Below are 144,179 nucleotides of genomic sequence, written 5' to 3' on the forward strand. Positions count from 1 at the left end.
TCAAATTGACAACAGAATTTACTATCAAAATTTGTGCAATTGCACCATGGCGCATGGTACCACGAGCTATGACACATGTCACAAAGGTGAACACGTCGCGGTGTATGTTTAACGAGTTGCGGCACACGCCTTAAAATTTTCCAGAAATTCTCCTATTTTAAATTACTAAACAAATGCACTCATTTATGCAATGACCTCATGCTTCCGCATATTTATGAACTCTGATTTGTCTAGTTGCAAGACTTAAAAAGGATTTTAGTTTTGTAAACTTAGGGTCCCCATTTTGCTAACCATTGAAAACTTTGTATTTTGATAATTACTATAATCCCATTCTTTAATTACTTGGGATTTGGTTTTAATTATGAGATATTTAGGAGGAGGATATTAGAAGAGATAAATATCTACAAACTTTGTAAAGTGGAAACTATATGGGTATATATTCCCTGTATCATGGAATGCTTTAATAGATGTTGAAAATTGAAAAAAGAATCTTGTACGTGTGTTGTGTTGTCCGATATAAGCTAGCGTTTATACCGACTCCAAATTAGGTAATCACAAAAACTCTCCCCTCCTTTAGCCACTTTTTGTAATGTTTAGCTATACCCTGACAGATATAAGCTTTTATATGATCACCCTATCAATTCATAAACAACAATGGTGTTAGAAGATATGATAGTACATGCAAAAGAAATTAATACAATTGATAAAGCATATACCGATTCATCTTGGAAAACCATCTCAATCGTAGAATCATCATCTTGCATCTTAACAACAGTCACAAACCATAATCAAACTATTCAAACTTTGATTTTCCATTGTTTATGGGTGCTATCAATATCTCACACAGCATGAAAGGTAGCCATATGAGACATTAGAGTATTGCATGCAATAATAGAAGGCCAACATAGAAATAAGATTGCCCATTTGGGTGAAATATACCAGCTGCAAAAAGCTAAACTCATGATAACCTCTCTCACATTGTGGCTTCATTGGAGATAACTGTAATAGGTGGGTTGTGAGAGATAACGTGGGTTGATGGGGATAACTGTATTAGGGGGAAGTATGGGAGGCAATTGGGGGTCACATGGCATGCGTTTAAAAATGACTAATTTTAAAAGTATATATTATTTAATAATTAAAGTAAAATTTAGATGGTATAATCGTAGTTTAAGCATATTTTATTTAAATGAGCTAAATTCAATATTTAAACAATTATTATATTTTATAAATTTGTTAACCGTTATATCTTTTTTTAAAATAAAATATTAATTAAATATAATATATGATCTAATTAGATTGTTAGCCATATATTGAGAATCAACCTAGAAGCAAATGGAACAAAAGGGAGGATGGCTTCTCTTTTGCTTCATCATAGTGTAGGAGGGTCTTTGCTTTGTCAATGTCATCTCTCCAGTCAAGTCGCATGTCTTCGACGGTGGCAAGCTACGACAGCAACAAGATGCATCGTGAAGGTGAGGGAGAATCCTCTGCAGAGTTTGTCATTCCTGTGGTGAAATTGAGCTTCCAAATGCATATCGGGGGGCATCAGAATCTGATGTAATTTTGGGTCCCCCCTTTTCAACTTCTTGTTATAACTAGCATTTATAACTAGAGAAGGTTGAATTGTTTTGGGCCAGCCAATTTCCATATGTTTCTTTATTTTTTGATATTTATTTCCATTTGTTTCTAATATATCCTAATATTCGTGTTGATAGTAAATTAAAAAGGGAGAATGACAATTAAGGACTTGCTACCAACATTAATCCCAATTACGGACCGTGAAATTTTGAAATCCTAGTTAAGGACTATGGTCCTTAATTGTGATTAAAAAAATGTAATTTGTGAGGTGGAATTCAGTATTGCCACTTGGGAATTCACTAACTAGACTTGAAAAAATTTGTAACGTATATTGTGAAAACATGAAACCCCACTTGAAAATGGAATGTTTAACAAAAAGCGCCACTTGAGAATTCACTAACTAGATTTGAAAAAATTTCTAACGTATATTGTGAAAACATGAAACTTCACTTGAGAATTGATTGTTTAATAAAAAACACCAATTTAGATAAGTCACTTTTTATCAATGATTCTCAAGTGGGGTTTCATTTTTTCACTCACAATATACGTTAGAAATTTTTTCAAGTCTAGTTAGTGAATTCCCAAGTGGCGCTTTTTGTTAAACATTCCATTCCCAAGTGGGGTTTCATGTTTTTACAATATACATTAGTAATTTTCTCAAGTTGGGTTAGTCAATTCCCAAGTCGCGTTAGTAAATCCCACATCACAAATTACATTTTTTTATCACAATTAAGGACCATGGTCCTTAACTTTGATTTCAAAATTTCACGGTCCGTAATTAAGATTAATGTTCTTAGCAGGTCCTTAATTGTCATTCTCCCAATTAAAAACCTGCCATTTCAATTTTGGGCTTGATGGTAAAGAGTATCTTAGTCTCCTCATTCAAGTCTTGAGGTGAAGAATAAAAAAAAAAAATTTTCAAGCTAAAACGGCTTTGATGAGCCAACAAAAAAAATCCTCTCATAATACCATAAGAATGATTAGAAGCTTCCTGGAGAAACGAATCAATATTGCACTTTCTTTTTATTTCAATTTTCTAATACAAAGCTTACTTGATTCTGGCTGAGTCAAAAAAAGAAATTCATATGGCATTTGGATGGTTAAAAAAATATCTATTTAAATATTAATATGGCATACGGTGAGTAGTAGCATTTGACACATAAGTTTTAAATTTTAAATTTTGTAACAATCAAAGATTTAAACATTTAAACTTTACATGACTAATTTTAAAAATATATTATTATTATTTAATAATTAAAGTAAAAATTATTAGGGATTTAGATCACATAACTATAGTTTAAATTTTATTTAAATGAGCTAAATTCAATATTAAAATAGTTATTATACTGATGAATTTGTTAACCATTATATCTTTTTTTAATAAAATATTAATTGAATATAATTTATGATTTGATTATATTGTATATATGTTATTGAAAAATTATATTAGATGGAAGATAATTCCAAGACCCACGACCATTTTCCATCTTGTGGGTGGTTGCTTTAAATTTTTTATTTAAATTTATGCATTTTGTAAAGTAAATGTAATTTTAAAAATTATATTTAAAATTATAATTTAAATTTACATATTTTGTAAAATAAATAAAACTTTAGAAACTTATGTCAGATTTTTATTATGAAAATAAAATTGATTTAAATACATTAATTTCGTTTTTAAATTTGAATTAATTCCATTTAAGTATGTTCATTTAAAAAGTACAAAACCTATTGCGAAATATATATATATATATATATATAATGGGAAGTTATCATGACCATGGATGATTGTGAAATCTAAAAATGTGGAAACAATATTAAAAAAGTTTGAAAATATATTAAATTTCAAATTTTGCATATAAAAATAAAGAACTTTTATGGGTCCATTTTAAATTTAAAAGGTTAGTTATTTTTGGATGAAACAAAATATATATATATATATATATATGAGAACACGTGGCATCCTAGATATAAGCTTGCGGTTTTATTTTATAAATTATTTTTTCTTTGATTCAGTGAACTACATGGGCTATTATAACATTTTCATGGTCTTTATGTAGCATTCTCATATTTCAATAATACTCTCTCCGTTTAAATTATAAGAAATTTTAAAAAAAATTTATATATTAATAAATCTTATTAAATATACTTAATAACTTTATTTTTTTAAAAAAATATAAACTTATAAAAATACTCATAATTTAATATATTAAAAAGAGAAAAAATAAAAATTAATTATAAAAAAGAAAGAGTAATATTGAAATTAATGCATTTAATGAAATATTAATATATCCAAGTGTCTTATATTTTGAGACGGAAAAACTTCTTTAAAAGTGTCTTATAATTTGAGAGTGTATTTTTTTATTCTCTCATTAAAATAGACTAGACTAATAATTTAAAAATTTAAATATATTAAATTGTGTCAGGACCGACACCGTCGTATTTTAGCTTTCCTGAAAAATTTAAATTCCCGCCCATGCCACAGATTGAAGAATATAAAAATGATACTCATTCTGTTCCAAGGGAAGCAGACATAGCATTGCAGGGAAAAGGAGAAATGTCTTCAAGCGCTATGGACGATGTTGATCGTTTGTTCGCGTGCTTCAAGTGCGGTTTATCCCCTCCTCGTAAGCTTTCACTTCTTTCTAAAACTTATAGCTTCTAGCCACTTCGCACAAATCGTTGATTATGTAGGATTAGGTCCTTAATATTTGAAATCAAATCTTCGTTCCTTTGTCCTTTTATTTTATTGTGTAAATTGCTTTTGAATTTTTGTTTTAATCTAGCTAATTTGGTTTCTTCGTTCTAAAGAGCGACTACACTTATCAACTAACGTATCACAATTTTGTTATGCTAAAAAGTAAAAACATGTTCTTTTTTGGGGTACCTACTTACATTTCAACTCCATTTTGTTCTTGTGTTTCTTGTTGTTCTCATTGATCTCCCTTTCTGTATATTCTCGCTTACTCCTATTTTACCTCTATGCTGTACAGTGCCAATCCAGACCAGTTGATTTTTTGCATCTTGCGCTCTCAATATTTTTCACGCATCTAAATGAAATTTGACCTCTCTTTGAACATTTAACTTATCTTTTATCGAGTATCATGATTTAATCTAATTCGTTTTGAAATGGAATAAAACAAAGAATTCATAAGGAAACAAAGTGATTTATGTGGCAGCAAATTGAGAAAAGTGTAGCAAACAAGTTTTTTTTCCTTATCAAGTGATAGATGGGTAATTGTTCATCAAATTAATGACTAGAACACGCAGCTGTTTATTTTGATGTAAGTTTCTGTTAGGTGAATAGCCTCACCCTTCCCACTTTAATATGCTTTTGCCATGAATGACGTAAAAACTTTTGTTTTCACAGAATCTGCTATGAGGGAAAGAAAGAGAACTAAAAGCAGATTGGATCAAGGAGGTTCAACACATAAGATCTCATCACATTCTAGCCTTCTATCTCCCAAATCAGTTGAAAAGGAGTGGAAAAGTCCCACAACTTCTGCCATTTCTCCATCTGGCCAAGCAAAAGACATACAGTCTTCCATTCAGAAAGTAATTACCACTTGCTTAGTTACAACCCCCTTGTTTTTGTGCTGTACTAATGTTGTTTTGTAATTGCTGCCAACCACTTGATGCTTCAAGAAAGGCCTATACTCTTCATTGCTTTTGATGCAGTGGAGCAATTAAATTGTGCTTTTTGTTTCCAACTAATTTACCTTGCATTATCTTTTCAGATTAAATCAGCTATAGCAAAAGCAAATGGTTTTGGTCTTGGGAAACAGTTCTCTCCAGTTGTATTTTATGGAACTCCACACGGAGTACCTCCCAAAAAACCAGTTCATTACTGGCGCTTGTTACATGAGATACGTCTTGATCTCATTGAGAAAAATAAACCAGATTTAAGGTGTGGGATGCTAATCTACTGTTTATATTGTTTCAGTGAGAATTCTTTTTGTACCATGTTTTTCATAATGTGAGTAGTGAGCTTTACTCATGGTTTACGCATGTTCAGGGAGGAGGTTTGGGTTACATTTCCAAGGCAGGAGGAAGCAATGAAGTTTGCCAAAGGACAAGACCATCTTCATATCTTCAGTTATCAAGACCATTTTAGTGGACAAAGAAGGTTCCTCGTGTCTACATATACAGAGTTCTGGAGAAGGTTACCTTCGTGTAGTTTCCACTGCCATTTGATTAATTTATTATTGCTTCTATTGTTAATGGAAGTTCTGTGCCTGCATTTTCACAATGTTGATGTACATTTAGGTACAAAAATATGGATTCCAAATTGCGTCATCATTATGAAGTGATTCAAGAGGTAATAGTCTTGTGTGTTTCATGGTCATTGATTTCACTAAGCAAGTGATACAGTACTATTATGAGTCAGCTAGGCAGATTTTCATCTTTGGATCTCATACACTCTAAATGATATTCTGCTCTCAGGGTTTACCATGCCATATTTATTTTGATTTGGAGTTCAATAAGAGAGTCAATCCAGGAAAGAATGGAGATGATATGGTGGATCTCTTGATCTTAGTGGTTCTAGAGGCCTTAAATGAAAAATATTTCATCTCTGGAGACCCAGAATGGATAGTAGAACTGGACTCTTCAACTGATGGTATAGATTTTTCTCAAGTTCAATTGCTTTGTTTTATCTATGCTGTAACTTTTTTGCTTGCACCTCTACATTCATTTTGCAACCTCTTATATCCGCTCGATATAGAAAATTAACCAAATCACCACATACGCAATAACAACCAATAAACAAGTACTTTGTTTGAAAAGCTTGGACTCAAGACTTGTTTTGTAAAACTATTGAAATCACAACACATTTGAGTATTACACAGCGGAAGTAAGTGATGCATTCATAACACCAATGGCATGCATCAAAAATTACAAAAAAAAAAAATCAAATCAGATTAGGGGCCATGTGTCGTGGCGTGCAATACATGTGCTGCGGCATGTGGCATAGAGCCACATGCCTAACCTTCTATGTCATACGCCGCGGCTCGTCAGTTCGAATTTGCTCTTGTCATTTGATAGCAGAAATGACAAACTTTCGGCTTGTGCCGTTTTCACATATGACGTCCAATCGAAATGATTCAAGCGCCTACACGAAGTTTAACTCATAAGCTAACTAATGAGATAGTCTTGGACCTGATATAACGGTATGATCAAAATATGGACACTCGGGTGCAAAAAGTTGTCTTTTACAAATCTGTTCAATTTTCTCATTAGACCACACAAGGCTTTAAACCAAGTCTAAATGGACCTATCACATTTAATTAACCACACACACACACACACACAAATTTGACCCTTCGATGGCTAATTTTTATATTTCCCAACTTTTTCACAATTTGGTCCATTTGGCCTTTCTCACCATAATTCCACCATATATTCACTACTTGAACATTCACAACACATATAAAACTAAACCTTAGCCCTTGATTCTCATTTCACCACATATGTACGCATTTAGGTTAAGATTTCACACATTCACAACAATCTCCACAATTTTCTCTATTTCACTACTCAAAATATGCATATAACCTTATGGCAACTTATATATACAATTTGCATTAAAGATTCAGTTCATTACACAAACTCAGAGCTTTCATAGCCACGGCACCATTATGCTGGTCTAGACTCTTTTTCCTTACCTTGATCACTGCTCTGTCCTGTAAAAATGTAATCACAGGGGTGAGATAAAAATCTCAATAACAGAATAACTCACTACTGACTACTATCACCAAATATGGAAAAGTGTAGCATATTATATAGTTAAAACATAACATACATCATAAGTTTCTCTTAAATCACATCAATATTTCACATTTTATCCCTTTACATTGCTTTTCACCATTTTATTAACACAAGCATGATCATTATCAACTGAACTTCCAAATCACTCCAACTTGAAACCATAGACTCGCCGTAGACTAATATACACTCTCATTGGCTTTGAGCTCATCTTTAATGGTAGAATCACCCGGCCAAAGGTGTTCTATTTTACTGTTGGACTATGGTTTTTCCTAATACACACAATGCGGTGTCATTGATTCCAACTTCATATCACACATATACTAAGAAGTCCAAATGTCCAACACCATACCTCAATAGGTACCAAAAAAATAATCTCCAATGCCGCACCTTGAGAGGCACTAAGAAGATACAATTCTCCAACACCACAACCCGTCGGGCGTTAAGGAGAATATGCCATGTGCCCTTATCACCGCATTGCACATGGGTGAACTCTCACCCTTATGATCATGCTTTCTGAACTATACTTTGATTTTCAATCACCACTTTACTCAGGTATACTTACATATATAAAATTATACAATTTTACTTGTTTATCTAACCAAAACTCATTTTCATGCAACATACACACCAGGTCATAAAACATGCTTAGTTTAAACTAATTTCATGTACTATATAGCATACGGACACACAGTTATAATAAATAGTCAAATAAAGGAAGTTATTCAGTTATCTCAATTTTTTTGTCACTAAAAAAGTTACCCATGGATTTTAACTATCACTATAGCTCGTTATAAGCTTCCTTTGATACGCTAATTTAGACACAATTGGCACACTAGTCATTTGGTCCAAATTGACCAAAACTATTTAATTACTATTTATGGCTACACTTAGCTGTCTATTCTTTTTTATTTATCCATTCTAGGTCTATTATTATTCGATTATCACTTTACATCACCTTAATTGGTCTCATTTCAGCTAAACAAGATTTTCACCCTAAAATTTCAACGAATTGGGGCCAAATTGAGTTTACGGGTTCAAAGTTCTATTGTTCATCTTTAAATCAATCGTAAAGCTCTAATTTAACTCTCGAGAACTTTTTTATTACTATTGGACAAGAATCAAACCCCTTAAATTTCATTAATTCAATTTCTCTATGACTCATATTTAGAGAAATTTGAGTAGAATGGAAGGTAAGGGTTATATATAGTTTAACTGACAAGTTACTGATTAGAAGTGCCTTCCACGACTCCAAAATTTCTTGCGCTATCACCTAAATTTCACGATTTATGGGGTTATTTTTTGGCTATGCGCCTTAACACAGTGAAAAGAATTCTCACCACATGCACTTGTTTCAACCCGAAACGCAATCCTCTCACTTGTATTTGCCCATTTAACATCCCAACAAGTCCAATCATCACATTATCACTCAAAACCTTAATCACTTCATCATTACCAATTTACTTTTGATTAACAACTAATCATAGGATTAGGAAATTAGGATGTTACACATTCCCCCTTTTATGCTTAATGTAGTAATTATGAAAGGAAGAACAATGAATAATCTGCAGCTCTTTTAATGTATAATGATGTAAGAAACATATAATATTCCATTTTTGGTTATGAAGGAGGGAGGCACAAGGCCAGTAGTTGGAAATGGGGAAATGGATGGAGTAGGAATCAAATTTTGCTTCATTGAGTCTCCTCTTAGTGTCACTTGAGTCTAGGCTCTTGATCTAAGACACATGTAATGTTCTTATTGGTATGTTATATTTGTTTCCAGAATGATTAAAACCTTTTTTGTGTCACTCTAGTAGGTATTAACTGCTTTAGCAAGGTTCTTTTCATCATTTTGACCATCACTTCACATTAGACCTTAGGTTTTGCCCCAAATTTTGTTTTATAATGTTCACACCTGTAAAGAACTGCTGTGGCACCAAGTCTTGTGTTTCAGAATTACAATTTGAATGCTTATTATCTTAAATTAATCTTACCTGCAGAAAAGTTCTCTCGACATTTAATTATTCGCATACCAAAATCTGCTTTTAAGGATAACTCTCATGCAGGAGCATTTGTTTTTGAAGTAAGTCTGACTGTCTAAGCATATTTATATATGATATTTGATGAGGTTGTTTTTTTGTGACTTGAGATACCTTTGTATTTTAGAGTTATTTTGTAAATAATTCAAGTTCTTCGATGATCAATGTGCTGTTTTTTCCTTTTATATGTTTTAAAAGTAGGGTTTGAATTTGACCAAAAAAAAAGGAGGGTTTGAGTTATGACATGGCATCTATGTTCATCTTTCTTACATAAAGTACTAACTATTTTCGCTGCATGATGACTTACAAACTATCAGATGTGCTCACGAGTTCAAAATGCTAGGGAAAAGGATGGAAGATTTGAAAAATTGTTTGTGAAGAAGGATTCAAGCTCTGATGAATGTTCAAGCCAACTTTTTGTGGACACTGCTGTATATTCTCGGAATCGTTGTTTCCGTCTACCTCTATCATCAAAAGCAGGAAAAAGTTCAATACTTGTACCATCTGGGCGATACAAGTGTAAGAACTTGGTATGGTCCTTGATTTATCAATATTAACACTTTAAAGTTTTAGTGTAAAAAAAATTATTTAATGAGCATCTTGTCTCAGATAATTATAATGAAAAATTGAGTTCTACTCATGACTTTTTCGCTTTCAATACAACAACAACAACAACAACAAGCCTTTATCCCACTAGGTGGGGTCGGCTACATGGATTGCAAGACGCCATTTTGCTCTATCATTTATCAAGCTTTTAGGAATATTATTAATTAACAGATCGTGTTCAATAACTTCCAAGAGTGTTCTCTTAGGCCTTCCTCTACCTCTCTTAATCGGACTCAAAGTTATATGTTCCACTCTTCTCATTGGTGCCTCCCTTGGTCTTCTTTGTACATGCCCAAACCATCTCAACCGATTTTCTACCATTTTTTCCTCAATAGGTGCCACCCTCACTTTTTCGCGTATGTGTTCATTTCGAATTTTATCTTTACGTGTATGTCCGCACATCCATCGTAACATTCTCATCTCTGTTACTCCAACTTTATGCTCTTGCTGTCCCGTTAGAGCCCAGCATTCACTACTATATAACATTGCCGGTCTGATAGCAGTGCGATAAAACTTTTCTTTAAGTTTATTAGGCACCTTACGGTCGCAAATAACTCCTTTAGCTTTTCTCCAATTAAACCACCCAGCTTGAATTTTATGTGAAATATCTCCGCTGATTTCGCCATCATTTTGAATAATGGCTCCCAAATATCTAAACTTTTCCACTTAAGGTATAATTTGATCTCCTAATTTCACTTCCAAATTATTGTCGAATATTCCTTTACCAAATTTACAATATAAATATTCCGTCTTACTTCTACTCAGACGAAAACCTTTCGACTCTAATGTCCTCCTCCATAACTCAAGTTTGCAATTAACCTCTTCTTTTGTCTCTGCTATAAGAACTATATCATTCGCGAAAAGCATACATTTCGGGATTTTCTCTTGAATATGTTCCGTCAAAACATTTAAAATCAAGTTGAACAAATAAGGACTCAGAGATGATCCCTGATGTAGTCCAATCTTTATAGGAAAATCCTTTGTTTGACCACTAGGCGTTCTTATACTAGTTTTTACCCCCTCATTCATATCTTGTATGGCTTTAATATAAGCAATCCGTACTTCCTTTTTTTCCAACGCTTTCCAAAGCACTTCTCTTGGTATACAGTTATAAGCTTTTTCCAAATAAATAAAAACCATATGTAGATCTTTATCTTTACAACGATACTTTTCCATTAATTCCCTTAGTAGATAAATCGCTTCTGTAGTTGATCTACCTGGCATAAAACTAAATTGATTCTCAAAAATACTTGTCTCCAATCTCATCCTGTGCTCAATTACTTTCTCCCATAATTTCATTGTGTGGCTCATGAGTTTAATCCCTCTATAGTTAGTACAATTCTGAATATCTCCTTTATTTTTATAAATAGGAATTAATGTACTTTTCCTCCACTCATCAGGCATTTTCTTGGACCGTAAAATCACATTAAATAACTTAGTTAACCATCTCACCCCTTCTTCACCTAAATATTTCCACGCTTCAATAGATATACAATCAGGTCCGTTGGCTCTACCATTTGCCATTTTCTTAAGAGCTTCCTTCACCTCCTTATCACGTATTATTCGATAAAATGACAAATTTTGTTCTCCTTCACCAGTTACTAAATCCTCCAAGTTATTAGATGAATCCTCTCTATCATTGAAAAGTTTAGAAAAGTAAGTTTCCCATTTATTTTTAATTTCATCATCTGTAACTAAAATTCTTCCCTCTTCATCCTTAATACACCTTACCTGTTCTAGATCTGTTGATTTTCTTTCCCTACTCTTGGCAATTTTAAAAATATTTTGCTCTCCTTCCTTCGTCTCAAGGTTCTTATAAAATTCTTCAAAAGCTTTAGAACGAGCTTCACCCACAGCTCTCTTAGTTTCCTTCTTAGCCATACGGTACCTCTCCCAATTTTCCTCATTGTTACACAAATGTATGGCTTTAAAACAATTCTTCTTATACTTGATTTTGTCCTGTACACTATTATTCCACCACCAAGACTCCTGATCTCTCAGACCAGAACCTTTCGATTCTCCCAAAACTACTTTTGCAACCTCCCGTATCTTTTTAGCCATATCCTCCCATATGATGTTAGCACTTCCCTGAGATTCCCAAATTCCTTTATCCAAAAGATTTCGCTTGAAAATATCTTGCTTCTCACCTTTTAATTGCCACCACCTAATCCTTGGTGTTACTACTTGTCGACGTTTTTGGATTTTACTCATAATACACACATCAAGGACTAGGACCCTATGTTGTGTCGTTACAGCATCTCCGAGGATCACCTTACAATTTTTACAAAGTCTTCTATCTATGTTCCTAACCAAAAGAAAATCAATCTGTGACCTTGAGGCTCTACTTTTATAAGTGATGAGATGCTCATCTCTCTTCTTGAAACAAGTGTTGGCAATCTTAAAATCATACGCCAATGAGAAATCAAGAAGAGTTTGTCCTTCATTGTTTAGCTTTCCAAAACCAAAACCATCATGCACCCTCGCATACTGACCAGCTTCCCTCCCAACATGCCCATTAAAGTCTCCTCCAATAAAAATCTTTTCACTCTGTGGTATATGTCGAATCAACCCCTCCATATCCTCCCAAAATAATTCCTTAAGACTGGCTTCTGTCCCGACTTGCGGCGCATAAACGCTAACAATATTAACAGTCTCACGTCCAATTATCATTTTTAAGGAAATAATTCTGTCTCCAATTTTGCTAACTTTTTCGCTTTCAATTTACTTGGGAAATGATGGGCCTAAAGCTTGGAGATGGGGTCCGGTGTATAAAAGAAAGTCCAAAGGAAGTAAAGCCCAAGACAACCAGTGAGTGGAGTAAGGGCAAAATGGTCACAGTAAAGGGTAACGGTTGTCCTGACAGTGTCAGAGTAGTGGTAGTGCGTATATGAGGGTGAGGGCAGGAGGAATAGGTAGGGAGGATTTATTTTGAGAGTGGAGAGGTCCTGGTCTCTCGAAAACCAGGTAGTGTGTGGGTGATATTTGTGTTTTGGTTACTGTTTCATTAGGAAGTAAGCTGATATTAGTGGGTGTATTCTCTATATTTTTCCTTTGGCAATAGAGAATCACAGTATTTTTCCATTATCAATTCTTCTTGCTTGGATTGGTTCTATCAGGGAATAATCAGAATGTTTGGATCAGATAACAACATACGTTGCATGATCACATATTATTCAACAAGAATTAGTCTGTTCTGTGCTTGTTTACACTATGCAAGTTTTCAAAATTACATCATTGTAATGTGGAATGAATAATAGCATGTGTTGGTACCAGGTCATCTCCTAAGATGTTCTGAACACCAGAGTTGCATGTTCAAATCCAGTGCAGTGAAAGTTGCTAAAATATGCATCATCCTGAGCAAATTATAGTGTTTGCTATATTTGTTGTTTTGGTGAAATAATTGTTTCCTTCATAGTCAGTTATGAATCAGATTATCTGTCTTTCAATGTCAGGGTGAAGAAGACATGTTCATGGCATCATTGATTTGCAATATAGATGCTGATTGCAAAAAGTATTTACTCTGGAAAACAGAATCAAATTGTGTGAAGACACTACAATATGATACAGAGGTAGTTTTGGGCTTTAAAATTGTTGATTTTTGATTGCATTACTTTTGTTCTCTCTCTCTTTTCAGACATTTCGTTACTCAAACAATTTAATGGTCTTTATATCTTTCACTTTTTGATCAATATTCAGTATAAGATATGGTGAAAGTTGGTGCATATACCAAGGCCTAAGCCTGTCATAAGGTTTTCTTCACAAGGGGCTGTTCTCTGGTACCTAGTACTGCTCCGTTAACTACTAAATCTTTTTAACACTTTGATCACGCATAACTGGACATAGTGGTGGCTTTCTTGTGTATCAAATCTTTTTTTTTTTTTTTCAATTAAACCATGTGAACTTTTTCTGTTTTTGGTCAATAAACAATGGGAACTTTATTTTCACAGGTGAATTATAATCATGAAAACTGTCACAAATATCCTCTGGAATTCACATTGAATAGTCGTGAAAGCGATGCTCCAACCGCATACTTTGTGGGAAAATCACCATTCCCGTTTCTAGACAAATTTGTAGAGTCCATTGCCTCTGTTGGGAATATATCAGGTAATACATACTTCTAAAGTTTGATTTAATTAGTGGACAAATTGCCAGTTTGATTTTGTTTCAACTATGCTTGCTACTTTTAATCTTGCTCCTTGCTTGAGGGCAATACAGCTTCAGATCTGAAGCAAGAACTATCTTGGAAAAAGAATTTGTAGAGAAGAAATAGTTTCAATTGATATTTGGTAGCAGCTTTGTGACTTCTTGTTTGTTGGTCTAGCTTCAAGTTTTTAGTCTGTTCTATTCTTCTGAATGCAAATTAATATTTCCTATGTTTACAATTTCAACCGCTCAATTCATACGCCGGTTGATCACCTGACTCTTGATTTTTATCTTCCAAAGACAACTTACTAAGCCACTTTCTGAAATTGTATCTATGGTGGTGGAATTAGGCAGATCATTTTGTAGTTTTTCCGCGCAATAATTATAATTTAGGGTCTCCAAATATCAATGGAAATTATATCCTACTCAGCTTTCGGCTTCATGCTTTGTTGAGCCTCATGCTGACATCAGCTGATATATACAAAGAGGGCTTCTACAAAGCCTGCGGGGGGAGGTGAGGAAAGGTTTATGAGAGAAGAAAAGCCGAAGGGACTTCTAAAGTGTTCCTTACTCATGGTGGTTCTGGTATAGAAAGCAGAATCGGATCAAAGCAACTATTCTCTGTTTTCTTGAAGTGAGAGGGTAAGTGGAGCAGGGTGTGTAGGGGGCTCTGCTGCGACAGAATGCTTTAGGCAAGGTTTAGTGTTGTTGTGAGAGGCCCTGAGCTCTAGAAAGTCACGGGATTTCTCATTTAGCCCTAGCTTTCATGTCTTGTCTTTTCCCTTTATTTTCCTGTGTTCTCGTGTTTCTCATCAAAGATAGGGAACAGTTATTTTGATATATATATACATTTCAATTGAAGAGCTGTAATTCTTCCTTATATAATCAATATTATCCAAGTTTCCATCATGCTTTAGCCTATTTGTCAAGTTATATACTGGGAATATAATCTTGCTCAACTTGTTGATGCCTTCCTGCAATTTTAGGAAAAATTCGAGCTTGGTATTGGTTCTCAGAATTTGGACTGATAGTATATAGCATGTCAAGGAATCGGTACTGTGAACGAATTGGGAGGGAGCATAAAAGCAATCATGGTAAGCTTTTAACCATCAGGAATATCATTTGCATAAACGTTCTTGTTTTTCTTATTTGTGAGTCCAGGCTTTTCATCTTCAGAAGTCATAAATTGCGAATGTTCGAAAAGTTCAATAATTCTTTAGTTTCTGTTCTCATGGTGTATGAAAATCTTGTTTTTCATTTGATTGTTATGTCAGAATTTCGCAACTTACTAATGGGATGTTTGGATGGCCAGTGATGTATGCTATTGATTTGAGAAGGGCAGCGTATTATCAGAAATGTCATGATCCGGACTGCAGAGGTTAGCATAAAATATAATGATTTGATCCTTGAGTTATTAGGTCTATTTAACTTTATTCTTTGAACATTAATAAATGCACTGAGCTAGCATCTGAAAATAACATTAACTGCGTTCCATATCTATTGTTGTTGAAGATTCATATAAAAAAAGGTGATAGATGAAAATAAGAGTTGATAAGACAGAAATGTAATTTCTAAATGAGGGTGTGATGCAACACACGCACACACACCAAGGCATAGATCTGAACAGAGGGAGAGAGTAGAGAAAAACCAGAAATAGGGAGGGAGAAATGAAGAAGATGACTAGGAAAGAATAATGTTAAGTATCTTTAAAAATAAACAAGCTGACTAGGAACAATAGTTTTGAAACAAAACCGAAGTCTATAAAGTTAGATGCGGAATGGAAGGAGTATAAATCGTCTTGTCAAGTTGAGATGAACACAATTCTTGAAAAGACTTTTTGTTTTAAAAGGCTAACATGTAATTCACTAAGTTGTGGGGACTAAATCTAAATATGCTTAACAATTCAGTGACCAAGTTAGTTTCTCTAACATTGACTTAAGTTCGTCCTCTCCCGTTTAACAAGCTGATTTGATGGGACCAGGTTATCGATCTCCCTTGCGACCCCTTCCAGCTGAAGTAATCTATGGTTCTTCAATTGAATTTAATTCATTTGGGATGGTTGATAATGAGCAGCCGGTAGATAATGACAAGAGACATCCAGTTATTAATGATGATCAGGCACGGAAATTCCCATCCTACAATGATAATATTGCAGACAGTCCCAGTGGTTCTTGGTGGCTAGAAGCATTAAAAGCTGTTGGGGAAGTTGAGAATAAGCAAAAGAAGACAGAACTCAGAACTACGGTTAGTCTATTGATCGATTACTTGTTTCCCACCTTTTATTCAATTTCATTTTCTCTTCAACTTTTAAAAATGTCTAATAATATATTGTATAGAAAATAATATGCATGCACAAAGGAATTTAACAAATTGTCCTTATTCAAAATAAATTATTTACAAGTTTTGTTTAAATATTTACAACTTTTCTTCTTATATTCGCAACAATACAACAACAACAACAACAACAAGCCTTTACTCCACTAGGTGGGGTCGGCTATATGGATTGCAAGACGCCATTGTGCTCTATCATTTATCAAGCTTTTAAGAATATTATTAATTAACAGATCGCGTTCAATAACTTCCAAAAGTGTTCTCTTAGGCCTTCCTCTACCTCTCTTAATCGGACTCAAAGTTATATGTTCCACTCTTCTCACCGGTGCCTCCCTTGGTCTTCTTTGTACATGCCCAAACCATCTCAACCGATTTTCTACAATTTTTTCCTCAATAGGTGCCACCCTCACTTTTTCGCGTACGTGTTCATTTCGAATTTTATCTTTACGTGTATGTCCGCACATCCATCGTAACATTCTCATCTCTGCTACTCTAACTTTATGCTCTTGCTGTCCCGTTAGAGCTCAGCATTCACTATTATATAACATTGCCGGTCTGATAGCAGTGCAATAAAACTTTTCTTTAAGTTTATTAGGCACCTTACGGTCGCAAATAACTCCTTTAGCTTTTCTTCAATTAAACCACCCAACTTGAATTCTATATGAAATATCTCCATTGATTTCGCCATCATTTTGAATAATGGCTCCCAAATATCTAAACTTTTCCACTTGAGGTATAATTTGATCTCTCAACAAATAACTCCTTTATATTCGCAACAATGCAACAGCAAATAAAGAATTTAACATGTGAAGTTATGATTTGCTCTTGATTGTTACACACGCGCACACACACATGTATTAAGAGTTTACATGAACTGGTGATGTTCATTGATTGATTTGATTCCATCAAATGGGTTTTCAAAACAGATAATTGATGACGAAGATGAGGAATGGTGGCTGGCGGTGGAAAGGACAGCCAGCCAGGCTGAAATGGCATTCAAATAACTCGTGTTGGCACCAGCAGGCAGCAGCAGAGTTCAGTTGCGTTCCCTTTCATGGCCTGTGGCTCTGCCATGTTCATGCACCACTTGTGGCATATGGTGGATATGTGTGTGTGTGTGTGTGTGTGTGTCTGTATAGGCTCTAACCTCTGTACACGCTACTGAATATTTTTGCATATAGTTGTCTACAACAGCAAGCAATCTATATTCCATGGTTCCAGAGTCTCTTATGCCCGAAGCTTATCTGAAGGTGTTCTTTTTGATGGAACTTTGATGATCATGTAATTTGACTGTAAATATCATCTAATTTTGTAAGATTATGCTTTGTAATGAAAACGTATTTCTTTTTTCTTGTATCATGGAAATTTGTTATTTTTTTTTACATTCCAAAATTTTTAATTTTTATCACACATTTATCATTTTTACTCAATATACTTAGTTATTTTTATTTTTTTAAATATAAAAATATAAGGACAATTTTATGGCCACCAAATTATTCTTTACATCACATATACCTTACCCCTATTCCATTATACTTTACCCATCATAGAGACTGCCAGTAATGTTAATCTATGTTAAAAAATATCTAAAAATGTCATTTAGGTTATAACAAGTTTTCCAATTAGTACAGAAATATATGTACTTCTAAAACTTAATATTCTTGGATACAGTAGTGACTTGGAAGTAGTAGGCATGGTGGACAGCATGACCGCTTCGAAGGGGCCAGCATGTGCTTCCTTAGCAAGAACATCGGCGCAACGCAATGCTTCTCGAGTACTGTGAAGAATCTCAATGTGTCGATCACCAAAGATCAACTCTTTGGTCTCAGCAATCTCCACAAAGGATGGTCCATAAACAATGAGATCCCAACATAACTTGACAATGGGATCCCAACAATAGAAAAATGAAAAAAATATAATAAAATTTTTTTAAAATATATTAATAATAATTTAGTCTCTTGAAATGTCATAACTCCTTTAAAGTATTTAGAGATTTTTTTTGTTATTAATGAATTTATGTAAATTACTAAATTACTCTTATTAAAAATAAATGATTCACAAGTTTTGTTTAAATATTCACAGCTTTCTTTCTTATATTCACAACAATACAACGACAAATCACAACTTCGCATGTTAAATTCATTATTTGCTGTTGCATTGTTGCGAAAATAAGAAGGAAAGTTGTGAATATTTAAACAAAACTTGTGAATTATTTATTTTCAATAGGAGTAATTTCGTACTTTATATAAATTCATTAATGACAGAAAATTCTCTAGAGACTTCAGAAAAATTATGACATTTTGATAGACCAAATTATCATTTATATATTTTAAATGGATTTTATTGTCATTTTTCCTAGAAAAATTTGGCCAAGTGCAAACGAAGCCCATGAAAATATCCAACAAAAGCTCAAATGGGTAATTAATCATATTAATCTCAATTTTAAAGAAATATCCAAAGTACAGGCTCAACCCCTTTTACATAATCCAAAAATCAATGATGTCTAAAACACACTCATCATGGTTAGACTAAAATAAAAACATGTCCTAAGTCATGACATAGAAAGCAAAGTGGCCATAGTGCCACAACAACAGGTTGAGTCCTCGAACTCAATTTTGTTGTGCCTCTCTTTGACACCTAGCTTGGTCCTCACTTGAATATGGTAAAGCAACATAATGAAACTCAAGAGTTTCAGTAACATTTGGCATTCAAATATACCTTAGCAATTTAGTGTAAAACTAGATAGAAAATATTCCTATGTTTACATAGCAACTCCATAAAGCACAACTCATAATATTTGTAAACACAGGCCATTTTCTAAATTTAGTTTGCAATCCAATTCACAATGATTTGATCAACAAACAATTCAACAAATGAACAAACGTGATGCATTTCACTTGACCGGACCTTATACATCCCTTCTGACTGAGATTGCTAGTTGAAGCCATAATCCAAGGGTATACTTGGCCAAGGTGTAGTGCCTACAAAACTCAACTACCCTCCTTAAAGGAGGTGGCCTATATCTCACAATTCCCATTCCAAAGGAAAATGGGCCCTTTGGAGAAGCCAACCACGAGATTCTTTGTGGTGGCATATGCAAAGTCTCCTAAATTATCCACTAATTAATCTACATTGCCATGGTAAAAGGATTCTAATCCATGAACATTACCATGGTAGAAAGGCTCAACCATCATTTTATAGTTTGGAGGTATAACGTTAAATATAAAACTCTTTAAAAATGGGATTGCAAATGCATTTAAATATAAACCATGTTTAGTAAACCTTCTACTATATCGCCCTGTCACTATTTGTGTAGTGAATTTGTATATATGTAAATATGTTTATAAGTAGCCTAGTAGGAATATATATACAATTTGATTTTGCTAGAATGATGTGTTAAGATGTAGAAGTGTGTTTGTGATAAACTTAAAATGAGGGATGAGATACTAGTACAAATGTAGGTTGAACATTTTGATTTGATGTCATGTTTTTGGAATTTGGCCTCAAAATTGGTTAATGGTGTATAAATTTTGAGTTTTGGGCACTTGGATGCCCTATATCGGTTATAAAATATGACTTTTGCATCTAGGTGTTCACATCTTTCATACGATGTCGGATCATAATGAAACTTATACTATTAGTTAGCTTATTGAAATCAATCGGATATCGGATGTGAAAATGGTGCACAACAAAAGTTCTCCTTGAAAAGCTATTATGATAGCAAAATGCTATCATGAACTGGCACGTGTACCGCGGCATAAATTGCATATGCGACATGTAACATCCTAATTTTCTAATCCTGTGATTAGCTATTAATCAGGGTACTGGGATTATAGATTTGGATGATTAGTTGATGATTTATGTCTTTAGGATGATAAATGAACAAATACGAGTGGAAGGATAGCATTTTGAGTCAAAGCAAGTGCGCGTGGTGAGAATTCTTCTCACTGTGCCATGCGCTACGACTAGTGTTGCATGCGCCTCAGCACATTGACCAAAAAATGACCCCTTAATTCGTGAAATTAGGGTCAATTTTAGAGAGAGAAATCAGAAAAACGTGAAAGGGAGAAGAGGAGAAGGGCTTGGCTACTAGGGCAAGAAAATTTAGAGTCGTAGAAGGCACTTTTGATCAGTAACTTATCAGGTAAGTTACATATAACCCTTATTTCTACTCAAATTTCTCTAAATATGAGTTATAGGTAAATTGAATTGGTGAAATTTTGAGGGTTTATTTCTTGCCCAATAGTAATAAAAAGGTTCTTAGGAGTTAAATTAGAGCTTTGCGACTAATTTAGAGCTAAACGATAGAGCTTTGAACCCGTAGGCTCTGTTTGGCCTAAATTAAGAGGAAATTAGGGTAAAAATCATGTTTGATGAAATGAAATTAATTGAGGTGATGTAAAGTGGTAATCGAGTAATAATGAACCTAAAATGGATAAATGGAAAAAAATAGACAGCTAAATGTAGCCATAGGTAGTAATTAAATAGTTTTGGTCAATTTAGACTAAATGACTGATTGTGCCAATTGTGTGTAGATTGACATATCACACATTTGAGTTAAGAAAGGAAGCTTGTGAGGAGCTATAGTGGTGGTTGAAATCCACGGGTAACCTTTCTCCTGATAGAAGGGTTGAGGTAACCAAATAACTTATTCTATTTGACTATTTATTGTCACTGTGTATGAGCATGCTTTCTTGTGTATGAAATTGTTTTAAGCCAAGCGTGTTTTATGGCATTGTGTGAATCTTTAATGAAAATGGCTTTTGATCAAATAAAGGAGTGAAAACAAGTAATTTTATACTTTACATGTATATATATATACACGCTATGTGTTGTGGATACATGTATGAATGTGGGACCTATGATTTGTTCGGAAAGCATGCTCATAGGGGTGGGAGTTCACCCAAGTGGAGATGTAGTGATAAGACCATATGGCATATTCCCTTTAGTGTTCAACAGGGTACGGAGTTGGAGAATTATATCTCCTTAGTCCTTTCGAGGTGCGGTGTTGGAGATTATCTTCTTCATGTCTATTGAGGTGCAGTATTGGAGATTTAGACTCCTTAGTGTCTATGTAACATGGTGTTAGAGTCAAGCACACCCCATTGTGTGTATTAGCGAAACCATATTTTGAAAGTACGATAGAATACTTTTGGCCGAGTGATTCTACCACTAAAGGTGAGCTCAAGGCCAGTGAGAGTATATATTGGTCTTAGGTGAGCTTATGATTTCAAGTCGAGGTGATTTGGAGGCTCAATAGGTAGTGTCATGCTATATGTGGAAAAGTGGTGAAAAGTAAAAAATAAGTGGAAAAAGAGTGAATTGACATATGTTGTTGTGATTTAAAATGAAACATCTAATTATGCTATGCTTAACTATATAATATGCTATGCTTTCATATAGTTGCAAGTGATAGTTGTTAGTAGTGAGTTATTCTATTACTGAGATTATTATCTCACTCCATGGTTAGATTTTTACGTGATAGAGCAGTGATCAAGGCAAGGGAAAAGAGTCTGGACTGGCATAGTGGTGCTATTGTTGTGGAGGGTCTCTAAGATTGTGCAATGAACTAAAAACTTGTGTATATGTGTAAATAAGTTGCCATAGGAGATTGCATGCATGTTTGAGTTGTGTTTTTATGGAAAGTATAGTGATTTTGTGAAATTTTAGCCTATATGTGTATATGTGTGGTGAAATAATTAATTGGGCTAAGATTGTAGTAGTACATATGTGGTGAATATGTGAAAGTGGTGAAATTGTAAAAATGGCCAAAAGAGTGCTTTTGTGCCATGTGGTGAATAGTTATGAAAATATGGAAATGAGCCAAAAAGTGATTGATTTTGATATACGTATATATATGTGATGAAATCTAGTTAATCAAGTATGTTAGGTCTTTTTGGACTTAGTTCAAAGCCTTATGAGGTCTAATAATACAAATGGATCGATTTGAGAGTTTGAATGTGCAAAATTTTCAAGAAAAGTGAATTTTTACACTTGGGTGTCTAAATTTTGATTGGACCGTTAGATTGTGTCCAAACCTATATCATTAGCTAGTTATGAGATAAGTTTTGTGTGGGAGCTTAAATCACTTTGATTGAAAATTGTATGTGAAAACGGTGCACATCAGAAGTTCATCATTTCTGCTGTCAAATGACAGCAGTAAATTCGGACTTGTGCGCCGTGGTGTATGGTGTAACACGCCGTGACGCATGACACAATGAAGGTTTGGGCTTATGGTTTTGTGCCACATGTTGGCGCATGTGCTATTTATTGCGGCATATGGCTTAAAGTCAGATCTTATTTCTTTGTTTTAAATACATGCAATTTGTTTCATGAATGCTTATGGGTTATGTCCACTGCGCATTATTTAAATGTATTATGATTTTGATAATTTTGCAAAATGACTCTTGGGCTCAAACTTTTCAACAAAGTATTTGATTACAGTTTGGTGTGATTAGTGTGACGATTTAGTTAATCTTCTCCTGTATCTAGTGGATATAGGAGTTTTAAGACCTGATTGTTATGATTTTATGATGTATTCATTCTAAATGGTATATGGAAACTTATTGTTCATTACACAACTCTTTCCTTGATGTCCTTTATGTTTCTCATTTTCATCCTTAGGAAGGAAGAAAATAGTATACATTATAAGGAGAGGCACTCATGCTAGAAGTGCTATGTTTAGACGAGTAGTTAAGGAGGAATAGGAGTCGAAAGTTCAATCGGTTCAGCCATAAAGGGATAGACATGATGAGCTACTTAAGGAGCTCAAAGATATGGTGGTAGATATAGGGTAGACAGTTAAGGATCATGACACGATCCTAAAAGGTAGAGAACAAGAGGATAGAGTTAAGGCTTGAGGCATTCCAGTGCACGATGAAGCACAGAGTAGACGTAGACTATCTCAGGGTTCGGGTAGTAGGCAAGAAGTTCCTAGTACTGATCCACTAATTGATCATGCTTAGAAAACTTTCATTCAGTTCAACCCATTGACGTTTGATAGCAACATGAAAGAGGGGGAAGCAGAATTATGGATAGAGCGGCTAGAAACCATCTTTAATGTGGTGATTTGTACCCCTGAGCAGAAAGTTGTTCTAGCCATAGTACAGCTAGTTAGTACTACCAAGAGGTAGTGGGAGTCTGTGAGGCCGACTGGTGGTGTTCAGTTGAGTTGGGATGAATTCAAGAAGGTTTTCTTTGATCAATACTTCCTAGTCTTATTCAAAATTGAAAAAGAAGAAGAATTCCATGCTTTTAGGCAGGGAGACCTTGATGAAGAAGAGTTCATAAGGAAATTTAATGACCTATCAGCTTGTTCCACATACCTCCAGCATAGTAGTAATACTAAGTGGAAAGCTGAGCTTTTACTAGAGAAGATGAGACCTGAGTATCACCAGCAAATGATGTTATTAGATGTGACAACTTATGAGGAGATGTGTCATAAGTTAAGAGTAGTAGCTAGGCATGGTAGAGAGGTAGATACTGAGAGGAGGTGAGACAGTATAGGGAGATTCTCATCCCCTTTGTGTCCGATAGGTGGCGTCTTAAAGAAGCCAGGTTACAGTTCTAGTAGCTTCAGATCGACTAGTAGGAAGGGGTTTACCAGAGGATCACAGTCTCGACCATTTCAAAGAGGATCAATGCAAAGAAGTGGGGGTGTGAGAATTAGGCCTCTACAGTCTTTAAGGCAAGCATCGAATGTTCCAATGCCGACCATGAGTATTGGAAGGTCGCCTTAGTGCAACATTTGCGGCCGATCTCATTGAGGAACATGTTAGGCTTGCTTCAAATATGGCAAGTTGGGACATATAGCAAAGCAATGCCCAGAGGGAAAAGTTGAGGGGACTGAGCATAGATCCATTATTCCTAGCCAAGTACTTACAATCACACAGGAAGAGGCTATAGCGTCTCCAAACTTGATCAGAGGTATGATTTCTATTTGTAGTCACTGAGTAGAGGCGTTATTTGATTCGGGCACTATGCATTCTTTTATGTTTGAGGAATGTGTGAATTGATTACAACTGTCATTACAAGAGTTACCTGTGCTTATTAAAGTGAAAATGCCTTTTGGATCATCTAGTATTACAAGTAGAGCATGTCAAGATGTGAAGATTCGATTTGAGAATAGAATTTCCAAGATCAATTTAATTTGTATTCCTATGAAAGGAATAGATGTGATTATTGGCATGGACTGGCTAGCAACAAATAATGCTATGCTTGATTGTGCTAGAAAGATGGTTTCATTACCAGTGTTATGTGCAACACTGGATTCCTTTGAACATCCTAAGTTCTTATCAATAGTTTGTAACATCCAAGAAAATTAAGTGGGATTTATTAACATAATGAGTGTGATTAGTGAATTAATGAAGTGTGTGGCCAGAGGGGCCTAATTACTGTAATTTATTATAATTCCAGCACTAGAAGTGGGTCTGGATCAATGGTGGGCCACCCGGGCAAGGAAAGAGGAAGAAAAAGTGAAGGAATGCCCTCTATGCATACAGGGACAGATTTAAATGCAACAGCCTCTCTATGCCATGCACTACAATGGAGGTCAGTGTGCGCTGTAGTGCACGGACAAAAATATGATAAATCAATTTTGTGTTTATTTAAAAATTAGAGAAGAAAAATAAGAGAAACACGAAGAGCATGACTTTGGCTCTGCGAGGGCTTGTAGTTGGAGCATATTAGGGATAGTTTGAAGCTCCCAAACACCTAAGGTAAGTAATCCATACTCTCTTCTTCCTTTCTCTCCCTCATTTATAAAGATTTGAGTTAGGGTTTAAGATTAATGGTGGTTTTTAGTCAATAAGAGTTATGGGTCTAATTCCATTAGTTAAAATGGATATATTAGGAGTTGTTTGTGGTAGATAAACCCTATATTAATAATTTTATCAAGAGTTTGTTGGGTAGAGCCATTAATATCCAAAATTGTCATTAATGAAGTATTTGGGAGAGTTTTATGTCCATTAATGGTGGTTTAAATATCTATTAATGATAATGTGCATTAATGAACCTAATGAACCCATTGGGTGTGGATGGATAGAAATTTATGGGATTGGAAGAATAGAGGAAATGTGGAATTAATGTTGATAATTCCCTAAGAGTGGGATTGTGATGATATCCTTGTTTTGTGATTGTAGTGTGGTTTGATTTCGCACCATTCAACTTGTGAGAAGCTTTGGAAGTGTTTTGTGTGAGGGGTAAACCTTTGACTTCTCAAAAGTTTGAGGCAACCAGGGGAAACCTAATTGATATAGTTGATATTAATTGTTTGTTTATTGAAATGGTTGATTTGAAATGTGATTTATATTTGTAAATAATGATGCAATTGGCAATGTGATGACTTTTAAGGAAATTATTTTAAAATGGGAAAACTTGATGCATGCCATCCATTTATGTTTCATGGTGTTTGATTTGATAGCATGTTGATTTGATATGTTTTTGACTTATAGAATATATGGAGTTTTTGAATTGGGAGGTATGATCTTATGTGAGATGTAATGTGGATTAGAATGCATGAATATGTAAAATATGCATAGCATGATCATTGGCAGGAGTTCTATAACATTTGAAAACTTCGAATCTGGAAAAATTAACTAATTAAGGGATAAATTAGTTAAAAAGATGATTGATTAATTTAATTATGTTTTTGGGTTGCTAATTAGCTTTGTAGGTCATATTTGGCTCTAAATTGAGTTAGGATGGAAGTCAGATTACGTCAGGTGGCATTGGGGGGAGCAAAATTGACATTTTGCTCGTTGCATCATGAGTCGCAGCTTGTGTGGCGTGCGCTGTGACGCATAGCACAGCAGGCAACTTAAATTTTCAAAAATTATCAGAAAATGATAGTTTTTATGGTGGAAAACCTGGAACACGAAGGGGCAAGCTTTGGCTACTGTTAGGGCATCATTTTAGGGGGATTTGAAGATAAATTGAGCCTTCAAACTCTTGAGTAAGTTTCTTACCCTTCCCCTCTATCTTTTCATCTTATTTTTCATGGGATTTGAAAGTGAAAGAATTTTCTCTGAATGGATTAAGCTATGAGTCTATGTTTTAAAGGTTTCTATTGACTCTAGAGGTTTGATTTAGGTTTATTAATCTTGGATATGTGGTAATATGAAGCTACTTTATTGTTTGGTGAAATTTGGATCAAGCTCTAACTTGATCATGGGGTTTTGAAATGTGATAAGTTGAGATATTAAGTATTATGTTGTGATAGAGTTAGAGGGAGGCTTGAAGGGATTGTGTGAACAAATTGTAATCTTAACAAGCCTTTTTGTTGAGAATATGAGTGAGAAGTGGGAGAATTGGGAGGTTATTGGTAGCTAATAGTGCTTGTGTTAATTGAAAATTAACATATAATACTTGTTGATGTAGATGTGGTGTGGGAAGATTTGCCTTGACACAAGAAGAGATTTAGTACCACGGGTAACCTTTTTAGTAACAAAAGGGTTGAGGTAACTAGATAATTTGCATTATTTATTATCTTGTATAAGTTATTCTAAAGTTGTTCTTGCATGATTTGTTATGTATATATGTATAAATTTTGTAAAAGTTAACTATTTTGAAAAATGAGTGAAGTATTGATTTGTAAAATGTCAAGTTTTTGAAGTAAGTAGTAATATTCATTATATTGGTTTAGAAAGTGTTTTATGCATGGTCAAGTGGAAATATATAGTGAAATGTGGCACATTAGAGGGTTGGAGGTCACCCTAATAGAGTTAGTGAAAATTAAGTCCATATGGCACTGTTGGCACCTCGGGACACCAATTACAGTATTTACTCTCCTTAGTGCCCGAAAATGGGCGTGGTGTTGGAGACTTACTCTCCTTAGTATCCAAAAGGGTGCAGAGTTGGAGAATATGCTCTTTAGCATCCGTAGGATGTGGTGTTGGAGTAACGACACCCCACTTACTTGTAATGGGGGAAACCAGTAGTCCAGAAGTGGTTTAGGACACCTTGGCCGGGTAGTCCTACCATGGATGGTGAGTTTGGGGACCATACATGTGGTTTGGTTATGTGAAATAGCCTACCAGTTTGGTCGGGAGTATTGGAGGACTGGATGGTTAGGGATCATGCATGTAACTTATGGTGATTTTATATGGTGTGTTTATTTTACTTGATTTAAGGCTTGTTTATAACTTGGCATGTTAATCAATAATGTAGATTATCTTAGTTATTGAGATTTTTATCTCACCCCATGGTTATCATTTTATAGGTTCTACCACTGAGACTGAGCAAGGGAAGGAATCGGGCAAGGGCTAGCATACTTGCTACATTCTCATTGTAAAGCTCGATTTTATTTTGAGTCATGTATATAAACTTATATGGATGATATTATATGTTGTCAACTAAGAATGCATATTATTTTGATTGGTTGCACTTGTTTCATACTATGTCATTTTGTATTTTAGGCCAATATTGTATAGGATGTGAATATGTGGTAATTTTTTTAGCGATGGGCTAAAATACTAATATAAATGCAAGGAACATTTTATCTAGGTGATGAAAATGTATATGTAGTGTATTATGTAGCAATAGAGGCCAAATAGTGTATATGGTGTTGATTTTGTATTTTAGCCATACTGGGTGAAATGGGCATTAAGTGGCCAAATTTTGTGTTTAGTATGTTTTTGTGTGTTTGAATGCTCAATCAAGTATATTTTGGTCTGTTGGACTTGGTTCAAGCCTTAAAATGGGTTGATGGTATAAGTTTTGAGTTTTGGGTACTTGGATGCTTGAAAATCGCTTTAAAAACTGACTTTTGCATCTAAGCATATAAAATTTTCATATGGTGTCGGATCGTAATGAAACTTATACATTAGTTAGCTTATTGAATAAGCTTCACGTGGGCACTTGAATTACTCCAATCGGACATCAGATATGAAAATGGCGCACATTTGAAGTTCTTTTAGAAAAGCTGTTATGACAGCATTGCTGTCATGGACACGTGCGCTGTGGCACATTTCGCGCAAGCCGTTACACATGGTATAGTGAGCAAACTTGCCTTTTTGTGCCATATGTCGTGGCACATGGACCATAATCGCAGCGCATAAACCAAAATACTCAAAAATGACATTTTTGGCCCTGTTTTAAAGTGTTTTGCTTCCCAAAACTTTTCTATGCTTCCAATACCTTAATAAATCATTAAGTTTGAGATTAAACTACAAATTTGAAGGATTTTTATGGGATCCTAAATATTTGACAATTATTTTTAAAATATTATTAGTTTTAACCCTTATATCTGTGAACTTAGGAGCAATCCTTGCTCCTAATTATGACTCTTTGTTGTGATTATGTGATAAATTTTGGTAATGTCAAGCAAGACATTACAAGTTCTCCTAGGGAGAGGAGTAGATGAACAAATCCACGTGCTATTAGCAGTGACCGTTGGAATCAAGAACTTTCCTTTGCACCGACTATTAGAATTGGGAGGTAGTGCTTGTCCTATGGTTGATTTGGGATTGTCCTACTAGTTCTATAAGGGACTCGAACCTAGCTAGTCTCCACCGATTCATGAGGAGGCTAGATTAGGGGTATGACCCCCCATGATTATTAGTATTAGGGGAAACTATATTATATAAATGAGTAAGTTAACCCTGGCCTGGTAGCTCCTCACAAGTGAAAGGCTAGATTAGTCAATGAAGGACGTAGCCACATGATAGCCACTAGTTTCATGTCAGAGGTAACAGAAGGGTATAAGGTTGTCATTTGATCATGCATATAAATCCGAACACATGGTTGTTAGTATTGTGGTCCGATATGAGTTAGAGGCGCATGGTTAGTATTATTATGACCCCATTTTATGCTTTGCAAAATAATATGATTATGTGTGTTTTGGGCCTAGTCACATGGTTATTAGTGTTGCAAAACCATGGCCAAGTTCCTCACATGTGTTATATGTATGTTTGCCTATTTGCATCTGTTCATAAATTAATATGCAACTTTATAGATTAGGTGAAAACTTGGTTACTAAATGGTTGTACTCACCCCTCAATTCTCAATATTTTTAGGGCCTAGCTCATCAGATCCAAGTCAGGAAAAACACACAGAGGCTTAGGATTGTAGAGTAATCCTTTCTATATGCCTCTCTTTGTTATTTTTATATGTAAATGTTAATACAATTGTCAATTAGGATCACATGTCATTATTTTGCACTACTTACATTAGCTTGTGTACAACTTGTGTATTTTGTGCCCCGGGTTAGTGAGTTTTGGTTATAAACTCATGGATAGGGCCAAAATGCTTGTGCAAGTAGGAACACGTGTATTTTAGAAAAATTGAAATGAAAATGATGATTTTGTGTATGATTTTCCTCCCCCTTGTGTTTTGTGAAAATTGAGATTGGTGGTGAGTTTGAGAAATATGTATTTTTGGTTGTGTGTGGTGCATTGCATGAGTCCACTAGAGTCCATTGAGTATGATCGAGGAGTCGGTGTAGGCTTTTGGCACTTGTGGTTGAGTTGGGACACTAAGATTGTGTGTTTTGTGTGAAAAGTGATAAAAATGAGTTTTGGTATCTAACTTTTTATAGAAAAAGAATTTAAGTGTGAAGCTGGTGCTATTAGCTAGGAGAAAGCTCCATATAGACACTGAAACCACTTCAATCAGACGTCGAATTGGGATGCGTCAAAAGTTTGCTCCTTATGCTGTCAAATGATAACAACTAATGTTGTCTTTTTCATGGAATGTGCCATGGCGCATGGCACAAAGAAGGGTGAGCCACAGCGCATATGTCATAAGTCATGGCACACATCACATTTTCTGCACAAAATTCAGTTTTAAGTTTTAAAACTCATTGTTTTGGGTCCCATTTATTTTTCAAGTTTTCGCATCATTTTCAAACTCAGATTTGAGCATATTAAATGTAATTGAGATTGAAAATATTGAATTTTAAGGATCCTAAAGACTATTATTTGAAAATTTTCTCTTTTATGAAATTTTACAACTTTGGTAATCCTTTAAGGGTTAATGCCTTGATTACCTTAATTATGAAGTTAAATATGGTTAAGGAAGGGAGACCTTACATGGTTAGTGCTGAGAAGTTAATCTAGCATGGTTGGATGTGTATAGGTGTTCTTTGCCTCCAATACTATGCATGATGGTGGAATTGAGAAGATTAGGGTAGTGAGCGAGCTTCCTAATGTATTTTTAGATGAAGTAATGGGATTACCTCCTGAAAGGGAAGTTAAATTATTAATTGATTTAGTTCCTGGAACTGAACCAATATCAAAGGCCCTGTATAGAATGTTTCCATTAGAATTAGCTGAGTTGAAGAAGCAAATTGAAGACTTGCTACACAAGGGGTTTATCAAACTAGGCGTATCACCTTGGGGGTCACTGGTGTTGTTTGTGAGGAAGAAGGACAACATCTTATGACTTTGCATTAATTATCGACAGTTGAACAAGGTAACTGTAAAAAACAAGTATCCTTTACCAAGGATAGATGATCTTGTAGATCAGTTAGTTGGAGCCTCAGTCTTTTCCAAGATTGATTTGAGGTCAGGGTACCATCAGTTGAGAGTTCGTGCGATAGATGTACCCAAAATAGATTTCAAAACTTGGTATGGACACTACGAGTTTTTGGTTATGACATTTGGTTTGACCAATACGCCTACAGTGTTCATGGACTATATGAATTAAATCTTCAGGCCATACTTAGATCAGTTTATAGTGGTCTTTATAGATGACATCCTGATCTATTTTAAGGATAAAGAGCAATACACGAGGCATTTGCGGACGGTGCTTTAGATCTTGAGAGATAAGAAGTTGTATGCCAAGCTCAATAAGTACGAGTTTTGGTTGAGAGAACTTTGATTTTTAGGAGATGTGGTGTCAGTGGATGAAATTTCGGTAGATCTGCATAAGGTTGATGCAGTATTGAAGTGTGAGCATCCTAGTTCAGTCATAGAGATACATAATTTTTTGGAATTAGCTAGATATTATCGACATTTTATCCAGGGGTTTTCCCAGATAGCTTCTCCTTTGACTAAGTTAATGTAAAAAGATCAGCCTTACATTTAGGATGATCGTTGTGAAGTGGTGTTTTAACAGCTAAAAGAGAAGTTAACTATAGCTCTGGTGTTAATTATCCCTAATCCAAGGTTACCTTACAAGGTATACACGGATGCATTATTGAGAGGCTTGAGATGTGTCTTGATGCTAGATAGTTGGGTGGTAGCTTATGCTTCTCGACAGTTGAGACCACATGAAGAGAACTACCCTGCGCATGATTTAGAGCTTGCAACTGTAGTGTTTGCTTTAAAAATTTAGTGCCATTACTTGTATGATGCAGTATTTATTATGTTTAGCGACCATAAGATTTTGAAATACCTAGCGGATCAGAAGGGGCTAAACATAAAGCAAAGGAGATGGATAGAACTCTTTAAGGATTACATCTTTGAATTAAAATACCATCCGAGTAAAGCTAATGTGGTTGCTGACGTATTGAGTCGAAAGACTTTGCATGTGGCAAGTCTAATGGTTTAAGAGTATAGATTGATAAAATCTTTTATTGAATCATAACAAGATGCGCCACTGAAGGCAATGGTTTGTGCTTATTCTATAGAGGTTAATAATGAATTTTGGAAGGAATTGAGAACAACACAACTAGAAGATGAATGTCTCTTGAGGATTAGAGAGGAAATTGAAGTGAATTAGGCTGTTAATTTTAGTTTTAATGATGATGGTTTTGTTGTCTACTAGAATGGGATTTGTGTACCTAATGATGCAGACTTGAAGAAAGTGATACTGAGTGAAGCTCATTGCAGTAAATATATGATCCATCTGGGAGCTACGAAGATGTACTAGGATATAAGACGATATTGGTGGTGACCTAGTATGAAGAGAGATATTACGGAGTTTATGACTTAATGTTTGATCTGTCAAAAAGTTAAAATAGAGCACTAGAGACGAACAGGAATGTTGCAACCATTAGATATCCCTAAGTGGAAATGGGATAGTATATCCATAGATTTCAAAACTAGGTTACTAAGAACTTAGTCGATAGACTCACGAAATCAGCTCATTTTCTTACTATTCAGATCAGTGATTCTCTAAAAAAGCTAGCAGAGATCTATATCTAAGAAGTTGTGAGGCTGTATGGTATGCCAAAAAGTATATTGTTTGATAAAGATCCGAGGATTACATCCAAGTTCTAGGGAGCTTTGCAGTAAACTATAGGTATTGAGTTGAGATTCAATACAACATATCATCCATAGATGAATAGGTAGACAGAGCGAACCATATAGATCCTAGAGGATATGTTGAGAGCCTGTGTATTAGAGTTGAAAGGTAGCTAGGATAGCTATTTACCTTTGGCTGAATTTGCGTATAATAACAGTTACCACTCTAGCATTTAGATGGCACCATATGAGGCATTATATGGGAAAAGATGTAGATCACCTCTTTGTTGGATAGAGTTGAGTGAATGGAGTATGTTGGGACTAGATATTTTAGATTAAATGACTCAGAAGATTAAGCTAATAAGCCAAAAGCTATTAATAGCTTAGAGTAGGCAGAAGAGTTACGTAGATAGGCATAGAAGGCTGTTAGAGTTCTTGGTGGGAGACCATGTATTTTTAAAGGTTACACTAGTAATAGAAATTGGAAGGTCATTTAGAGCTAAGAAATTGACTCCTCGATTTATTGGTCCTTTCGAGATTCTAGAAAGAGTTGGGCTAGTTGCCTATAGAATCGCTTTACTAGCGCAATTGTCTAGTGTGCATGACATGTTTCACGTGTCGCAACTTAAGAAATACTAACCTAATCCTTCATATGTGATAGAACCCGAAGAGGTTGAGCTTCAAGAGAATTTAACCTTTAAGGCCGAGCTAGAGTAAATTGTAGATGTGAAAAAGAAACAATTAAGAAACAAAACCATACAATTCGTTAAAGTTTTCTGGCAAGGCATGGCTCCTGGTTATGCTACCTGGGAGACAGAGGATAAAATGAGGCAACAATATCCCCATATGTTTCCATAGGTATATATTTAAGTATTTTATGAATTTTGGGAACAAAATTCTTAAAAAAAAGAGAGAACTGTAACATCCTAAATTTCTTAATCTTGTGATTAGTTGTTAATTAGGGGTAAAGTGATAATTAGTAAAGGATTAGGAATATGGATGGTTTCTTGATAATTTTTCTCTTATGGATGTTGAATGGGCAGATATGGGTAAGAGGATTGTGTTCCAAGTCGAAGTAAGTACGCGTGGTGAGAATTCTTCTCACTGTACCACATGCTGCGGCTAGTGTCGCATGCGTTGCACCAATAAATGACCCTATAAGCCATGAAATTTGGGTTAAGTTTAAAAGGAAAAATCAGAAACACATGAGAAGGAGAAGAGAGGAAGTTGTGGTGTGCTAGGGCAAGCCATTTCGAAGCATTAGAAGGCACTTCTGATTAGTAACTTATAGGGTAAGCTATGTATAACTCTTACCTTCCATTCTACCTAAATTTCTTTGAATATGAGTTATAAAGAAATTAAGTTGGTGAAATTTAAGGAGTTTGATTCTTTTCCAATAGTAATGAAAAGTTTCTCAAGAGTTAAATTAAAGCTTTGCGACTGGTTGAGAGCTGAACAATAGAGCTTTGAACTAGTAGGCTCGATTTGGCCCTAGGTGATGTGAAGTAATGGACCTAGAATGGATAAATGAAAAAGAATAGATAGTTAAATGCAGCCATAAGTAGTAAACAAGTGTTTTGATCAATTTGGACCAAATGATTGAATTGTGCCAATTGTGTTTAGATTGGCATATTTTGTGAGTTGAGAAAGGAAGCTTATAATGAGTTGTTGTAGTAATAGAAATCTACAAGTAACCTTTCTAATGATAAAAAGGTTGAGGAAACAAAATAACTTCCTCTATTTGACTATTTATTATAACTGTATATCAGTATGTTATCTAGTGCATGAAATTGTTTTAAGCCAAGCATGTTTTATGGCATTGTGTGAATGTTACATGAAAATGGCTTTTGATCAAATAAATAAGTACAAACAAGTGATTTTATACTTTACATATATATATATACGCTATGTGTTGTGGATACATGTGTGAATGTGGAACCTATGATTGGTTCGGAAAGCATGATCATAGGGGTAGGAGTTCACTCGAATAGAGATGTGTTGATAAGACCATATGGCATATATTCCTTAGTGCCTAATGGGGTGTGGAGTCAGAGAATTGTATGTCCTTAGTGCCTTTCGAGGTGCGGTATTAGAGATTATCTCCTTAGTGCCTATTGAGGTGTAGTGTTAGAGATTTAGACTCCTTAGTGTTTGTGTGATATGGTGTTTGAGTCAAGCACGTCCCATTATGTGTATTAGGGAAACCATAGTTCAAAAGTGTGATAAAACACCTTTGGTCAAGTGATTCTACCACTAAAGGTGAGCTCAAGGCTAGTGAGAGTATATATTGGTTTAAGGTGAGCCTATGGTTTCAAGTTGAGGTGATTTGGAGGTTCGGTCGATAGTGTCATGCTATATGGGAAAAAGTGGTGAAAAGTGAAAAATAAGTGGAAAAAGAGTGAATTGACATATGTTGCTGTAATTTGAAATGAAACATCTGATTATGCTATGTCCAACTATATAATATGCTATACTTTTATATAGTTGCAAGTGATAGTTGTCAATAATGAGTTATTCTATTACTGAAATTATTATCTCACCCTCATGGTTACATTTTTCCAGGATAGAGTAGTAATTAGGCAGGGGAAAAAGTCTAGACTAGCATAGTGGTGCTGCTATTATGGAGAGTCTCTGAGATTGTGCAATGAACCGAAAACTTGTGTATATATGTAAATAAGTTGCCATAGGAGATTTCATGCATGTTTGAGTTGTGTTTTGTAGAAAATGTAGTGATTTTGTGAAATCTTAGGCCATATGTGTATATGTTGGTGAAACGATTAACTAGGCTAAGATTGTAATAGTATACATGTGGTGAATATGTAAAAGTAGTGAAATTGTAGTGAAATGGCCAAAAGAGTGTTGCTGTGCCAAGTGGTGAATAGTTATAAAAATATGAAAATGGGCCATAAAGTGATCGAATTTTAATATACGTGTATATATGTGATGAAATATGGTTAATCAGGTGTGTTAGGTCTTTTTGGACTTGGTTTAGGGCCTTGTGTGGTCTAATGAGACAAATAGATTGATTTGAGCACTTGAGTGCATAATATTTTCAAAAAAAGTGATTTTTTACATCTAGGTGTCTAAATTTTGATCAGATCGTTAGATCATGTCCAAACCCCTCTCATTAACTAGCTTTTGAGATAAGCTTCATATAGGCGCTTGAATTACTTTGATCAACATCATATGTGAAAATGGAACACGTCAGAATTTTGTCATTTTTACTGTTAAATAATAGCAGCAAATTTAGGCTTGTGCGTCACGATGCATGGCGTAACACACTGCAGCACATGACACAATAAAGGTCTGGGCTTGTGGTTCTGTGCCATATGCCACGATGCTTATACTGCACGCTGTAGTGCATTGCCCATAACTTGACCTAATTTTATACCTTGTGATGCATGCAATTTGTGTTATGAATGCTTATGGGTTGTGTCCAGTACACATTATTCAAATGTATTATGATTTTGATAATTTTACAAAATGATTATTAGGCCCAAGCTTTTCAAATAATGTATTTGATTACTGTGGTGATTCGAGTCTAGTGATTTAGTAATCTTCTCCTATATCTAATGGATATAGAAGGAGGTTACAACCAATGTTGTTTGTAAGGAAGAAAGACGACAATTTGCATCTTTATATTGATTACCGGCAGTTGAACAAGGTAATTATGAAGAAAAAGTATTGTCTGCCAAGGATAGATGACCTTCTTGATCAATTGGCTAGTGCCTCAATCTTTTCTAAGATAGACTTAAAGTCAGGGTATCATTAGTTAAGAGTTAGTGTAGCAGATGTGCCCAAGACAGCTTTTAGAACTCAGTATAGCCACTATGAATTCTTGGTTATGCTGTTTGGTTTGATTAATACACCTCCAATGTTCATAGACTATATGAACCATATATTTAGGCTATACTTGGATCAATTTGTTGTGATTTTTATTGATGGCATTCTAATCTATTTTGGGGATGAGGAGCAACATGCGAAGCATTTGAGAATTGTGCTCCAAATTTTGAAAGATAAAAAGTTGTATGCTAAGCTCAGTAAGTATAAGTTTTGGTTGTGAGAAGTCATATTTTTGGGACACGTGGTTTTTGCGGATAGGATTTTTATGGATCTGCATAAGGTTGATATAGTATTGAAGTGGGAATGTTCCAGTTCGATCACGGAGATACGTAGTTTTTTAGGATTAGCTGAATATTATAGATAATTTATCTAAGGATTTTCTCAGATATCTTCTCCTTTGACTAAGTTGACATGAAAGGATCAGCCTTATATTTGGGATAACCAGTGTGAAATGGCATTTTAGAAGCTGAAAGAGAAGTTAACTACAACCCCAATGTTGATTATCCCTAATCTGAAATTACCTTATGAAGTGTATACTGATGCATTATTAAGAGGCCTGGGTTGTGTCTTGATGCAAGATACTCGAGTGGTAGCATATGCTTCTCAGCAGTTGAGACCACATGAAGAAACATATCCTGCTTATGATTTAGAGCTAGTAGTAATGGTGTTTGCTCTGAAGATTTAGCACCATTATTTGTATGGTGTGGTATTCAATGTGTTTAGCAACCATAAGAGTCTAAAATACCTAGTGGATCAGAAGGAACTGAACATAAGGCAGAGAATATGGATGGAGCTTTTAAAAGATTATAATTTTGAGCTGAAATATCATCCGGATAATGTGAATGTGGTTGTTGACTTGTTAACCTAAAAGACTTTACTTGTGGCAAGTTTAATGATATAAGAGCATAAGTTGATGGAATCTTTCATAGATTCACAGCAAGATGTGCTATTGAAGGCGTTAGTTGGTGCTTATTCTACCGAGATCAGTAATGATTTTTGAAAGGAATTAAGGATGGCACAACTAGAAGATGAGTGTCTTCTTGGGATTAAGAAAGAGATTGAAGCGAATGAGGTGATAGATTTTAGCTTTAACGATGATGAGTTCATAGTCTATTAGGATAGGATTTGTGTGCTCGACAATGTAGATCTAAAGAAGGTGATCTTGAATGAAGCTTATTATAGTAAATATACAATCCACTCGAGAACTATAAAGATGTACTAGAATATGAGGCAATATTGGTGATGGCCGGGTATGAAGAAAGAAGTGACTGACTTTGTGACTCGATGTTTAACTTGTTAAAAGGTTAAGATAGAGCACCAAAGACCAACAAAAATGTTACAACCATTGGATATCCCTAAGTAGAAATGGGATAATATATCCATAGATTTCATATTTGGGTTATCTAGAACTCTTTCAGGGCATGATGTCATTTGGGTGATTGTTGATAGGCTCATGAAGTCAGTTTATTTTCTGGCTATTCGGATTAATGATTCTCTAGAGAAGTTGGAAGAAATCTATATCCGAGAAGTTATAAGGCTGCATGGAATGCCAAAAAGTATAGTGTCTGATAGAGATTTGAGGTTTATATCTAGGTTCTAAGGAGCTTTACAGTGAGGTATGGGTATTGAGTTGAGATTTAGTATAGCTTATCATCCTTAGACAAATGGGCAGATGAACAAACTATACAAACTTTGGAAGATATGTTGAGAGCCTATGTATTAGAGTTGATAGGTAGCTGGGATAGCCATCTTCCTTTGGCTGAGTTTGCTTAAAACAATAGTTACTACTCTAGTATTCAGATGGCACCCTATGAGGCATTATATGGGAGAAAATGCAAGTCACCTCTTTGTTAGATAAAATTAAGTGCAAGGAGTAGTTAAGACCAGACATTATGGATCATACGACTCAGAAGATTGAGTTGATTAGGCAAAAGCTGTTAATAGTTCAGAGCAAGCAGAAGAGTTATGCAAATAGGCGTAGAAAGCCATTAGAGTTTCTAGTGGGACAATGTATTTTTGAGGGTTACACCAGTGACAGGAATTGAGAGGTCAATTAAAGCTAACAAGTTGACTCCTAGATTCATTGGTCCATTCAAAATTCTAAAGAGAATTGGACTAGTAGCTTACAGAGTTGCCTTGCTGCCACAATTTTTAGGTATGCGTGACATGTTCCATGTATCTTAGCTCAAGAAGTACCAACCAGATCCCTCGCATGTAATAGAACTAGAAAGAGATAGAGCTCCAAGAGAAATTGACCTATAAGGTTGAGCTAGAGCGGATTGTGGATGTAAAGGACAAACAACTGAGAAACAAAACTATATTATTAGTGAAAGTCTTCTAGCGAGGCATGACTCTTGGTGACGCTACATGGGAGACAGAGGATAAAATGAGGCAACAATATCCCCATCTATTTTCATAGTATGTATTTAAGTGTTTTATGAATTTTAGGGACAAAATTCTTAAAAGGAGGGGAGAACTGTAATATCCTAATTTTTTAATCTAGTAATTAGTTGTTAATCAGGGGGTGAATTAGTAATTTGCAAAGGATTAAAGATTTGGATGATTACCTAGAGATTTGACTTATTGGAGTGTTAAATGAGCAGATACAAGTGAGGTGATCGCATCTCAGAACGAAGCGCGGTAAGGATTTTCCTCAACTGCGGCACAACCTGCCTGAGTCATGGTGCATGGCACAAAAAATGACCTGATAAGTACGTGTGAAGCTTGTGATTTCAAAAGGGGAATGAGGTGAAACACATAAAGGAGAAAAGGAAAAGGTTTTGGCTCCTAGGGTATCAATTTTTGAAGCGTTGGAAGGCATTTTCGACTAGTAATTGTTAGATAAGCTTCGTATTGCCCTTACCTTCAATTCTACTTAATTTCTCTTATATGAGCTATAGAAAAATTGAATTAGAAAAATTTAAGGGGTTAGTTTCTTACCCTATAGTAATGAAAAGGTTCTCGAGACTTAAATTAAAGCTTTATGACTAGTTTAGGTTAAACAATAGAGCTTTAAAGCTGTAGGCTCTATTTAGCCCTAAATTAAAGGAAAAATGGGGTGGAAGTTGAGTAGAAGTGAAATGAGATCATTAGAAGTGATAAGAAGTGGTAATATTTCAAGTGAAAAGAAATAGATGGCTAGTTATAGCCTTATTTGACAATTAAGTATTTTTGGCCTATTAGATAAATTGACTAATAGTGCCAGTTGTGTGTAGATTGGTATATTTCAAATGTAAGTTGAGGAAGGAGACTTGTAGAAAGCCTTAGTGATTGCAAAAGTCCACGAGTAAACTTTCTTGTAAAAGAAGGGTTAAGGTAACTAAATAATTTTCTCTATTTGACTGTCTATTAACTATGTGATAGTATGCTATCTAGTGCATGAAACTATTTTAAACTAAGCACATTTTGCGTCATTAAATGGTTGTTGCATGAAAATGAAGTTTTGACTAAACAAACAAGTGAAATCTTACGATGGTGTGTGTGTATGTGTGTGTATGGTTGTGAACAGAAACCTATGATTAGTATTAAAGCATGATCATAGGGGTGGGAGTTCATCCGTAGGAAGAAGTAGTGAAAGACCGTATGGCATTATTCTTTTTAGTGCCCAACGGGGTACAGAGTTAGAGAATTGTATCTTCTTAATACCCATTATGGTATAATGTTAGAGATTATCTCCTTAATGACTGTTGAGGTGACCTTCACATTTGTGATACAGTGTTAGGGCCAACGATAACCCATTATATGTAGTAAGAGAAACCATAGTCTGAAAGTGTGATAAAACAGCTTTGGCAAGGTGATTTTACCACTGAAGGTGAACTCAAGGCCAATAAGTATGTGCATTGGTCTAAGGCGAGCTTATGGTTTCAAGTCGGGATGACTCAAAAGTTCGAATGGCAGTGATCATGCTATATACTATATTAGTGATAAATTATGGAAATGATTTGTGAAAGTGGAGAATTATTGTATTGATATAGTGTTTTGAGATGAAATCTATATTATATGCTATGTTTAACTGTATATTATGTTATACTTGCCTATGGTTACACATGATAGTCGATACTATAGAGTTATTTTGTTACTGAGATTATTATCTCATCCCATGGTTACATTTTTCAGGTCAGAGTAGTGATCCAGGAAAAGGGAAAGAGTCAGGGCTGACTTAGTATTGATAAAGCCGTGTATCTTCGACTTTTATGTAATGAACTTAAACTAGCATGAACATTGTAAATTTAAGTTGCCATAGGATATGCATGCATGCTTAAAGTCCTGATTGTATAAATTTATAGTGACTTTTTTAAATCTTAGCCTATATGTAAAAATATGTGGTGAAATGATTAGCAGGGGCTAAGATTTAATAATGAATGTATTGTGAATAAGGAAATATATGTTTTAGTGGTGGATTTATGGTGAACTTGGCCAAATTAAGGTTTTTGTGTAAAAAAGTGAAAAGTTCATTTTTGTGGAAATGAACGATTAAATGGCCAAATTGTGATTTATGTATGTATATGTTATAAAATGTGGTCAATTAGGTGTGTTGGGTTCTTTTGGACTTGGTTCAAGGCCTAGAACGGTTTAATGAGACAATATGAGCGATTTAAGTGCTTAGGTGAGCTAAAATTTTAAAAAAAGTGACTTTTTACTCCCGAATGCCTAAAATTTGATTGGACTGTTAGATCATATCCAAACTTATCTCACTAGCTAGCTTATGAAATAAGCTTCATGCAGGTGCTTGAATCACTTTAATTGGACATCATATGTGAAAACGGCATACACCGGAAGTACAAACTAGTTTTTGACAGCAGAATTTTTTTCATATGCGCCGCAGTGTATGGCACGGAGAAGAGTTGCTTGTGGCTCTTTGCCACATGCCATGGTGCATGGCTTAGTTCTTGACTTTAATGCCTATGTTATTTTTCACTGTGCTATGCTCTATTTTATATTAAGTCAGTTAAGAATTTTTGATGATTTTCAAAATGAGTCTTGGGTCCAAGCTTTTCTCACAAAGTATTTGAATATAATTTGGTATGAATGTGTGGTGATTTTGTTAATTGCTCCTAATGTTTGGTGGATATTGGGGGTAGTTATGGAAGATGGAAGAGAGGTATGGGAAGCTTACCTATAAGTTGGAAGGTGAAAATCAACTCCCAATCACTTGAATCTTGATGCCCAAATATAGCTTTCTTTCTTCTCCCTTATGCTCCTCAGAGCTCAAGCTTTTATTTTTTATTTTCAAACTGATCCATGTACTTAATAATCTAATTCAAGTGTCATGCGTTGTGATGTAACATGCACAAGCCACAACATGTGGCACAGTGAGGAAACTCTCACTTGTCTCTTGCAATTCAATCTTGATCCGATCCAAACTCCATCTTAAACATAACCTTATGCTACCCAATGGTCTGAAACACCCATTAGCAATATGGAAACATGATTAACTAAATTAATCTATTTATTTACTAAATCTACCCTTAATTAGTAATTAAACCCCGAATTAAAAATTTAGATGTGTCTTTCACTCTTTATTACCATGGTGAGCATTTTTCTATCATGGAAGAGTTAGTTTCTAAAGTTTTAGGATTTTTTTGATAATGTTATTATTTAAAATTAAATAAATTTGATATTTGAGTAAAGGAATTTATATGTGCAATTTGAATACTTTATTGCCAACCTAGAGGTCATATGTGGGATTGAACTATTATATTATTACATTATAGCCTAATTGTTAATGTAGGAGTTTTTGGTGTGTCTTGGCTATAATCTCCTCTCCTATTAGTGTATGTTTAACTCAAATTCTCACTTGATTCAAGGTTAACTCAAAGTAATCAACAAGTTTGACAAATTCACAAATAAGTTATACAAATGGGATTCCAAGCTTTCAAAGTTTATACCATCTCAAAAGGTCTTAAAAATGAAAAATCAAAGTTCATTTAAGGTATAAAAGCATGAGATTTCAAAAAGAATTAGTGCATTTTGTCATAATAAGAAAACAATGAAATTCTATAGAATCAGGGGCTTACGCCATGACTCATAGGACTAGCACCATTGCTCGTGAACCTCTGTGCCATGCGCCCAACTTGTTGAACAATGCGTCACCATGCATTGCACGTTTCATGACAGCATAATTTTTCTGTCAATTTAACATCACTTGGGACAACTTTTGACATGCCCTAATTCTCCACCTGATGTCTGATTGACTCAATCTACGCATCTACAGAAAGATTTTTCTAAACTCTAACCAATGGCTTTAGTTTCACACTCAAATTATTTCTCATACAAGAGTTGGACACTCATTTCAAAATTCTCACTTTTACACCAATTGACGTAAAGCTAAGTGTCTAACCCGCATACCAATAGATGCAATGCACCCTAACATTTGTAATATTATAAATCACATTTTCAATGTTCAAACCCTTAATCTCAAAAATAGAAGGGGGAGTTCAAATCCTACATTTTATCAAATAATCCACAAAAATCACATGTCATACTCAACTCTTATTTGTAATAGTATTTTGGCCCTACTATAGATATCACAATTCATATGCATATACCTTAGGGACCAAAATACACTTTATAATTTCACAAAACACATAGTACAAGTTAGTCACAAATGAGTTAATCCTAGTTGGCAATATCATTCAACATATACACATACATACTCAAAAGGTAAAAGAGGCCTACCACTAGGATATCAATCTTATGTCTCTTGTTATTTTCCTCTGTTGGACCCTCTTGAGCTATTTCATATAAGGGTAAAGGGGTAAAAATACCCACAAAGTAGTCAACCACGGGTACCTAGTATCCTAAAGTGATGAAAAGGGCAAAAATACCTATAACGTTATATAGATGGGTACAAAAGTAACTAGACCGTTAACTTTGACCTAACACTATTAACTTTGACCGTAAAATGCTGACTGTATATGCCACGTGTCAGTCTTTACTGATGTGACTAAAAAAGGGGCAAAAATACCCACGAAGTTATCGACCAGGAGCAAAAATACCCATAACGTTACCAGAATTGGTGCAAAAGTGACCAATACATCCAATCCCTTAAATATTGACCGTTTAGCTGACATCTAAGCAAAAGTTGACTATTTTTTTCACTGATGTAGACAAAAAATATTCCTAGATGAAATTCTTTAGAAGTTAATTGGTTATTATATGATCATGTGAGAAAATGTCATTTTGACGGAATATCAAATTAAATTGCTTGTTTCTTTGCAGCAGTGATGAAAATCATTTGAAAATTTTAAATCTATCGTGAATGTAATTGCTTAAGGTTGTGACAATATTCTTAAGTTAGATGTGCTCAGTCTCGATCTTTGATTTTGAACAACCTATCTCACTATGTTAAATCTTAGGTTTTGCGGACAAGCAAAATGAGTGGAGAAGGAGAAAGGAAAGGGGCGAGATACGTGGTGATGGAAAGAAACCATATGGCATTAATTTTGACAAATTGGTCACTATTGCACCTACTAAGGTAACATTATAGGTACTTATACAATGATTGATCAACATCTATAAAAATTCATTTTGGAATATTTTTTGTTTACATCAGCAAAAAAAAAATAGTCAACTTCTACTTAGGTGTTAACTAAACAATTAACATTTAAGCGATTGGATGTATTGGTTACTTTTGCACTAATTCTGGTAATGTTATGGGTATTTTTGCTTCTGGTCGATGACTTCGTGGGTATTTTTGCCCCTTTTTTAGTCCACGTCAGTAAAGACTGACACATGGCATGCACAGTCAGCATTTAACGATCAAAGTTAATGGTGTTAGGTCAAAGTTAATGGTTTGGTTACTTTTGCACCAATCCACGTAACGTTATGGGTATTTTTACCCTTTTCGTCACTTTAGGATACTGGGTGCCCATGGCTGACTATTTTGTGGATATTTTTGCCCCTTTACCCTTCATATAATATTGAAAATAGTGGGGTGAGTATAACCACTCAGTAACTAAGGTCCTTCCAACTCACACTAATGCATGTCAATTAATTTAAATATAAGTGGCAAGTTGTTAAGCAATTTCAAATCATGAACATATTCAAGAGCATAACTCAGCATTTTCATCCACAATAATACATACTCATGAGATAATGGTCAAAATAATGTCATTTCATATAGAAACAAAACTAGCACATGTTTTATTCCATTAGGGACATAATACAGATAACCATGTACCCTTTTTCACTATATGCGTGATCACACTTTCTTTATATCCTCCTTATTCCTCTAACGCGAAACCATAGACTATAACATATTGGGATCATATATACTCTAAGACTACCTTAACCTAAACACATGTGAGGGGTTACCTGGCCAAGGTTTTTCTAACTTACTTAGTTTTCCCTATTTCTCACACTATGAGATGTCATTCTTCCTAGACTAGCTTCCTCTTCAAACAAGTGGATAGCTAGTTAGGTTCGAGTCCCTCATTGAACCAGTAGGACAGTCCCTCGTTAAACAAGTGGGACAAGATATGTAATGAATCCAAGCTAACCATCGAGCTCTAATAGGAGGCTTACCATGTGGATTTAAATCTTCACCCCTTTACCTAGGCAAACACCCACCTCTCTTGATCATGCAATACATAGATATGTGCTAACTTACAACATGCAAATTATTCACTACTCAAGCATGCTCAATTATCTTGTTGTACTCTCATTACACATAATTACAATTAATAATTGAACTTCAAATCTCCAACAATCATTGAGCTCCTCATAGTACACATATCTATTGAACTTCTTATAATACACGCATTCATTGAACTTTACATCAAGCACATTCATTGAACTTTCCAACACCCAATTTCATTGAAAATTTTCCTTTTCAAATCATTGAACTCCTCATGACAATAATAAGTGAAACTCCATTTACAATTCACATCATCGAGTATCAAGTAAAAACACTTCATTTAACTCTACTAAAGTATTAAAATGGATTTTCCAGTAAGACATGCCACACTTGCAATTCATTCAATTTTAGACGTTTGAATATCAAATATCAATCAACAAATTAATTAACACAAAAAAGCACTAGATAGAATTCTCCCAATTACCTCAAACCTTTGAGAGGTCAAAGGTTTCACCCCTCAAATACTCACTTTTAAAGCTTCCAAGAAGCTTGAATGGTGCCAATATGATTACTATACAAACATTTACAATATAATTCATCAATATCCATTTTTGGATAGTTTTCCACTACCAATTCAACACTTCTTCACTCCTAAGATTCATTCCCTTCTCATACATAAGTACCTATAGGGTTTTTTAGCTTTCCTTAACTCACATTAACTTCATTAAACTCTTATATATTCATTAAAAGAGCCACATTGCTCTAACCAACATATTTATGAGGCATTTCAGACAATAAATGCTACCCAACCACCAATCATTATAAAACCATAAATGCTAGGATTCAATAGCTCAAACAACTCCTATTAACTCTATTTAAGTCAATTGGTTCAGACCGATAGCCTATATGGACCAAAAATTATCATTCTCAACCAAACCCTAACTTCTAACATTAAGAAAATGGAAGAAGATAGGAAGATTTAGGCTTAGAAACCTTAACTCAAATGTTTTCTAGCTCTAATATACTCCCAATATTCGAATTCCTTAAGCCCTAGCACTTCTCTTTTCATTTCTTTCATCTCTCCTCTATTTTTCTCTTTTGCTGCATCAGTTTTCATGTTCTTATTTCTATAGAAAAGTGACCATGCGTCATGACAGATACACAATGCGCCGCGACACATGGCACAGAGAAGTCCTCCTCAGGCATATTAGCACACATGCGCCATGGCAACTCATTCACAAGCAGCGAATCATAGTACAGAACTTTGCCCTTCAAATTTTCTTCCTATTTCATGTTTGGGTAACCCAACTTTACTTTAGACCCATATTTAGGGGTAAAATTACAATCAAACACACTTGTTAGACCTCTCTAGCCACACATCTTAATAATAACTTAATTACTCTAATTCAGGCTTAATTAATCACGTTTAAAATTTGAGGATGTCACATTGGCTCATATTAGGGTTTAAAACCTAGCATGATCTTTTGTAGAGTCAAGTAATTGATGCAAGTATGTGTCGATAGTGGTTTAAATAGTTTTAAATCATTGAACTACTTATGGCATATTTGAAAAGTTTTAATGTTGTATGTTTGAAAAGTTTTAATGTTGTATCCACAATGATTTATCTATTGGGTAGTGATTTGTCGACGCATGATGATTTAAATTCTTATAACTTATTGAGTATATTTATTTGTAATTATGGAATATGATTTTGTGTCCTTTAGCGCTAATGGTTAAGGAATAGGGTTTGGACACTTGGTTGATGATTTGTAAATGCCAAATGAGTAGCTTTAGCCCTAGGTGTTCAAATTTCCCGCTTGCTATCAAATTGTTGTGAGTCCAAAATCATTAGCTAGTGTGTCTATTTGTCTATGTGTGGATACTTGGATCATCTCATATGGAGATCCAAGTTAAAAGTTGTGTGCAAGAAAAGTTGGAATGGGAAGTTATCATGACAAGTTAGCCACAACGGATGGCATTGTTAGCCACTACGGATGGCTCACAAAGTATCAGCCATGGTGAATGGTGTTGTTGGCTAATGCTCTTTGTACAACAAGTCATAGTGGATGAGTCCTTGGCCATGGCGAATGGTACAATTTTGTGAAAATGACTTTTTTGACCTTATTTTAAATTGTTACAATGTTCCTCCTTCTTCCACGCTTTCTAAACTTTTCTCACTTTGATTTTAAGTATGATAAAGGCTTTTAGTATTTATCATCAAATGAAATTATTTTTGGGATCTCATTTACTTAAAAGTTTCTATACTTAGTCTTTAGAGTTAAATAACTAAGGTTGTTCCTATCTTCCTTCTATATCTTTCTCAATTAATTCAATGGTTTTAGGTGGTTGTGATTAGTAGTGGTTGAGACATTATACAAGGTACAGTCAACAAGTTTTGCTAATAAGTTAACAAATAATATTAGTAAATTAATAAGTTATGTAGGGTTTCAACAAGTCACTAAAATTGAATATTTTTTGTATTTTCATCAAGTTTTGCTAGTAAATCAATAAGTAATATCAGTAAATTAACAAGTTAAGCTAGGATTTAACAAGTCAGAAGGATTAAATATGTGGAAGATATTATCAACAAGTTTTGCTAGTAGATTAACAAATACTGTTAATGAAATAATAAATAATATTATGAACAAGTTTACTGAGCATTAATTTGGAAGAATGATTATATTATATATTTGTTTTGGCATTGTTTAATTAAGAGGCTTCATTTTCTCAGTTGTTAATATCTTTTTGGTATACCAAGTAGTCTTTGGTGAAAGCCCCCAACCACTCTTAGGTATTTATTTTCGATGGTCTAGCCATTGGAGAATCGGTGACTGGTGGTAGTGGTTTGGTTAACCTCTGTGATGATGGATGAATATTTTTAAAAAGTTATTGAATGGCATTTTAGTCATTTTCCATAACAATATAATTTCAATTTAGCCTTTGGTCTTGCAGTGTAATATTCAAATTTTTTTGAGACTAATTTGAAATAAAGATTCAAAGATGATCTTATATTTAAATTCTCCATTGAATAACTTCATATTTTCTTGAGCCTTCTTTACAATTATCTTCTTCTTGAGGGTCTTCATTATAGTTGTCCATTATATTATTATTATTCCGCCTATTCTGTTTTATCTCTCCACTAGTCATCCCAAATTGCCCCCACACCTTGAGTTACGATATTTCATCTTCAATCTTCAACAATTTAACAAGTCACAAAGATTAAATATGTGAAAGATATTATCAACAAGTTTTGCTAGTAGATTAACAAATACTGTTAATGAAATAATAAATAATATTATGAACAAGTTTACTTAGTATTAATTTGAAAGAATGATTATATTATATATTTACTTTGGCATTGTTTAATTAATAGGCTTCATTTTCTTAGTCGTTAATAATTTTTTGGTGTATCAAGTAGTCTTTGGTGAAAGCTCCCAGCCACGCTTGGGTATTTATTTTCGGTAGTCTAGCTATTGAAGAATCGGTGACTAATAATAGTGGTTTGGTTAACTTATGTGAGAATGGATGAATATTTTAAAAAAAGTTATTGAATGCCATTTTAATTATTTTTCATAACAATATAATTTTCATTTATCCTTTGGTCTTGCAGTGTCATATTCAATTTTTTTTAGATTAATTTAAAATAAAAATTTAAAGATGATCCTGCATTTAAATTTTCCGTTGAACAATTTCATATTTTCTTGAGCCTTCTTTACAATTATCTTAGAGGGTCTTCATTGCGGTTGTTTATTACATTGTTATTATTATTTCGCCTATTTCGTTTTATCTCTCCACTGATCATCCCAAATTAAAAAAAAAAAAAAAAAATCTTCAACCATTCTCATAGGACTTTGTAATCCTTGTGCATCTCGTGCTGGCAAGGTTTCTTCGTTCGCTTCCGCATACTCTGTTGCTCCTTTCGACCTTCATGATGGTGAGACTTTGTGGCCATGGGTGAGCTCATAATTGTGACGTTTGGGTGTGAGCTTCTAATCTCGTTCTCTTACCAGAATAGTAGCAGCGGAGCATACTACGAGAATCTGAATCTCGTCTTGTAGAAGAAGCAGAAGTCGACGGACAAGCATTCCGCTTCGCCGTCGGACGTCGTCCACTGTTGTCAGCCCTGCTTGGTTGATTCCGGCAAGTATTGAAGAAGGTTCAAAACCCTAGGGTTTTGTCTTCTCCCAAAATCCGCCGAGATTGTTTTGTTCAATCTGGCTTTGAATATTGATTTGAATTTGTTCCCCGCGTTATCTGTTCCCTGCGTGGTTTTCAACCCTGTGTCGGCTGCCTTGGCGCTGTTTCTTGCTTTGTTTTAAAATTTTCATTTTTAATTTGGCTTTTAATCTGACCGTGTAATAGTTTGAAGATTAGATTTAGTAATTTATTTTTTATTTAAACTTTGATTTCTAGTTTTTGCTTGAATGGTGTCTAATTGGCTATTTGATGCTTTGGATTTTGTTGTTGTTCAATGTTGTATTTGTTGTGTATTGACTTTCTGTATATTAATAGCTTGATACTATAATTAAAATATTCAAGGTATTTGTGATGCATGATCTGATAAATGACTTGGTTTGATTTGTGTCTGGGAATTCAGACGCTTGAATTTCAATCATTTCCTTCTGCTTATTGGTCTGGGAATTTGGATGCTGTGAGGGGGAAAAAAACAAGGGAGAATGACAAACAAGGATCTCATAAGAAAATTTATGTCAAGTTAGGATTTCTTCACAACTAAAATTCCCAAATTCATTACTCCTTCTCTCATGTTTCAGTGCCAATATCTTAAAGAAATCTTGATTTGGCATTTATCTTTTTAAGAGGTCCTTGTCATTCCCCCAAAAAAAAAAAAAAACAGTTGTGCATCTTACTCTAGGCAACACTTTTCATGATCATGAATTGCAAAATGTGATTGTAAGATCATAAATTTCAAGAGTGCTATCATTGTCATTCTTCAGTGGTTAGGAGTTGCCTTAATCAATTGACTTAATAAGGCATCTTTGTTGAAGTATTTGGAACAAAAACTAAGAGGGTATGATATTAGCTATCTATATTTTCAAGATTACACTTGGGGCAATGTAATATAGGTCCACCTATGTATGCTTCTAAGATGGCTTGAGTATTTTCTGTATTCTTTTTTCAATTGATATCCTTTTTTTTCTCCGGCCAAATCAGAAATTACAATTTGTGCTGTACTTATAATGTCGCAATTTTTTTCAAAGAAGGAAAAGGATCGTTTCCCCCACTAGACTTGGGTCCTGGCTCAGCTTCTTTCTGTGTTATTGATTTTGGTAACCAATGGTATAACTTTAATGTGGCAGGCTAGCAACAGAATCTCCATTTACTTATTTATGTTTGAAGAAGAATCATGTTTTTGGATTTGGAGATTCTACTAGTGGTAGAGAAGTAGAAGTGCAAATCAGTGGCAGTACAAATCAGAAACTTTCTAAATTGCATTTGTTACAGTTGTTGTCTTCTCAAGAATTATGAAATCACTTTTCTTGGAAGCTATACACATGAGTGTAAAGCCTTTGCAACAAGACAAAATATGCTTGTGAAAGCAAGAGATGTCTGTTGTAATGCTAAAATTAATTCTTAATTCTTGGCCATGGAAAAGCTCCATGAGTGTTTATAGGCTAATTATGCTTTATTTTTCTGTTTCAGGGCTTCTCAGGATGCTTGCACTGACAGACTCGCCTTTTTTTATTATTAAAACATTTGAACCTGTTAAAATTATGACAAGTATGCAAAGCACAGTTGTAAGTTCAAGGTGTCTATGTCTAAGAAGTTAACTTTGTTTCTCACATTTTTCTGCATGCTGAATCTTCCTTTAGTTCATATAATTTTTTCTTATTCTGTTTTTAATACGAGGATGGCATGTAGAATCCAAAATTTTCTGAAAAAAAATATTTGTTGAAACTGCCTTTTCTTTATCAGGTATGTGCTGCAAAAGGTCCAAGACCAAGATATCCTCGAGTGTGGAAAACTAAAAGAAAAATTGGGACAATTTCCAAGGCTGCAAAGCTTGTTCAGAGAGTAAGTTCCTCATCTTCTTCCTCTGTTTAATTGCAGTAACGTTTAACATTGGATAAGTCATTATGTGCAAAAGAGTTAAAGGTCTCTTAACATGTAATGATAATGTTTATTCGATGTTTTGCATTTTCTGGAGAGGTGATAAGGGTCTTTTGTAGATTAAAGAACTGTCAAATGTCAAAGAGGAAGTTTATGGTGCTCTTGATTCCTTTATTGCTTGGGAATTAGAGTTCCCTCTTGTTACTGTAAAGAAGACACTTAAAACTCTTGAAGAACAACAAGAATGGAAGCGTGTAATACAGGTATTTTTAGTGAACTGGAAAATTTCCTTTTTCATTTTCTTTGATGTTGTTTTGGACTCATAGTTTTAGTGTTATGTTAGTTTGAACTTTCTCCATTTATTCAACTTGCTTCCTAACAATGCAATTGCTTCCTTTGGTCTGATTGCTGTTTTTTCTTCTTGTTCTTATCAAGCTTTTATGGGTCATATCTCCTATGTTCAACCTGTGGGTAGCATCTGAGATGATTGTTTTTCAACAAAATTACATATGGCTTTGTAGGTGACAAAATGGATGCTTAGCAAAGGTCAAGGAAGGACAATGGGAAGCTATTTCACATTACTTAATGCCTTAGCAGAAGATGACAGATTGGATGAAGCTGAAGAACTTTGGACAAAGTTGTTAATGCAACACATGGAAAGCTTGCCTCGTAGGTTCTTTGATAAAATGATATCCATCTACTATAAGAGGGGCATGCAGAAGAAGATGTTTGAGGTATTGTCATTCAGTTCTCTTTCATTTTTCATTCTCTCTCCCTCTCCCTCTCTCTGTGCTTTTTTTTTTGTTGCCTTTTCCTTTTCCCTTTTCTTTTTTTTTTCTCTTTTTATTTTATTTTTGTTTGGGATGGGGGTGGCGTTGAACAATGAGGTCTAAAGACCCAAAAATGAAATACAATTGAAAAGTGCATTGTTACTTTTTTTTTTTTTAATATAAGGCCACAGTAAAAATACCCATGCAAAAGGACCAAAGTCAAGTCATGTCTGAAGTCAAAATACTTCTACAATCTATAGGAGTGTCATCAACTATAGTAGTATCAAAATGGTCACTTGAGACCTTGTGAGATAGAAGATCAACACAGTGGTTTGCTTCTCTGTAGACGTGTTCCAGAGTAACCTCCCAATTCCTCATGATGAGATTTCTGATGCTTTTAATGATTGTTGAGAGTGGATGACTCTAGATTAAGTTGCTATTAATGAGGGATATGGCCTCCATTGAATCAGTACAAATATTGATTTGAGGAATCTTAGCATTCCAGCAAATATTTAGCCCTTATAGAATTCCTATAAGCTCAACAGCTGTGATGTGTTGGTAACCAAGGTTTTTAGTGAATCCTTTGATCTAGTTACCCTTGTCATTCCTGATAAGGCCTCCACAAGTTGCAGCACCATTACGCTTGATTGTACCATCAACATCATGTCTCACCCACCCAGGATTTGGAGGCTTCCAACTCGCGTCATGTCTGGTGTTGAAATTACTCAGATGGTCAAGCTTGGATTGAAGTTGTAGGTCATTTATAATTTGTTGGGTGCTTGAGAAGGTAATGTCTTTGTCCAAAGTATCATTTTTGGAGTAAACTTCCTTGCATCTTGCTTTCCACATGTTTCAATAGGCTTGGGCAAAAAGTTTCTTCTAGGGCAATCCGCTAGTATATCTGCTTTCTGCTTCATTATTAGCATTCTAAATTATTCAGTCTTGCACAGGAAGAGAGAAAAAAATATTATATGTGGAAGGGTTAACTAATTTTTTCCAAACCTCCTTAGCATCTCTACAATCTTGTAAGATATGAATAGAAGAGTCAAGAGAATTATAGCCCAGTTGGCAAGTACAATGCTGTATAGTGTTTTTGTTAGCGAGCATGATATTTATTTGTAGACGTTCTCAAGCTGCTTTCCAAAGGAAGTACTTAATCTTTTCATAAGTAGGCCATTTCCAGATTTTGGCCCAAATATCATTGTGTCCATGAGCCTGCTGATTTTCCATTCCAAGCACCTGCCATGTCCCAGTCAGTCAGCAGAAGCTTGAGCTCCGTTGGAGCCACATCCATCAGATGAAGTCCCAGGTCTTCACTTTTGCTGGTCGTCACCATTCAATCTTTGCATGAGCTCATGTCTCTCAATTATTTGTGACCTGGCAGTCTCTCAATCCGTTCCTTGATTCTGTCCAGAAGAAGAGTATATCTCAAGCCACAGCCGTAAGATGAAGTCCCAGGTCTTCTTTTTTGCTGGTCGTCACCATCCAATCTTTGCATGAGTTCATGTCTCAATTATTTGTGACCTGCAAGTCTCTCAATCCGTCCTTGATTCCGTCCAAAAGAAGAGCATATCTCAATAACAAGTCACGCTCTTCTAATGCGTTCATCTTCACCAGGGAGTCACTTTCAATGATTAGTTGTTTCATGTAAAAAAAGTAACCAGCATGTGATCACTAGCCTATTTTCCAAGCTGCCTTATGATTGGGAGTGTAGAAAATATCACACATTAAGTCTACTTCTGTTTTCGAAGTTCTAATTGCCTCTGGACAGTCCCTTATTACATTGATAATGTGTTCCATTTCTACATCAAATCTTTTACACTCTTCCCCATACTCCATGTATCAACTAAATTAAAGGTTGGGATTCTTCATGTGTAGCTACTAGCTAGAGAGTTGAAGTTTCTAACCCTCTGTGGTGTCCTCAATTTCCATATAGCTTTCCATACAGGGACCAATGCAGTTTCAACCTCATCTGACAGCATAATATATGTACTCATGGTCAGATCTTTCATTTTTTTCCTTCTCGCCCTATCATAACTGCTTGGGACTGGTGTATGCGTGGTTTTTATTTTAAGAAGGATTATCGAAGTCTCTCTTACATTGAAATTCTATTTACACTTTTGTGGTACACTTATTACTGTATTCTAGAAGTTGTTTTATTCGATGCTAGTCCATAGGTATTAAAAATCTTTCACTTTTTTTTTTTAAAAAAAAACCTAACCCACTAATTATTATGTTGCTAGAGCTGCAGTGTCTGCTTTCCCCAAAAGCATGACAATTCTTTTAATTCACTCAAAGCCGTTGAATATTTCTATTTTGCATGATTTTTTAAAAACAGAATGTGGTTTACATGTGCTTTTAATAATTATTCTGCCATTGGCTCACGCCTTTGCTTCTACCTCAGACTATTTGAATACTGGTCTTTTTACTCTTCTAAATAGTTTGATTACGAACTTACTTGGTTGTATAAAACAAAATGCATGGCTTACATGCTTCTGACCTACCGAGGCATGTAATCATGGATATTTACAATATCTCGTAGATATTTGCTGACATGGAGGAGCTTGGGATCCAACCTCTTGTGTCGACTGTTAAAATGGTTGGGAATGTCTTTCAAGAGCTGGGTATGCTGGATAAATATCAGAAGTTGAACAAAAAATATCCGCCACCTACTTGGGAATGTCGATACATCAAAGGAAAGCGTGTTAGAATTAAAATAAATTATCAAGGTGAGAATAATCGAATCAATGAAAACATGGATGAGCGCGAAGATGATGAACAAAATGGAAAGAAAAGCAAGGAGGGACTTGAGCAGAGACCAGATGAAATTCATGATGAATTCCCACAGGATACCGATGTAATTTATGACGAAACTGAACGAATGTGAGATGATTTGTATGAGCAAACGGAACCTGTTGATGTACCATGGGTGGAAGCTGAAGTAAGATCAAATGAATCACTATAAACTTGAACTTCTTTCATTTTCATTTTTTGACTGTTTTACTCTTCTGTTTTGACGAGAATCATTCATGATCTGGTACCAGCAATTAATTTAGGTTTGTATCAAGTCAAGTTCCAAAACCCCTCCTCTTTGGCTTTGCAACATTTTATATCTTATGTATAAGACTTAGTCTCAGAGTCTTTAACCCATACATAGAAATTCTGTTAAATTAAAATTGTGAATTTTTCCCCAAAAAGCAAAAAGAATTTCAAATTCGGTTCAGAAATTCTGTCGGTTAAGGAAATTTAATTTTTCTTTACAAAATAGTGAATTTCTTCTCAAAAATTGTTACGTCCCAATTTTTTTTTTTTTTTAACCAACGTTGCATCCCAAAATTTTGAAAGGGACTAAATGAAAATTCACAGGGACCAGTTGTAAAGAATTCTACAGATTTGGGGCTTTAGCATAAGTAGGCTGGGTTAAGGGAAGATGGTAGCTCAAGTCAATGAATTCGAGAACTTGCATTCCAACACTGGACAATTTTTTTTTTCTTTTTTGTGGTTGGTATAAGGTCTATATATATATATATATATATTTATAAACATATAAAATGATTACAACAAAGCAAGAAAAAAAAAAGCTGTCAGCTATAAATCTGAAAGCCCAAACTAAGTCTCACAAACAAACAACAGAAAACAAGACATAAAGAACATAAGCATGATGGCCCAAAAGCTCAAAGGAACTACTTCAAGATCAAAGGAATCTAATTCAGGTCCATGTAGATTACTAGGAAAAGAGCTTGCAAAAAGAGGAAAATAAGTAACCCAATCAAAAGTAGGCCTATAAAAAGTTTTTAAAAACCCAACAAGCAGAGTTAGTGAGTCATTTTCAACCAATTTCTTTATGCTCTATCCATTATAAGTGTATTATTAAAATTATCACTCATTGTTTGAAAAGTTATATGGATAGCTTGATCTCTCCTTTCCAGGTAGGCTTTGTTCCTAAGAGACAGATCCACCATGGTAACATTATTGTGGGTTAGGAGCTCTTACGTATCAGGAATAGAATTGAGAAAGGAAAAGGATTCTTCACCTTGAAAATTGATCTTGGAAAAGCTTTTGACCGTGTTAGATGGGATTTTCTAAATCAATGCTATAGGAAGCTGGAAGACTCCATCAAGGAGATCCCATTTCACTGTTTTTATTCATTATATGTATGGATAGGTTGTCACACCTAATCTATGATAGGATTGACTCAAGTGATTGGAAACCAATCCTTGTAACAAAGCAAGAACCATCTATATCTCATCTTATGTTTGCAGAAGACTTGTTACTGTTTGGTGAAGCTTTGGAGGCTCAAGCAAATATAATGATGAAGTGTTTGAACGAATTCTGTTTAGCTTTGGGAGCATGATTCAACAAAGCAAAGTCTTCTCTGTTCTTCTCTAAAAAGACCAAACTGGATCTCAAAGGAAAAATTAAAAGATCAACCAAGATGCAAATTTTTGGTGAGATTGGTTGATATTTGGGCTTTCCTTTGTCAAATGAAAGAAGCCCAAAGAAAAGGTTTCAATACATTGTTGAACGAGTGAGGAGTAAACTGGCGGGTTGGAAAATGAGTTTTCTTTTGATAGTAGGTAGAATCATTCTTGCTAAATCAATTCTAAGCATCATTTCGTTGTACCCAATACAAGTTGCCAAAGTGCCTGTATCTGTTTGTAACAAAATAAAGAAGCTTCATAGAAATTTTATTTGGGGAAGTATAAGCAGTAGAAGTTTTCATTTGCTTAATTAGGACAAAATTAGCCTACCTAAGGAGTATGGAGGTTTAGGCTTCAAAAAACTCGCCTCAGTTGATAGAGCTTGTGGTTTTAAACTTGCTTGGAAGCTTGTAACGGGTAGCAAAGGTCCTTTGGGCTGAGGTTCTACAAAACAAATATATGTTCATGATGGAGAAACAGTTCAGATCAGAGGACAATTTACTTAACATTCAAAAGGGTGACTCCTCCTTGTGGAAATTTGATAGGACCAACTCCCAAAACCAGAGAAAAAGAGATTATAACTGACAAATGGTGGAAAATTTCACGAGTATCCTCTATTTCGAATGGAAAATGTAGAGAATGCAATTACTAATTTTGCTTCTCACACACACTACCTCCTACCTTGATAATCAAACAAGAAAAAGAACGATAAAATAATCTCACACAACCTAGTTTTCGAGAGATTATGCCCTCTCCACTAAGATGATACAATTGCCTACCTTTCTCTATCTTCCCTCTTTTTTTACTCTCCCCACTACCCTGACAAGGTCAGGAACCATTATGTGTTGTGCCTTCCCTATTATGCCCTTACTCATTCTGCTCTTAGTCATTTCCTTTAAGCCTCCTTGTATAAACTTGGCCACACTTGCTGGAAGGCCCAACATTCCCCCTTTTGTAAGCAACACCTTGTCCTTAAGGTGAAATTTAGGAAATTATTCCTTAATGGTTTTTGCATCTTCCCATGTATTCTTGTGGTAAGGTAAATCTTTCCATTTAATTAAGAGCTAAAATTTCCCACTGTTGGTCTCCCTTACATCCTTGATCTCCTCCGGTTGAACTTGCAACTCTAATTCTTCCATGAGACCCTTCGGGAGGGGTTGTGTAGTAACAGAGTTCTTTAAAGACCTTTTTAGCTAATAAATGTGAAATACATTATGTATCTGAGTTGTGCTTGGTAGCTCCAGTCTATATGCCACCTTCCCAATTCTCTCCAAGATCTTGTAAGGCCCATAAAACTTGGGTGACAACTTCTCGTTTGGCTTTTTTGCTAAGGATCTATATCTATACGACTTCAACTTGAGGTAAACAAGGTCCCCTTCCTCAAATTGGACTTTCCTGTGGTGTTTATCTGCTTGGTTCTTCATCCTCACTTGAGTCTTTTCAAGTTGTCTCTTGAGTTCATCTAGAATCAGATTTCTTTCCAGGATTAACTCATCCACATCCTAAACTCGTGAGGGCTGATCTTATCATTTTAAGAGTATCAGAGGGTCCCTTCCATAAAGTGCCTTGAAAGGAGTTGTCCCTGTAGCATTGTGATAAGTAGTATTATACCAATATTTAGCCAAAGGAAATACTTTAGCTCACTTCTTAGGGGTATTTCTAGCAAAATACCTTAAGAAAGTCTGAAGAGTTCTATTAACCACTTCGGTTTGATCGTTTGTTTCAAGGTGACAAGGAGAACTAAACTTGAGAGTGGTTCCAACCAAGCTAAAGAGTTCTTTCTAAAATTGACTCATGAAAACATGATCTCTATCAGATATAATAGAGTTAGGGAATCCATGCAATTTGATGGCTTCTCGGAGTAGCAAATCAGCCACTTCTCTAGCATTATAAGGGTGCGATATGGGAAGGAAATGTCCATACTTGGTTAGATGATCCACCACCATAAAAAATGTGTCAAATTGGGTAGTTTTAGGAAACCCCCTAATAAAATTCATGCTAATATCTTCCCAAGATGCTTGAGGAATTGGTAAAGGTTGCAAAGGTTCGACTGGACTTAGAGCCTCATACTTGTTGCGTTGGAAACTTCACACCTTTTCATATACTCTTGAATGTCTTTCCTCATACCATCCTAAAGAACCACTACAGCCAGACGCTTGTAGGTCCTTCAATGCCCTGAGTATAACCTCCTTCTATATTCACTAGATATAAGAGAAGATTAACTAAAATCACCACAATCACAATAAATGGTAATAAAAAACTTCATGTGAAAAGCTTGGGCCCAAGACTCATTTTGCAAAATCAATGAAATCACAACACATCATAGAACTAAATAGCAGAAGTAAGTCACATGCATTCATATAAACCATCGCATGCTTAAAGACTGCCAAATCAGGTTGGGAAAATGGGCCATACGCTGCGGCGTGCAATACATGCATCACTACATGTGGCACAGAGCCACATGACTGACCCTCTGTGTCATGCACTGCGGCGTGAGACGCCATATATCATTTGACAGTAAAAATGATAAACTTGTGGGTGTGCCATTTTCACATACGACGTTCAGTCGGAGTGACTCAAGCGCCTATACGAAACTTATCTCGTAAGCTAACTAATGAGATAGGTTTGGACACGATCTAACGGTTCGATCAAAATTTAAACACTCGAGTGTAAAAAGTTACTTTTTCTAAAAATTTTACGCACCCAAGCACTCAAATCGATCTCTTAGTCTTATTAGACCATTCTAAGCCTTAAACCAAGTCCAAAAGGACCTAACACACTTGATTAACCACAATATATCACATATATTCATATATTCTAAAATTTGACCCCTCAATGACTAATTTTCACATTTCATAAATTTGGCATAACTTAACACAACTCAACCATGTATGCAATCTCCTATGACAACTTATTTACATATACATTCTCAAGTTTTCAGTTTATTACACAATACTTTGAGTTTACATGGCTTTAACAACTTTAAGCTAGTCTTGACTCTCTTTTTTCTTACTCTTATCACTACTTTGTCCTATAAAAATATAACCACGGGGTGAGATAATAATCTCAATAATGGAATAACTCACTCTTATTGACTATCACGTGCAACAATATGAAAGTAAAGTATAATATATCTTTCAACATAGCACATAGTACGTATCACATATTTTATTTCAATTCACAACAATATGCATCAATCTACTCTACTTTGTCCTGTAAAAATTTAACCATGAGGGTGAGATAATAACCTTAGTAACAGAATAACTCACTCCTATTGACTATCACGTGCAACAATATGAAAATAAAGTACAATATATCTTTCAACATAGCACATAGTATGTATCATATATTTTATTTCAATTCACAACAATATGTATCAATCCACTTCTCTTACCACTATAATCGCCACTTTTCACTACTTTTACACATATACAACATATAGCATGATCACTATTAACTGAACCTTTGAATTATCCTGACTTGAAACCATAGGCTCGCTTTAAATCAATATACAATCTTATTGGCATTGAGTTCACCTTTAGTAGTAGAATCACCCGGCTAAAGGTGTTCTATTGCACTTTCAGACTATAGTTTTTCCAATACACACAATGGGGTGTCGTTGACTCCAACATCATATAACACAAACACTAAAAAGTTCAAATTTCCAATACCGTACCTCTATAGGTACTGAGGAGATCATCTCTAATACTGTACCTCAAAAGGCACTAAGGAGGTATAATTCTCCAACATCACACCCTGTCGAGCATTAAGGAGAATATGTCATATGATCTTATCACCATACTCCAAATGGGTGAACTCTCACGCCTATGATCATGCTTTCCGAACCAATTATAGGTTTCCATTCACTACTTTACTCATACATACACATATACACATTTCCATATCATTACATAATTTCATTACTTGTTTAACCAAAATCTCTTTTTATGCAATAAACATCCAATGCTACAAAACATGATCAATTCAAAATAATTTCATGCAACACATAGCATACACACACATTGTTACCATAAATAGTCAAACAGAGGAAGTTATTCAGTTACTTCAACTCTTTTGTCACCAGAAAGGTTACCCGTGAATTTCAACTACTACTATAACTTGTCACAAGCTTTCTTTCTCAACTTAAAGCACAATATGCCAATCTGAACACAATTGGCACAATTTAATCCATTGATCCAATTTGACCAAAAGCACATAATTACTACTTATGGCTACATTTAGCCTTCTATTCTTTTTTATTTATCCGTTCTAGGTTCATTACTGCTCGGTTATTACTTCACATCACCTTTACTAGTCTTATTTTACACAAACACAATTTTTACCCCAAAATCTCAATGAATTAGGGCCAAATTAAGCCTACGGGTTCAAAATTCTATCGTTCAGCTTTAACTAGTCGCAAAGTTCTAATTTAACTCCTGATAACCTTTTTGTTACTATTAGGCAAGAATCAAACCCTTAAAATTTTATCGATTTAATTTCTCTATAACTCATATTCAGAAAAATTTGGGTAGAATGGATGGTAAGAGTTATACGTAGCTTACTCAATAAGTTACTGATCAGAAGTGCCTTTCAATAGTCTAAAATGGCTTGCCCTAGCACACCAGCCCTTCTCCTCTTCTCCTTTCATGTGTTTTTTGATTTCTCTCTCTGAAATTCACCCAATTTTCATGACTTAAGAGGTCATTTTCTGGTGCACACAACACTAGCCGCGACGCATGGCACAGTGAGAAAAACTCTCATCACATGTACTTGCTTTGACCCAAAACACAATCCTTTCACCCATACCTATTCATTTAACATCTCAATGGGTCAAATCATCAGCTAATCATCCATTTTCTAATTCTTTACTAATTATCACTTTACCCCTGATTAACAATTAATCACAAGATTAAGAAACTTAGGATGTTACACAGAGTGTCTCGCCGTCGATGAGTCATGAAACTCCCTTATCAAGGCTTGAATTTTTTAGGAACTTCTTGGTAATACTTGTTGGAACATATGTTTTGATTATTATAAAACCAAGAGAAGAGGTATTTGTTTATGTGCAGATATGAAGAATCATGCATGTAGATAAAACCTTAAGAGCATAAAGAATTAAGAGAAGATGAAGAAATTTAGGATAATTCATTTAAATTCTCTTAAATTCAATGTGAAAACTTTGAGAGCTTAATCCCTTTTAATGATAATTTAAAATGAATACATCAAATGTCTTATTTATATGCATTAAGACTCATTTAAGTATATTCAAACTTGTAAGTGATGTCTCTTTAGTGTGTTAAAACTCATTGTGGCTAACTTCAGTGTGGGCTGCAGAATCATGCGTGATTCTGCTTGGTCACTCATGAGAATCTGCAAATTGGGCACACTGACTAATGAATCATGTAAGAGTTAGGAAGTGATTCACACATGATTTATTACTTGTGTTATGTGATGCCTTAAGCCTTGCTTCTATATGCAAAATCAAGCGTGAGAGGCATTATTGTCCATGCAAGTTTTAGCAATTGTGCTTCATTACATTGTGTCAAAGGCTATTTCATACGTAAGAATTGATGGTGGCCACGCGTGATTTGTCCAATGTTACACCATCACATATTGCTATATTGAGTCTTATGTCATCTCAAGCTAAGTTTACCTTGTTCAAATGTATGATTTGTGATTTATATATTCATATCTCTTGATCATGCATATTTTTGCTTGAGTGCATTGCATTTCCACGCGTGAAATGTGCCCAAACAAGTTTGAGCCTTACTACCTGCTATTTCACATGCGAGTGAAGATGTGCTCCACGCATGATTTGTCTTCCCAAATAGACTTAGTCTGGATATGGTTATTTCATGTGTGATAGCCTTCTGCTTCCACGCGTGTTTTATTCATAAGAATTTGCTTTGACATTCTACTAGCTATTTCACGCGTGAGAGCAAAGAGGTTCCACATGAGTTATGTCACTCAAATCTGAGCTTCACTTTCTGTAAGCAATTTCACGTGTGATAGCATAGTAGTTTCATGCGAGATTTGTCACACAAAACTAATGATGGTTTCACATATGCTAAACAACGTGTGAGAGCTGAAGGTTCACTCACAAGATCTAGCACACAGAACTGAATGCATATTCATAAATGAGAACCATGATGAGAGTTCATAAGGTTCACGCATGATTTGTCACATATACATATCTGGAACAAGCCAAGTGCAATTTCACACATGATTCAACAGGTCATTTGCAAGAAATTGCACCAACGGATAGAAACACTGTTCCAATGGTCTATTAACTACTAAAACTATATATATGATTCATTTCAAGCCTGAACAAGAACTAATGTTCATTGACCAAAATCATCTTTATTTGAGCATTTAAAAAGCTTTCAAATTGTGCTTTGACATCTTGTATTCATTCATTATTCTTGAAAAGAATTGTAAAAAAGCTCTCATAAGTTTATATTCTTTTAACTATAATTTTATCTACTCTTTAAGAGAGTTTTCTGTGAAAGTTTATTTCATTCCTCAGAAATCTTAAAAAGGTATTTTTCAAGTGTTTATAACAACTTGTTGGATTGTAGCAAAGTTTGTTGATTGATTCAAGACAAGTTAAGTCTTGTGAGTTGTACTGTGGTGGCAATCACCTATTGAAGCTTGTGAATTTAGTTGAAAATCTCAAGTGTGATCTTGAAAACTACATAGGCCAAGGTTGAGACTGAACTAGTATAGATCTTATGCATCTCATCTTCTTCCTTCTTATTAAAGTATTTCACTCATTTAAAGTTTTCAAACCCCCTTCTTGGGTGCCATCCTATCCTAACAACACCAACCTTCCTTCAAAGTAAATCACCTCTTGTTTCATGGTTTACCCTTTAACTACTTCTTTTCCCTCTGTAAGCTATTGCATAATTTCCTATAGCTCAGTATCCTCTGAAATTTTAGTAACCAACTCATCAATCCCATCATATTACCACATGGATATAGCCCTTAGTTTCACATATAAATCACGTCTGGATAGTGTGTCTACCACACTATTCTCTCTACCAAGCTTGTATTGGATGTGAAACTTATAACCCATCAATTTGGTCACCCATTTTTTAGTCAAGGTCTAAAATTCATTATTCCAAGATGTACTTAAGGGCTTTTTGGTCAGCTTTTATGATGAAAGACTGACTAGATAGATAATATTGCCACTTTTTGACAGTTAGAACAATTTCCATTAGTTCATGCTCATAAACAAAATTTTGCTGACTTTTTTCTTATAACTTCTGACTAAAATACGCAATTGGGCACCCTTTTTGCATTATCCTGAAGTATTCACTTCCACCTCAAATGGTTGATTAAAGTTAGGCATTGTCAAGACCAGTATGGTAGTCATGGCAATTTTGAGCTCCTCGAATGATTTTTGAGACTTGTCATCCCACTTAACTAAGTCTTTCTTCAATAACTAGGTTAACGATGCTACTATTCTGCTATAACCTTTCACAATTTTTTGATAGTATCTCATTAGATCAAGAAAACCCACAATGCTCTCAAGTGTTCTTGGGCTCGAACCACTGGAACATAGCTGCAATCTTTATAGGATCCGTCCTTTCTCCTACTGTAGATATAATGTGACCCAAGTATTCAATTTGAGCTTGCCCAAACACGCATTTTTTTGGATTCACCACGAGCTGATGCTATTCAAGAAGCTCCAAGGTTTTCCTCAAGTATTCCTAATGGCATTTTCTGTCTTTACTGTACACAAGTATATCATCAAAAAATACAAGTATAAACTTTCTCAAATATTCTCTAAAATATCATTCATTAAAGATTGAAAAGTAGAGGGTGCATTCATCAAACCAAATGGCATAACCTTGAACTCATAATGCCCTTCATGCGTTTAAAAGGCAGTCTTAGGTTCATCTCCTTTCTTGATATGAATTTGGTCATAACTCGATTTGAGATCAAGTTTAGTGAAAATGGTGGCTCCTCCTAGTTCATCCAGTAGCTCATCTATGGCTAGAGTCGGGTATTTATCAAGTACAATGATGTTGTTCAAGGTCCAATAGTCTACACAAAACTCCAGCTACCATCTTTTTTCTTGACTAGTAATACTAGGCTTGAATAGGGACTTGTGCTGGGTTGGATTACCCTTGCTATCAACATCTCCCTTACTAACTTCTTAATTTCTGCCTTTTGAGCATGCCCGTACTTGTATGGTCGTGTATTTGCAAGTTGTGAACCCTCTTTAACAGTGATGGTATGATCATAGGCATGCCTCAGCGACAAGCCCCCAATGAGTTCACACACGTATGAAATTCTTTAAGTATTTCAAGCTTGTCTCCTTGTACGGCTTGTCGAGTTTTGCTATTCTGATGCTGTAAGGAGGTGAGTTCAATTATGTACCCTACCCTTAATTCTTTGATAGTCTTCTTGATTGATCTAAGTGAAGCCTATGATGCGTTAGAGATGGGTCCCCTTTAAGACACACCCACTATTTTCTAGCCTTGATTTTCTTATAAAGTTGCCTCTAATTGATACAAGTTTCCTACAGTGATTCGAGCCATTCAACACCTAAAACCAAATCCACATTGCCCAAGTTGAAAGGATAGAAGGGTTGTTTGATCACCATTCCTTGTATCTCTAATTCCATGATTAGGCATTTAAGGTTCGAGATAACCTTTCTTGCATCCCCCACCACGAGAACATAACTCCCAACCTTCTGAGTTGGAATTTTAAGCTCCTTGACCAACACAGCAACAACAAAGTTATGTGTGGCCCCCACAATCTATCAACACAAAGAATTCTCGATCACATATCCTCCCTTTAATTTTTAGTGTCTTTTTTCCAGTAAGTCCTACAGCTATTGTAATAAATAATTCCATGGAGGTAAGGTCTCCTTCATTGGGCTCATGGAGTTCATTTGCATTTTCTTCTTTGATGGGGCCCCTATCATTCTCTTTTAGCACAATTATCCTTAGTTGTTTATTCTTGCACTTGTGATTTAGGCTAAATTTTTCCTCACACTTGAACATGTCTCTTGTTAATTTCTACCTTGGATGGTCGATTGTTTGGAACTTCATGCATACTGCTGTTTATCGAAGACCTACTAGGGCTTGATACTTTTGATTAGGTTGGCTTCATTTCCTCGCTCTTTCCTTCCTACATTCTGGTACCTGACAGTGACACAAGGTTCTTCTAAGACTCCACCACACTAAACCTGGGAGCTACAAGTTTGAAATTACTCTAGCTACTACCTAATGACATCCTCAACACCCTGCTTCTTTCCTCCTTCATCTCCCTCTCTTTGACCCTATTTTGATCATCTCGGGCCCAACGTAATCTATTAACTCTTTCAAATTTTTTAGGTGCATGAATCACACATCAGCTTTAATTTCTTCATTTAGGCCATTTAAGAAGGCCCTTATCAACATCTCATTAGGTATCATGGTTAAGGAAGTAAAGGAGTTCAAACTTCTCTTTATATTCTACCACTATACTCTCTTGTTTGAGCACTAAAAGGCATTCATGCTCTCCCTCAAGTTGACAACAATGAAATCTCTTGGTCACCTCACGCTTGAAGTCTCACCAAGTCTGTATAAGGGTACATGTTTCAAGCCATTGAAACCATACCAACAGTTTACCTTCCAGGCTCACAATAGCAGCATCTAACTTCTCATTCTCTCCAACTCCACTTACTATAAAGTATCGTTCAATCAGAAAAATCCATCCCAAGGGATCCTTTCCATCAAACAAAGGTAACTCAAGTTATCGGTGTTTAAACCCTTCATTCTACCCTAATTCTTCATGGTCCTTAGTATTGAATCCCCCTGTATCCTTGGTTTCATTCCTCTCCTTATCTTCTAGTGGCAACAGTGAGTTAGCATTCTCATACGTCTTCTTCAACTCCTCCAGCTATGTAATATGAGTGTTGTAGTATTTTCAACACTAGTGAGTTTTTTTATGGTGTCTCCTTATTTCCTTTGCATTTCCTCTACAACTTGCTCCAAATATTCTACTCTCGCCTCCATTCTAGTACCAACCACACCTTATAACAGCTAGCTTTGATACCAAAATGATAGAACTAGCTCCTAAAATTAGAGAAAAATATATTATAGCTGACAAATGATGGAAAATTTCATTGGGTAGGTATCTTTTATTATGAATGGAAAATGTAGAGAATACAATTACTAAATCTACTTCTCACACACACTACCTCCTACCTTGATAATCAAACAAGAACGAGAACAATAAAATAATCTCACATAACCTGGATTTCAAGAGACTAGGCCCTTTCCACTAAGATAATACTACTGCCTACCTTTCTCTATCTTTCCCCGCCTTTTTTTTACTCTCCCCACTACCTTAACAAGGTCAAGCACCGTTATTTGTTGTGCCTTCCCTATTATGCCCTTACTCATTCTGCTCTTGGTCATTTCCTTTAGGCCTCCTTGTATAAACTTAGCCTCACTTGCTGAAAGGCCCAACAAAATTCATTTTCCAGCAAAGTGAAGAAGGTACAAGATGGAAAATAAGAAATGATGAGTATGTTGATTTCTTTTATGATGTGTGGGTTGTTCACAGACAAAAAAATCAAAGAGATGTTATTAAGACCACTTACATAAGAAGAAAAGGGGACGAAAGCCATTAATTAGGCTCAATGTGGTTCTTGGGATTTCAATTGTTAGGGCCAACTTGTCTCTACTGAGGTTATTTCTAGGCTAATATCTATTATGCCTCCAATTTCCAATGTTGGTTATGATGCAATGATTTGGAAAGGAAATTCAACCAAATGCTTTTCCATTAAAAGTGCATATTTCATGCTAGAGAAAGTCTTGCCACAATCTTACAGCCCTATCTACAAGGCAATTTGGAAATAGCTAAGATCGGAGAGAATCCGAACATTCATATAGCTCACTTTTCGTAATAGGCTCCCAATAAACAATTGGGCGAGCACCGAATTAGGTCTTTCATCCTTATTAAATGGCGTGAATCTGAAGATGAAGATGTCCTACATATCCTCCGTTATTGTGTTCATGCCCAACACCTTTGGCATAAATTACTGCTATAAAGGTATCATACTCAATTTTTCAGTGCCTCTTTGCAGGACTAGCTAAGCTTGAATCTAAAACTAAATGTGACGTATGATGGGTACAATAATTGGAATTTAATTTGGGGTGTTTCTATTTGGAATTTATAGAAATGGACAAACAATTTTGTCTTCCAATAAGATTTCTAAATACCTATAGACCCTGCATCTATAATCTTAGGAATTTTGAGGTCTTTTGTTGCCAGTGATGATAATGATATCATGTTCAGATCTGAAACTTGTAATGAGTTGCAAATATAAGATCCACCACTAAAGGATTGGATCAAAATTAATGCCAATGGTGATGTTTTTGCTTCTGGAAGCCAGAAGGCTATGGAGGAGTTTTGATAGATCATTATGGTTCATGGATTGCTAGGTTTTGTCAACAAATTGGTTACTATAATCCCTTTGAGGTAGAAGAATAGGCTGTGCTCAAGTCACTCAGACTAGTTTGGGAAATGGATTTCAGGAAAATTATCCTGGAATCGGATTCTAAAATTCTAATGGATTTGATACATGAAACAAGGGATATGGCCAAGTGTAGTTTGGTTTTTGTTGAAATCAACAAATTGCTCCAGCTTAATTGGGATGTTTAAATTAGGAAAATTCCACGTGACTAGAATAGGGTACCTAATATGTTGGCAAAAGAGTGACTTTCTTCTACAAGTCGTTTTGATGCAACTCCTTTCTCCTGTAAGAATTTAGTGCACAATGAGTGCTTGGGATCTCAATCCCCTCTTCCTTTTTAATTATGTATTTAGGGCCTAGCCCTTCTCTGATATATATATATATATATATATAAAGCACATTATAAAGATCTCCCAAACTAAAGGAGATCAAGATGCAAGAAGAGATCCTACAGGATTTGAAAAAACTAAAGCCCAAGTGAAAGATTTGGAAAGTTTGAAGACTTATTTTCATGGTCCTGAAAAAGACAAACCTACATTAAGGAGATTCCTAAAATATGACAGACAAGAAATTGACTTAAGCTAAAATAGAAACAACCAAACAATACTAAAATAAAAAGAGAACATTCCAAAAGTTGTAGCATCTTTGTTAGGACCTCCATGATACCAAATCACATGGAGGCCTACTCTTGAAACATGCATATTAGCAGGGTTTTTTTGGCCAAAACCTTGAAAAAAAAACTAGTGTCATTGTTGTCATCTATTTCATGGCAGCTGAATAGAGTAAGCTTATGCTTGAGCTTGGAAATAATGTTGACCAAAAGACATGCTGAAAAAAATCCTAGTTCAGCTAGCCCATCAGGAAGAACTGGAGATGCTGTAGGAGAATGTGCATAAGGCTCCTAGAAAGCATGGGGAATAAAACCATTAGATATGACATTAAAGAAATTAGGAAGCCCGCCATCGTGATTTTCAACATGTATAAAGTCATAATATATGTGACCCACAACTACAAAAACTCTAATGTAAGCTTCATACCAAAAGTTATGGTGCTAGCTAATGGCTCTCGCATGTTTCGTCGAAGCTTGGCACGTATATGAGGTAGCAGTGGTTGAAATCCATCTAGACAATGTTGAGTTAGTAGACAATGTTGGCATCCATTAGCTTCCTAGTTGAGGTCAATGAACCCATAACTGCAAAGAATGCCATAAAACAACTAAGCCCATATGAAGCATGGCTCTAACCAGCATATTATTGATCTTACTCGAAGTCAACAACAACTATGAATGTCAACACGGTGCCTATACAAGTAAGTGTTATGTTCAACATAACGAGCCAGATTGAAGGAGGTTGAAAAAAAGCTTGCAACATTGTTGTGAAATAGGACCTGCTTTATGACAAATGAAACAAATACATGTGATTCTTTCATAATAAATTGTAAAATCGTTTGCGTTACCCATTGAGAAAGCTAGAATCCCTTGAAGCTTTAAAGGCTAATTGATATCAACTAAGACTATAAATCGTAAACCATGAGGTTGTAAGAAACAAGTTTCATTAATAGTGATGAAGGTACCTATAGAATTGCCAAATAAGAGAAGCAACTTCTGTGGTATAAAATTCTACAGGTAAACCAGTGAGATTAACCCAAAGAGGAACCTAAGAGAAAGAAACATCTTGTAGTCTTGTTTTTGGCTTCCGACTTTGAAGAATTAACAAGCAACCACTGAAAAGCCAAAGTTCACCATGAATGATGAAATTTAAATCATTAGAACTATCTAAAAAAAGCAAAAACCGATAACCCTGACTGCTCATCTTAAATTCCAAAAGCATGAAATAGGCTTGCAACTTGGAGTTGTGAAATCAATGTTGGTCATGAATGTAAAAAAAAAAGCATACTGAGAAGCACACCATTTGAGATCCAAGAAAGTAGGCTTGAAAGAAGGGATCATATTGATGAGGAGAGTTACCACAAATAAGATCAAAATTAAGAGAGGAAGAATGAAGCCGCCAAAGATGAAGAATAGCATAAGGAAGAAAACCATGAAGAAGAGAGAGAACTCTCTAAACCCACCCCCTTTTTTGGTATTTTGTTTCAACACAGGCACATTGGTATAAAGAAAGTGTGCATGTGTATATATATGTATATTTTGACAACGAAGAAATATTTTAATTTTTTTTATAACAGAAATATTTTAATTTAATCAAAAGAAAATTGCTCAAAAATGCATGTATGACAGCCTTATTAGGAGAATGATAGAGAAATACCTCCCAAATAATGAAAAAACATAGAAGGACTACCAATTGTATCAATTATTTTAAAGTTTTTACGGATTTTTTTGACATAATTTTTGAACAAAATTATTTTTCTAACCCTTTGAGTAATTAAGGGTTAAGTTTCATTCTAACCCATCAACTTTACCTAAAGGATTATTGAGCACCCTTCAATTTTATTCCTCAACTTTAAAGATTCCCTCTCTCATTACCCTGACGTTAACTTGTTATTGCTTTATCGTTAGTGGGCTTCACATTGTATTTTTTAATATTTTTATTATAAAATATTGTGTTAAAGGTTATTTTCAAAAATGATTATCTAAACTAGTTTTTTAAATAGTGATGGGAATAGTCACTTGTCTCTCAAAATTAAAATAGAACTGACCTAATGTAATATTTAGACCAACCTAGATCTTCTCACATGGAGGTGATCTAAGCTTCTTAGTCAAGTTAATTAAGTGAATAGATTAATCCAAATGATTGAAGTTGTTAACTAATTATTTAATGAATTAAACTTGCAATCTACCCTAAAATGTGCTTAGTGAAATTTCCTTAATAAGTATGAACTCTAGGAAATTGCCAATGGAAAAATCCTAACTTATAAATGAATTTGGTAGCTCACTTAAACTTCTTCCCTTAGGCTAAAAATGATGATCATTAAAGACAACTATCTTAAACAACCTAAAGGATTTAAAGGTAAATAGTTCAAAATGTTAGGATCCCAAGAAAAACCCTTTTGAAAAGTTATTTGAGCTCAAACTATAGTTTAAAACAAATCATACGCAATAATGAAAGCATGAAAACACAAATCAGTACTTAAAAATACAAAAAAAGCAATTTGGAAAATTTCAAAATTTGCACCATCCGCCGTGGCACTAGCCATACCCGCTATGGCAGATTGGACAGAGGGACGAGTCCCTCTACATGTATTGCATCACAGTGTGACTAACATGTGCCGCAGTGTGCGCCTGCTATCATGATAGCAAACGACAGCACTTTGAACTTTTAAGGAATGTTGTTTCGCCATCTAACGTCTGATTTGAGTGGTTCAAGTGTCCACACAAAGCTCTTCGAACCCACTAACTAATGGCACATGCTCACACCCAAATAATAATCCATTAAAAAGATGGACACCCAAATCCAAAATGATCCGCTTGTTGAAAATTGTGCCCTAAGGCCAATCAATGTACTATGCACATTGTTATTTAATGAATTTCTCTTTTGTTATCATATCAATTATATATTCACTATGATAAATATATTCTTAGATAAACTATAGTGATTGTCCTAAATATCCCTGGTCGGTCATCTATAATAGATCATAGATGAAACAAGGCTAGTATGACTTTAATTAATTATGGAGATATAAATCAAAATTATAGGCACTTGAAAGAGCATAAGGTGCTGGACTGAGTCGCTATAAAAAAGCTGCATGGTACAAATCATAAGCTTATCTCATATGTAACCATATCACTAAACCCTTTGACCTGAGATCATCATGAACTCCTACATGATGATCACTAATCGTTAACCTAGTCAAAAGTCACCTTTGATCGAGTGATCGTAAAGGCTATAATTGAGTTTAGTGATGTTCATGTAGAGGAATATGAGTGGTCAAGATGGAATTTGTCCCTCACATTAAGTGAGAGATATTACTAGGCCCCTCAATGAGTAAGATTGAGAAGATATACGGTCATACTATAATGGAAAGTGTTTTTCCATTGCTTCAGTCAGTTCACTCAGAGATTGAGAAAGTAATGATCAGGTAAAGAAAAATAAAAATTTCATGTCTCATACTTGATTGAAATATCATGTGACAAAAGGGATGTAATACAGTTACATGATAGGTTACATCAGATTATCAATTCTCATATGAATTGGATAGTTGCAACATCTTGTTAGAGGCCCCTTGTGACTTGTGGGCTAATAGCGTAATTAGCCTACTACCAACTTTATATAGGCCTATAGGGTCACACACAAGAACAGCCCATCTCAAGCTATAAGGTCCAAGTTCATTGAATCTAAATATGTCTAGATTCAATGAATGTAATATAGGGTGAATGAATTATATATATATATATATATATTTGAATATTTATTTGATAAATACTTATATATATTTATAAAAAATATAAAATTCAAAATATAATTATATATATATATATATATTTTTGAAATAAATATGTATATATATTTAATTAAATTTGATAAGATTAATTGGAGGATAAAATTTTTTTGAAATTATTTTAGCTATTGCTGAGTAACATCTGATATATACATGATATTGAGTTACAATTCCAAAATAATGTCTGGCAGCTTCTTGGATAAATTTTAGAAGTTTGGATAATTCTAACATATCATTAGAAGGATATAAAGAGTGTAGAAGGCCATAACTGAATAAAGTTTTTACAAGTTTTGGAGATGTTCCTAGGTAAACAATTACTTTGTTGAAGGAATAATAGGAGACATACTTAATATTATTGGATTTTAGTAGAAGGAAATGGTTGGTCTTTTTTATAAGAAGTTTAAGGAAATTATACTGGTCAAGGGTTTTAAATGATGGTGAAGATACTGAACTACTTCTCCTAAAAGAGTTAGAAGTAGAATGACTATTCTAAGGTGTTTGGATTTCTACTTAGGCTTGAGCTTTTTAGGCTTATTTTATTATTTTGGTAAAAGGTGTTATTGGTCTTGATCTAGATGGGCTATGATGTTAGAATAATATTTCTGATGTTTGGGTTGAAACATCAACTACTGGTCTTTTTTATGGTTTCTTTATAGAATCCACCCTACTTGTCAAATTTTCCACCTTTTTGGTCAATATATTCAACTCATTCGAGAGTTAAGCCACTGAGCCAGAAAGATTATTAATATTTGTATTTACTTGTCCTACCAAAAAGGTCATATTCATATCAAGAATATTTACCTTCATAATTACTTGTTCTAGTACATTCATTTCTCTTGGTGATCTACCACTATTACTTGTCATACTTGTTGGTCCTCTACTTGGCTCCATTTGGATAAAAAAATCAACAACAAGATTATTTTTACCTTTAATATATTCAACTTCATAATCATAATAAGACATATCAAATTGCCATTTAATTAACATTTTATTACATAATTAAGTTATGTTTATTCATTTACTTAACCAATGTTTTTATTCATTTATTTAACATTTTACTTGAGTATTATCAATTCTTATAACAAATCTAGTATTAACTATGAATAATTTAAATTTTTGTACAACTTCAACTATTGCTAAAAAAAATTTTCAATTAGAATGATATCTAGTTTGAGATTCATTACATTTTTCACTTGAATATCTAGTTATTACTTCTTCTTTTTCATTTATATAATATAAAGCTGCTCCCCAATAATTTTCACTTACATCAATATATATTATCCATATTATATTATTATTAATTAGAATTGTTAATTTGGGTAAGTTTTGACATAATTTTTTTATTTGATTTATTATTTTTTCTTTCTCTTTATCCTATATCCATATTGTCTTTTCTCTTGCTAACTTACTTACTTTGGCTACTAAATATATATCAGATATATATATATATGTATATGTATATGTATATGATATATAAAATTAAATATATATAGTGTGTATATATATATATATATATATTAATACCTATAAAAGATTTTGCAGTAATATATATAGATGATATATTAATATTTTCAAAGAATGAAAAAGAACATGAAGAACACTTAAAAAAATTCATCACTTTAATAAAAGAAAAAGGATTAAATATATTACCTAAAAAGGCTGAATTAAGGAAAGAAAGAATAAAATTTTTAGGACAATATATAATAAATAATGGTATAGAATTACAAGAATATATTAACAAGAAAATATTAGAATTTGATAAAATAAAAAATAAAAATAATTGTATATATATTTCAAATATATATATTATATTTAAATTTATTAAATTTTTTATAAAAATTATTGTCTCTTTAACTTACATAATTGTTTCAAATTTTCTTATTATTCATGTTTAATTATTTATTGTTGGGACATTATTCACTGAAAAACTATATATAATATAATAATGAATATATATACATATATATTTCAAATATATATATATATATTATGTTATATATATATATATATTTAATTTTATATATCATATACATATACATATACATATATACTTATATGTATATGTATATGATATATAAAATTAAATATATATAATATAATATATTCATTATTATTCAAAATTATATAACAAATATTTATATATATTTGTAAGAAATATAAAATTCAAAATAGAATTATATATATTTGTTTATATATTCATGTGTGTGTGTCTCTAATACACACACACATATAATTAATACACATATTATTTTATTGAGACTTTTTAAAAAAATCAGAAATTATTTTGTGTTTAAAATCATACAAAATCACTTTTTTTTTTCTTAAATAAGATTCTTCCACCCATTTGTATTAAAATGTGTATTTGTATTTGGCATATTCTTTGCACTATCTCTTCAATAATTTTAAGAAATATTTTAGTTTTTTTTTTATCATTCTCTCCAAACTACTTTCAATGTACAAACTTCAAAGACAAAAAAAGAAAGATAGAAAACCCACACAGCTACTTTCAGCACAGGGAATTGCATGGGTTTTAGATTTGTAAAAAAGCAACCATTCATTAAAATCTTTAAAGTCAGTAATTGCTCAAGTGTGCTTTCTCTCTACTGGGCAAAATTATAAGCAAAACTCAAAATATAGACAATAGGCACATGTACATGATGAATAGATTAGAAGATGAACCTGAAAGTAGTAATCAAAATGAATATGATGAATATAAAGAAGTTATAGATACAAAAGAAGGAATAACTCAAAACAGATGACTTTTAACTAAAAACAATATGAAAAAAAATAAGAGATACTAAATTAAATTTAAAACCTGAAAAATTAAAAAATAAAAGTTTTATGAATAAGGTAGGAAAACTTATAAAATCTAAAAAACAAGAAAAACATGCTTGTATAGTTTTAGAAAAGAAACACCCTATAGAATTAACTTTAACAGAAGGATTATTAAGAATGCCTTTAATAAATAAAACATTAATAAATACAAAAATTAATAAATTATCATTTAAAGATGAAGTAACATAAATAAATATTGCAGGAGTACAATTATTAGTAAAAGTTTATTTTCAAGAAGGAAGAAATATACCTATAGAATTATTAATAACTGATGATAGAATAATAAATAATGTTGAAGATAGTATTTTAGAAATACTAACAGTAAATTAATATATCAAAAATTAAAATTTATGATAAATACTAATTTTTGTATATCTAGAGCAGATGAAAATATGAATAAGACCTTGTTAGTATATCATAAACTAAGAGGAATAAAATTATTACCACGATCAAGAACAATAAGTATTACAGCCATGATAGGATTAGTATTTACAAATGAACATAAGATTTATAAAAGAAATAAAGGAAAAGTGACAATAGACAAATATTTTATGCCTGTATTACAAGAAATTGAATTAGATCCAATAAGAATAACAATACCTGAACAATTAATGTTAGAATTAGATAATATTATACAATATTTTGAAAATAATAATTCTCAAAGATTGATAACAAATGATAATATAGAACAAAGATCATTATGGATAAGAACACCAACATTAAATATAAATATTAATCAATCTATAAGAAGAAGTTTAAGTTTAGAACAAAGGCCTAGTACTAGTAGATGAATACTTAGAGAAGAAAGACTATCTAGATCAGAAAGTGAAAGACCTATAACTTCAAACTTAGAAACATTAAAACTTGAAACACCAAAAGAAAATAATTACATACATTAGAAGTAAAACAAGAAGCTACATGGAATGAAATTATGACTATGGTAGATCCAGAAATAGAAAAAAGTACAATATAATTAGGTTTAACAAATAATAATTTGGAAGTAATAAATGAAGGAAATAAAACATCTTCATTAATAAGAATAAATAAAAGAGATGTTATAAATGTAATATTATGGGTAATAGATGATAATAATAATCAGTGTAAAATAATTTTTGGAAAAGATTTTCTAGAACAAGTTAAACTATATAGAATACAATCAGAAAGGACTATAACAAATATTAACCATCAAATAATAGTTATTCCAAAAATAAAATTGATATAATAAAGTCATATTACATATTGATAAAATTTAATTGTCAAAAATATAGATCTAGAAAATATCATGCTTTAATAGATATAGAAGCAAATATTTCAATAGCAAAAGCAAATGTATTGCCAAATGAATTATGAAAAAAAAATAAAATATTAAGAATTCAAGGAGTAGGAAAGGAAATAAATTGCGTAGAATTAGAAGCAAAAGATATTATGATACAAATAGAAGAATATGAATTAAAAATCAAAAAATTAAATCAATATAATGATAATTCTTGTAATGTTATATTAAGAATAGATTTTATAGAACAATATTATCCTTTACATATGTTTGATAAAGCAATAATATTTACATCACCTTGTAATTATCAAGCATGGAGACTTAGGATAACTAAACCTTATAGTAGAAAAGATGAAAAATTTCAAAAGAAAACAGAAGAATATGAAGTATAATTTTTACCAAATAACAAATCTTTATATAATAATGAAGTTATAAATACTATAAATATGTTAAATATTGCAAAAGAACAAAAAAGGAAGCAAATGAACAAAGGTTATTGAAAAACTATAGTGATAATCCTTTAATTTATTGAGAAAAATCTAAACCTTTAACAAAAATAGAATTAAGAGATTATGGTAATGAAATAAATTGTAAACCTTATCTATGAACTGAAAAGGATAAAAAGGAATTTATAATGCATGTTAATGAAATGAAACAATATGAATTAATAAAAGAAAGTAGATCTGAATATTCATCACCCACAATGATTGTAGTTAAATATAGTGAAGAAAATAGAAAAAAATCTAGATTAGTTATAAATTATAAAAAATTGAATGAATTAGAAATAAAAAATATGTATCCAATCCCAAAAATAAATTTGTTATTTAACCTGATAAGAGGAAAAAATATATTTAGTAAATTTAATTGCAAATTAGGATTTTTTTAAATAAAGTTAGAAAGAAAGTAAAAAAATATACTACTTTTAGTGCATCTAAAAGATTGTACGAATGGAAGGTATTACCTATGAAATTTCATAATAGTCCTAGTATATTTTAAGAATATGTGACAAAATTATTATTATCTATAAAAGATTTTGTTGTAATATATATAGATGATATTTTAATATTTTCTAAAGATAAAAAAGAACATGAAATACATTTAGAAAAAATGATAACACTAACAGAATAAAAAGCACTAAATATATCACCTAAGAAAACTAAGTTAAGAAAAGAAAGAATAGAATTCTTAGGATAATATATAACTAATAATGGAATAGAATTACAAGAACATATTGGCAAAAAGATATTAGAATTTGATGAAATAAAAAATAAAAAAGAATTACAATCATTTTTAGAATTAGTAAACCAAGCTAGAAATTATATTCCTAATTTATCTAAGTTAATAGCTAAAGTAAGTAAATTAGCAGGAGAAAAAATAATATAGACATAGGATAAAGAAAAAGAAAAGATAATAAATCAAATCAAAAGATTATGTCAAGATTTACCTAAACTAACCATTCTAGTAAATAATGATGTAATTTGGATTATTTATACAGATACAAGTGAAAATTAATGGGGAGCAGCTTTATATCACATCAATAAAAAAGATGAAGAAGTAATAACCAGATATGCAAGTAAAAAATTTAATGAATCCCAAACTAAATATCACTCTAATTGGAAAGAATTATTAACAATAAGTCAAAGCTGTACAAAAATTTGAATTGTTTATATAATTAATACTAGATTTATTATAAGAACTGATAAAATTCAAGTAAAACATTGACTTAATAAAGGAATAAAAATAACTCAATTATGTAATAAGATGTTAATTAAATGGTAATCTGATATGTCTTATTATGATTATAAAATTGAATATATTAAAGGTAAGAATAATCTTGTTGCTGATTATTTATCTAGATGGAGCCAAATAGAAGAGAAACAAGTATGACAACAAATAGTAGTGGTGCTTCACCAAAAGAAATTATGACCCCACTAGACCAAGTAATTATGAAGGTGAATATTCTTGAAATGAATATGAGCCTTATCTGTGGACAATTAAATACTTGTATTCAAAATCTATCTAGAACAGTAGCTCATCTCACAAATAAGGTGAATATTTTGACAAGTAAAGTGAAGTCCTTAGAAGAAAAAACAAAGGAACCATTATTTGTAAAAAGACAAGTAGCTAATGCTTCAACCCAAACATCAAAATCCTAATTCCAACCTCATAGTCCATCTAAATCAAGCCCAATAACTCCATTTATTGAAATACTAAAACAAGCCCAAAAAGCTCAAGCCTAAATAGAAGTTTAAATACCTCAAAATAGTCCTTCTACTTCTACCTCTTCAAAGAGGAGTAGTCCAAGTCCAATATCCTTTAAGACCACTGAACAGTATAAATATATCAAACTCCTTATCAATAAGACTAATCATTTTCTCCTTCCAAGGACCAATAATATCAAATATGTGTCTCATTATTCTTTCAATAAAGTTATTGTATATCTAAGAACAAACCCAAAACTTGTAAAAACCCTCTTTAGCTGTGGACTTATACACTCTCTATATCCATCTAATGATATGTTAGAAATATCCAAACTCCCAACACCAATTCAAGAAGCCGTCAAACATTATTTTAAAATTGTAACTCAATACCAAGTTTAAATTCGGTGTTACTCAACAATAACTGAAATAACTCCAAACAAATTTTATCCTCCAAGTAACTTGATTAAATTTGGGACAACAAGAAGACCCTTTGAGTATGAAGAAGAAGAAAAAGAAGATATTGTTAATAATGAAGACTTCCAACATAAAGTTTCAATTATTAGAGCCTAAGAATCCAACATTATTTACCAAGAACTCAACAGGACAATAACAACAGATGAAGCCTAGTGGATATATTTCATGGGACCTACTACATATTGCTTAGTAGGAAAAAATAGCAGGAACTCAAGAAACTTTAGTCAGTGATATCAAAGAATAAAAAATAATCAAATGGAGAATGATGAAAGTATTAAAAAGAAGATCTGTCAAATATTGTTTGAGTATGTAAATCATAAATGTAAATATTATGAACAAACAAGACAGACAGAAAAAGACTGTGAAGACAAAATGAATATTCTAGATTAGATCTGCTGACATGTAAAGACAAGAAGAAGGTGGCAAAAAAGTATCTTACAAGATAAAAGTAGTTGACAACAATTGAAGACAACCGAAGATGGCAGACAAAGTGAAAGACAAAAAAAGAAAAGTAGCCGAAAGTTATTTTGTCCTTTGTAATTATTAAGGTTAGCTTTTATCTTTAATTAACCTGAGTCATGTAACTAGGGTTAGTATGCCAGCTCTATACAAAACTTTATAATCCCAAAGGCAAGACACACTCAATATCTTTGCCTCTCTCTCTTGTATCTGAGATTCAGAATTCTTTGATCTCTGCTTCTTACCATCATTAAAATTATTTGTTTCAAATATTTCTACTTTGCAAGTATTTTGAAGATTAATTCTAGGTATGGCTAAGTAATTTATTTTTAGAAATTAAGGAGGGATTATTATCTAAAACTTAATTTTGTTAAAATTCTGCAATGATCCTATAAAGGAATTACTGGTTATATGTTACCATGGCTACGCTTCTAGTAAGAAACGAAGGAAGGCTATGCTAGTCTGAAGGGAGAAGGTTTTGTGCCAGATTAAGAGACTTCTGGCCTAGTAATTGTCACGTCCCAAAATTAGATGTAACCGGCATAGGATATATACATAAACATATATCCCTTAAGCCTTAATCAAGAAAATTTTAATTTAAAATCTTAATTCATTTGAAATAAGGTTGGGAATAGTAATAGCATTTCCCATATAAATAAAAGGCTCCTAAAATTTTTGTAAAAATTTTAGCAAAACCTCCTCTATAAATGAGATCTCCTGAAATTTCTACAACAACCATTTATATGCAAATCAATAGTATGGAGCACTGCCCCTCCACAACAGACAATCGATATAAATTTACAGATCAACATCCTACCTATGGTTAATGTGGAGCACTTAAAATATAATCTCAAAATAGAACATATAATTGAATATTTACATCAAAAGAAAAGGCACTTTTAAAAAAATAAGTAGTCACCCAGCATAGTGGTAAGCCTCTCAATAATTGGCAGGAGATTTAGCATCAACTAATGGATCTGAGACCAAAACATTTTCCAGTGAATAACGTCCCAACAATAAATAATTGAACATGAATAAAAAATAAAGTTGAAATAATTATGCAATTTAAAGAGGCAACGATCTTCATAACAATTTAGTATACTTTTGAAATAAAAGAATTCTATAAAATTTTGAATAAAAATATCGAACCATTAAAATATCATATCAAATAATATTATCACTTGATTGCAAGAAAGCAATAAAACAAATAAATAACTATAAATAATTTATTATTTAAAACCAATGAGATGTAAAATTTCCAAACAATCGAATTCATATAATAGGGACTTATCAAGACAATAAATAAACGTGAACACACAGTCCACAAGGGTAAATAACCAAACGCGGCTTATGTCATGAAAACAAATGTGGACACGCAATCCACGAGGATAATGATAACCAAACGCAGCTCAAAGCCATAAAATCAAACGTGAGTACAATGCTCATGAGTAACCATCCCTCCGTTCCACGTGCGTTGGCCATCGCACGAGGCTAGCACCTCCTATAAACACTCTGCTAACTAGGTGTATCATGGCGCGCCAAGGGCTAACGAAACTGTCGTTAGCAACTTGTGTTCTATATAAAGTCCCTTTTTAAAACCATTTTCAAACATGCAAGAAAATTATCACTTTCAAGATACAATTCTCATTCTCAAAATTAAACTCGCATGAATACTTTTAAGCATTAAAACTTGCAAGAATAAAATTTAATATCCAATGCTTATGTTTGCATTTATTGAATAATCAAAAAATTTTCAAAGTCAAACTTGCATAAATCGTTTTTCATAACAATTCAATAATTTTCAGAATGAAAATCCCATAATTAGAATCTGAACTTGTATTTATTGATAAACTAAAATTATCAAATCTGGTAGAGATAACTTCACAAAAATAAAGTATTTTAATCAACAAAATATCTAATAATTACATTGTTGCTGTAAAAAAAAGGATTTATAAAAAAATATAATATTTTAGTAAAAGAAATATTATTGAAATATCAGTTGGAACGCTATCCACTTACCTGTAAAGTTTCCAAATATATAACTTACTACTAACCGGTCCCTTTTTCCACAATGATTGCTCTTTAATCCTAATACCAAGTTAATACCATAGTTAGTTTCTTCTATAGATTTTATTTTATTTATTATTTATTTTATATATTATTATTATTATTATTTTAACACTATCAATTCAAAATGATTGACGATGATGATGTAGAGATTCTTAAATTCAACCTTTCTCAACACTTATATAGATATTCCAAAGACTAATATTTAAATAGCAAATTGGTCCTTGGATTACCAAGTAAAGAAACACTCTTTCAAAACATCTCTATCTCTAATTCTAACTTTCTTTATGGAGAATAGCCGCCTCCTATAATAATTTTTATTATCAATAATAAAATCATCATATATCTTCCACCATCCAATAAGATTCTTCCTTTCAAGCATTTTATCGAATATCTTATTATATTTATCAAAGTTTAAACAAGTACCAAATCTCTTCTTCCTCACCATCCTTTCCAAAATTTCTCAATATTAATATTTGAGCTAATCAAACTTCCATCATCTATTTAAGAGAATTTTCCTCCAATTATTATCTAATTAACAATAAAATAATTATCACATATATCTTGTCATCATAAGCCTAATTCTCCTAATAAGCACTTTATCAAATACCTCATAAGCATAATCCTTAATCCATAATTCCCTCCTACTATCTCTTTTAATTTCATTTTTCAAAATTTTTCACAAAATTAATATTGATTTCAATTCAACTCAAGAGATCAAGTCAATCATCATTATTTAAATTTAATAATGCTTCCCAGCTTTAATTCCTTTCCACTAACCAATCTCATCTTAAAGAACACCGATCTCATCTTCCTCTTACAATAACTACAGCAATTCAAGTGGGGCACTTACCTCAAATGAACTCCCTAACCTTTAATTTCAACTTGAAAGTGCATCTTTATTTTCTCCACTCCTAAGTTGCAACTAAAACAGAGGGAAGAAGAAAAATTTTCAAACCTCCCTCTTACCATCACGTGCACACAGCAAAAAAGAAAGGAGAAGAAGTAAGATTCAACCATACTCACATGATCAACACTGCTGCAGAAGAACAAAGAATGAAGTGGAAGATCAAAACTCCAATGTGCACAACCAGACCAACACGTGGAATCACAGAATAGGGGAGGAGAGAATTTGTAGCAGCACAAACGAACAAGAGAAGTAGAAATTCGACAGCCAGAGACAGTGGAAGGAAGAAGGGGATGATGCTGCGAGCAGGGGTGGAAGAAACATACTCAGACTTCTAACAACAGCTCAGATCTTCACGTGCTTGCCACCCTCCGTCAGACAGAATGGAGAAGGAAAAAGAAGGGTTCAGCAGCGAGAAACAGAGGAAAAGGAAGAAGCTATGAACTAGGATAGCAACGACACGCTCGCACGCGCAGCGGCTAAGTTGAAGATGAAGGAGGAGGAAAGAGACGGAATGGCATGTGTTTTCTGGTTCAGCTCCTCTCTCGCCCACTTTGTCGCGATAGTTCTAGAAAAATTCAAAGGGAGAATGAAGAAGCCGTGCTCTCCTGTCTCTATCTTTCATTTATTTATTTTAACAGAATGGCATTTTTGTAATTCTACCTTGACCCAAAGCTAAAAGATGAAAATGACACTCCTGGCCTCATGAAAATTGGAATTTAAGACCTATTAGTGATGCAATTTGCATAAAGTCTATTAGACCACAATTCCCCCTTGACCTATTTTTACTCAAAAAATAATAAAAATACACTTTAAATACTTTATGATAATTTAATTAATTTAATTTAATTAATATTATTTTATTTAATTATTATTATTAATTAATTTTTTTGGTCATTACAGTAATTCTCTGTGTGAAAGAGGACACTGACCCTTTCATAACGCGAATCATTCATGGTCAAACCTTATGATAGCATATATAGCCAGCTGTTCAATTATGGTATCAGAGCAAGATTATAACTTGTTAAGTGAAAGATAATATGAACTTCTTAATCTCTAATGTTTATGTTTTATTAATTACTCTTTAACTATCTATGTTTTAATTATGCTCACTACTTTTTTCCAAGCTTTGTATCATTATCATTATTTGTTTGAAAACTTGTAAATAAATAAAACTAGGTTACAAAAATTAATTGGCGAGTTAATTAGATTAGAGACCATAGAATTTCTAAATAAACCAGAAGTAGATAGAAATTATATAGAATACCGTTGTTGTTTATATTTAAGTTTTGCAATAATAGGAGCATTAGAAAATTTTCCATAATAAAAACAATGGAACAAATAATGTATGAAGTAGAAACTAATAAGTTACCGGAAAGTTCTTGTTTACCAATAAAAGAACCTTCATGTATTTTAGTACCCTTTATATTAGGAGGAGATGGAGATAGTACTTTTAATCAAGTAAACTGGACTAATATGTATTTAATAAAACAATTAGGTTATTATATTAATAAAAATATACAAGATTTAAAATATTTATTTAATCAGAAAGAATTAATAAAAATGCTATTAGAAGAAGTACAAATAATATTAGAAAAAGAAAATCCTAAATAAAGAAAAGAAAGATTAATAAAATTAGCAAAACCTTTAGAACAAAAATATATAAAATGAAAAAAGATTGTTATGAACAATTAAGAGAAATAAAATATGATATAGAAAATCTAAGAACTGGACAAAGTTTAATAAAATATAATACTTATAGAATAATGGAGGCATTAGGAATAAACCCCAAAACCAGAATAGAAGATGAATGGTCACAAATAAACATGATAAGAATAGTTGAGAATAATATATCTGAAGAAAAAATAAGAAATCAAGATATGCATAAAAATATAAAACAAACAAAAATAGAAACAGAAAAAATAAAGAAAGGACAAGAAATTATAAATAAAAATATATGGACTATATATGAACAAATTGAAAAATTAGGATTAGAAATTTATGATAAAAAGAATGGAACTAATTATGCAAAATATAAAAAGATAGAAATAAAAGAAGAACCACAATTAACAGAACAAGAAGAAATAGATTTTGAAGAAAGTTGTAGGGCTGCAGAAATAATGGTAGGAAATTATAATTATAAACCTAAGAGAAGGACAAATAAAAATAAAAACCAACAAAAAATGAATATAAATATGATTAAAAAATTAGATGAAGAAGACATAAGTGAATTAGATCAAAATGAATTACAACAATTAGAAGAATTAATGGAAATTGAAGAAAAAGAAAAACTGGAAGAATTAAAAAAGGAATATGGACACTTAATAAATAATAATTATAATGAAGCTTTTATAAATATGTAAAGTATAAATACTCAATTACAACCTTATGGATTAGATCCAAACTTTGTAACCCCAAATTTAGAAAGTGATGCCTATAATAATATGAATGTAGGAACTAGTAGAATATCAAAAGATAGATATGATGAAAGAATGATGGAACTATATGAAAAAGAAAAAAATTATCAAACTGATTTTAATAAATCTTATAGTTGTAATAATATACCTTTTGAAGCAACTTTTAATATACCTAAAAATAATGAATTTATCCCTACACCATTAGCACAATATAAAAATAAACAAATACCAAATTCAGGATTATGGTTAAATTTAGATTGTAATTTAGATAATGAAAAGGTAACAGAAGAATGGGCAAAAGCAACTTTAATATCTTTAATACAAAAACAAACGGTAACCATGTTAATAGAAGCAACATTTTTAGAAAGTGTAAAAAATTGGTGGATGAGAAAACCCCAAGAATTTAGGAAAAAATTAAGAAAACTAGATAAATCTTATAATAAAAAAAGAGAACTTTATTCCATGATTGTATCAAATTATGCAAAAATGATTAGAAATGAATTTGTAGGAATAAGTGAAGATATATATGAAATAAGTAAACAAAAAGATACTATAAAAAAGTTACATAAAATAGAAATATGTTCATTAGAACTTAAATATTTAAATGTTTTTATTCGTGAATACAAAAATTATTGTTATGAAGCAAGAATAGGAGACTTAAAAGAAGAAAGATTCTATTTAGATTTATTTTTCAGAAAACTACCACCTCTAATATCAGATACAATAATAGATGATTATTATAAAACTTATAAAATAACATCATGTGAAGAAGAATTAATAGATGGCATAGAAAAAGGATCAATAGATGTTTCGAAAAAAGTAGATACTATGGGAAGAAGAGAAAATTTTTTAAGAGAATATATATCAGATAAATGTAAAAATGCTTGGAGGAATATGAAATATTATAAGATAAATAAAACAATATTAAGATGTGGAGAATTTCAAAAACCACATAAACGGGGATGTAAACCAAAAAAATATAAAAAGAAAAAGAAAAGAAAACTTAAAATTAAATTTAAAAATTATCCAAAAGAAAAATTCTATAAAAAATATAAACCAAGAAAATTTTTTAAAAGAAAAGGAAAAAGGAAAATAAATTATAGGAAAAAATCTAAAAAATGTAAATGTTATAATTGTGAAGAATTAGGACATATATCACCAAATTTCCCTAAAGAGAAAAATAAGAAAATTATAAAAATATTAGAAAAAGCTTATGAAAATAATTTAGAACCTATAGAATATGATGAAAATTTATCTGAAACAGAAAGTGAATTAGGAAAATCAAACATAGAAATTTATAAGTTAAAAATAATAAGTGAAATTGAAATTGAAAGTAGTAATAGTGATTCTGAAGAAGAACTATGTCACATGTACATGATGAATAGATTAGAAGATAAACCTAAAAGTAGTAATTAAAATATATATATATATATATATATTCGAAATATATATGTGTATGTATATAAATATTCACACACATATATATAAAAATAATATTATATATATATATATATTTGTGAATATATATATATATATATTATATCATATTATATTATGTTAGTTTTAAATTTAATTATATATGATAGATTAACTTTAATAATTAACATGGTATAAAAGAATATCATATCAGTTTTATAGTTTGAATATATAAGATAAATTCAAATTAGATATGATATTATAGATTTCATTTACGAGATAAATTTAATTTAAATTTCAATTTACTCTTCAAGAGAAAGGCAAAAACCCGAATTTATATATAATAGATACAAGGGGACATGCAAAATAAGAGAGTTAAAAAAGTTCTAACAACTAAACACTTTGAGAGCCACGAAACATCCTAGAGAAAGGAAAACCAATGTTCAAAGAAGAACGGATGCTGGGAGTGCTACCACACTGTTCGAGTTAAAGAGTTGTTCGTGTGGATATTGGTAGAGGGAGTAGATTTACGTTATCAGCTCTTAAGATCTAAATTCTTGAAGAGAACACACGTGAAGTATGAAAAAAAAATGTAACTGTTCTTCCCACCTTGACTTAAACGATTTCGTTTAGTCCACATTAGGATAGAGAATTTAAAATTTTAATCTTCCATTATGCCTCCCTATCCAACACCATTTTCACCTCAAAACACATTCTAGGGTGTCCAAAACACACAACCTAATGCTATTAGTTTCGAAACCACTTTGACCAACTCATATGAAACACACACGACATATTAAAGAGATGAGTTTAGAATGATATCACTGATCACATTTGAGAGTAAGGTAGAAAAGCTTGCTTAGATATTTATCCTGATTTAGCTCTGACCACTTGAGTCTATATCCAATCTTCAAGTACTGCTTGAGATTTTCTTCACTAACTCCACCAAGATTAGTTCAAGCTCTTGATAGTGTTAGTACAATTCTAAACTCACACTAAAATCTAAATCACTCCAACTTACAAAGGCAATGATATATCCATCTTAAACTTCCCAAGTTTAAGATACTCTGTTTCGATAAAGAAAAACAAAGATGAATAGAATAAGTTTAAGAATGAACTACTCTTGTTCAATACTCTATCTAAGAGTATTGAATATAAATTTAGAAAGTTCAATAAATGAAAATAACTCGTATAGTTAGTTCATGTCATTCTTGTTCATCATCTTCATGAATGCATCAATTTATAGTTGGGCATAAATGATTCATTAGACTCATGAATATAGCTATTAGAGTTATCTTCTTCCCTCATTTGAACTTTTTTTAAAACGAGGCAATGTAAGAGTGCTTTATAGTGGAGCTTTTTTCTCTCATGGCAAGTAAGGAAAGTAACATCTCTTTGCATTAAATGTTCTGATAAGGTAGATGAGAGACTATTTTAGAAGAACAAAGCTATTTGGGAATAAGAATTTTCAAAATAAGATCAATAAGCATTTAATCCAACTTAAGGTTGTGTTTAAAATGATTCTAGAAAGATTAAATAACTAACACAACTCTCAGAAAGTGAAAGGAAAGGAATTAGAGTGAGTTTCAAATATCCCTTGTCATCCACGTGAAAAATAGAGCATGTAACACAATGCTTATTTTGACATAAGTAAGCCTATTTTGAAATAGTGAAGAACAACTTTAATGAGAATGCTAAGAAGCTATTTTGAAGTAATGATCTTATATCAAAAGAAACTTATGTATGCATTGATCTGAAAGTCTTTATTTGGGAATAAGAGAAGTTATTCTTGAATAGGTATTCTTAAATAAGCTATTCTTGGATAAGATGTTAAGAAGTTACACATCAAGAATACCTTGAAGGAAAGAACAACTATTCATGAATAAAGATAGCTATTCCCAAATAAGGTATTTCTGAATAGGTTAACAAGAGGATATTTGGAAATAAGGAACACACACAAGAATAAGCTATTCTGAAATAAAATATGCTTATTTTGAAATAAAGACCATTTTACAGAAAATTAACAAAGGTTATCAAATTTTGGATTTTGGATTCTAAGACCAATTATGATACCTTTCAAGTAATACAAAGGGACCTTACAAGATAAAAATCAAGTCAAATATTTAATCTTTAGAGAGGAACACAATATAAACATATATAGGAGAAGTTTAGATGATTTTGGGCTATTTGGGAATAAGAGTGCCTATTTGGAAATAAGACATAATAGTCAGATTATAACACAAAGTTCTTGATTTCCATACCAACCATTAATTTTTAATTCTTAAACTTATAAAACAAAAATTTTTTTTATTTTGTTATCATCAAAATTAGGGTTCAACGATGACTTTAATCAAGTAAACTTCATAAAATGTAAGGGCAATGAACCCAATTTATTAAAACATGACTCCAAGATAGTTTAATTTATAAATAAAGTCACAAACCAAATGATTTACAAATCTAGTCATATCATGCTTAGAAAAAAAAAATCATGATTATTTATAAACTTTCCTTAGAAGATCAAACAACATAATTACAATTGGTTGCTGCACGTGAATTATTAAAAAAATAGTTATCCAAAAAAGTCACTAACCAATCAAGTCTTGTTATTGGTTAAAGATTTATGAAGAGGCCCACTCCTTATATTCCTATAAATGAATCACTACTAAAATTAGCCACAAATTCCAGATTCAAATGCTGCTATGAAAAATAGAATTGTTAAAACAGTCTATTGTTTGCTACAACTTCGAGTCCTAATCTACAAATATGAACGTTATAACTTTTGTTTGATGATTCATATAGACATGTACAAGTTGACCTTAAGGATTTGATTCTAAATGAAATTCTAAAGTGAAGAAAGTGAAGTTCCTATCAACCAAATACTCTAAAACTACAACCACCTCAGCTAATCAGTGATGAAAATCCATCTTTGACTCATTTATTCCACATATAGTCACTAACCAAAAGTTGCTATTTTTTATTTATGTAAACATGGAAAAAACCAATGACACAAAATCCTAGATAAGAACATCATGAGTTTAAGTGTTCAAAAACATCAATACATGGCTTGAATGCCCAAAAAACATGCACAAACATTTCCACAGTATGATCCAAGCATAAAGTGTTGGACTATGGTTAACCACCTTAGTAATAATAAGTATGAACTCTCCCAATTATCAAAAGCCATTACAATTGCTAATTGTTTAGCCTTTCATGCTTTCTTATATAACATTGTATATCCAAACATGGATTGCTTATGCTCAATTATTTGGGACACTTTCACATCTAGTCGATCAGTTACCATCGCCACAATAAAGGATGAGATGACATAAGCGTCCAACTTAGGATGGTCTTGACTTAATAAGGTTGCCAAATGTAACATCTTGGATTTTAACTTTGAGAATTTCCAATGTTTATAAGGGTATTTTATTTAAATTAAATAAATTTTTGGTTAAGAGTGTTTTAGAGAGACTAATGTAGCTAATGGATCCTTGGATAGCCTTAGAAAAGGGCTAGATCAGAGTGTACGGGATATGGCACGAAGAAAGGTCTAAAATGAGTATGGGGTTCTCTGTGCCATGTGCTATGACGGACGAACCAATGTGCTGTGGCACACGTGTAAAATCTATATTTATCAACTCACGAAATCAAATAGAAAATGAGAAGTGGAATAGAGAGAATATGAAGAGGCGACGGTAGTAGATGATCGATTGGTGCTAGGGCTCAACCTTGAGGTCATTTTGGAACCATTTGGAGTAAGATTTAGCTTTGGATAAGCTCTTACACTTCTCCTTCTCCCTATATTTGGACTTTTCTAATTATTAGAGTATTTTGGGGCTTTGATTTAGTTTTTCTTAGATAATGGCTAAACCCATTGCCTTAGTTAATGTCTTGGGTAGTTAAATCAAGCCTCTAAACCTAAATTTTTAGATTATATAGTGATTTAGAGTTATTGGTTAGGATTTGGACAAACCCTGGGCAGAAATTGGATGATTAAAAGCAATATGGATAATGTAATGGTGTTGTTTATGTGTTGGGGTGTTAAATAGGGTTAATGAAGTGTGTTGGAAGGATTGTTGGGGCTAAATTGAGGTTTTGAGTATAATGGGACCCCTAATTGTACTATAAAATGAGGTGATTAGTGTGGAGATTTGACAATTAAGGGTTTAATTGTGTAGTTAAGCTTTGATTAAGCATTGTGGTACTAGTGGACACGTGTGGAGCTATTGGTTGACTATGAGAACCCTTTTAGTGACAAAAGGATTGAGGTAACCAGATTATCTAATCTCCCTTTTTGTATGTTTGGATGGTATTGTGTTAGATTTAAAAGTAATGTTTTGGTTTGATACTAGTCTATTAATAATATGAAATTATGATTTGTGAAGTTATGTGAAGTGGAATGAAAAGTTATTTTTAATGTTATAGTTTTTGGAAAGTAAATGCTATTTTTATGTATAACTACTTGTGAAATTCTATAGTTTTAGAGAAAAGGAGCAATTGTGATAATTGCTACGTTATGAATATGTTGAATGCATTAAGCATGTTTGGTATGATCATTGTGAGAGGATGGGAGTTCACCCTAATGTGTTGTTAGGACATTGTTTGGAAATTCATATAATATATTGGTACTATGAAGGCCCTAGTGGTTAGTATTATATTATTTAGAAGTCTTAATACTACAAGTGGTAGATTGGGCATCGACACCCCTAATGTTTGTGGACAGGGGAAATCTATGGTATATAGTGGGCAAAAGCACTCTTAGGCGAGGCTACCTCCTACTAATGGTGAGCTTGGGCTCCAGTGACATGAACTTGGTCTTATCAAATTGTCAACCTACATATTTAGTCGGAAGACATAAGGAAGGTATAAAGTGATATGTTAATCATGCATATCATACTTTAACCATATATTTGGATTTATGAAACATGTTATATGATTTACTATGCCACTTCACATACGCACAAACTGTTCTTACACACGAATAGTTGATTAAACTATTTGGTTATTGAGTCCTCGACTCATCCCGTGGTTACATTTTACAAGTGAAAGCTCCAATGGGGGTAAGGGAAAGGAAGGCGTAACTGAGTATCAAGGGGATTGGCTCTCGGTTATATAGTCCCTTTACTTATTTTGGTTTGTAACGAATGGTTGAATGCATATGCCAACTTAGGACACATATAATTTTGTGATACACTTACATGAATTATGTTGTGAACTGTGGGTATCTCGGCCTAGGTTTGTTATATCTATGTTGTAATAGTTGTGAGAGGTCAAGATACTAGTGTAAGTGTTAATTTTGTATTGATTTATGTGATAGATTGACCATTAGATTGTTTATGAGAAATTGTTACCCCTAGTGAAATTTATGTTAAAAATGGGGTTTTAGTGGCCAATTCTTGTCTAGGTTGTTATTGTTGTGATTTAAATACTTGAACAGGTTATTTGTGGTCCATTTAAGTTGGTTCAAGTGGTTTCATAGTTATTGGCACTTAGTTCATGAGTTTGGGTACCTTAGTTGTGATTTTTAAAAGAAAATGGGCCACTTTGGGTTCGAGTGTCCAAATCTCATTTGGCTTAGTGTTTGGGTGTGGGACCGGCGCCAATAGCTAGGTGGCTTTAAGAGCTTTGTGTGAATATTTGAATCACTCAAATCGGACGTCGGACAACGAAATAGCATGCTTCGAAAGTTAGTCCGAAGAGCTGTCATATAGTAGTTTACTGTCATGACAGTGGTTGCATGCCGCAGTGTATTGTCCATTGCACAGCAATACAAGGCATAAAGAGGGGGTGTTTCCCTTTGTGCAGTCTGCCGTGGCAGACGATGCATTACGCCACAGCGCATTGTGCCTATGTGGCTATATATATTGTTGCTTAATTTGTAGCATGATGAATTTCTTATACTTTTGTTGTCTAATTTAATTAGTTTTAAACTATAATTTGAGTTCAAATGATCTTTTAAAAAGGGTTTTCTCAGGATCCAATTTTTTTTGAAATATTCTTTAGGGTTATGATAACTAATTATGTGATTAATGAAATCTCAGTTATCATAATGTTATTTCATGTTTGGTGTTTTGTGTATTTGGTAATGTTAGAGATAATGTTACAACAAACAAGTCTGAGGCACTGCATATTTTATAATATGCCATGATGTTCTGTTTCCCTTTTTGCAAGCCCTTAATCTCCAATTGTAACTACTTTTATAATTTATACATCGATATTCTTCATAATTATCACTTAAATGAAACACCTTGAATGTGTGATGAACTTGAATAGAGTATAATTTGGTTACACGTCTTGGCGTGATAATATTATTAAACACTTGACTGATGAAAAACTCTTGGCCATCATCATTGGGAGGTAAAAGATCTTCCATTCCACTAAACTTAGGAGTCGCTGCTGACTCTATATTAATTCATGAGAAGAAAGTTGAGGCAGCATCTTCATTGTTCTCTTCAAAGGCTTCATCATTATCATGGTCACCACTACCATTTACATAAAAATCATACTCATACTCATCTTCATCTTCAAAATCATCCATAATATCTTCAAACGAAGTTTGTGAAGAAGATGGTACACTATTATTACTAACATCAAGGCAAGGTGGATCAAACGGATGAAAATGTTCAAAGTGCAAGCTAAGCCTTCTTCCATTAGATCTATGTGATTGCTACTTGATGGAAATGAAGATCTAACAAAGTCCTCTAATGGTTGCGATTCAGAGAGGTCATTAACTACTTTTGAAATGTGTGCATATAGCTCTGGCCCCGTTAATTGATTTGAATATCACAAATTTATATGCTACATTTGTTCTGTGTCAAAATCATTCCACAACTTACATGCCCGATATCTTGGCAGATTTATGGCTATTGAATATCTATATACTAGATTAGACACAATTTGATTGGAAGGAAGCTCTAGTATTTGTCCAACATCTTGCTTTAGTTAGGCTAAAGTAATATTTCCATCAATCCTCCTTATTTTCATAGCATCAGATTAAAATGTCACACCATATGAATCATTGAAAATTCAACCATTTGCATATATGCCCACTAACTCTTTTCTATTGTCCATTTTCCCTATATATTAAGCAACTTTTTTATTAATCAAATGAATATCAAGGCACCAAAAAAAATCTAATCCCTTCACAATAAATCAAGAATCAAAGCATTTTCTTAATAACATTCAAGCACCTAGATTTTAACACATGATTAATTTATTTATTTATAAAATTATGACAATAATTTATTTCATTTTCCTCTAAAATTATGTTTATATTTTTTACCTTAATAATGATTAAAGGCTAAATCATCATTAAACAATTAAAATGTTTTTGAAAAATAATTTTTTTAAATACTATTTCATAATTAATTAGATAAGTTTCTTGTATATTTAAACTAAACAATTTAAATTCCTTAAAAGAAGTCACTTGTAAAAACTATATTGTTTTCACCTTAAGAATAATTAGAGACTCTAGTATCGTTAAGGACAAGTTTAAAGACGTATCATTTATATCTCGTAATTAATTAGAAAACCATCTTTATATATCTAAACTAACATATCGATATTTAAAAAAAATATAAATAATGACTTTATATTTGTTTGACCAGCAATTAATGATTGTGTTTAAACAAAAGCATTATTAATAAATAAATAATGACAACCTTTTTCATACAAATAATTATAACGGTTTTTTATTTATATAAATTATATTGATGATATTTCTTTGGAATTATTAACAATAAAACTTGACAAATAGTATGATTCATATATAATATTATGCATAACATTTTATAAAAAGTTATCTTTTTTTTTTTTCAATTTCACGTCATATTAAAACTTTATATTTATTTATTACACACAACTTTTGATATATTTGGTTTTTTCTTATAAATTTTGTATTACTGACATTTAATTATATTGTAAGTATTGCAAATATAGTTTCTTATATAGTATTTAACTTAGCAGTGGCTGTGTTAAAATAAAGGTCTTGTTATCAGACCAATTGATCAACTCATATTGAAGCATCACGTAAACACGATTCAAGCAAGTTTAAAGGACTAACTCTTGAGTTTTGACAAATGAAAAACAGTAGCGTTTTTATAACTAAGTTGAGTAGATAATATTACCTGAAAATGTAAATTCCACAGCTTTAATGAGTTGAATCACATTTTTGTCAACAATGCAAGGCTATAATAAGATAAATATTTACATGCATAAAAAATTCTAAATATACATAAAAAATAAAACATTTTTTATTATAAACAAAATATTAAATCATATGATAGATGTGCTTACCTTTTTAAATTTGATGTCAAAATGAGAAAGATTTTTGAGAGTTAAGGAGAGACATATTCTAACAAAATATTAACTCATGTATCGGTTGGGCAACCTATATTTATTTTTCAGAGCTTCTTAACTATGGATGCACATGGTAAGAAACAGGGAGAAAAAAAAAAGTATGCATGCTAATAAACAATACACAACTATAATCTACTCCACGGAATCTGCTCAATTTAAGACTTGACACTAGCACATGTAGTGTCATATCTTGCAGTGTGATGTCATATCTTAATAGCAACATTTTAAAAAGTAAAGTTGGTGTCGCAAAAATTATTTTTGGATAAATTCTCTTACTTATAACTCGGAAATGTAAAGGCCAAGTAAGAGTACATGTGGTCAAATTGGTGTGTTAGAAACTGTTTTTCACTGTCAACAATCCATACTATTTTCTTTTATTTTCTTGGCCTGAATACTTTGCACCTTTCACTTTTTTGACACAAAAAAAATTAGGAGTACGTGAAGGCCTTTGTTTTGTTTTTGGCTTGAATATTCTATTCTACTTTTACTCTTTTGACTAAAAGAAATAGGAGCACGCGAAGGAAAGAGACAAAATAAAGCCGGGAAGATTCTAAACTGTCTGAACTTGGTAGGATAGAAACCGACTTTTGCATGTATGTGACTAAAGAGAAAATTTGAGACTTGTTATCTATCCAACCAAGTTTTAATTTATAATATCTCGATACATATTTTTAAAAGTGTAGTATTTTAATATATACATATATATATATATATATATATATTGGCAACATGATGGTCAATTTGCGGTTCATTAATTTTATGGGGACGCCCCTACAACCGGCAATTCCACGACGGGACAATCTCCTGATCTCCTCACAACTTTCTCGTCAGTCTCCCCACATCCGACTCTGTGTTCCTCATCCCCTTCAATCCAATACTGCGAGGCCATTTTACAACCCGTTCGATTCCACTGTATGGCTTTGCCATCTGAATCGCATCGTAGCCACAACGACGACGTCTCCAAGTTCCTTCAATCCACTGCTTCCAGCTTCGTTTCTCTCTTCAACCCTCCAAAATTCTCACCTTCGCCTCGACAGCCACCTTCTTCCTCAGTTTCGCACTCTAGAATCTGCTTCCCTTTCCTGTTCGCCGACTCCCCTAAACCTCATCTCGACTCCACTCACTATGACTCGCTCTCCTCATCCAATTCCCCAATGAAGGGGGTGTCATCGGTGGCCGAGTCCAACTCGGGATTTCCGTCTACTGCGAGGGTTTCAGGGTTGAATTACAGTCGAAAGGGTGGTGGACCCGCCTTCGTGGGTCAGGTATTCAGCATGTGTGATCTCTCTGGCACTGGTCTTATGGCTGTGTCTACCCACTTTGATATCCCCTTTATCTCCAAGAGGTTTGTGCTTATTTGTACATAAATACGGCGTAATATCTGTGTTGGTTATTGTTTCTGTTGTTGGAAGTTTTGAGATTATGGATTCAAATTGCCACTTTTGTGCGTTTGAAATGCTCTCTATGTGAAGAATTTGACTGTGACCAAAATTGGAATATATTCGCATGATTTATTTGGTCTGTTTATTTACCTACTTTATTGAAACCGTCTACAAAACAGTTGTGGGATCGCATTTTGATGTGTCCTGTCAAGCGGGAAAAAATTATGTTTTATCCCTGAACTATAATGTTACAACGTTTGAACTATAATTAAAATATAAGAATCAGGAAACCAAGTTGTCAACAATGGTTAGACAGCGCTTAACATTCAAAAGACTTGACTCTAACGATTAAAAGAATCCATTTTTTGACATTTTTATTTTGGGAACATCTTTTTAACCGTTATCTTCTATTTGCAGAACCCCTGAGTGGCTGAAAAAAATGTTTGCGACAATCACCAAGAGTGAAAGAAATGGCCCTGTATTTCGATTTTTTATTGATCTAGGAGATGCAGGTTAGTTCTAAAGCATCTTCCCTTTTATGGCCTTCGCATAAACTTACAACTTTATTGAGCTTTTCACCTGCTTCAAGCATTCAAGGTCACCTTTACTGAAGTCCCTGGTGTAAATCTTGTATATATCTTGGTTAATATTTTGCTGATGATATTATCTATCATTGTTTATTCTCTTTCATTGTATGATGGCAATGCAATTTTATCTGGCTTCCTCCTGTATACTTTACATGCCAGCTAAATACATGCTTGATTGTAATTTCAGGTGCTTGTTTGACAATTTTTAACTCTATGTTCTCTTCATCTCAGTTTCTCTCCACTTTGTTTTGTTAGGTCAAAACGTATCTAGTGAGTTATTAGTTACTTGTTGAATACTGATTTCCTTCATGGTCCCTTAGTTTCATATGTCAAAAGGTTGAATATTCCAAGTGGTGTGGTGGGTGCTTGTCGACTTGATCTAGCATACGATCATTTCAAGGTATTACTGACTTTTTATATTGCTTTGATGCCAGGAATGGATGATTTAAATTCTGGATGGGATATTTCTTTCAGCTTATTTTCTTTGTCATCTCTGAATTCCTTTCCCTACTTATTATTGCCCTTTGCTGCGTTGAAAATTTATGTTTGACTATACTGATTTGTAAATGCTATCTATTCCCATGGCAAATCAGCGGCTCTAATGTTTCCATCTATATACTTTGCATTACTTATAAGGTTTGATATATGAGTTGGGGCTCTTAAAAAGCCTTCTTGTCATATGGTTAGTATCCGTTAGCATCCATTGTGGTTTGTCCAAATCTATTGAATGTAGTGATGATGGAGCTAACAAAGGTTAGTCTAGTTAGTAGGATTTGATCTATAATCTATAAGGTTGTAGGTTCAAATCGCATTGCCGATTTAAGGACTTTATTGATGAGTAATTTGTATGTATTTATGTAAGCGTTTTTTGAGTTTGGAGGTATCCTAGTGAATTTCCAAAACCCAACTCATCTAAACTTTGCTATTAAAAGAAGTACAGTGATAATGGACTTGTGGTAAATAAAGGTTAATAAAAATGTTGGTTTTAATTTGAATTGTATGATATGATGCAGTAAATTGATTGTTTGTTATTGGCAGAGTTTGTAGTTCTTTCTTTTGGTAAACCATTGTGTTGAAGTGTATCATCAATTTAAGAACTGCTTTTATGGAAATAAGACTAAATGTAGATGGATCCCATCAACTTTAGGTTTTATGCCGGAATTCTTTGTGCAAGTACATTTATGGTTATGTATTCTGTTATTGATTTGGTTGTTAAGACTTAAGACAGTAATACTTGCAACTGTCAAATCTCAGTCAAGATCACTATATGGAATTTGTCAGTTATTCTTCATGTTATTCCTGTATGTTTGGGTTTATTTATTTATTTTTTGACATCTCTCATTTATGTATAATGCAGGAAAAGCCTCACTTGTTCCAATTTGTCCCAAATGAGAAGCAGGTATAGTTTTCATTACATAGTTAAGCATCTTTAATAGTTTTATTTGCTTTTATTATTTAATGTTGGCATTATTTTTCTTCAGGTCAAAGCAGCTAATAAGCTTCTAAGGACAATGCCACAAAATGGCATAGGCAATAAGGTTGATGGGGTGCCTGTTTTTAGTGCACAGAACTTAGATATTGCAATAGCAACTATGGATGGAATTAAATGGTGTGTTTTTTCTTTTTTTCTCAACCTTCCTCATTATATTTGGCATCAGTTTAATTTTCACAAAATTCGCTTATATCATGTAGATGTCCATCAAATGAAAATGAGTTTCTATTGTATGGGTTTATTTGATTTTTCATAGTTCTGTAATTGGTAATTTCTTTTTAATTTGTTTTCTTCTCAATTGTAATTTTATTTCCTTCACTGTTGATTAATAGTACGTGCTTTAGATTAGCCTTGAAATTTAGTTTTTTACTTCTATGGGCTTCTTATCCTGTGGTAATTTCTAGTTGTCTTTATTCCTTTTCATCTTTCATGGTACTTCTTCCATCTATTGTGGTTTGACTGAGCATTTATTCTAGGAATATCTGTTTATTATTATTTGTATATAGTCCAAATTTGTAGGAATTGTGATAGAGTACCAAGTAGTACGGGATGATGGGTGATGTGGGGGAGTTTGAGATATTAGGAACAATTATTATTTTCAAGTTATTTTAGATATTATCTGTTTAATAATATTTTTTTTTAGATTATTTTTCTGTTTTGTTGAGTGGTCCTTAAGTTTAGAAGCAATGGGTTATCGTACTTGGTGATTAAGTTAGAGTTTATATTTATTTATTTTTCAGGTAGTTATTCCCCATTCTTTTAGTTATGGATTAACAGGAGTATTTTTAGGAATTATTAGTTATTTTTCTGTCTATAAATATTGAGGCACATGTCATGAAGAAAGCATCTGAAAATAAAATCATTATTTTTATAAGTGGAGATTCTCCTTTGGCTTTATTGGTTGTATGCATTTAAAATTCTTGCTCATCTTCTATTAAAGATTTTCCTTCATCTTTATTAATTTATGACGTTTGATTTTGATTTCAAAGCCATACATTTTAAAGCCATACATTTGTGTAATAATGAGGAAAATTGGGAGAGGTACCGTATGGTTAAGAAGGAAACTAAGAGAGCTGTGGGTGAAGCTCGTTCTAAAGCTTTTGAAGAATTTTATAAGAGCCTTGAGACGAAGGAAGGAGAGCGAAATATTTATAAGATTGCCAAGAGTAGGGAAAGAAAATCAAGAGATCTAGAACAGGTAAGGTGTATTAAGGATGAAGAGGGAAGAATTTTAGTTACAGATGATGAAATTAAAAATAGATGAGAGACTTACTTTTCTAAACTTTTCAACGATGGAGAGGGTTTATCTAGTAACTTGGAGGATTTAGTAACTGGTGAAGGAGAACAAAATTTGTCATTGTATCGAATAATACGTAATAAGGAGGTAAAGAAAGCTCTTAAGAAAATGGCAAATGGTAGAGTCAATGGACCTGATTGTATATCTATCGAAGTGTGGAAATGTTTAGGTGAAGAAGGGGTGAGATGGTTAACTAAGTTAGTTAATGTGATTTTACGGTCCAAGAAAATGCCTGATGAGTGGAGGAGAAGTACATTAATTCCTATTTATAAAAATAAAGGAGATATTCAGAATTGTACTAACTATAGAGGGATTAAACTCATGAGCCACACAATGAAATTGTGGGAGAAAGTAATTGAGCACAGGTTGAAATTGGAGACAAGTATTTCTGAGACTCAGTTTGGTTTTATGCCAGGTAGATCAACTACAGAGGCGATTTATCTACTAAGGGGATTAATGGAAAAGTATCGTTGTAAAGATAAAGATCTACACATGGTTTTTGTTGATTTGGAAAAAGCTTATGACCGTATACCAAGAGAAGTGCTTTGGAAAGCGTTAGAAAAAAAGGGAGTACGGATTGCTTATATTAAAGCCATATAAGATATGTATGAGGGGGTAAAAACTAGTATAAGAACGCCTAGTGGTCAAACAAAAGATTTTCCTATAAAGATTGGACTACATCAGGGATCATTTCTGAGCCCTTATTTGTTCAACTTGATCTTAAATATTTTGACGGAACATATTCAAGGGGAAGTTCCGAAATGTATGCTCTTCGCCGATGATATAGTTCTTATAGCAGAGACAAGAGAAGAGGTTAATTGCAAACTTGAGTTATGGAGGAGGACATTGGAGTCGAAAGGTTTTCGTCTGAGTAGAAGTAAGACGGAATATTTATATTGTAAATTTGGTAAAGGACTATTTGACAATAATTTGGAAGTGAAATTGGGAGATCAAATTATATCTCAAGTGGAAAAGTTTAGATATTTGGGAGCCATTATTCAAAATGATGGCGAAATCAGTGGAGATATTTCACATAGAATTCAAGTTGGATGGTTTAATTGGAGAAAAACTAAAGGAGTTATTTGCGACCGTAAGGTGCCTAATAAACTTAAAGGAAAGTTTTATCGCACTGCTATCAGACCGGCAATGTTATATAGTAGTGAATGTTGGGCTCTAACGGGACAACAAGGGCATAAAATTGGAGTAGCAGAGATGAGAATGTTACAATGGATGTGCGGACATACACGTAAAGATAAAATTCGAAATGAGCACGTACGCGAAAAAGTGAGGGTGGCACCTATTGAGGAAAAAATGGTAGAAAATCGATTGAGATGGTTTGGGCATGTACAAAGAAGACCAAGGGAGGCACCAGTGAGAAGAGTGAAAAATATAACTTTGAGTCCGATTAAGAGAGGTAGAGGAAGGCCTAAGAGAATACTCTTGGAAGTTATTGAACGCGATCTCTTAATTAATAATATTCCTAAAAGCTTGATAAATGATAGAGCACAATGGCGTCTTGCAATTCATGTAGCCGACCCCACTTAGTGGGATAAAGGCTTGTTGTTGTTGTTGTTTTTGCTTGATTTTGATTTCATATTTTAATATAAATTTATCTTCTTTATTTCTCTCTACCTATTTGGGATTCTATCATTTGGTATTAGAGCTGTTTTATTTGAAGATGGCACTTACCGATTCTATTGCCCTTCTTGATGAATCCACACCCTCCTCCTTCCCATCATACACTTCCTCCACTAGTTATAGATCATTACGGCAATCTTATATCATATCTTGTCTTGACATTATTAATGGTGAACTTGGCTTGAAAACCCAAGTGAGTAATTCTCAAACCCAACAGCCCAGCAATGTTCCCACTGTTAAAGGCAAAGCTAGCCACATTGGCGTAGGAGTTAGGAGAGACGTCAAAATCCGTAAATTTGGAGTCAAGAAACCCATGTCAGTTTATAAAGCCATGAATTTGGTTTTAGAATTTGAAGGGAAGTCACAACACATTCGCAGGCCCAATTCACAGAGCCAATTCAACGAGAATAGAGCTCGTTTGACTGGGTCTTCAGTACCCACACATGACAGCAGAGGCCTTCAGAGCTCTAAGCTTCTATTATAAAACCCAGTTTGTCCTAGAGCTTGAATGTCAGTGTTGTCATGATAAAGGTCTCTGATTTCCATCCGGAGTTACCTTTAAACTTGGACAATTCTGCAAGTCATCTTTTTCTCTTTGTGAAATTATTGAAGATGGCATGAAACTCATCTCTCCTCTAGAAGAGGACGCTGAAGCTGAAACCAAGCTAGAAAGTGCCGAAAATTCCATCATTGTAGTTTTGAGGAGGACTGCTACAGCAATGATGAAGCTTCAGGGAACCCTCTTCAAGATTTTGCACTTGGCAGTTAGCAGGTCTATACAAGATAGCTATTGTCTCGCCTTGAGAAGGCAGATTCCCAAGGGGGGAGTATTGATAGAGTGCAGAAGTATGGGATAAAAGGGTGTGTGGGGTAGTTGGAGATATATTAAGAACAATTATTATTTTTCAAGTTATTTTAGATGTTATCTGTTTGATAATTTTTTTTAGATTATTTTTCGGCTTTGTTGAGTGGTCCTTAAGTTTGGGAGTAGTGGGTTGTGGACTCATGGTATTTGGAGATTAAGTTAGAATTTATGTTTATTTATTTATTTTTCAAGTAGTTATTCCCCATTATCTTAGTTATGGATTAATGGGAGTATTTTTAGAAATTATTAGTTATTTTTTTGTCTTCCTTATTTCTCTCTACCTATTTGGGATACTATCAAATTGCATATCGGGTACAATTATAGGCATTTATGCTTTCCTGATTCCTCTCTGTTTCTGTTTATATCTCTCCTTCTCTATCATGTATATATCTTGAACAGCTTAATGGAATGAATAGAGTTTTTGGTCACCCAAATCCACATCTACTAGCAGCCTAGTTATTATTCAGTGTTATCATGTCTGTTATCTATCAGTACAATATAATAGAATATATTATTCTTGCAATCTTACTCTTTGTTCCATCAGGTACACTCCTTACTTCTTCGATAAAAAAATTCTTGATAACATTCTTGAAGAATCTGTTGATCAACATTTCCATGCTTTAATCCAAACTCGGCACATGCAGCGCCGGAGGGATGTGATTGATGACAACTTGACAGCAGAAGTGATTGAGGAGATGGGAGATAGTTTATTGGAGCCTCTAGAAGTATGACTAAATTCATATACATTTTTTTTGTCTTTATTTCATTCTCCTATGAATACTAGTTGAAGAAAATATATTCCATTTCTTTGTGATTTTCTCAGAGTTAATTTATTTTCTATGTTATAGAAAAATTAATTCAGTTATATCTAGGTACTTACAATGTTTAGACTTATTTATCTTCTAAAATTGAGTTCATATGTCGGATGTTCCTTGCAGGTTCAGGAAGTGCTAGGCGAAGTGGGCCCTCCTAGTATACCATTAAATGTTATTTCGAAGGCTGTGGAAATTCAATTCCATTATACTATTGATAAGGTTCTACTTGGTAACAGGTGGTTGCGGAAAGCAACTGGCATACAGCCAAAATTTCCATATATGGTTGACTCATTTGAGAAAAGGTACAGTACATGCTATTCTTTGTCCTTTTGAACTGATTTTTAAATGTTCCAACTTGTGGTTTGGGCACTCTTTCTGTTAGACTAGTGGTTTCTATGCCCCATTCCTTTCTTAAAACATGACAAAGTTGACACCCAGGCGTGGTTTCCCAGAGTAGAGAATGATTTTACTAGTAGAGAATGATTTTACTAATCCACATGAGTCAACTTAATGTAGAAAGGGCATTTTCCCATTTACTTCTTGATAATGCTATATGCTTCGGGTTAAGCACAATATTTGAATGAATTGTGTTGTGACTATAACTACAAAAGCTCTATCTTCTGTCCCTGCTTGGGCAAGGCCTCTCCTAGAAGGGAAAAACTTTATATTCAGTTTTCAAAAAACAGGTTGTCACATGGATTTTTTGAACACATCATTTAACCTTTTTTTTTAAATTAATCTGCCATTAACTTGAAATTTCTTTGGGAAAAAAGAAGTCAAATACTGTTTTTGCAATCCTCGTGCTCGGGCACTGCTTCTTTGTGGTCATCTCTCTTAGGCCTCCTTGAAGCATTTGTAGGCTGCAAATCCTCTATGTTGGTCCCAACCCATTTCACTGTTGGCCTACTCATATCCTGAAACTTCTCAGTTCTATCTATAGCTGTTAAAAGAAATCTCAAGCATCTCAAGTACATGGCTTCACTCTTTACCTCGGTCCTTTTTCTCTCTTTAACTGTTACTCATCTATTACAATACTCGTGCCTTCATCTATCTCCTTTATTTTATTCTTCTAGAATGATGTCTGGTTGGTAGCTTTCTTCCTGATTGGGTGAAGTCATCAGCATTGTCAGTTCTCTTTAACAGTGGAGGCAAGTGTTGGGTTATGCTGTTTTTGTGCTTTCTTGGGATGAAAATTGTTCTGCATTTTCCTGCATGTGTGTACAAACAACTGGAACAGTGATGACACTATAGATTTTGAATTTGTGAAGGCTTAAAAGAAATCACAAAGAAGTAGTGCTGATGTATTGCACAATAAGTTCCAAGTCTTCTAAAATTTTTTAAATGTTAATGAAAAATTAACAGAACAGAAAGATATTAAATATGAGTAATTTAAAAAGTCCATATGGCGACATTTTATTTGAAAACTGATCAAGTCTATAATAATTACCGAAGTTTTCTCCTTCCTAGAATTACAAGCATAAAATGGATGGTATGTATTGAGCCCAATGCTGAGATGGACCGGTTTATCCCCAGAGAATTGCTAAAATGCCAGTTTAGAAATGATGTGTAATGTTTTTAAAGAAAACAAGTTAAAGAGACCTCTGCAGTGGTTTGAAACTAGTGGGGCCACAGGAGAGGGGGAAAATGGAACCAAGCAGCTAACTTCTGTCTGTTTTCCTGAAGTGAAAAGTTGTGTGGGATTAGTAGCATGTTTTCAGGGAAAAGTAGCAGTCGTAGAAGGTTTATGCAAGGCTTGAGGTTTGCTTGGGAGGGTTTGTGGCCTCTGAAAAGTCAACGGGTGTCTATGTTTGCATGTCCTTCATTTTTCTAATCTCCATTGAAGAGGTTTAGCCACTCACATATCTGTTAATGTACTCCAACATCAGTATGATTTGCCATTGACAGAATAGCAATGTGATGTGATAGAAGGTGAGGAAGAGTAAGAGAGATAGGTAGAAGAGAACGAGAGAAACAGGAGAGAGAATCTGAATAGTACTTCTGAACATTAGAAAATAAATAGCGTACAACCTCTTAGGGTAAGGATGCTGTATATAGTAATGTCTAACTAACTAACATAATCCACGACCTAACTAATTCTTATATATCATATTATTTACTTAGCAATTCCCCCCTGGAACATCCTTGTCCTCATGGGTCAGAGATACGGAAATCTGAAAACTGTTCTCTGAAAATTAATTTGAGACATCCAAGTTGCTTCTTCATCTGGCAAGCCTCTCCACTGAACCAACATTTCTGTGATGAATTCTGCCCTTTCTTCCCACTCTTTATTCAGAATTTTCTCGTGGAACAACTCTTCTGGAACTTCTGGCCAATCTTCAGGGGATGCCTTTTTTTCACTGAAGGATCTGGACACAACTTAAGTAATGACACATGAAATGTATTGTGAATTCTGGATTCAGAAGGTGATTCTAGCTTGTAGGCAACCTTCCCAACTTTCCCCATCACCTTGTAAGGTCAAATACCTTGGTGCCAACTTTTGAGTGCTTCTAGGCGAGGAAGATCTGTCTATAGGGCTGTAACTTCTAGAAAACATATGCCCTACTTTTAATTCAGGTTCAGATCACTTTAAATCAGCGTTCTGCAACATTTGGTTTGTTGCCCTGTGGAGATGATGCTTTGGAACCCCAACCATTCGCTCCCTAGCTTCAAAACTTCAATCTACAGCCTCCACTATAGCTTTTCTCGGCAAGTAATGAGTGTAAATTGGTGGTTTCTGATCATAGAGCAATTCATAAGGGCTAGCTTTAATAGAAGTGTGATAGCTAGTGTCATACCAACACTCAGCCAATGGCAACCACTTGCTCCACTCCTTAGGATTCTCCCAACACAATCATCGAAGATAAGCCTCCAAACTTTGATTTAGCAATTCGGATTGCCCATCCATTTGAGGGCAGTAAGAAGAAGTACGCTTTTGCTCGACTTTAATCATTTTGAGAAACTCCTTCCAGAAATTACTAATGAACACAGGATCTCGATCACTAATGACTTCAATCAGAGCCCCATGAAATCTGTAAATATGGTCCAAGAACTCGTGAGCTAGTGTGGATGGTGAAAAAGGATAAGAAAGAGCCAAGAAATGGGCATACTTGCTCATCCTATCCACTACAACCCAAATTACCTCCTTCCCTCCAGATTTAGGGTGCCCTTTTATAAAATCCATTGTAACACTTCCAAACCTTGCTTGGAACTGGTAGTGGCTGCAATAATCCTGGAGTAGCTACCATTTCATATTTACAGCGTGCACAAGTGTCACAACCTTCATCAAAATCCTGCACATCTCAAAGGAACCTCTTCCGCCAAATAAACTCCTAATTTTCTGTTAAGTAGCTTGAATACCCGAGTGTCCACCTTGAGCACTAGCATGCAACTGTTCAAAAATGAGTTGTCTCAAAGCTGGACCTTTTCCCAGCACCAACTTACCATTCTTTCTTAGAAACTTACCATCCGAAGTATGCTTTGAGGGTGCCATTTTGCCTTTGCAACTCAGAAATTAGAGCCTTTAAATGTGGATCCAGCACCCAACTTTCTTCAAGTTTCTGTAATAATTCAGGTGAAGATGTGTCCAAGGTAATCTGCAACATTTGGAGGGCTTGAGAGCTTCTAAAGTTCATCAGCAGCTGTGTTGTCATTCCCATTCTTGTATTGTATCTCCTAGTCATACCCCATCAACTTAGCAACTCTCCTACCATCTTTTCAGTAACATCCTTTTGCATAGAACAATAGCAATATGGCTTGAGGTTGATAGGATCCATGCCTTCTTGCAAGACAATGGGGTGGTTATGACCCTCTCCAAGAGGAGGCAGACCCTTAGGCTCATCCAAAAGGCCCTTAAGTTCATCTTAAAGCTCACCACCGCTACTGGAAGTGATTCTTCTATCTGTACAGCAAACATTTGATTCTGTGGTTGACAGGTTTCAGTTAATTGGAGTAGGTAGACTTGACACCCCTCTCCATTTTTGATCTCCGTCTTACTTGAATCAACCATCTGCCACACCAATTGAGGTTGTGCCTGCAAAACACATCCTCCCATTATTCCAGAAATACATAGTAGAAGAAACATAATCCCAAAAAGAATAATGACGATTTTGACCGATTTCCAGCCCAACACAATATCATAATTCTGTATGTTCATTATCTGTAGATTTTTGGAGAAGTCTTTTCCCTACATTCGCTAGTTGAACTCCTAAACCCCATAAATTTTCAATCATTGTGCTTCTTAGCCCAACCATCATCTTCTCCATTTCATCCTAGTTTCTTTTCCAAGTCACAGTCTAGGAAGTAGGAAGTCATTGCTGCTTCCATTGTCTATCAAAATCTGAATTGGTTTCCTGCCTATGTGCCTTGAAGCCTCATGGACTTTGTCCCTACTTTCCCTTCAATAGCATAAATTGAAATCTAATGGCATTCAGGGGAGGTTTCATCATCTTGATCTTCATCACAGTGTTCTTGTATGTCGTCTTCTAAATTATCATCAAGCTCAATCAATTGCAACTGCATCTTTTGTCTCTAAGACCAATTATGGCCTCATGAATATTTTTGGTGACAATAAAAACAGGGGTTCTAGGCTATGTGTTTAGCCTCTTCTTCTAGGGTCAACTTTGGAGGGATTTTAATGCCAGAAACGAATTGCTTGATTGCAGACAAATGATAATTCTTCATGTTGGACGCTGAACTCGATGCTGTAGACATGTCTGACACTATCTTCTCTAGTTTCGGTGTGTTTTGTTGAGACCCATCATGTGTCATTGACACCTTGATCTCTTGAGGTGAGCCAAGCTTCTTGTTTCTTGAAGAGTGGGCTTTAAAAGTCTAACAGGCCTAACGTAGTTCTCCCTGAAACCTGCAAGATAGGATTGAACCAAGTAATCTTATGCTTGGTCCATTTTACATGTAATGTGATTAAATGCATTGTTGTATTCTCCAAGACTCCTTGTTTGCCGATTGCTGTAAATGCATGAGATCCTCCATCAGTGCCTTGTATGTTGGTCCAAGAAGTCGTTTGCCCTATACCTGTATGCTTGAATGGGTGATCCCACTTGGAGGCTTTTTCATCTAGATGTATACTAGCCATCTTAACCTTCCAAGCATTTGGTGTTTCATCAATCTGAAAATATCTTTCACGCTTGAGGATCCAGCCAAGAACATCAGCCCTTTGAAATCTTGCGAACTCCATTTTTGTGAGCTTGGTAGGAGTTTGATAGTCATGTTGGTCCATTCTTGGTCTGTGATGGCCAGCCCCTCCATTGGAGTTTGAGCCCCCATTGTTGCGCGACTCATCCATGGTATGGACGAGTTGGGCTACTTGAGCCATGAGTGCTTGAATTTGATTCTCCAAGGTATGAAAACGTTCATCATTTTGGTCTGTCATTTCTTAAAGCGCAGCCTGGTAACGTGGTTCAGGCATGAAAGGTAAGAGAGGGCTCTGGATATGACTGATGTGATAGAAGGTGAGGAAGAGAGAATAGAGACAGAGGAGAGAGAATCTGAATAGTACTTCTGAACATTATAAAATCAATAGCATACAACCTCTTAGGCTAAGGATGCTATATATAGTAATGTCTGACTAACTATCATAACGGCCAACCTAACTAATTCTCATATATTATATTATTTACATATCACAATGAAATTTCCAGATGCAAAAGATACTGTTAAAGGGTATGATTGATTCTTCTGCAAGGTTACTTTGAGTACTGCATGTCAGATGGAGAAGGATTTCACCAGGAAATACACTCTGGTTGTCATGTTTACATCAATGCACTGATGTATTTGTTTATATCTTTGCTTTTCTCTGGAAGCAGATTCCAGGTTATAGAATTATGTGCGTAAAACCTTTTTAGCTGTATGATGCTTTGAAATAATTGCAGTGCTTGGTGTTCATATTTCTTCTAAATGAAGTACGACAGACAATATTGAACTGCTTTTCTATGTTTGGATTTATTTAGCGAGATTCAGCAATGGAACCACAATAGTGGATTTTCATAAATTCATATATGACTATCCAGCTCTTTAAAAAGTAAATAATAAATAAAATGATTATGTGGTGGGTTTTTTCTCCCTCATCAGACATCCATTTTGCAGCTTACACCTTATTCTCTTGAGTGCACCCTTCGCATCAGGAGATTTTTCTGTTATCGTAATTATCTGGATTTTGATCATATCAATAATGCACTGATCAGTAACTTTCATGTTTGTTATCCTGCAGAAGTGAAGCTTCTTTCCTTAGAGCCTCAGAGTCAAACAACTGCCTTGCTAACTCGAAAGCAGAAGATAGCAGTAAAGAATGTGAATTCTTAGGCCCTTCTGATCACAATTTGAGAGAGAGTACTCGGGCAATCAAGGACCCTAAGCCAAAACCTTTGCTACCTTTTATTGACTGGTTTCACCACCTATGGCCAAAACATAGGCAGCAAAAGGAATTCTTGTCAAAGAAAGGTGTGAAAGAGGATCCAAAACAAAATCATTTTCTTCCAAAGATTACAATGGTTGGTATCTCTACAGAGGAATGTGGCCACATGACCAAAGGTACTTTGAAAAAGGCAATGGAGGATCTAACACGAGAGTTGGAGAAGACTGAAATTGTCGATGTGTCTGGTGGTGATAGTAGTGAGGACAAAGTAGAAGATAGGGATCCTCTGTTTGTCGCAAATGTTGGTGATTACTACTCTGGTATAGCAAGGACGGGATCTACTCGATGGATACGTGGGGAAACAACTCAGCCCCATCAACAAAGTAAGTTCTGATGACAGATATTTTACTACCCTCAAGAAATAAGAATTGAAGATCCTATTACCAACTAACGCATATAATGTATTCTTGCTAAAGAGCTGGAGATATCCCTTTTTGTATTGTCTACCATTAGCCAACAAAAATATTAACAGGATAGCATTGAGTTACACAAATTTACATCGAGCTATGTTGTAAGATGTATGTCATTGTCACTGCAATGTTGTTTAATCAGTATTTTTATTAACTTTGATTTTTGATCAATGCTGTAAATGATTGAGGAAGTCTTTCATGTCACTGTATTAACAAATATATCAATTCTGAGTTCTGACGGTTACAAAACTGGGATTTGGGTCTTTAACCACTGTGCAGGATGAAATGTATTTGCATCCGTAATCGATAACTGTGTAGCAAGGTGAAGTAAAAATAGAGATGGAGTATAAGGGTAATTATTTTCTCATAGAAATATGAATTTCACAATCTTTTAGCGTAGCAAAGAAATAAGGTCACATTTACTTACTAAAATATAATAGAATGGAATGGATTGAAAAAATAAAAGTAAAAGTAAGATGATTAAAGGAGATAGGTGAGCACATTAATGAGAGAGAGTGGTGATTTAGTTGATGAGATTAAGAATTATGATTTATGAGATTTTTAAAGGGTGTAATAATTTTCACATTTGTAATATATATTAATGAGATTTATCATATTTATCATAAGGAGAACGGTGATTTGGTTCATTTTTATATTGATTTTTTCAATTCAATTCATTCCATTATAGTCTAATAAGCAAATATGATCTAAGTGTTGAGCTGGGGGCAAAAAACCAATACTTATTCCCATATATCTCACCAGCGAGCTTTCCTGCAGCAGCATTCAGTCCTCGCGTCTCATTTGGATATCAATTTGGAATTGGGATTAAAGAGGAGTTAACCAGTACGTTCATTCAGGCAACAACAAAGTACCTTGATTGATTGGCTAAAGAAGCTAGTAGGTTTTTATTTTTTATTTTTTTTGGTTTGGGTTCTCCATGGTATAGCCACATGAATACAAAAGGATAAAACAAAAAAATCAAATGCTTGTATATCAATGAAACTCTTGCAACCAATTTTACAAATGTGTACTTTTGTCACGATTAATGATAAATCCAAAACTGTGAACCGTTTATCTGGGGAACATTTGGTGAATTGGACCAATATATTTGGACATGGGGGTCAAAATTTAAAAAACGCAGAAAAAAAAATCTTCAAAAGAATTAAATTTGAATGAAAACTATTAAAATATTCTTTTATTTAATATAGATTTGACATTAAAAAGTACCGCGGGTCTATCTCCCAAATAAACCAATCAAATTGTGACACATCATTCATATTGTAAAATATATTGTGGATCCTACGTTGATCACTTCAATTATCTTTAGACACATCACTCTCTCTTTCTTTTTTTTTAATTCAAATATTTTTATAATATATTTCAATGTTTCCTCAATAATCTATATTTTTCAAAAAATTTAACCGTATGCTCGTGAAAAGTTTCTCTAAGTAGCTTTTGTTATCTTTAATTTCCTGAAAAAAAATTCAGAGTTTTCAATTTTCTTCAAGAATCTTCATTTTTTTTGGGCACAACAGAAGCCCATTTTATTACACACACCAATCACAGAAAGCAAAAAAGAAAGAACACCTAGGATACAACCTATCAGAAAAGTAAAATCTTAAAATGCAACCTGTAAAGTAAAACCAAACCAAAAAAGCAACAGCACCTGCAAAAAAAGAAAGAATAGTCAACCAATACCTTCACGTGGCCGACCCTCAAACGCCCCACCGCTTGTCATGATCATTAATTATATCAATTTTCAATAACTCAAGCAAGTTATCATCGCTTGATTCAGAAGCATATTCATCACTTTCTTTGACATTTTATCAACATGATTCAGAAGCATATTCATCACTTTCCTTGACATTTTATCAACATCCATTTTATTTATAACTTGCTATACAATTTCAAAAAGAATAAAATCTACTTTATAAACAAACATAATGCTATTTAATTTCGGAACAAAATGACAATACTTGCATGGGCAACGCATAATCCGCTACTATAGCCTATGGTACTATGTAATAGAGATCCTTCACCTAATTGATCAACAAATATGTGCTTTAAAAGCATATATAACCATTTCCTTTCCCATCAATAGACATAGTGAGAACATTTCCCTCCAATCATATTCCCTAAATTTTTTCAAAGCTTTGACAAATATGTTAGCTTGAATGAATGCCTTTAATCTCCTCAAGAGCAATCACACACTTTGCTAGAGTATACTCATAATTAGCCTCCATACTCTTACCACCCTTATACATTTTTTCTCTTGCCTTAAAAGCTTCAAGCCATGCTGCAAGTGCTTCAACCATTTTATTTTTTCTAGACTCTTTGTTAGACTTGCACTCTTTTGTTTAAATTATGTGTTTTCTACTTGGTGTGATATGCTCCACCTCTTAAATGTCATAATCTGAACTATTCTTATCATATCTATGAACCCTATTGTAAGATATTGATTTTCTAGTTCATTTTCTTCATCATTATTTGGTGGGTCTTGGTTAGAAGAGTGATGAAGTACTGCACTTGCAATACTTTTGTTGAATGCAACTCCTTACAGCTTATAGTAGTCACATCCTTTCTTTTAAATTGAGCAGCCTTTTCATGTGCGTAAGGACCAAGGAAAGATTGTAATTATTTTATTGGTAATAAGTAACAGAGAAAATGATGGGAAATTGTATGAATGGAAGTAGCCAACATAATTCCAAATAAAATCTAAATAAATCCAAAATCTAAAACAAATCAAACAAATTTAGAAGTGACAATTTTATAATTTGTTTAAGACTTTTAGCATGAAGTAACTTATATCATGGGAATAGAATTGTAAAATATGGATTTACTTTGTTTTTAGTTTTGCTTTGCAAAAATCATTGGAGGTGTAACATCTCAAATTTTTTATTCTAGCATTGATGCTTGTTAGGGTGAATTAGTAATTAATGTAAGATTAGAGTTTGGAGCGGTAGAATGCTGTTTTGACTCTTTTTGGTGTTATATGAATAGATTCAAGTGGGAGAATGGCGTTGCAAAGCAGAGCATGTGAGTGCGGTAGGAGTTTCCTCACTGTGACATGTGTTGCAGCTACTGGTAGGTGCGCAACGGCACATGGCACATAATTTTGTTAAATTAGGATGTGTTAACTCATGAAAATAGAAGAGACAGAGGAAAAAATGCACATGAGAGTAGAGAAGAAGGAGACTTCTGCTAGAAAATTCAGACTGGCATGCCACGACGTATGTCATCTCATTCCATGGCGTATGACACAAAATCTAGGCTTGTAGCTCTGTGCCACATACCACAGTGCATGTATTACATGCTATGGTGCATGGCTCAAAATTGGACCTTGATTCTTTGCTTTAGAGGTATGCAACATTGTGTTATGATTTTGATAATTTTGTAAAATGAATCTTGGGCCTAAGCTTTTCAAATAAATTTTTTGATTTATGTGGTGATTTAGTTAATCTCCCTTGTATCTGGAGGATAAGGGGGAGGGTTACATTTTGGTATCAAATTCTCGAGTTTTGAGACTTGATTGTTGGGTTGTTTGATGCTTCATTTAATATATGACAACTTATTCTTGTTCATTACCAATTCTTTCCTTGATGCCCATTGTTCATTACTAGTATGAGGAGAGGTACTCGTGCTAGGAATGCTGTGTCTAGATGGGTAGTTGAGGAGGAACGGAGTTGGAAGTTCAACTAATTCAACCACAGAGAGATAGAAGGGATGAGCTACTTGAGGAGCTCAGAGATATGGTGGAGATATAAGGAAAACAGTTAGGGATCATGATATGATCCTGAGAGGTAAAATGGGATATGGTAAATGGAAAACCTTAAATAGTTCGAGAAAGCATGATCATAGGGGTGGGAGTTCACCTGAGGGTAGGAGATGATAAAGACCATATGTAAGGTTTCCTTAGTACCCTGTTAGGGTGCAATGTTGGAAACAATTCTCCTTAGTGCCTTGAAAGGTGAGGTGTTGGAGAAAATCTCCATAGTGCCTGTTAAGGTACGGTTAGAGATGAGAGACACCTTAGTATCTTTGGGATACAGTGTTGGAGTCAACGATGCCCCATTGTGTATTGGGGGAAACCATAGTCTGTATTGTGCATTAGAACATCTTTGGTCGGGTGATTCTACTACTGCAGGTGAGCTCAAGGCCAATGAGAGTGTACATTGGTCTGAGATGTGCCTATGGTTTCATGTCAGGGTGATTTGGAGGTTTGGTTGGTAGAGATCATGCTAGTATTTTATGTGATATGATGAAATATCTTGCGATGACATGGAATCCTTTGGGATTGATGGAAAGTTGAAAATGAAATGAGATATGTGAAGCAAATACTACTTTATGAGATTTTAATGATATACTATATTTACTTTCATATTGTTGCATGTGATAGTCAATAGGAGTAAGTTATTCTATTATTGAGATTTTTATCTCACCCCCGTAGTTACATATTACAAGATAGGGAAGTGATTAGGCCAAGGGAAGAGAGTCTGAACCTGCTTCAGTTGTGAAGCTGTGTACTCTGGGTTTGTGTAATGAACTAAATTGAAAGATTATATATATAAGTATATATGAGTTGCCATAGGGTTGCATGCATGTATTGAACTGAGTTTTGGTGAAATCAAGCCCGATTATGTGTATATGTGTTATTTGAGACAAAGGGGCTTTGATTTGAGTGTGTTTGTGTTGAATTGGTTGTATGTGTTGGTGAATCTTAAGTCAAGGGCCAAAATTATGATGAAATGAGTAATCTGGGGGCTAAGATTGTATTATGAATATGATTGCATTTGTTTGTACATGATTGAGTTGAGAAGTAGCCAAGTGGGTTATATTATGCCAAGAAATGGCATAGTTTATGGAATTAGTAAATTGTGGAAATTGGCCATAAAGGAGTCAAATTTCAATATATGAGTATGATTGTGATTAATGGTGGTCAATTAGGTTTGTTAGATCCTTTGGACTTGGTTCAAGGCCTAGTATAGTCTAATGAGAGTAAGGGATCGATTTGAGCGCTTGGGTGCGCAAAATTTTCAGAAAAAGTGACTTTTTACACCCGGGTGTCTAAATTTTGATCGGACTATTAGATCGTGTCCAAACCTATCTCATTAGTTAGTATACAAGCTAATTTTTGTGTGGGCACTTGAATCACTCCAATCGGATGCCATATGCAAAAAGGGTGCACGCTGGAAGTTTGTCATTTTTGTTGTCAAAATGATAGCAGAAATTCAGATAGGGGTGCCGCAGCGCATGGAGAAACATGCCGTGGCGCACGACACAGACAGGGCGAGCATGTGGCTTTGTGCCACATGTCGCCGCACACTAACCATCCGTCACGGCGCATGGACTAACATTTTCAGTATATTTGTGTTGAGATGCATGCATTTGAGATAGAAATTCTGGTGGGTTATGTCTACTATGAAATTGAGGGTGTATGATTTATTTCCGTTGTGTTTCCTCTGTGATTTAATTGATTTTATAAAGAAAGTCTTTAGCCGAAGCTTTTGAAATGAGTTTTTTTATTATAAATGATGTGAGATAAGAGTAACACCATAATCTTCTCTTATATTGTGTGGCTACATGAGAGGAGGTTACAGTTTTCACATATACACATAATTTTACATAACAAAATCACATTCAATACAAGTAGAACAAGTTATACAATAACATATATTTGCTTATTTGGCATCTAAGCCTACCCATATACCCACTACTGTGGTAACCTCAATGAGATGCAATATTATATATACAAGCAAGTTTTTAACCATAAAACCTATACACGTCCATATATTTATATCACATATACTTATGCATCCTAGTTGGAAACTCAAAATTCTAACAACATATTATACATTCATTATTTACAATGGTAGTCATACCAATACCAAGCGAAGCTACTATTTCCTTACTTCCTTTCCTAGCCTTCTTGTACTCTCTTTACCTGTGTACAAAGTTAATAGAGTGAAACATACGTCCCAATAACTCACATATAACCCAAATATCAGTTAGTGAGTAAAATCATAAACAAGAGATAAAGTAACATGTGTTTCAATAAAGATAGTATGATGTACATATACACAAATTCATATTCGTCCATCCATCATGCTCATGCACTCTCAATTCTCCCTAGCGGAGTGAGCTCTATGCTCGAACCAGGACTTTTAGTCTACACGAAACAAGGCTTACCATACCTCTATCTCAGACCAGCTATCCTCTTTGCATATGGGTGGTCTCTTGAGTCTTACCTTGTGAAGAATTCTAAATGCTTGGATTATCAATACTTTGTAGCCTTACATAGAGTAGAACTATGACCCTCTACCCTAATATAGGGTACACTCGTGGATCATTATCTTAGGTCCGTTGTACCAGAGTCAAGCTCTATGCTTTAAACCTTTAGGACTTTCTAGCCTTACACAGAGTAGGGCTGCGACTCCCTACCCTAGTCTATGGTATACTCGCAGATGCAATGCATATGTCTATGTATATTTCTCTTCACATTCATTTCATACATAACTCACACACTCGCATGCATTTTTTTTCACAATATTGCTACTCTATCAGTTCATAAATCACAATGCATATAGTTATACAAGATACTTGTAAATTAATTCACAAATAAATAAGTAAAATGGTTACTCCAGTTACCTTTTACCTTTACTATCAAGGGTTACTAGTCACAATAGACTCCTAAAGTACAGATTCTCACAAGCAATGTCATAAATGCTCAATCTACACAATACAATATCCCTCAATAAATCCTCAATACTTAATATAGGCATTGATTTGACTAAACCAAATACCTTAACACACAAAATAGTTCAATTAACACCTTTCGAATCCATAAAGTCCATTATCTATAGTCGTTGGCCCTATAAGCTATTCAAATGACCAATACAAGCTCCTAAACTCCTTTATTCACTAATTTTCCCTTTTTAACCTAACCCTTTTTAGGCTAATTGAGCCTAAATCCTTACAGTTCAACCATTTAACTCTAAATTAGTGGCAAAAGCTTAGTTTTGCATTCAAAAGCCCTTTTTAAAACTTTCCTTTAGATTTCAATTTCTTGAAACTTCCTGATTCAATTTCTTTACTGACCAAACTTAAAGAAAATAAGGTAGAAATGTAGTGTAGAGCCGCACGATACTTACTCGATAAGTCACTAGCCAAAGCAAACTCCCAAACTCTAGATATTTGATGCCCTAGCAGAGCCAAGCCTTTCTCACTCTTCAAATATGTTTCCCTTCTCTCTTCCTTCTAATTTCATGATTTTAGACTTAGCTCTTAAGTAAAATTCTATGCCAACACCACGGTGTACGCAGCACAAGCCGCTCGTGCGTTATGTCCCGAATTGCCGTTCTATCATCCAATCCTATAACTACACCAATCAATCAACATCATATATTAGTCTAATACCTAAAACCATAATCAATTCACTAATTACTAATTAATTAGTTTTCCTAGATTGAAATTTAGGATGTTACAATTCTTCCTTCCTTTAAAGGAATTTTGTCCCCAAAATTCAAATATAACTACAATACCTCATGAAAAATAAATGTGGATACTGCTTCCTCATACTCTCCTCTATCTCCCATGTTATGTCACTAGGAGCCATTCCTTACCAAAATAGTTTTATTAATCAAATAGTTTTGTTATACAAGTGCTTCTCCTTGACATTCACTATTCAATCCAGTTTAGTTTGGTAAGTTAGATTCTCTTGAAGCTCTACTTCTTCTAGTTCAATCACATGTGAAGGATCCGATTGATACTTCTTAAGTTGTGATACATGAAATGGATAAAGGTGGAGGTGAAGCAATCCTATACGCTATAGGACCTACTCAACTTAAAATTTGATATGGTCCTATATATCGAGGTGATAACTTCTTAGCTCATATAGACTTACAACAGTGGTCAATGGAGAAATTTTGAGAAATATATGGTCATTAACTTTAAATTCTAAGGGTCGACATCGCTTATCAGCATAACTCTTCTAATGGTAATGGGCAATAAGAAGCTTGTATTGGATAATTCTGATCTTCTCTATAGTTTGATTCATAATATCTAGACTAATCACACTTCTCTCACCCAACTCAACCTAACATAAGGGCGATCTATACTTTTGCCTATTCAATGCCTCATCCAGTGCCATCTGAATACTCGAATGTAAGCTATTATTGTAGATAAACTTGGCTAATAGTGAATAGATGTTCCAACTACCTTTCCACTCAAGGGCATATGACCGAAGCATGTTCTCTAGAGTCTGTATTGTGCACTCAGTCTGTCCATCGGTTTGTGGGTGATAAGAGGTACTAAATTTTAACTAGTATCTATAGCTCTTTGTAGTGATCCCCAAAACCTTAAAATAAGTCGAGGATCTTAATCGGAGACTATATCCCTAGGTACACCATGCAGTCTCACCACCTCTTTCACATACACCTCTACGTGCTTTCCCACATCATAGGTAGTCTTGACTAGTAAAAAATATGCTAACTTTGTCAACCGATCCACAATAACCCACATTGAGTCATAACCATATTGGGTCCTCGATAAACTAGATACAAATTCCATTAATATGCTACCTCATTTCCATTGGGGAATCACTAGAGATTGAAGTGTCCTATGTAACATCCCATATTTTAATTGCCTGATTAATTAAACCTAATTAGGGTAATTAAGTAAGTTGAGGTGGTGCGTGGCCAGGAAGTCTAATAAGCATATTTAATTGTATTTTAGCCCAACTTGTAGGTCTGGTGTCAAGGCGAGCTACTTGGGCATCAAAAGGAGAAGAAAATGAAGAATGATGTTGTTGTGCCACATGCCATGGCATAGAGATCATCTACTATAGTGCATAAACACTTTAGATATGAAGGAGGACCTCTCTGTGCCATGTGCCATAGTGTAGTGTGCGTCTGCCGTGATGCATGGTCATTTTCTACAATTTATCAGACGCAAACCTGAGACAGAAAAGAGAGAAGAAAAAGAAGAGAACGAAGAGGATGTACAAGCTCTGCTAGGGCTTACTTGTGGATGACGTTAGGAGTATTTTGTGTAATAGTATATGTTTGCCAATTCTAGATTGCATGCCATCTCACTTGCACTATTTTGTTGATAAAAATGTTTGATTTATATTTTTGGCCTTGAGTATTTACGTATATTGAGAGATATATGTTTGTAGGGCCAAAATACTAGTACAAGTGTAGAAATGATGATTTAAACATGTTTGGATTGAATTGGATATAAAGTAATGACAATTTATCTCCCCCTGTTTTTGGTAAAATGGGGTTGAGGAGTAAAATTATACTAAGCTTGTGTTTTGGTGTGTGTGATGTGTTGTATTGGTAGTCCTAGGTCTAATGGACATAGTCCAGGTGTTAGAAAGGCTTTTGGCACATGTTGAGGGTTTTAGACAACTATTTTGAGTGAAAGTTGTAAAAAGTCATTAAAATGCATTTGGGTGTCCAACTTCCTAGTGTGACTTGTTTTGGAAGTGAAACATATGCCATTAGCTAGTTCATGTAGAGAGCTTTTCGTAGACACATAGATTACATCATTCGAACATTGAATTGAGAATCGAGGTGCATCGGAAGTTCCCTAATTCTGCTGTCAAATAATAGCAGAATTTTGCTAATTTTTTGTGCAACATGCTGTGGTGCATAGTGCCTGAGCCACGGTGCATGGCACAGAGAGTAAAACACCGCAGTGCAGTGGGCACGAGCTGTGGTGTACTACTCTATCACACATTATAAGAGTCATTTTTCACTTGTTTTCATTTTCTTCCACTCCTCCGAGGTATCCCATGCTTTCAAAACTTGTTTTTACTTTGATATAAAGAACTTGATGGTTTTAAACTCATTATTATTTAGAAAACTTGGGATCCCTTGAATTTGAACTAAAACTTAGGAATCACCTTTTTAAGTTATGTCTTTGATTACCATGAGCTATAGTGGTTAATGGTGTTTAGCGGTGTGAGATAATACATCCTAGCTGGTCTCTGATGCTCAATCTTTACTTTTTCAGATGTTAGATGTAACATCCTGAATTTCATAATCCTAAATTTAGAGGTTAATCAAGGGTGAAATGGAAATTAAAGTAGGATTAGAGATTCGAATGGCTAATTAGTAATTTGATTGGTTTGTGTGTTGTATGAATAAATATGGGTGATAGGAGTACATTTTAGGTCAAAGCAAGTGCGAGTGGTGAGAATAAATCTCACTATGCCACACGTCGCGGCTTGTGCTGCATGCGTCGCGGCGCATGAACTAGAATTTCACTTCATAAGTCGTGAAATTTTAGAAATTTTAGAGGAGAGAATTTAAGAAACACATGAGACAGAGAGAGAAGAAGGGCTGAGGAGCTAGGTTAAGTCATTTTGGAGTAGTGGAAGGTGATTTGGATCGGTAAGTTGCTAAGTAAGTTACGTATAACTCTTACCTTCCATTCTACACAAATTTCTCTAAAAATGAGTTATAGGAAAATTGAATCGATGGAATTTGAGGGGTTTGATTCTTGCCTAAAAGTAATAAAAAGGTTATATGAAATTAAATTAGAGCTTTGTGACTGGTTTAGAGATGAACGGTAGAACTTTGAACTCGCAGGCTCAATTTTAGCCTATAAAGAGAGAAAGTTAAGGCAAAAATCTGATTTGAGTGAAATAAGACCGATTGAGGTAGTGTAAAGTAGTAATTGGGTAGTCATGAACTTAAAATGGATAAATAGAAAAGAGTTTATGGATGAATATAGCCCTAAATAGTAAAAATGAGTTTTTGGGCAAAATGGACCAAATGACTAAAATGTGCCAAATGTGTTTAGATTGGCATATTGGACTCGTGAATAGAGAAAGGAAGCTTGAGAAAAGCTTCAGTGATAGTTAAAATCCACGGGTAACCTTTATTCTGACAGAAGGGTTGAGGTCACCGAATAACTTACTTTGTTTGACTGTTCATTGCAACTGTAGGTTAGTATGCCATGTAGTACATAAAATGGTTTCGAACTAAGCATGTTTTATAGCATTGAGTGATTGTTGTGTGTGAAAAGACTTTTAGTTGAAATGAGCATTGAAATGTATGTTTCAAAATGATATTATTTGTATGTAATGGGCAAGTAAATGTGATATGGTAAATGGGAACCTTAACTGGTTCGAGAAAGCATGATCATAAGGGTGGGAGTTCACCTGAGTGTAGGAGATGATAAAGACCATTTGGCAAGGTTCCCTTACTACCCTGTTAGGGTGCGGTGTTGGAAATAATTCTCCTTAGTGCCTTGAAAGGTACGGTGTTAGAGAAGATCTCCTTAGTACCTGTTAAGGTATGGTGTTAGAGATGAGAGACTCCCTAGTATCTTTGGGATATGGTGTTGGAGTCAACGACACCCCATTGTGTGTATTAGGGGAAGCCATAGTTCGTATTATGCGTTAGAACATCTTTGGCCGGGTGATTCTACCATTGCAGGTGAGCTCAAGACTAATAGAGTGTACATTAGTCTGAGATGAGCCTATGGTTTTGTGTCGAGGTGATTTGGTGGTTTGGTTGGTAGGTATCATGCTAGTATTTTATGTGATATGATGAAATATCTTGAGATAATATGAAATCCTTTGGATTGATGAAAAGCGAAAAATGAAATGTGATATGTGATGTAAATACTACTTTATGAGGTTTTAATGGTATACTATGTTTACTTTCATATTATTACATGTGATAGTCAATAGGAGTGAGTTATTCTGTTACTGAGATTTTTATCTCATCCTCGTGGTTACATGTTTACAGGACCGGCAAGTGATCAGGCTAAGGGAAGAGAGTCTGGACCAGCTTGAGTTGTAAAGCTGTGTACTCTGAGGTTTTGTAATGAACTGAATTGAAAGATTGTATATAATAGTATATATGAGTTGCCATAGGGTTGCATGCATGTATTGAATTGAGTTTTGGTAAAATTAAGCTCGATTATGTTTATATGTGTTGCAAAGGGGCTTTGATTTAAGTGTGTTTGTGTAAAATTGTTGTATGTATTGGTGAATCTAAAGCCAAAGGACAAATTATGATGAAATGAGTAATTTAGAGGCTAAGATTATATTGTAAATATGATTGCATATGTATGAGTTGAGAAATAGCTGAGTGGGCTAAGTTATGTTGAGGAACGGCATAGTTTGTCAAGTTAGTGAATTGTAGAAATTGACCGTAGAAGGGTCAAATTTTGATATATGTGTATGATTGTGATTAGTTGTGGTCAATCAGGTATATTACATCCTTTTGGACTTGGTTCAAGGCTTAGTGTGGTCTAATGAGGGTAAGGGATCGATTTGAGTGGTTGAATGTGCAAAAATTTTCAAAAAAAGTGACTTTTTGTACCCGAGTGTCTAAATTTTGATCGGACCATTAGATCGTGTCCAAACCTATCTCATTAGTTAGTATACAAGCTAAACTTCATGTAGGTGATTGAATCACTCTGATCGGACATCGTATGAGAAATTGGACCACGCCAGAAGTTCATTATTTTTGCTATTAAAATGATAGCAAAAATTTAGATAGGTGTGTCGCGATGCATGGAGACATATGTTGCGGCACATGACACAGACAGGGCGAGCGTGTGGCTCTATCCAACATGTTGTGGTGCATTGACTGTTTGCTGCGGTGCATGGACCAAAATTTAGTTCTATTTGTGTACCAAATTGCATGCAATTGAGATAGGAATGCTGGTGGGATATGTCCACTATGTATTTGAGGAGTGTATGATTTATTTCCGTTGTTTTTTCTCTAATTGTATTGTGATTTAATTGACTTTATAATGTAAGTCTTCGGTCGAAGCTTTTGAAAATGGAATTTGATTATTGTGAATGATGTGAGATAATGGTAACACCGTAGTCTTCTCTTATATTAAGTGGATATATGAGAGGAGGTTACATTAGACACTAGCTTACAAACTCGATAACATCCATTTTCATACCTTGCCACTACCAATCCTTTTTTATGTTGTGATACATCTTAGTCATGCTTGGATGGATCGTATACTTGCTCCGATAAACTTCTTCCAATAGTTTCTATTTAACCTTCTCATTGACAGGTGTACATATTTAGTATTTATACAAGATGAACCTATCATCACTTAAGAGCAAACACCATAACTGCTAACTCCAAGTCATCTGTTGGATAGCTCTCCTTATGAGGTTACAACTATTTGGAGTATATATGACTACTTGATTTTCCTGCATCAACATACACCCTAGACCTTTCAATGGCAATTGTTGATTTAGAATAACTAACATTGGCATTAAGGCTAATTTCTCCTTAAGCTTCGCAAAAGCAATTTTACATTTATCGTCCCAAATGAAAGGCTGATCCTTCCTCATTAATGAGTTAAAGGGATAGCAATATGTGAAATACCTATATGAATCTTCAATAATAACTAACCAGACCTAAAAAACTACATACCTCAGTTAACCTGGCCATTCTTATTGCTACATCGTATCTACTTTGTGAGGATCTACTGAGATTGTAACATCCTAGTTTTCTAATCTAGTAATTAGCTACTAATCTAGGATGGATTAGTAATTAGTAAAGGAGTAGAGATTTCGATGATTCATTAATAATTTGTGCCCCTTAGATATTAAATGAGCAAATATGGGTGAAGAACTGTGTCTCGAAGTGAATCGTGTAGCTATAGGGAGAATTTTACTTGTTGTGCCATGCACTGCAGCTAATGATGCCTGCATTGCAATGCATGTACCATAAAGTGAATTCTTAAGTCATGAATTAGGGTGAGTTTTAGAAGAGGAAAACAAAGAAAACATGAGAGGGAGTGGAAAAGAGAGAAGGATCAGCTAGGGAAAGCATTTTCGGGGTATTAGAAGACATTTTTGATCAATAACTTATCTAGTAAGCTTCATACAATCCTTACTTTCAATTCTACTATAATTTATCTTGGTATAACTTATAGAGAAATTAAATTAAGGAAATTAAAAGGTCTATTTCTTATCGTATAGAAATAAAAAGATTCTTGAAAGTCAAGTTAGAGTTTTATGACAAGTTTAGAGTTGAACGGTAGAGCTTTGAGTTTATAAGCTCAATTTGGCCCTAATTCAAGAGAAATTAGGGTGGAAAGTTGAATAAAAGCAAGATGGGATTATTTGAGGTAATGTCAAGTGATAGGTGAGTGATAATAAACCTAGATTGGTTAAATGGAAAAGATTGAATAGCTTAGTATAGCTATTAGGAGCAATTTAGTCTTTTTGGTCAATTGACTAATAATGCCAATTGTGTGTAGATTGGCGTAGTCAGCGAGTAAGTTGCAGGAAGTGTTATTAAGAGCTATAGTGGTAATTAGGAGACCACGATAACCTTTCTTGTGATAGAAGAGTTGAGGTAACCAAATAACTTTCTCTGTTTGACTATGTATTATAACTGTGTGTAAGTATGCTATCTAGTATATGAAATGGTTTTAAACTGAGCATGTTTTATGGCATTGCATGATTATTGAATGAAAATGAACTTTAATTAAAACAAACATGTGATATTATGTGATATATATATATATATATGTTTATGGTGGTGATTAGGTACTTATGATTGGTTTGAAAAGCATGATTATAGGGGTGGGAGTTCACCTGTATGGAGTGTAGTGAAAGACTATATGACATATTCTCCTTAGTGCTCGACGGGGTGTGGTATTAGAGAATTGTATCTCCTTAGTGCTTTTCGAGGTGCAATGTTGAAGATTATCTCCTTAGTGCTTATTGAGGTGCGTTGTCAGAGATTCAGACTCCTTAGTGTCGATGTGATGCAGTTTTGGAGTCAACGACACCCCATTGTGTGTATTGGGGGAAACTATAGTCTGAAAGTGATATAGAACATCTTTGGTTGGGTGGTTCTACCATTAAAGGTGAGCTCAGCACCAATGAGAGCATATATTGGTCTAAGGCAAGCCTATAGTTTCAAGTCACAGTGATGTGTAGGTTCGTTCAATGGTGATCATGCTATATGCTTGAAAAGTGGTGAAAAATGATGAATAGTAGTGAACATACTTTTAAAAGTGGTAAAATGTTATATTTATGTGAGTTGAAGTGAAGCATGTGTTATATGATATATTTAATGGTATATTATGCTATAATTTCATATAGTGCATGTGATAGTTGATAGTAACGAGTTACTCTATTACTGAGATTTTTATCTCATTCACATGGTTACATTTCTTACAGGGCAGAGCAGTGAGCTGGGCAAGGGAAAAGAGTTAGGATTGGCTTAGAGTTGTTAAACATGTGTAATTATAGTTTGTGTAATGAACCTGAACCTTGTTGACATTGTGTATATAAGTTGCCATAAGGATTGTATGCATGTTTTGAGTAGTAAATTAGTGGAATTGTAGATATTTGTGGTGATTTTGTAAGTCTTAACCGATACATGTCGATACATAGGAAATGATTAAAAAGGGATAAGAGTTAGTTGTATATATGTTGTGAATGCATAAAGGGGTGATTTGTGGTGATATTATAGTGAAAATGGCCAAAGGAAAGTTTTGAGCCAAGTTGTGAAAAGTTTGTGTTTTATGGAAATAGGCTGTTGAATAGCCAAATTTTGATACATGTGTATATATGATATATTGTGTTCAATTATGTGTATAAGGTCTTTTTAGACATGGTTCAAGCCCTAGAAGGGTCTAATAAGATTAAAAGATCGATTTGAGTGCTTGGATGCGTTAATTTCCTTAAAAAAGTGACTTTTTACACCCAATATCCAAATTTTAATCGGACTATTAGATTATGTCCAAACCTATCTCGTTAGCTAGCTTATGAGTTAAGCTTCATGCAGGTGCTAGAATTACTCTGATCGAATGTTGTATGTGAAAAATGATGTGTGCCGAAGTTCATCATTTGTGTTGTTAAATGACAGCAGCAAAAATTGGCTTATCCACTATAGCATATATCACAGAGGAGGTCAGGACATATGGCTCTATGTCACATGCTGCAGCACATGTCACCTAATCTAACCTTAATTCTTTATTTTTAAGGCATGCAATGATTGATGTGAATGCATATGATTTGTTTTCCACTGTGTATTCTGAAATGTGTTATGACTTTGATGATTTTGCAAAATCAGTCTTAGGCCTAAGCTTTTCAAATAAAATTTTTGATTGTTAATTGGTTTTGTGTGTGGTTATTAAGTTAATCTTCTCTTATATCTAGTAGATGTAGGGGAGGGTTGCAGAGATACCCTCAACCGATACCACATGTTCGAGAAATTGAACTTCTCGTAGCCAAAATTTACATTTTCTCAACCTGGTGTACAAATGGTTATCTCTCAAAATCCTTACCACAATCCTCAAATACCTCACATGCTCTTCCTCATCCTTAGAATATATTAGTATGTCATTTAGAAATATGACAACAAACTGATCTAAGAAGGGATGGAATATACGGTTCACACAGTTCATGAAAACTGCAGGCACATTCGTCAACCTGAATGGCATCAGTAAGAACTCAAAGTGACCGTATCGAGTATGAAATTCCATCTTAGGTACATCTTCTACATTTACCCTTAACTGATGGTACCCGATTGCAGATCAATTTTAAAAAACACTAAATCTGCTACCAGCTAATCTAGTAAGTCATTTATCCTTGAAAGTGGGTATTTGTTCTTTACCATCACCTTATTCAATTGCCTGTAGTCAATACACAATCGCAGGCTGCCATCCTTTTTCTTAACAAATAGGACTGTGAACTCGATGGTGATACACTAAGATATATAAAGCCCTTCTCTAATAACTCCTTGAGCTACTTCTTAAGTTCCACTAATTCAAAAGGAGCTATTTGATATGGAGCTTTTGAAATCGGTTCGATACCCGATACTAAACCAATGAAAAACTCTACTTCTCACTTTGGTGGAAAACTTGAGATTTCATTTGTGAATACTTCAAGAAACTCGTTCACAACCCAAATCTCCTCAACACTACTATTACCATTGCCTTTCACTATAAAGAAAACCACATAGGCTTGACAACCTTTAAAAACCAACCTTTCAGCTTGTATTACTGACAATAACCTTAGTTGACTTGTAATTGTTGTGGAAACCACAGTTAGCATCACAAGAACTAGTAGTAATACCATCATTTTAGCACAATCCAGGGTGGCATTATTCCCTACGAACCAGTCCATTACATAGGAATGAGGATTAGATTTACTATAGAAGTCCTGCCCTTAAGGCACAACTCTACCCCTTCACATACCTTACTGGCCTTAGCTAATAACCCAGATGGCATAGACACCTTAACTAGATTAAGCAATTCATACACAGGCAATTCTAACTTCTTCATACAGTCATACAATATAAAAGAATAAGTGGCTCCAGAGTCAAACAAAGCCTCAACTCTTTGTTCATAGATAGAAATTACACTTGTGATTAAATTCAGTGCTATTTGAACCTCCTCCCGAGAAACCGTGTAGACTCAACCTGGCATTGTCGATTGCTACTCAAAAGCTCTCTCTCAATTCTTGGGGCAATCCATAGCAAAATGACCTATACCACTATAGACATAACATGCCCAACATCTTCCAGCATGGTTCTTGCCACAAATCGCACATATGTGAGCATGTAGTGGTTACATGAGATGTAGGAGTAGTAGTGGTTTGGCTCAACTATTATGGTGCTTCAAAGTCTTTAGTATGACAAAATCTCCTGGTCTAGCCCATTCCCCCTTAAGATTTCAATCCTCTACTAAAAACTCTCCTACCTGAGGATCCAAAACCACTAGCACCAGAACTATTCCTCTTTAATATTCCTCTGGTTGGGCTTAATAGAGTAGAAAACCACCCATAGCTGTCTCTTCTCTTTTTAGAGTCTGCTTCTCGACCTTGTCTTGCAGCTATATGTAGTTGGTTACATGTCTCTTTGTAAGTAGCCTTACCCAATAAGACAATCTGTCTTTTATACTTGGGCCGCATCTTTTCAATTAGTCTCTTGGCCTTCCACTTGCTATCATCCCTCTAATACAGGTAAGTCACAAACTTGGAAAGCTGGTTAAACTTCTTCATAAATGACTCTTCATCCATATCTCTTTATTGAAAAGCATAGAATTTAGCTTCCTTCTCATCTCTGAATGCCACAAGGAAGTGATAGTCAAAGAATCTCTCCTTAAACTGCTCCTAATTGAGCCTATTACCACCAGAGGTTCTCACAAAATGCCACCCATGTTTGGCATCTTTTATCAATTACATAGTAGTCAATACCATTTTTTAGTTAGAGGAACACAGAGTAACCTCAAAGATTTTTTCCATCCTCTCAATCTAGATCTCCACATCTCTCTCTTTCATACTCCTATTAAAGGTCGGTGGATTCAATCATGAAAAAATCCTCCAGACCCAATCTACATAAATCTCTCCTAATCTTCCCTACCAGTCTCTAGCCTACTCATTGAAAAATGAGAGGTCGCTAGCCTACTCAAATGTACCTCAAGTTTCTATTCTAGTTCTATATACCAGCTTCATGCCTCACCTTCTCATGATCCCTATTATAGTTCAGGTCATTAGGGTCCACTAGACTTCATTGAATGTCCAACATGACCTCCAATATCTGTGCCATTATAGGGTCATTCCTTTAAGGTTGTCCCAATGGCACTTCCAGATCTTGTGCATCTTAGGCACTTTGACCCTATGAGCGTTATGGAATTCTACCACGTCTTCTCATCGTACTATAGCTACTCTATAGGTTTACATACCTTTCTACCCTCAAAGGAGCAAAGTTTGAAGAAGTCAGTAAATAGGTCATTAGAGGAGGGAAAGAGAGTAATGAATGTATAAAAGTTACCAACTAATATGACACAATGTATAACAGAGACCAAAACTAAAGAAAACTGATACCAAACTGTATAGTCCCTAAACTAATCCAGACTTCACCATTTTCACATACACAATCATTAAATAACTTTATAATATCAGAGTAATAGCCTTTTATTTATTTTCAAAATGCAGGATCCCGACTTTGTAAAAAGGCATGTTCAAATAAGAGGGCTAATGGAAGCACAATCATAATTCAATGAATAAATAAACACATATATACTTCTAAAAAATGTGCCATGTGCCACGGCATATAGTGCAGAGCCACAGGCTCTGTTCTTCTCTATGCTATGTGCTATGGTGTGGCAAATAATACACTGTGATGCATATGTTAACAAATTATACTGTCACATGACAATTCATAGGGTGAACTTTTATTGTGCATCAATTCCACATCGGTTGTTCGATTGGAGTGATTCAAGCACCCATACAAAACTTATAATATATTCTATCTAATGAGATAAGTTTGGACACGATTCAATGGTCTAATTTAAAATTGGAAGGCTAGGTGAAAAAAGCTACTTTTTCTTTCAAAACTTGCATCCTAAGTGTTCAATTCTAATTTCTTGTCCTATTAGATCACTTTAGGCCTTGAACTAAGTCCAAAAGGACTATATACACCTAATTAACACATTAAATCATATATATCACATTAATAATTCAATTTGACCTCTCAATGCCACATTACATCCTTGTGGGCTTATATGAGGTACAATACATATAACTACATACACATATATACTTGTTCCACTTTAATCATCTGACTTCCTCATATTGGGCTAAACCTCACCATATAGTCAAAAATCACAAATATACTCAACTCGTCTAAATGGGAACAAGCCTCACCATTTGGGTCAAGTTCTCACATATACACATAATTTTACATAACAAAATCATATTCAATATAAGTCGAACAAGTTATACGACAACATACACTTGCTTGTTTAACATCTAAGCCTGCCTATATACCTACTATTGTGGTATGCTCGATGAGATGCAATATTATATATACAAGCAAGTTTTTAACCACAAAACCTATACACATCCACATATTTATTTCACATATACTTATAGATCTTAATTGGTAACTCAAAATTCTAACAACATATTATACATTCATTATTTACAATGGTAGTTATACCACTACCAAGTAAAGCTACTCTTTCCTTGCTTCCTTTCCTAGCCTTCTCATGCTCTCTTTACATGTGTACAAAGGTAACAAAGTGAGACATATGTTCTAGTAACTCAAATATAACCAAAATACCGGCTAGTAAGTAAAATCATAAACAAGAGATAAAGTAGCATGTGTTTCAACAAAGACAGTTTAATATACATATACACAAATTCATATTTATCCATCTATTATGCTCATGCTTATGCATTCCCGGTTCTCCCTAGTGAGCAAGCTCTATGCTCGAACCAGGACTTCTTGTCTTACACAAAATAGGGCCCACTACACCTCTGTCTCAAACCAGGTATCCTCTTTAAGACATTTAGGATCTCTTAGGTCCTTCTTGGTGAAGTCAAGCTTTATGCTCAAGACCTTTAGGACTTCCTAGCCTTAAACAGAGTAGGGCCGTGACCCCTTACCCTAGTCTAGGGTATACTCTGGATGTAATGCACATGTCTATACATATGTCTCTTTACATTCATTTCATACATAACTTACACACCCACATGCATATTTCTTTCACAATATTACTACTCTATTATTTTATAAATCATAATGCATATAGTTGTACAAAATACTTGTAAATAATTTCACAAATGAACTAGTAAAAGGGTTACTCCAGTTACCTTTTACCCTTATTATCAAGGGTTACTAGTCATAGCGGACTCCTAAAGTGCAGATTTTCATAAGCAACATCATAAATGCTCAATCTACACAATACAATATACCTCAATAAATCCTCAATACTTAGTATAGGCATTGATTCGGCTAAAATGATCCCTTAATACATAAAACAATTCAATTAATACCTTTTGAATCCATAAAGTCCATTATCTATAATCAATGGCCCTATAGGCTATTCAAATAATAATATACCTCCTAAATTCCTTTATTCACCAACTTTCCTTTTTCAACCTAACCCTTTTTAGGCTAATTTGAGCCCAAATCCTTATGGTTCAACCATTTAACTCCAGATTAGTCGCAACACCTTAGTTTTGCATTTAAAAGCCCTTTTTAAAACTTTCTTTTAGATTTCAATTCCTTAAAACTTCTTGATTAAATTTCTCTATCGACCAAACTTAGAAAAAATAAGGTAGAAATGTAGTATAGGGCTACACGATACTTACTTGATAAGTCAATAGCTGAAACAAACTCCTAAACTTTGTATATTTGATGCCTTAGCAAAGCCATGTCTTCCTCAACCTTTAAATACGTTTCCCTTCTCTCTTCCTTCTAATTTTATGATTTCAGACTTAGCTCTTAAGTAAAATTCTATGCCAAGTGCCGTGGCACATGTGGCACATACAGTGGTGCATGGCACAGTGAAACACTTTTCACTGCTGCTTGTGCGTTATGTCTCGGATTGTCATTCTACCATTCGATCCTATAACCATACCAATCAATCAACATCATATTAGTCCAATACCCAAAACCATAATTAATTCACTAATTACTAATTTATCCCTAATTAGCAACTAGTTTTCCTTGATTGAAATTCAAGATGTTACACTTAACAATAAATGAATGATTGATTATAGAATTCAACCTTGTAATCATGGAAGTCTATGTTCTAGAGTGAAACACACCATTTGGCATATTTCATTGTTGGATTTATTTAACCAAAATGTCTATCAAAGCTTTAACTATTGGATTAGTCCATATCTTTAAATTAACATTAGTTTCCATCTACCATAAGGGAATGTTAGATTAAGTAGACTAACTCAACTTAAATTCAAAGAAAATGGAGAAGTTTAACTCCAACAAGCACCACTGTGAAGTCTTTGTGCTTATGTTTGAATTCGTATCAATATTCAATCCTTTAAATCTACTTCCCTATTACCACTATCTTCCTTCCTTTAAATCAAAAGAATGAGTTTGAAACTGAACAACATTACAACACCACTAAAACCAGAAGAAACTATATAACAATAACAACTTGAAAAAAACTTAGCAAAATTTGCCTCTATGTTTGGGTAACCCAAAAGGAACTATATAATAATTAGTTAGATCTACACAAATGCCAGAACAATAATGAAATTATAACAATTCAAACATTAGACCTACATGCACTTATTAAAGATGAAAAGCAATGAAGTTCAAATATAAGATCTAACAAATTAAAGTATCATGTAAAGTAATAATTGAGAAGAAAAGTTTAAGCATCCACAATAATATAGAAGTGAAGATGAAATGTGATAGAGAAAGGTAAAGATGAAAAGCGGTGGATGAGAAGGAACTAACTTATGCCTCCTTCAGAAAAATAGTAACAAATATGTCAAAAAGAGAGAGCACTATGCAAGGCAATGTTGGCGAGAATGGAGGAGATGTTGGTGAGAAGGGACGCAATGATGCCAGCAAGATGATGAACTCCTTTGCACTAGAGGCAAACTGATGGAGAAGAAATGCAAAAGAAATGACTTAAAGTTCAATATACGATATTTTTATTGGGAACAAAATTAAAAAAATGGGAATAGAGATAGTCTAAACTTGTTTTTGTTTTCTTATACTTAAAAACAAAAATAAAAAATAAAAACAGCTTTTAAAACAAAAATTATAAAAACATTAAACAAACATTTTTTTGTTTTAAGAATATTAAAATAAAAAAATTAAGAATAAAAAACAAATAGGCCCTTAGACTCTTCTTTTTGTTACTATACAAAAAACAATGTTCTTGAGCAAATACATTCATACTCTTTATTATTTGAGTATTATAGCTTAATTGTATTCCTTCTACTCTTAGAAATTTTTTTTTCCATGAATCATTCTTATCATATTCATTGTAGAAAAAAATAGGGAAGGTTTTTTCCATTGTAATCGAAAGAAGTTGTTCTCTTGAAATAAAAGAGCTCATTAAGATAGTGAGGGAAGTTAGTAGTGGTGTTAAACTCTTGCTTTGATAATAACAAATTAGAAAAGATTTTGTTTAACATGTATATATATGTTCAGGGAAAAGAAAGATAAGGTATAAATGAGCTATATTGCTTTAATTTTTAAATTCAATTTTTCTAGTATTACTATTGGATATCCCTTCCTTTGTTAATTAAGCCTCTCATTCTTGTTTCTAAGGGTAGAGTTCTTGACAATACAATATCCATATGCTAATCAAGGCTTAATTCATTTTTGTGTTGTTGCTTTGAGTGTGAAGTCATATTATTGGTACAAAACTTAATTGTGGTCATTTATTACTAGGAGTATTAAATTCTCTCTACTAGTATTGATTTCTAAGTGAGTTGTTCTTCATAAGCTTGACACTACCGGTACTGTTACTACCCATAGTGGTGCTCGCTTCCCTTATTATATGTCTTTACTTTCTAGGACTACTACTCCTATTGCGTCTTCACTACTAGTATTATTAACCTATCACTAATTGTATTAGTTGCTAACTACCTATGCTAATCACTTCTAAAAATTGTGAGTTTTATGAAGACACTACTAGTACTGTGCTGTCACTATTGGTATTGACCTTTTATCTAATGATGCTCTACTTTTTGAGTTAGTTTCATTTAACTTTGTTTCTCAGTCTTAATCCTTCCAAACCATCCTTATGAGATTTAAAAGTTTATCTACTAGCTAGTAATAATTCACTTATAACACACATTAGGTAAGATTTGATCTTCTTTCAATTCTTTATTACCCGTATTGTGTTTTCTCTACTAGTATTTTTCTCACCTACCTTTTGTTTGAGCATTAAATTCATTTAGCCATTTATTACTTTTCTTGTTGTAAGAGAGAAACTTTGCTGTAAAGCACTAGTCATTTCTTTCACTTTTAGAGAAATTCAAAAGAAAGAAGCTCAACATTCCAATAGGTAATTTATTGACCCTAATAGATCTTTTTTTTTTGAATTAAAGGCCACAGATAGTCATGTCAGAATACAAAAGATTACAATAACCAAGCGGCGGGCTATCAAAAATACAAACATGTAAATTATCAGAATAAACTTGATGAGATAACCAGTCTGTACATTTGTTAGCCTCCTTGAAAACATAATCAAACTTGATTGTCCATTCTTACATGGTGAGATCTTTGATTTTATTGATTGTCTCAAAAATAAGGTAGGTAGTAGAGAACTCGTTGTGGATTAGTGAGAGAGCTATTGTAGAGTCACTGTAGACATTGACTTTATCAAACTTATTAGCCCAGCAAATTTTTAGACTTTCCAAGATGCCTATAAGCTTCATTGCTGTACTAGGATAATAACCAAGGTATTTAGAGTAACTTTAATCCAATTACCTTGATTGTTCTAGATAAGACCTTCATATTTAGTTGCACCGTGAATATTGACTAAGCCACCAGTATCCAACCTAGCCCATCCTTCTTTAAGGGTAGTCTATCTAGCTATAGCTTTATCACCTTTCTGAGATAAGAAGTTAATTTTTGTTTAAGGTGTTGATCTTTGAGAATATCTTGAATGCTGGTGAAAGTAATGTCTTTGTCTTTAGTATCTTCTTCAGAATATATATTTTTGCACCTGTCTTTCCATATGTTCCAGTACATATGGGCATAAAGTCTCTACCAAGAGGTTTTCCTAGCACATGCATTGCCCGCATCATTCTCCGCATTCCAAGTTATCCAATCCTGTAAGGGAAGAGAAAAGACAGTGTTAAGTTTAGATTTTTTGATTAATTTTGTCCAGACCTCTTTAGATTTTTTACAATCTCCTAATATGTGAACAGCAGAATCTAAAGAGTTACACCCAAAGGGGCATGTCCTGATATAAGGAATGCCCTCATTAGAACGTGTGAGTTTAGATTGGAGGATGCCAAGTTGCTTTCCATAAGAAAGATTTAATTTTTCTCATGGGTCAGCCATTTCTAAATCTTAGACCATATCTTGGAGTTGTTGTTGTGACAGAGATTTTCAATAATCTTATACTTAGATTTGGTAGAAAAATTGCCATCGTTGGACAGCCTCCAACATAAAGTAACATCATCTGTATTAGGCTTTAGAGGTTGAATGATGGTAATATGTTTAATAACATCTTGATGCAAGTATCTGCGTAGTTGATCAATCTTCCATCTTACATATTCAGAGCAGAAGTCAGAGACTTTGGCATGTAAACTAGAATCTACCTTAGGAAAAACACGCTTAACAAGTGGATTAGGGAGGGGGCACCATTTATCAAACCAAAATGAAATTTGATTCCCCTTTCCTACCTTCTAGCCCACATGATTAGTGAATTTATCCCAAACTCTACATATGTTGGACCAAGTGTAGGAGCAAGAGTTGGCTTTACACACCATAGGAATGATAGGGTTTTTACATTTGTATTTATCATGTAGGATCCAAACCTAGAGACAATTATGCTTTGTAATAACTCCCCAGTAAAGTTTCATAATATAAGCCATGTTTTGACTTTTTAGATTTTTGAACCAAGTCCTCCATGTTTAACATCTTTGGTAATATACTCCCAGGATAAAAGGTGAGGCTTTTTAGAGCCATCATTAGAATCCTAAAGGAAGTTATGAGAGTGAGTTTCCATTTCAGACAAGATGTTATCAGGTAAGAGTATAGTTTGCATTGCATAGCTGGGAATAGAAGATAGGACCGATTTTATGATAACAGCTTTCCCAGGAGTATTAAGGTAGTGGCTCTTCTAATTAGATAAGTGAGAATTGATTTTATTGAGGAGAGGAGTGAAAGTGAATTTAAAGACTCTTTCATATATGATAGGAATCCCTAAGTATTTGTTAAGGTTTCCAGTCATAGGGATTCCTAATTCATCACTGATCTAGATGACTTTATTGATATTAACATTCTTGGAGCAGAAGAGCTTGGATTTGGAATTGTTGACTCTCTATCTCGAAGCTTTACAAAAATTATCAAGGCATTTTTGGATGATCCTTGCTTGATAAGGGATGCTTCTACAAAAAGAAACAAGTCATTAGCAAAAAATAGGTGAGAAATAGGAGGTCCATTAATAGTTAGGCTAATAGGCTTCCAAATCTTTTTTATCAATGCTATTGAGAATACTATAACTCAATCTTTCAATACAAAGAACAAAGAGGTAAGGTGATAGGGATTGTCACTTGCCTTCAAAATTAAACTAAGCTAACCCTAATGCAATATAGAGCCAACTCTAGGTCATCTCACAAGGAATGATTTTAAGTCTAATTTAAAGTTATCTAGTGAAATAAATCACCTAAAGTTTTAAGATGATTAACTAATTGCTAACCTAATTATCCAGTGAATTAAACTAACAAACTAAACCTAACTATAAATGAAGTGGCTTTTCAATTTAAGTAGGAACCCTAGGGTGTTGCTAATAGAAGATTCCTAGCTCTTTAATTAATTATGGTAGCTCACTTAACTCTCCTTTCTTGGCTGAAAAATATATTTACTTAAGACAACTATCTCAAGCATCCTAGCTTCACTAATTCAATTCTCTAAGTGCTATTACAAGCCCCTTAGGTAACCTTACTAGCTTAGCTCTAAAATTAACCAAGTGTTTAGTTAAAATTCATTTCTAATTGCCACTGGTCAAAGCTGTACCTAAGCTCAAAACTATAAAAACTCAAGCAACTCATCAAGTATTCACCACACAATTACATGTTAGGCTAATACAAGACATTCTCCAATTGAAATCACATATTACAATGTAAATTCATGAGGAGGCCAAAAATTCCAGCGGCAACAAGATTATGAAATTCAATTAAAAAATCTTATTTCAACATTACAAATTACAAACAACTATGAAACTAAAGTCAAATTAAACCACAATCAATAATAGTCATAGTATTATAATGAAATTGAAACAAGATGAAGAAATAGTTAAGCTTAGCCAAGTAAAGACTTCAAAACTCCTCTTCCATCAATCCTTTCCTAGGGTTCTGTGGAGAATCTAGCTAGAAAACATCAACAAAATCTTGCTTCCTCCATGAACTCCAGGTGGCCGAGAGGTATACTCCATAGTCTTGATGAATTGAGCTTCAATTCTTCCTCTAGATGCTTGGGATGAATTTAGCCATGATAGGGGAAGAGAATGTGGAAGATTTAAGTAGATTTGATGGAGAAATAGTGGAAGGATAAGGGCTGGATGTGCTAGAGTATAGAGAGAAGGAAGAGAAAAAATGAAGAACAAGATGAACAAGAGAGAGAAAATGTGGAAGATGAATGAGATGATGATTGATCTGATTTCTTATTGAGAATGGCATGATTATTCTATTTTCCATCAGATGAAGTGTAATTAAAAAAATAGAAAAGAAATTAAAATTGAAACGGGAGCCTTGTCACACTTGTAAGATGGCAACCTCCTATTGGTTAGTAAAAGATTCCAATGTGTGTGTAATTTTTCATGTGTCATCTGGATTTTCAAGCTGATTTAATCCCCAAATAAAGCCTAATTCATGTGTAAACCATCAGCTTTGACCTCAAGGAGTATTGACCTCAATTGCCTAATTGATGCAGAAGTCACATGCCACCTATGTCACATAAATCACATAATTCAATTAAATAGCATGTAATATAATAAAATATAATTAATGTCTACAATTAAATTCACAATTAGAAGAAAACTTATGAAATTAATCAAGTTCTAGGCTACACAAAATTATATAAAAGTTTTCACACAAAGACAAACTAAAAACTAGGTCAAACTAGACTTTTTATTTAATTACTCTCAAACTAAGATAAATTTTAAAAATATAATTTCACTACTCATCAACTAGACATAAAATGCACTTTGTCAAATTTTCTTATACATTTTCTCAAAATTTTATTTTTTGGACCAAAATGCCCCCAGTGCACTAAACCTAGAAACTTAGGCAATTTCCAAATTTAATGCAATGAGTGTACTTTCAGGTGATAAAAATTAATAAAAGGGTCCTAATTGACAAATAAAAGTGGGTAACAAATGTGTTCTATCAATTTCTCCACACTTATCATTTGAACTCCGGTAAAAATCAAGTGAAAAGGGTCCCAAAAGAAACTCCAAGACAAAAAAACAAGAGAAAAACAATTTTCAAAGTCACTAAAATATTAGCTCAAGAACTTCTACAAATTATCAATCGATGTGGCAATAATTAGGAAAGAATTATACATATCACAAACAAACCTTCACCAAGGATCAATGTTGTAATGTTTGCCTTGACATTACCAAAATTCACCACATAATCATAACAAACAATCATAATTAGGAGCAAAGATTGCTCCTAAGTTCACATTATAGATATAAGAGTTAAAACTAATAATCTTTTAGAAATAATTGTCAAATATTTGGGATCCTATAAAAACCCTTCAAATTTGTAGTTTGAGCTCAAACTTAATGATTTATAAAGGTATTGGAAGCATGGAAAAGTTTTGGGAAGTAAAATACTTCAAAACAGGGTTAAAAATGTCATTTTTGAGTATTTTGGTCCATGCGTCGCGGCATGTGGCACAGAAAGGCAAGTTTTCTCACTGTACCGTGTGCCGCACACGTGTCTATGATAGCAATGCTGTGATGATAGCTTTTCTCGACGAACTTCGAACGCGGGCTATTTTCGCATTCGATTCCGATTAGAGTGATTCAAGTGCCTACATGAAGCTTATTTAATAAGCTAACTAATGGTACAATTTCGTTACAATCTAACACCATATAAGAATTGTAGACACTCAAATGCAAAAGTCAGTTTTTAAAACAATTTTCAAGCATCCAAGTACCCAAAACTCAAAACTTATACCATTAATCCATTTGAGGCTTGAACCAAGTCCAATGGACTAAAATACACTTAATTAAGCATTCAAACACATAAAAATATATCAAACACAAAATTTGGCCACTTAATGCCCATTTCACCCAATATGGCCAAAATATAAAATCAACACCATATACTCTATTTGGCCTCTATTTCCATATAATACACTACATATACATTATCACCACATAGATAAAACATTCCTTGTACTTGTATTAGTATTTTAGCCTATCATCACAAAAATTATCACATATTCACATCATATATAATATTGGGCTAACATACAAAATAACATAGTATGAAACAAGTACAACTAATCAAAATGATATGCATTTCTAGTTGGCAACATATAATATATTCCATATAAGTTTATGTACAAGGCTTAAAATAAAATCGGGCTTTACAATGAGAATGTAGCAAGTATGCTAACCTTTTCCCAATTCTTTCCCTTGCTCAGTCTCAGTGGTAGAACTTATAAAACGATAATCACAGGGTGAGATAAAAATCTCAGTAACTCAGATAATCTACATTATTGATTAACATGTCAATTTATAAACAAGCCTTAAATCAAGTAAAATAAACACACCATATAAAATCACCACAAGTTACATGTATGACCCCTTACCATCTGGTACTCCAATACTCCCGACCGAACTGGTAAGCTATTTCATAAAACCAAACCATATGTATGGTCCCCAAGCTCGCCATCCATAGTAGGACTACCTAGCCAAGGTGTCCTAAACCACTTTTGGACTACTGGTTCCTCCTATTACAAGTAATTGGGGTGTCATTACTTCAACATCGCATCCTATGGATGCTAGGGAGCATAGTCTCCAACTCCGTACCCTCTGGGTACTAAGAAGAGTAAGTCTCCAATACCACACCCATTTTCATGCACTAAGGAGTGTAAGTACTGCACTTGGTGTCCTGAGGTGCCAGTATTGCCATATGGACTTAATCTTCGCTAACTCCACTAGGGTGACCTCCCACCCTCTAATATGCCACATTTCACTATATATTTTCACTTGACCATGCATAAACCACTTTCTAAACCAATATAATAAATACTACTACTTACTTCAAAAGCTTGACATTTTACAAATCAATACTCAACTCATTTTCTAAAATAGTTAACTTTTACAAAATTCATACATATATACATAACAAATCATGCAAGAACAACTTGAGAATAACTTACACAAGGTAATAAATAACACAAATTATCTACTTACCTCAACCCTTTTGTTACTAAAAGGGTTACCCGTGATACTAAATCTCTTCTTGGGTCAAGGTAAGTCTTCCCACACTACAATCTACATCAACAAGTACTATATGTTAATTTTCAATTAATACAAGCACTATTAGCTACCAATGACCTCCCAATTCTCCCACTTCTTACTCATATTCTCAACAAAGAGGCTTGTTAAGATTAGAATTTATTCACACAATCCCTTCAAGCTTCCCTATAACTCTCTCACAACATAACACTTAATATCTCAACTTATCATACTTCAAAACCCCATGATCAAGTTAGGGCTTGATCCAACTTTTATCAAACAACAAAGTAGCTTCATATTACTATATATCCAAGATTAATAAACCTAAATCAAACCCTTAGAGTCAATAGAAACCTTCAAAACATAGATTCATGACTTAATCCATTCAGACCAAATTCTCCCACTTTCAAATCTTATGGAAAATGAGATGAAAAGGTAGAGGAGAAGGGTAGAAAACTTACTCAAGAGTTTAAAGGTCTAATTTATCCTCAAAATCCTCCTAAAATGATGCCCTAGCAATACCTAAAGTTTGCCCCTCTATGTTCTAGGTTTCTCACTACAAAAACTATCATGTTTTGATGATTGTTGAAAATTTAAGTTTCCTATTGTGCCGTGTGCCACAGCACATGCCACACAAGCCGCAGCTCACGATGCAGTAAGCAAAATGTCAATTTTGCTCCCCCGATGCCACCCGAATTCTATCCTAACTCAATTTAGAGCCAAATATGACCCAAAAAGCCAATTAGCAATCTAAAAACATAATTAAATAAATTAATCATCTTTTTAACTAATTTATCCCTTAATTAGTCAATTTTGTTCAGATTTGAAGTTTTTGAATGTTGCAAATGTCAAAGAGTTAGCCTTTATAGGTTAAGTGTTTGCTTTTATCGCTCAAAGTATATAAGGTATTCAATTTCACTCAAAATTCTTTAGGATAAGCCTTATCATAAGTTTGTAACCCTTCTAATCTCCACCATTAAATTAGCACTTGCAATCAAGAATCAAGTGGACTTTATTATATTAGGTTATAATGTGGGTAATGAAAGGATGTCTAAGAAATGCATGTATGAAAAATTAAGGTTAGCATCAAGGTAATGCTAAAGTCAAGATATATCCCCTTAATATGCAAAGCATAACCTAATTCAATTGAGTAGACACCTTAACATAATGAGGATGGAAAGCAATGACAAGAAATAATAAAACAAATATAATGGATGAGCTAGAAAACTTTTTATTCTTTTCTTTCTTTTCTTGTTCTCCTTCTTTTCTTCTTCTTTTTGTTTCTTTTTCTAGCAACTTTATTACTTTTCTTTTTGATTATATATTTTTTTAAATCTTTCTTTGCTTTTTCTTCTTCTTTTGATTTCCCCTAAATCTTTGAAAACAATACAAAAGAATGGATACAATGGTGTAATAACAAAGGATAAAGAGTAATGGATAGAAAAATGATAATAGGCATCCACTCACTTGATCTAGGACATGCAATGAATATTAAAAATACATATAAAAGTATAACATGCATTCCTTGGGGAAAATAGGGTGAATATTTATTTTTAAGAATCAAACCAAAAGTTCAAAGTGGCTAACAAAGGACAATCAATAATAATGGGTTGGCTATTTGGCTCTTGTCTATTTTTATGAATGCCATCTTTCATCTCCAATCAAACAAGTGTAAGATATGTGGTCTCAATTAAGAAGTGAAACAAATTCTAGAGGGCAATATCACTAAAGAACTAATCACACATGAGTGTTTGGCTTCTTCTATGAAAGGTTAATGTGCCATTCTAATCCATTAATTCAAGGTAAAAGAATGTTTACTTCACACCTATTCAATCCTAAAAATTACCACATCTCAAGCAACCTCAAACACACAAACAAACAAAAATTAAGTAGGTAATTAAGTAACCTCAAACAAAACAAAACAAAGCAATTTTTTAAAAATTTTTTGAAAATTTTTGCAAAACCAAACAAGCAAACAAAATGTTTATTTCTCTCCCCCACACTTAAACCATGCATTGTCCTTAATGTATGTATAGACTAGTGATAAAACAAGGTGAGATCAATAATGAATGCATAACAAAAGTGTGGTGTAGAATTTTTTTTCCAACACACAAACAAATAAAAAGAAACAAGCAAACCAAAAATAATGAAATTCTACTTTTTCCTACTAGATTCATCTCCTGCACACTTGTAATTTACTAAATCAACAAATTAAAGCATAAAGCAAAGTAAAGTAAAAGGCAAGGGTGAAAAAGATACAACCTAGTTTAAATCTCCACAAGCTCTTGAAGTTGTAATTTTCATCCTTGAGGAGTAGCATAAATCTACTCATTGTCATCTTCATTCCAAGCATCTTGGGTGTAGGCTCGGGATCAATTTGTAATGGCTCCAAGATGTATGGTGTGGATTATTCTCCCTTTAAATCATATAAAATGCAACCATTAATATTTTCTTTTGCAAGCAAGAATGCATCAAATGCAACATATTTATCAATAATAATAAAACAAATCAAATGATGTTTAAGTAGAGATGAAGGAAATTTATCAAGATATGGATGACAACCAATAAAATCAAAACAATCAAATGCAATACTATTAAATAAATTTAAAAGAAAAATAACTCTCTTATTCGGTGCAAGATCATATGATATGATTTCCTTGAAAGTTCCATGGATAAGATCTTGCTCTATGAAAGATTTGACTTGGTTAGTCTTTGATTCAACCTTCTCATCATCTAAGCTCTCGGTCTCTTCCATTATCCAAATGGACAAAGGTACTACAAATGTAGAATTTTCCACCAATAGCTTGGAAACCTTATGGACATCAAGCTCGAGTGAAGAAAATTCTTTAGAATTGGCTCCTTTGGTGTTTGTACCTGCATCACAAGACAAAATACCCTTCTCATGGCCCCATGAAGCTCAAGTATAGTAGACATTTTATTATCATCAAGTAATTCATGAGAAAATGTATCACCTTCATCCAAGTACTCATCAATTTCCAAACAATTTTGGCATCTATAATCATTCAAACAAGTACAAGGAGATATGAAAGTATGAGAGTATGAATCAATACTAGACAATAAGGCATGATCATCACTAAATTCTTCAATGATGAGATCATCATCAATTGATTTACCTTTAGGCTTTATAAAGTCATATCCTTGAACTTCAATTTCCTCATGCTTTAAGTCTTCCAAACTCTCTTCCTCTTGTGACTTGTCCTCAATTTCTTTTAAGCCTTGCACATTAGCCTCTTCAAGTTGAGCAAGTTCCTCCTTGAAATCAAGAGATGGTTTGGCCATATTTCCTTTTTTACCTACAAAAGAAGGTAAACAACCTTTCTCAAACACATCATAGTTGGAAGAAACAAGTGCATGTGCACTATCAACAATATCACAAGAAGGAATTGAAATTTCAAACACATAAGATACATCATCGCTAAACATCCATTTCATTTCTTTATTCAAGCTAAGTGAAGATTCAAAATTTTCAATGATATTTGAATTTAAATCAAGATAATTATCATGTGAATACGAAGTGTTTTTCTCCCAAGGATATACTTTTTCACAATATGGTTCATGCTCAAACATCCAAGGTGATTTAACTATAATTTCTTCATCTATGTCATCATCATTTAAATTATTGCGCTCATTATTAGACAAAGTCAAATGTAAAGAAGAATTAACCTCAATAGGAATAGGAGAAATTACCTCTTGAAGTAGAGGTTGGATTGACTCCTCTTTTGGAGATTGTGTGGCTTGAGATGTATTTATGTTATCAATAGCTTTGTGAGCAACTTTTTGTATATCTTGAACTTGAAACATGTAATTGCTCTCTTGTAGGGCTTGGGCTACTCCATGTGGTTCACAATATCCTTTTAGAAGAGGACAATCATAATAGAAGTGGGAGGTAGCCTCATAATGCACACAATAAAATTTACCCCTTTATGCATATAATTTTTCTAGATGCTTAATGTTAATGGGTGGTGTATGCTTAACATGAATGATTAGATTGGATTCAAAACTCATCGAATTGGCAAATTTATAACTGTGACTTGGATAGAAATGATCATAATATAGGGGTAGACTATAACATTCTGAAAATTTTAAGATTCAGATTTATTTTTTTAAAAATAAAATATCTATAATTAAATTAAAATTAAGAATAATTTGATAGAGGTCTAGAGTTTAAATTTTACTGAGCAAAAGTTTAGTTTTATTTTATTTTTAACTATGAAAAAAATTACCAAAGTTGACCCGAGCTTTTATGTTATATTAAAAAATGTTGAGCCCTCCCTTATAATTTTTCCCAAAGTGTTTGCATTAGTTTTTTAAGAGCAGACTCACGCAGAAATGAAACAAGAAACCAAAGGAAAGAAATGTGAGATGGAAGAGAGGAAGAAGAGAGGAGGAAGAGAGAGAGTTAGGCTTGGATCTAGGAGGCTTTGCGATCGTTGCGAGCTTGGCTACATGATAGGTAAACTCCTTACTTCAATCCTCTTTCTTGTAATCTTTGGAAGAGGAAATTTCTAAAATTTGATTCCAAAGGCTTTATTCTTGTAAACTTTAGTTTCCTTGGGTCCTTGTGAGGTTGTTTTGAGTTTCTATATGATGCCTTAATGTTTTGAGTGGGTAATTAGATGAAAAATGGAGTTTTAAGGCAAAAGTCAAACCCCAAGAGGTTGGGTTTTGCTCCTCAATGGTTTAAGCCTATTGATTTAGTTATAATTGTGCTATTTGAATCCAATAATATTTAAATTAATTTTTGGTTTTCATTATAAGGGCTAATGGTGAA

At 33.8% G+C, this 144,179-nt stretch overlaps 4 protein-coding genes across 9 annotated transcripts; all 4 read left to right on the forward strand.

Annotated features, from left to right (window-relative positions):
- Window positions 1–4,125: 4,125 nt before the first annotated feature.
- LOC129312981 (uncharacterized) lies at window positions 4,126–17,816 on the forward strand. 3 transcript variants are annotated; one of them, XM_054955790.1, is made up of 14 exons: window positions 4,126–4,202; window positions 4,946–5,130; window positions 5,313–5,482; window positions 5,591–5,737; window positions 5,842–5,893; window positions 6,019–6,193; window positions 9,339–9,421; window positions 9,695–9,907; window positions 13,436–13,552; window positions 13,931–14,087; window positions 15,113–15,220; window positions 15,439–15,504; window positions 16,108–16,370; window positions 17,384–17,816. In XM_054955790.1, exons 1-14 carry the CDS (start codon window positions 4,133–4,135, stop codon window positions 17,459–17,461), a joined length of 1,884 nt encoding a protein of 627 aa, XP_054811765.1. In that variant the 5' UTR covers window positions 4,126–4,132; the 3' UTR covers window positions 17,462–17,816. The 3 variants fall into 3 exon arrangements, 2 of the variants coding, with proteins under 2 accessions (XP_054811765.1, XP_054811773.1); XR_008593810.1 differs by lacking the exon at window positions 17,384–17,816 and having other exon boundaries at window positions 15,401–15,504; window positions 16,108–16,190; XM_054955798.1 differs by lacking the exon at window positions 9,695–9,907.
- Window positions 11,197–102,332, forward strand: LOC129313008 (uncharacterized). The gene is made up of 2 exons (XM_054955829.1): window positions 11,197–11,639; window positions 99,197–102,332. The coding sequence occupies exon 2, from the start codon at window positions 99,899–99,901 to the stop codon at window positions 100,838–100,840; it is 942 nt and encodes a 313-aa protein (XP_054811804.1). The 5' UTR covers window positions 11,197–11,639; window positions 99,197–99,898; the 3' UTR covers window positions 100,841–102,332.
- LOC129313016 (pentatricopeptide repeat-containing protein At4g21190) lies at window positions 48,776–54,828 on the forward strand. 3 transcript variants are annotated; one of them, XM_054955849.1, is made up of 7 exons: window positions 48,777–48,936; window positions 49,013–49,158; window positions 50,664–50,758; window positions 50,937–51,035; window positions 51,191–51,334; window positions 51,593–51,805; window positions 54,384–54,828. In XM_054955849.1, exons 3-7 carry the CDS (start codon window positions 50,675–50,677, stop codon window positions 54,726–54,728), a joined length of 885 nt encoding a protein of 294 aa, XP_054811824.1. In that variant the 5' UTR covers window positions 48,777–48,936; window positions 49,013–49,158; window positions 50,664–50,674; the 3' UTR covers window positions 54,729–54,828. The 3 variants fall into 3 exon arrangements, with proteins under 3 accessions (XP_054811828.1, XP_054811824.1, XP_054811817.1); XM_054955842.1 differs by having other exon boundaries at window positions 49,013–49,142; XM_054955853.1 differs by lacking the exon at window positions 51,191–51,334 and having other exon boundaries at window positions 48,776–48,936; window positions 49,013–49,142.
- LOC129312999 (uncharacterized) lies at window positions 95,287–109,657 on the forward strand. Of its 2 annotated transcripts, none has more exons than XM_054955808.1 (8): window positions 95,287–95,882; window positions 96,337–96,431; window positions 96,827–96,906; window positions 97,864–97,905; window positions 97,988–98,115; window positions 102,343–102,523; window positions 102,737–102,915; window positions 108,840–109,657. In XM_054955808.1, exons 1-8 carry the CDS (start codon window positions 95,452–95,454, stop codon window positions 109,375–109,377), a joined length of 1,674 nt encoding a protein of 557 aa, XP_054811783.1. In that variant the 5' UTR covers window positions 95,287–95,451; the 3' UTR covers window positions 109,378–109,657. The 2 variants fall into 2 exon arrangements, with proteins under 2 accessions (XP_054811783.1, XP_054811791.1); XM_054955816.1 differs by lacking the exon at window positions 108,840–109,657 and adding an exon at window positions 103,687–107,371.
- Window positions 109,658–144,179: the final 34,522 nt, after the last annotated feature.

The sequence above is a fragment of the Prosopis cineraria genome, unplaced genomic scaffold (assembly GCF_029017545.1).
Source record: "Prosopis cineraria cultivar Desert tree isolate PC_DT_omini unplaced genomic scaffold, ASM2901754v1 PC1, whole genome shotgun sequence".
In the NCBI taxonomy this organism is placed as follows: Eukaryota; Viridiplantae; Streptophyta; class Magnoliopsida; order Fabales; family Fabaceae; genus Prosopis; species Prosopis cineraria.

Excerpts from the sequence above, each read along its gene's own strand:
- LOC129312981 (XM_054955790.1), top strand. The coding sequence starts at position 4,133 with ATGTCTTCAAGCGCTATGGACGATGTTGATCGTTTGTTCGCGTGCTTC. Across the intron at positions 4,203-4,945 it reads GTGCGGTTTATCCCCTCCTC|AATCTGCTATGAGGGAAAGA; the intron begins GTAAGCTTTCAC and ends TTGTTTTCACAG. Across the intron at positions 6,194-9,338 it reads ACTGGACTCTTCAACTGATG|AAAAGTTCTCTCGACATTTA; the intron begins GTATAGATTTTT and ends TCTTACCTGCAG.
- LOC129313016 (XM_054955849.1), top strand. The coding sequence starts at position 50,675 with ATGCTTGCACTGACAGACTCGCCTTTTTTTATTATTAAAACATTTGAA. Across the intron at positions 51,036-51,190 it reads CTGCAAAGCTTGTTCAGAGA|ATTAAAGAACTGTCAAATGT; the intron begins GTAAGTTCCTCA and ends GGTCTTTTGTAG. Across the intron at positions 51,335-51,592 it reads AATGGAAGCGTGTAATACAG|GTGACAAAATGGATGCTTAG; the intron begins GTATTTTTAGTG and ends ATGGCTTTGTAG.
- LOC129312999 (XM_054955808.1), top strand. The coding sequence starts at position 95,452 with ATGGCTTTGCCATCTGAATCGCATCGTAGCCACAACGACGACGTCTCC. Across the intron at positions 96,432-96,826 it reads TATTGATCTAGGAGATGCAG|TTTCATATGTCAAAAGGTTG; the intron begins GTTAGTTCTAAA and ends ATGGTCCCTTAG. Across the intron at positions 102,524-102,736 it reads GTTTATTGGAGCCTCTAGAA|GTTCAGGAAGTGCTAGGCGA; the intron begins GTATGACTAAAT and ends TGTTCCTTGCAG.
- LOC129313008 (XM_054955829.1), top strand. The coding sequence starts at position 99,899 with ATGTATGAGGGGGTAAAAACTAGTATAAGAACGCCTAGTGGTCAAACA.